The 123,536-nt window shown below is 34.3% G+C and overlaps 18 protein-coding genes and 3 pseudogenes across 20 annotated transcripts; 11 read left to right on the top strand and 10 right to left on the bottom strand.

The window, feature by feature from the left end:
- Positions 1-3,681: 3,681 nt before the first annotated feature.
- Positions 3,682-5,186, bottom strand: LOC106387063 (auxin-responsive protein SAUR71). The gene has a single exon (XM_013826877.3). The coding sequence runs from the start codon at positions 5,103-5,105 to the stop codon at positions 4,800-4,802; it is 306 nt and encodes a 101-aa protein (XP_013682331.1). The 5' UTR covers positions 5,106-5,186; the 3' UTR covers positions 3,682-4,799.
- Positions 5,187-13,415: 8,229 nt separating this feature from the next.
- On the top strand, positions 13,416-19,974 carry LOC111200951 (annotated as a pseudogene).
- Positions 19,975-23,788: 3,814 nt separating this feature from the next.
- LOC111200950 (stromal processing peptidase, chloroplastic) lies at positions 23,789-31,491 on the bottom strand. The gene is made up of 24 exons (XM_022692600.2): positions 31,197-31,491; positions 30,849-31,047; positions 30,528-30,772; positions 30,145-30,343; positions 29,651-29,698; positions 29,397-29,504; positions 29,118-29,306; positions 28,698-28,997; positions 28,505-28,606; positions 28,152-28,286; positions 27,730-27,954; positions 27,318-27,521; positions 27,048-27,215; positions 26,585-26,734; positions 26,352-26,489; positions 26,022-26,249; positions 25,779-25,931; positions 25,537-25,663; positions 25,247-25,373; positions 24,891-25,011; positions 24,719-24,799; positions 24,527-24,628; positions 24,279-24,429; positions 23,789-24,199 (listed from the first exon to the last, which is right to left on the bottom strand). The coding sequence occupies exons 1-24, from the start codon at positions 31,382-31,384 to the stop codon at positions 24,108-24,110; spliced, it is 3,780 nt and encodes a 1,259-aa protein (XP_022548321.2). The 5' UTR covers positions 31,385-31,491; the 3' UTR covers positions 23,789-24,107.
- A 2,117-nt stretch (positions 31,492-33,608) lies between these two features.
- On the top strand, positions 33,609-34,654 carry LOC106431604 (calcium-binding protein CML37-like). Its single transcript, XM_013872400.3, has one exon. It carries the CDS (start codon positions 33,827-33,829, stop codon positions 34,379-34,381), a length of 555 nt encoding a protein of 184 aa, XP_013727854.3. The 5' UTR covers positions 33,609-33,826; the 3' UTR covers positions 34,382-34,654.
- Positions 34,655-38,389: 3,735 nt separating this feature from the next.
- LOC111200949 (alkaline phosphatase D) lies at positions 38,390-40,586 on the top strand. The gene is made up of 5 exons (XM_048739954.1): positions 38,390-38,796; positions 38,863-39,273; positions 39,346-39,823; positions 40,024-40,278; positions 40,379-40,586. Exons 1-5 carry the CDS (start codon positions 38,659-38,661, stop codon positions 40,459-40,461), a joined length of 1,365 nt encoding a protein of 454 aa, XP_048595911.1. The 5' UTR covers positions 38,390-38,658; the 3' UTR covers positions 40,462-40,586.
- Positions 40,587-41,192: 606 nt separating this feature from the next.
- On the top strand, positions 41,193-42,463 carry LOC111200514 (germin-like protein subfamily 1 member 11). The gene is made up of 2 exons (XM_022691731.2): positions 41,193-41,714; positions 41,806-42,463. The coding sequence occupies exons 1-2, from the start codon at positions 41,585-41,587 to the stop codon at positions 42,342-42,344; spliced, it is 669 nt and encodes a 222-aa protein (XP_022547452.2). The 5' UTR covers positions 41,193-41,584; the 3' UTR covers positions 42,345-42,463.
- Positions 42,464-48,647: 6,184 nt separating this feature from the next.
- On the top strand, positions 48,648-50,791 carry LOC106452652 (F-box/kelch-repeat protein At5g42350). Its single transcript, XM_013894811.3, has 2 exons — positions 48,648-48,797; positions 49,012-50,791. Exon 2 carries the CDS (start codon positions 49,022-49,024, stop codon positions 50,657-50,659), a length of 1,638 nt encoding a protein of 545 aa, XP_013750265.2. The 5' UTR covers positions 48,648-48,797; positions 49,012-49,021; the 3' UTR covers positions 50,660-50,791.
- A 649-nt stretch (positions 50,792-51,440) lies between these two features.
- Positions 51,441-54,261, bottom strand: LOC106345573 (U-box domain-containing protein 15). The gene is made up of 4 exons (XM_013784754.3): positions 53,621-54,261; positions 53,414-53,530; positions 52,910-53,323; positions 51,441-52,707 (listed from the first exon to the last, which is right to left on the bottom strand). The coding sequence occupies exons 1-4, from the start codon at positions 54,002-54,004 to the stop codon at positions 51,655-51,657; spliced, it is 1,968 nt and encodes a 655-aa protein (XP_013640208.1). The 5' UTR covers positions 54,005-54,261; the 3' UTR covers positions 51,441-51,654.
- A 2,056-nt stretch (positions 54,262-56,317) lies between these two features.
- LOC125578053 lies at positions 56,318-57,905 on the bottom strand (annotated as a pseudogene).
- Positions 57,906-59,825: 1,920 nt separating this feature from the next.
- Positions 59,826-62,407, bottom strand: LOC106452653 (carboxypeptidase T). Its single transcript, XM_013894813.3, has 11 exons — positions 62,079-62,407; positions 61,863-61,920; positions 61,668-61,778; positions 61,418-61,561; positions 61,260-61,329; positions 61,129-61,184; positions 60,928-61,053; positions 60,711-60,850; positions 60,558-60,630; positions 60,400-60,474; positions 59,826-60,314 (listed from the first exon to the last, which is right to left on the bottom strand). The coding sequence occupies exons 1-11, from the start codon at positions 62,207-62,209 to the stop codon at positions 60,009-60,011; spliced, it is 1,290 nt and encodes a 429-aa protein (XP_013750267.2). The 5' UTR covers positions 62,210-62,407; the 3' UTR covers positions 59,826-60,008.
- A 2,847-nt stretch (positions 62,408-65,254) lies between these two features.
- On the top strand, positions 65,255-67,644 carry LOC111198529 (annotated as a pseudogene).
- A 3,352-nt stretch (positions 67,645-70,996) lies between these two features.
- Positions 70,997-73,848, top strand: LOC125577874 (G-type lectin S-receptor-like serine/threonine-protein kinase At5g35370). The gene has a single exon (XM_048739953.1). The coding sequence runs from the start codon at positions 71,096-71,098 to the stop codon at positions 73,706-73,708; it is 2,613 nt and encodes an 870-aa protein (XP_048595910.1). The 5' UTR covers positions 70,997-71,095; the 3' UTR covers positions 73,709-73,848.
- Positions 73,849-74,729: 881 nt separating this feature from the next.
- LOC106452655 (ubiquitin-like domain-containing protein CIP73) lies at positions 74,730-79,552 on the bottom strand. Of its 2 annotated transcripts, none has more exons than XM_013894815.3 (17): positions 79,354-79,552; positions 79,050-79,184; positions 78,828-78,945; positions 78,417-78,515; positions 78,201-78,316; positions 77,947-78,033; positions 77,508-77,702; positions 77,355-77,424; positions 77,131-77,285; positions 76,844-77,008; positions 76,698-76,769; positions 76,516-76,633; positions 76,129-76,433; positions 75,907-76,056; positions 75,286-75,798; positions 75,059-75,196; positions 74,730-74,977 (listed from the first exon to the last, which is right to left on the bottom strand). In XM_013894815.3, exons 2-17 carry the CDS (start codon positions 79,167-79,169, stop codon positions 74,915-74,917), a joined length of 2,484 nt encoding a protein of 827 aa, XP_013750269.2. In that variant the 5' UTR covers positions 79,170-79,184; positions 79,354-79,552; the 3' UTR covers positions 74,730-74,914. The 2 variants fall into 2 exon arrangements, with proteins under 2 accessions (XP_013750269.2, XP_013750270.2); XM_013894816.3 differs by having other exon boundaries at positions 75,907-76,044.
- A 2,512-nt stretch (positions 79,553-82,064) lies between these two features.
- BNAA09G15890D lies at positions 82,065-83,817 on the top strand. Its single transcript, XM_013894818.3, has 7 exons — positions 82,065-82,494; positions 82,694-82,748; positions 82,841-82,915; positions 82,998-83,089; positions 83,172-83,253; positions 83,322-83,405; positions 83,496-83,817. The coding sequence occupies exons 1-7, from the start codon at positions 82,160-82,162 to the stop codon at positions 83,619-83,621; spliced, it is 849 nt and encodes a 282-aa protein (XP_013750272.2). The 5' UTR covers positions 82,065-82,159; the 3' UTR covers positions 83,622-83,817.
- Positions 83,818-85,000: 1,183 nt separating this feature from the next.
- Positions 85,001-91,332, top strand: LOC106452657 (5'-3' exoribonuclease 4). Its single transcript, XM_013894819.3, has 22 exons — positions 85,001-85,347; positions 85,552-85,654; positions 85,734-85,810; positions 85,894-86,085; positions 86,177-86,296; positions 86,406-86,468; positions 86,550-86,684; positions 86,796-86,960; positions 87,150-87,227; positions 87,452-87,538; positions 87,976-88,056; positions 88,177-88,272; positions 88,561-88,631; positions 88,816-88,944; positions 89,026-89,102; positions 89,196-89,236; positions 89,342-89,416; positions 89,656-89,807; positions 89,884-89,988; positions 90,070-90,145; positions 90,349-90,431; positions 90,522-91,332. Exons 1-22 carry the CDS (start codon positions 85,159-85,161, stop codon positions 91,129-91,131), a joined length of 2,805 nt encoding a protein of 934 aa, XP_013750273.2. The 5' UTR covers positions 85,001-85,158; the 3' UTR covers positions 91,132-91,332.
- Positions 91,333-94,568: 3,236 nt separating this feature from the next.
- LOC111215949 (receptor-like kinase TMK2) lies at positions 94,569-95,560 on the top strand. The gene is made up of 2 exons (XM_022720208.1): positions 94,569-95,199; positions 95,289-95,560. The coding sequence occupies exons 1-2, from the start codon at positions 94,569-94,571 to the stop codon at positions 95,558-95,560; spliced, it is 903 nt and encodes a 300-aa protein (XP_022575929.1).
- A 153-nt stretch (positions 95,561-95,713) lies between these two features.
- On the top strand, positions 95,714-96,574 carry LOC111216094. Its single transcript, XM_022720397.2, has one exon. The coding sequence runs from the start codon at positions 95,854-95,856 to the stop codon at positions 96,355-96,357; it is 504 nt and encodes a 167-aa protein (XP_022576118.2). The 5' UTR covers positions 95,714-95,853; the 3' UTR covers positions 96,358-96,574.
- A 1,297-nt stretch (positions 96,575-97,871) lies between these two features.
- Positions 97,872-99,110, bottom strand: LOC111205040 (NDR1/HIN1-like protein 6). Its single transcript, XM_048739952.1, has one exon. The coding sequence runs from the start codon at positions 98,743-98,745 to the stop codon at positions 97,936-97,938; it is 810 nt and encodes a 269-aa protein (XP_048595909.1). The 5' UTR covers positions 98,746-99,110; the 3' UTR covers positions 97,872-97,935.
- An 843-nt stretch (positions 99,111-99,953) lies between these two features.
- Positions 99,954-109,890, bottom strand: LOC106452658 (myosin-11). Its single transcript, XM_022719836.2, has 38 exons — positions 109,221-109,890; positions 108,719-108,847; positions 108,483-108,626; positions 108,255-108,400; positions 107,969-108,125; positions 107,829-107,887; positions 107,586-107,745; positions 107,310-107,459; positions 107,097-107,233; positions 106,876-107,022; positions 106,695-106,796; positions 106,556-106,613; positions 106,376-106,477; positions 106,270-106,307; positions 106,041-106,167; positions 105,787-105,954; positions 105,557-105,688; positions 105,354-105,463; positions 105,219-105,279; positions 104,966-105,143; positions 104,649-104,854; positions 104,336-104,455; positions 104,168-104,266; positions 103,865-104,086; positions 103,657-103,796; positions 103,423-103,534; positions 103,270-103,317; positions 102,942-103,196; positions 102,714-102,869; positions 102,427-102,621; positions 102,047-102,190; positions 101,891-101,961; positions 101,703-101,802; positions 101,567-101,623; positions 101,435-101,491; positions 101,277-101,357; positions 101,100-101,182; positions 99,954-101,028 (listed from the first exon to the last, which is right to left on the bottom strand). Exons 1-38 carry the CDS (start codon positions 109,221-109,223, stop codon positions 100,905-100,907), a joined length of 4,578 nt encoding a protein of 1,525 aa, XP_022575557.1. The 5' UTR covers positions 109,224-109,890; the 3' UTR covers positions 99,954-100,904.
- Positions 109,891-110,514: 624 nt separating this feature from the next.
- On the bottom strand, positions 110,515-114,758 carry LOC111215766 (phytyl ester synthase 1, chloroplastic). 2 transcript variants are annotated; one of them, XM_022719835.2, is made up of 14 exons: positions 114,657-114,758; positions 114,171-114,565; positions 113,700-113,751; positions 113,397-113,452; positions 113,124-113,282; positions 112,942-113,046; positions 112,750-112,859; positions 112,552-112,673; positions 112,347-112,455; positions 112,139-112,272; positions 111,697-112,060; positions 111,263-111,376; positions 111,081-111,172; positions 110,515-111,004 (listed from the first exon to the last, which is right to left on the bottom strand). In XM_022719835.2, exons 2-14 carry the CDS (start codon positions 114,547-114,549, stop codon positions 110,704-110,706), a joined length of 2,097 nt encoding a protein of 698 aa, XP_022575556.2. In that variant the 5' UTR covers positions 114,550-114,565; positions 114,657-114,758; the 3' UTR covers positions 110,515-110,703. The 2 variants fall into 2 exon arrangements, with proteins under 2 accessions (XP_022575556.2, XP_048595908.1); XM_048739951.1 differs by lacking the exon at positions 114,657-114,758 and having other exon boundaries at positions 114,171-114,650.
- A 1,929-nt stretch (positions 114,759-116,687) lies between these two features.
- On the bottom strand, positions 116,688-118,571 carry LOC111215937 (glutathione S-transferase T3-like). Its single transcript, XM_048740337.1, has 2 exons — positions 117,222-118,571; positions 116,688-117,141 (listed from the first exon to the last, which is right to left on the bottom strand). The coding sequence occupies exon 1, from the start codon at positions 118,569-118,571 to the stop codon at positions 117,666-117,668; it is 906 nt and encodes a 301-aa protein (XP_048596294.1). The 3' UTR covers positions 116,688-117,141; positions 117,222-117,665.
- Positions 118,572-123,536: the final 4,965 nt, after the last annotated feature.

The raw sequence follows: 123,536 nt of genomic DNA, 5'->3' as shown, positions 1-123,536 counted from the left end.
TGTCAAGTTGTTAGACAATTAATAAAATATTTACACGGTCAACAAATAAGTTATGTGGGATAAAACTTGTTTGAATTTTGTATATCACATTTTTTGATACCATATGAATCATAATATGAATATAAAAGATGTTAATAATAATTGTAGCAGCTAACTAATATCATAGTCGGTTAAGTATGCCATTCTTTTGCTAAATTATGTGAACATCTAATAAATTATGTTACCAGCTGTTATTTAAGTAACCAATAATTAAAGTTTCATTGTTACCACAGTAGCAAAGTAGCAACCAAAATCGCCGTCTTCGTATTACATAATTCAAGTTAATATGAGAAAATATGTTTATATATACGTATAATCTTTAGCCGGCTATTAAAGATTCATTCTTACCCCAGTAGCACAATGTTAATTATCCCGTCTAATAAATTATGAAAACGTCTATTATTCGTTTGTTACGATGCACCGAAAATTATTTTAACCGTCTAATACAAATTACAATATAACTGACATTGACATATCTCCAAAGAACCTTCTTGATGAATCATCATTTTCTCATACAATCAAACACAAATCTTCTCATACCAAACGACGAGCCATGTTGTCACCATCTCTCTCATTTGAAACCTTAAATATCCATTGACCATGTGTCCAAAGCTTAGTTCTTTATCAATTTATGTGATACATCACATAACTCATTCGAGTTATCATTTCCATCGTATATTGGATTTGACGACTAAATCAATTATTTATCCATCTAATATTTTGTCAAACTAGTTAACTTTCTTGATTCAAATCCAAAGAAACAATCACATAATGTATTTCATTCTAACCATAGTGCTAAAGTGAAATTTTCAAATGGACTGGGAAAACTTGAACTATTTACAATCACGTTTATCCATAATATGTTTACAAAATATTGTTAGCCGGCTAAAAACATTAAATACACTGACTAATAAATTATGTAACCGTCTATTGTTTTGGTTTGTGACAATACCAAAATATTATTGTTGCCGTCTAACATAACTTACATTATAGTTTCGTTATTTATAACCCGTGTAAGTGAAATGATATCCTTATTTTTAGCATCATATGGGTTTCAGCTGGTGATCTGAGGTTTGGCAATTTCCATAAGATTGAACATCGACTAACTTTGGGACGAAGCTTCTGAAATAAGTACCAGAAGCATCATCCTTGCTTTTAGCATGTTCTCCATCTCTTTCTCCAAACTGATTAACTTCCCCTTTTCTCCAAGAACTTTCAGCTCCAGTTTTCAACTATAAAACTATAAATATAAACAGAGGCAACTGAGAAATAAGTAAATATGATTTTTTTAAATTAATCATGTAGCTAAACTTCAACAAGAGCACACAAAATGAGAGGGAGACGAGCTAATAGGCTGTAAACCTGGTAAGGAAGATGAAACGCGAGGAAAGCGTTAAACGAAGATAGTATTCCTAGATTGAAGAGATTGTGGCGTCCGGATGTGTAAGCAATTGAGAGAAATAATGATTTGAATTCCAAAAAGTTTGATAATAGGAATAAGAGAAAATTCACTTTGATCTGACGTTACAAAAAGATATGAATGCAGGAAGTAAGATCTTATCTAAATCTTTTTACAAGATTTTTCCTATCAAAACCGTAGAGTTCATTTTGGGGGAGTATGGGCAGCAGAGTCACAATGAATTATGTACAGTGATAACACAGTGGTCCATTGGTATGTAGTTAATTATGGGAAAGTACTCTGATAGGAGTCCTAATTTCTCTAAAACATATTATACTAAAATCATGTTCGTATTTGTATTCAGAAGCTGTATCTGAATGCAAATATTCCGATGTTGTTCTTTAGAGATTAGTGTATTAATACATCTAGATGCAACATTTATAATATCTAGAACATCTCAAAACTTAAAACACTTTAATACGAATATAAAAATTAATAAATTATTATATAATATATTTAAATTGAAAATTATGTGTGTTTTCCGTCAAAACTATAAAATCACATTTTTCCGTCAAAACTACAAAATCATGTCTTCCACCAAAATTGTAAAATTGCATTTTTCCACCAAAACTATCAAATCGAGTTTTCCAACCAAAACCGAAAATTATATTTTCTCGACAAAACCGTTAAAATGAGTTTTTCCACCAAAATCAAGTGTAATCTTCCGCCACCCTAAAACCGTGTTTTCAACCAAAACCATAAAATGAGTATATCTGCAAAAACGCAAAATCAAATTTTGCTCCTTTAATATAAAAATTCTCAAAGTTGAGTTTTTCTGTCAAAACCCTAAGATCAAATTTCCCACAAAATTCTCAAAGTTGAGTTTTTCTGTCAAAACCCTAAAATCGCATTTCTCACAAAAATTGAAAAAAAAATGATTTTCTGCCAAAATCGTGAAATCGTGTTTTCCTGCAAAAATGCAAAATTATGTTTTCTGCAAAACTGTAGGTCGTAGTTTCCACTAGAACCGTAAAATCACATTTTCACTGAAAGCAAAAAAAAAATGATTTTCTTCTGAAACCGCAAAATTGAATTTTTCTAACAAAATCGCAAAATCGCATTTCTCACCAAAACTACAAAATCGAGTTTTCCCTTCGAAACAAGAAAATTTGTTTTTCACCGAAACCACAAAATCAAGTTTTCTCACCAAAACTCCAAATCACGTTTTTTCATCAAGACTAGAATATTGTGTATTTTTTTACTAAAACCTCAAATTGGGTGTTATCCGTTGAAACCACAAAATTAAGTTTCATGCGACAACTGCAGAATTGTGTTTTCCTGCAAAAAAAATGCAAAATTAAATTTAGATATATTTATTTAAATATTAAAATTTTCATTACTAAAATAAAAATCATGTCCTATTAGTATTTTTAAGTATTAATATTCAAATGCTATATAAAAACAAAAATGAACAATTTAGCATTTGGATGTTGCATTTGTATGTAAATACTAACTATACAAATGAATAACATTCAGAGGCAATATCCAGATGTTATATTCAGATTCTACATTTAGATGTTGTATCAAATACGAAAACGAACATGGCCTAAATAAGATTTTATATTTCAAAGAAGATAGTATGGACTCTTATTTAGGTATGACAGAAAATTTTGCGGTTATAAAGAATAAGATTTACATTTAGAGTAGTGATAAATTTTAAGAATAGACTAAGATTTGACCTACGCTTTTGAAGCGTGAGATTATTTTTATTAAAAGTATTATTTGAAAGTTATAACTTTTATATATAGTTTATGTATTATTTTAACCCCATCTTGCATTTTTATTTCATCATGCATAGAAAAAAAATTGACTCATCCGAATTCGGCCCGATAATACCAATCTCCTTCTCCTTTGTTGAACATTTGCGGACTGAAGATATTTTTAGATAAATCAAAGAAGAACACATAGCAGATCAAAGCAATCATAGATAATATGGTGGCAAAATGAAAATTAATAATATAAATAGGAAAATTTGAGAGAGGGAAACTACCTTGAAAAGCTACAAAAAGTCGAGAAACAAGAAAGGATGACTCCTATTTATAGGCTCCGAATGGTAACTGCAGTTTGAGCGGTGCGAGACAAACGGTTTAACTGCGGTGCGGTTTTAACAGTTATAAAAACGTATATATATATATATATATATATATATATATATATATATATGGTATATGTAGAGATTGTTGTTACTGTTAACTATGGTGCGGAGCGGCCATAGTAGTAACAATTACAACGTTCCGCATTCCAAAGAGGAAACAATTCCACTGCCCAGAAAACTAAAGAGCCATTTAATGGTGAACAGAAAAATGGTTCGGTGCTAAACTAATTTCTCGGTAAATCGAGACTGATCCTGGGAATGATGTGATGATGACCCAACAAATTTTGGAGGATTTGTCGGGCCGAGATCATTTACTCTACAGATCCGTTTTTTTTTTGTAATTCTTCGAGATTGACTTTATTTGTTACAATGAACAAAGAGTACTTATTGTTGGAGATGGATTGTGTCTCTCGATAAGCCCCAACATGTAAATGAACTCGGCCCACATAAGGAAAGAGACGGTTAAAGATAGCTAAAATCAGTTTAGGAAAAAAAAATAGAAGAAAAACTTGACGAATTTGATTATAAATAAAGAAGAACTCACAAAGAGAAGAAACATTCACAAACGCACCAAGATTGACACAAGAACTAGGGTCTGTAAAGATTTACTTTGTTGTTGTTTAATTGAATTTAAGCTATTTTTTATCTTTTCTTGTTATCGATCATTGATCTTCCAATAGACGCCTTTCAAATAAATAACCATCAAATTTATGCTTTCATCTCGAACATGTCAGATTCAGATTCGACAGGGTCGTTGGACCTACGCCTCCCCTTGTAAACGGGGAAGACAATCGGACATGATTATTAAGGACATTGATACATCCATTTTGATTGCATTGATAAGCTACAGTCTAATTCTTTTGTTCCATGCATATTAAGTATGAGATCTTTGCTTCCACAAGAAGTTGATAGTGCGAAATTTCGTTTTACTTAAACCAATGGATAAGTCGATTCGTATATCTCTTCAGCGCAAGGAAAAGTAAAAGTCCAGAGTCACCAAAAGAATTGACTTGAATTGTAAAAAGAATAATAAGAGGAAGCCACTAACAAAAATGTCGATTGGCTTCCGACTCCAATCATAAATAAATATTCAAGAACAAAAAGAAAAATGAACTGAACTTCGTCCATGTTTTGTCGAAGTAAAGAATGATGAAAAATGGTATAAAAGCTAAGTTAATTTTGTAGAATTATTGTTACTTTTAAACTTCAAAGGGATGGATTATGATGATGCGTGGTTTTTAGTAGATTGATCAAATTGATGAAGACATCAATGTCACAAGCAATCCTCAAAGCCCCTTCGTATGAGTGTCCGTATTCCTCTTCTGACAATCTCAGTAGATCCTCAAACATTGGATGGTTTAACAAGTTAGCCTCAACCTCTAGCTTGCACTGACTCTCTTTATCCTTACCTACATAAACCCGAACTTTTCCTTCTTCTGGTAATGCCGATGTTCTTGAAGACGCAAAGTTCTTGGATCCGCCACATAGTAGCTTCTTCACCATGCCTCTCATTCTCTTCTGATGAAAATGATATTAATTAAAATTCAGATTTTGGGTTTACCCTCTATAAGATGATGTTGATGTGTGTGTTCTGTTTCGTAAGATAATATAATGAATGTATATATATATATATATATATATATATATATATATATATATATATGTATTGACAAGTGTTGTTGGGTTTACGTAGTGAACAAGAATAGGAAGAAGGGGAGAATGGTCGAACGTTTCAACGGAGAAGCTGCGGAGAATGGAAACGTATGTCGCACCGGTTTAAATAGACTAAACCGAACCATTGGTTTTGTATTGGCATAACCCACTTCCACAATTTTAACCTCGAAGCAGTCGATGAAATACAAATGATAAGTATTACGAATTCTTCACTCAGTTAAAGTTAAATCACGAAATTCCAAGAACGAAATATTAATGTCTGAACTCGTTCAATTGTTAATTTCGGTTCAGCGATTAGAACCAGACTAATTGATTTCTGTTGATCCGACCGACTCGAGAATTAAAAAGAAGAATCCAGCGGTTTGGCAGGTAGGAATGGAGGTGACTCGACGTGCTCCTTTTTAATCATATTATCATTTTTAATACAGTCTTCGGGAATGGGTTCATAGTTATTCTAGTATTGTTTTGCCAACTTGTTCGTACAAAATTTAAAATATATTGTAATATCAACCCAACTGGATTTTTAATTTATTATATTGATTTATTATTATACTCCTTCGATTTCACAATACATGTTATTTTATTTTTGGAATTTTGTGATTTAACTTTACCAGAAATCGATTAATAATTTTTTTTCTAAAATAGTAACATTAAAATATAATTTAAAAATTACTCAACCAATTATAAAAATGACTGGAAAATCTAATTAGTTATACAACTTTCAATAAAATGAAAAATAATATACAAATATCAAATTTTGAAACAACGAACACTTTCTAAAACATCATCTATTATAAAACGGAAGGAATATTATTCTATGTATTGTATCTTAATGATTGCACTATGATATACCATGAATTCGTTTAGTTTGCAAGTGAATTCTATTGAATCATGTCTTATTGCATTGGAGAAACAAATTATTTGTATCTTCAGTGTGTTGAGAGAACTGTTATGTAATCTAAATAAATCTTATAAAAAGATTTGTTTTATTTTTATTTTGCCAACCACAAAGATTTATTTCTTCTATAAATTCTCACAACAACTCAGCAACTGTTAAGTTTTTATCAAAGGTATGCAACTTTAGAGTACTTTGTTACTTCATAAACTTTATAGTACTTTACTTCATAATATATATGTTTCCTTTTTACACTATTTCCAATGGTTAACTTTATTTTTTGCTATAAAATAGAATAAACTTTATAATAGAGTTGTGATATACTCCGATAGCATTCTATTTTAGAATGAAAAATAGAATGATAAACAACAACAAAAATAACTTAAATCCATTTTTTACTCTATAAATAGAGTAAAAAAAAAGAGTACTGTTAGAGTTTTTTTTACTCTAAATTCTATTTTAGACTAAAAATAGAGTGAGGTTGGAGATACATTTAGGATGCAAATATAAGTATTATAGAATTTCCCCTTTTCAAAAAAAAAAAAGCATTATACAATTCCATCCATTTAGGCGACTGAATTAATCACATAACTTTAATATTTTCCAGCATCACAAGTATGGGTCTTAAGTTAAAAACGGGCGCTTCTCCCCTTCTAGTGTCGTTAAAATAATGAAATTGAATGGCAATGTTTGAAGATATATTTGATTTAGTGTGTGATGAACTGATGAATGGGAAACGATTTGCCTGATCATATTTCAAAAGAATGCGAAAAATAAATCAATATATGAAAAAATAAAATTAATAAAAAAGGTACGGTTACAAGAAAAAACAGGATAATTCTCGACAGAATTCCAAACGAAAAACAACAATGGAAGTGTTTATAGAATATTTTTAAGAAGGTAACAGTAAAATGAAACAAGCTGGATGGATCAGATGCATCTCCCCTTTTCGTGTCTATAGAATCACGAAAAGTAATGGAAGTGTTTGAGATGCTTGATACGTACGTCAACGTGGAGCCGCGTCCTACGCGGACAATTCTTTTATTGGATGAATCAATTAAGTGTCAGAGCCAATCACCGCTTCCATGTGGCTTCTACAAAATATTTCTGCTAGTTTACAATTTTAAAAGTGTTCAATTCTTCTGCTCTGTTTCACATGTATGGATTTAAATCTAATGCAATGTTTTTAAATCCAGACCTAACCAGTGACCAGACCGGATTAAAACCGCTTCCATGTGGCTTCTACAAAATATTTCTGCTAGTTTACAATTTTAAAAGTGTTCAATTCTTCTGCTCTGTTTCACATGTATGGATTTAAATCTAATGCAATGTTTTTAAAATCCAAACCTAACCAGTGACCAGACCGGATTAAAACCGGTTTTATTTGTAACTTACTATCAATTTTTTCTCTTAATTATTTATCTTTTAGATCATTATTTTGACATCCATTCAAATCATTATACTATTATAAATATTTATTTTTAATTATTATATTCAAATTTTTGAATTTTCATAACTCTCAGTGACAAATAAAATATTTTTATTTCAAATAAAAAGATTAATTTTATAGTTAATTTTCATATGGTTTGTACTTATATTTTTTCCATAAATTATTTTTTGAAATATTAAATAACTAAACTTGATTATGTTCGTAATATTTGTCGAATAAAACAAACAAAACATTAAGATTTAATTCTATTTTTATTTTATGATTTGAACTCAATTAAATTGATGAACCTGACTGAACATGTCAAACCATATTGATCCATGATCTAAAAAACCTGGTTCATTTACCGGTCCGTTTTAAAAACATTGATATAATGTGTAGTCGAATGGTTTATTGTTGGAACTTATAAGTCAAAGATATGCTTTATTAATTAGAATTTTAAAATTAGAATTAACTACCAAACAAATATTTTGCATTACTTATCAAATCTATAATTTAATCTATAATTTAATTTTTGTATCATGTAAACTTAAACCTTCAATTTATTTTGTTTTGTCATAAAAGTTATTAAATCTGAGTTTGAGTTTAAATTAAATCAATTTTTTTTATAAAATCATTGCCAGATTTATGTAGTATTTTGGCATAATACATCAACATAAGTATATTTCACAATCCATACACACTTTTGAAGTATTGCCGATTCTTTAGCTAAGTTTTCTTGAGTTTTTCATAGATATTTATCTTTTTGTGGATTGTCCTATTCCGGCCATGTTTCCCAGATCACCTTTTATTTGAGTAATATTTATTGTAAAAAAAGTAATACCGAACACCAAAAGGTATGAGATCACAAAAACTTATGAAAAACAACAATAACATTTGGGACATGCCTTTTCTTTCTTCATTTTAGTATTATGATCAATTTTTTTTTATAAAATCATTGCCAGATTTATGTAGTATTTTGGCATAATACATCAACATAAGTATATTTCACAATCCATACACACTTTTGAAGTATTGCCGATTCTTTAGCTAAGTTTTCTTGAGTTTTTCATAGATATTTATCTTTTTGTGGATTGTCCTATTCCGGCCATGTTTCCCAGATCACCTTTTATTTGAGTAATATTTATTGTAAAAAAAGTAATACCGGACACCAAAAGGTATGAGATCACAAAAACTTATGAAAAACAACAATAACATTTGGGACATGCCTTTTCTTTCTTCATTTTAGTATTATGATAGAAAATTACGAATTGATGGAGTTTCTTAGTACTGGAGATACATTTTTAAGAGAGACAGGAAAAGTAGTAATATAATCAATGCAAAATAGATATAGCCCAAGCAAATAAGGATTGACATACCTTATTTCCATCTTCATTTGTTGAGTATTTGGAGATGGTAAAGTCAGAACATATACCAATAGTTGCAAACACTGAAGCCAAGATTGTGAAAAAGAGAAGACAATTCAGGTCTTCATCATACTACGGAAACATGAAGCAGTAAAGTAAATAAAGAAGAATTGATCAAAGATAATGTTTTATTGATCAATAGAGCATGTAAATGAAATGAGATGGAAAGTCATATTCTTTCTCTCTTCAGTAATTATTATGTCTAAACCATGAACTTAACAAGGTTTATTAAATCTGAAAGGTCAATAACAGCCTAAAAGAGGCTAAGTTTGAGATCTACAAATTTCCAACATAACATGACTAAAAGTAGGACGTAGTAAAGGTCCCCCAAATTTTGGTGGAAAGCAGCTCGTATAAACCTCAACTCAAAAACAAACTAGGATTGGCTTGCTCTGTTCCAAAACCGTATGTTAGCAGCCTTCATAAGCCACAGCCCAGTCCAACCACACTCAATTCAAGTCAAGGAAATTTGGGTCGCAAGTAGGGAAACTTTAGCTTTAGAAGTTACCGCGCTCGAAACAATACGAGACTTAATAGCTATACGTAACCATTGATCTTGATTAAACGCTAATCATCTTGATTAACCTTACAAGAGTCACATGTAATTCAAACAAGTTGGGGCTAACTCTTGGGTTTAAAATTATTCCTAACAATATCAATGGCTAGAATGATTGTCTACATTACCATTCGTAAAATAAAACTAAACAGTTTTCTGCCAAAAAATCTTTCGTAAAACCAATCTCGAAAAAGTTTTACCAAACAGCTTTCATAGACTAAAACTAAACAGTTTTTACAAAACGCACTTTCGTAAAAATAATCTTGATAATGTTTTCCGAAACAGCTTTCTTAAATAAAATTGAATAGTTTTTTTACGAAACAACATTCGTAAAACCAAAAAAAGGCTCAACATTTTAAGAAATAATATTTGAAGAACCAAACAAAATTACACTAAAAATTAATGTAATGGAAGACGAAAGAAGACAAGAGGAGCCAAAAAGGGGACTCTCTCACACACACTTTTTTTTCTCTTTTTTTTCTCTCTCTCTCTCTCTCTCTATCCTTTCCAAGCTTCTCACCCACTTGGTGAAGCCGCTCGTCGCCAGCTGCAGCTTCTCACCCATCAGCTTCAACTTCTCACCCCATCAGCTCCAGCTGCTCTCCCATTGTCTGTTAAGCTGCTCACCCACTTCCTCCTCGACCAACCTGATCTCCCAATGTTTGATCGCCCAAAGCTGCTCCTCGCTGGCTCCATTTCATTGTAACTTCATTTGTTCATGAGTAGTTGTCGAACATTTTGCGGGTTCATATTAGAAAATTCTGATTTTGATCCAAATGGGCAAACATTGAGTTTGAGACAAAAAAGGTTAATTGTAAACACCACATGATTTTTGAAGAAAACCATCAGCACAAAAAAACCACAACTCAGTTAGAAAAGATGGAATTGGCGAGAGAAGTCACATAACACCCCATAAATGCCTAAAACGTAAAAGAGGTCCAAACAAAAAAAAACAGTTTCTTTACTTGAGAAGAAAGAAGAGGTATAAACAAGAAAATGTATACTTTCAAACACAAAAAGATAAACTAAGAGATAAGAAATAATCCAAGAAAATAGGAAGAGAATAAACTCAAATCTATAGTTAATCGGAAAGTTGACCGACCTAGGAGCACTATATATATCAAGAAGAGGTCAAGTCCAGAGCAAGACAGACCCATTCATCATGATTTCTTAAACTCCACACTTTTGTCATCTTCTGCATCCGAATTTAGTTTTAGAGAACTTAGTTTAGGTAATTTTAGTCTAGCAAATCTAAGTTAGACATAATTCTGCCATGCTTTGTTGTTCTATTACGTGTTTCTGATTACAAACAGACATTGTGAAAGCAGTTAGATCTCTTGTACAGAACTTTGTAAAACGAACTATCTTTGGTTTTATCCTCAAAAGGGATATGTAAAACCTTTCATAAGTCTAGTCTAAAATCAATAAAAAAAAAACTATTTACATTTCTTTTGTCTTTTTCGACTTGTAGCACTGTCGTGATTATCAAAAAAACTTCGGTTCTCTCAAAAGTTATGTAATTACAAATTTTGATTGTGCGAATTTTGGTTCCCAAAATAAACTCAAAAATGAGAGAAACTCCGAGCAAAGAGGAACTCATGATAAAAACAAAGATCTGTGCGAGCGACTCAATCACTCAAAAATGAAGTTTTCATGAGAAACTACATTGCTCCAAAGGTGGCGATAAGCAAGAAAAGACCAAGGATCTTTCGTCAAATCAATGTGATCATGGGCAGTAATCGGTGTGCAACGATTCAGTACACTCCATAAAGCAATAAGTCATAACGGCTAGATAATGGACACAAGAGAAGACAATATCAAAGTCACATTCATTGCAGCAAACACTTTCGGCATCGACACACCTCAAAACGACACACCGATGAACAAAGAGATTGATGTATTCTTCATGAGAGCTTGATGTCGAGAGAGTATGTGTGTGTGTGTGTTATGAATGATTGGGTCCCCCTATTCTGGCCTCATCTCTCCTTTTATCCATGCCCTTCATGTTGTCATCCCCATGTATCCTCGCCATGATCTTTTCTTGCTGACTTCCATGAATCTTGGGATTTCCTTCTGCCTTCCGACCAAGTGATGGTCATCCTTTGATCTCGAGCTTGGCCATCTTATCTCCTTTTCAGTTGGCAGCGATGTTTGGACAAGTGTTGCCCGTCGTTCTCCGGAAGATCATTCTCTTAAGCGTTTCATGTTTCATCTACTTGACCTTATACCTCGATGCTGGATCTGAGCCTAACACATATGAAATTCTACATTAGCGACGCTCAGAGAGTTCTAGTGAGGATGTAAGACAAAATTTCAAACTTGTAGAAGTAGTTTGTTCTCCTGTTTTATTTTTCTTATAGAAGTAGTTTGTGTTTCTATAAGTATTGCTAACTAGGATAAGACATGAGTTTATTTGTATATATTATCGACATTTTTTTATATATTTGATCTTTTTATTTATATATATACAATATTTTTTGTTATTATTATATAATTTCTTTTCTATGAACCGGATCAATTTTTATTCAAAATTGTGGAACAAAATATAATTAATATATTATTGAAATTATGACACAAAAAATTATTTTTTGCACCGAACACATTCTTAAAAAAAGTGATCAGTATTGTTTTCCCAGTTGCATTATTTTGATATTTATCTTCCATATGATTTTGAATGGTTTCAAATCAACCATTGAATTGATACATGACATTTTAATGCTTTTAGTCGTATATTTGAGGAAAACTTACATTTTTGTAATTTAAATTCTTTAAAAAAAAATTAAAATATAACATATAAAAAATCGAACATATAAGAAAAATATAACATATAAGGTTTTCTCATTTTCGTAATTTAAAGTCGTTTTAAAGTTTTTAAATATAAAATATAAGGGTTCCTCATTTTTGTAATTTAAAGTCATTTAAAAAAATTTAAAATATAACATATAAGAAAAAAATCTATTTTTATTATATGATTAATGTGATTGTTTAATTTTTTTGAATAATATAAAATTAAATAAAAATAAAAAAGGATGCAAAAATTGTTATCAAATCTTTATTATTCATAGTCATATATTTGTTAATTATATTAGGTAATTTTGTAGCTTTTATTTAAGGAAAGAATACATGTTTCTTATATTTTAGGTTAATATAATGATCTCTAGTAATTGGATTTGGACCAACATTTTTTCAATTGATTTTTAAACTGACACGTAAGCCAAATTGATATCCTAATTAAGTGACACCTAAGCATAATCTCTTTTTAATTAGTACAAACTTAAGATTACAATTTTTTTAATGATTTTTAATTAATATATAAAGGATACGAGGTTGTTCCTAGATCTTATGTGCAATGAGTTCTTAATGATATCATACTTTGAGATGAGTTTTGTGACAAATGCTTTTATCAATATTCAATATTGTGTTAGAACATTGTCGAACTGGGAAAGTAGGAAGACAGACCTATTTTTTCTTAAATTAAAACGACAATATATGATATATATTCGTCCAAGTGAAAGCTGATTCACTAAGTTTGACTAATGTTAATTTGGTTAGCCAAAGGTAGGTTTTTATGTGACATTGGTAAAGTTCAGATATGAAATTTATATACATTACTACGATCTGAACATGAAAAAACACGTGCAACTTTTTGAGACACAATGTAAATTGCCCACTTTTACTGATTTGTTTTCAGGTGACTGCTGAGTAAATTTTTTTTTTTTTTTGTCAAAACTAAATATGCAAACCAATATTTGATTTAAGTTTACAAAAAAAAAAGAGTACTAATATTTGATGAGGTGGCATCGACATGAGAACTCCACATTAACCTGCCCTAATTGTCATTCCATTTTTTTCTTTTTTTTTTTCTACCGAAACTCTCCCTCTTCGTCTGCTTCTTCTTCTTTTTTTTTTTTTTTGTTTCTATCTCGATAAATCTTCTTCTCCAAGGACTCATAATCAATTTCACTCCAATTTTTGTGAACAGTCTCGTCGCTACCTTGATCGTCTTTGACTAGACGTTCTTTCTCTTGAGGTACACCTTCACGTCCCTGTTTCTCTCTCTCCCCGCCGTTCGATTGAATGTCGCAGCTTGCGAGGATCATGCAAATTGATCTCGCTTGCGTCGCCTTATCCAATTAGGTCTACTTTCGACTCGATTTTGTGCTCTGTTACGATCGATTCGTTTTTCGCTTCAGATTTTCCTCATTCAATTTGAATTTCTCTATGTACATTACTCTTCAACTATTGAATGAAACTTTATGCAGAGAAGATTTCTCCAAGGGCCATGGTTGCACTTGATTCCTATTTCCCAAGGAAGAGACTCTCTGCTCTGGAACCAAATTTCTCTGGTTCGACGTGTATCGGAGTCTACAGTTCCGATGATTCCATAGCATCTTGTGACAGGTGCCATACTATAGTTATAATTTGTTTAATTCGATCCTCAATCTTTAAAATTAACTGTAAATTTGTGCTTCTCAGCTGCGATGATTTGGCAACTGTATCTTCCACTTGTTGCGATTTCGACGAACTGTGTGGTATGGATTCAGCCTTGGAGATGAGCTGCAGGTCTAATGGAGAAGGCCGCGAGGTTCATGACGCTGGTGGTGGTGGTGGCGGCGGCACACACAAGAGTGAGGTTCCAGGGTATAATACAATGTATGCGAGCGGTTGGATGTACGTTAATCAGCAAGGCGAGATGTCTGGCGCTTATACGCAACAGCAGCTATTTGATGGTCTATCCTCTGGCTTTCTACCTGAGGATCTTCTTGTATACCCAACTATCAACGGTTATATGCACAATTCTGTACCGTTAAAGTACTTCAAGCAGTTTCCGGAACATGTCGCCACTGGCTTTGCGTATCTACATAATGGAATGATAAATGTCCATCAACGTGAGACTCAAGCAGAGCATACAGCTTCTGCTGCTGCTCATTTGGTTTTCCATCCTCCACAGCCCAGTTCTAATGGTTCGCTCTTGGATCAGCGAATGTTAAACCAGGAGGAAGTGAATTTGTTAGCTTCGTTCATCTCATTGGTAACTTCCTTTCACGGTGATAACTCGTTTCGAAAATTCATCGGACATGATGCTCGAGTACACATAAAGAAACTTCTTAAATTGTTTTTTTTCCAGGGAAGCGAACATGCTTGCTGGTTTCTTGTGGATGCTGAGGGTAGAAATCATGGTCCATATTCTTTATTGGAGCTTTGGAATTGGCAGCAGCATGGACATGTTTCAGATGCAGCCCTGGTAAGCTGTAAAGAATTGAGACATAAAAAGATTTTCTGAAAGATTGTGATTAGTTGAAGAATATGCAATTATAGTGATACCTCTTTGAAGCCTTGTGGGTGCCTAGCTTTGCTTATTTATGCATCTGTGTGATTTTTGTCTTGTTTCATCTCTCTGAAGTTCCCTACGCCTTTACTGTTTTGCATTTACTGCTCCTTCTTAGAATACTTGGGGGTATGTTTTCTCTTCTTTTTCTCACGTTTGCTTAAAAATTTTGTTTTGCAGATACGGGATGTTGAAAATAAGTTAAGACCAATCACATTAGCGTCGTTAATTGGTGTATGGAGGGATAAATGTGGTAGTGAAAATTGTGACGAGTCAGTGTCTGGGGCGAGCTTCATATCTGAAGTATCTGAAGAACTCTCTTCTCAGCTTCAGAGTGGAATAATTAAAATAGCTAGAAGAGCTCTTCTCGATGAAATCATCAGTAGCACAATTTCAGACTTTCTTAACGCGAAGAAAAGAGACGAGCATCTCAAGTCTGTTCCAGCCAGTTCTGCTGCCAATGTTGTTAAATGCATATCGGTAATTCAGTTTGTTTTTGCGCATTTATATGCACATGCACACCTTTTATGCACATACATGCAAATAAAAAACTTGTGGGGCTATCATTGAATCGTAAACTAATTTAGTTACGCTTTGTGTGAGCAGTCTCAAGTTATCAATCCGGAGAAAACTGCTGTTTCAACCACTGAAGCAACAGCCTGTGGGAACATAAAGAATGAGGGGGATCCTAGTCGAATACCGTCAGAGTCGCTCAAATACACTAAATCTGTTGGAAGTGCCGAGAACTTTCAGACATCTTGCTCAGCTGTATGTGGAATCCTTCACAACAATTGCATGCAAATTATGTGGAATGCTGTCTTTTATGATACTGTGGCAACATATACATCATCTTGGCGAAAGAACAAACTTTGGTTTCGTTCTCCTGATACCCCAACCGTTTCGAGCTACTGCAAGGGTTCCCATACCAACCACTCAGAAAAACCAGAAGCAGCTGAAAGTGTCAGTTTTTTTTTTCTTTTTTCTACTAAACGAGTCATTTTCTCTTATTAGTTTTGCTCATTAATGTGATGAATGTCATTTTTTAATGTTTTGCAGTTTACTTGTAGGGTGGATTCCTCTTCCTGCAAAACTGCGAACTCTAATGCATATGACTTAGCTACCAAAGCAGCAAGTTTTCATGAACCGTCATCTAGGAGAGTAACCTTACCAGTCATTGATGGAACAGAAAGCGTTGTAGCAAGCATATCGGAATACGTACAAAGTGAGCTCTTTTCGTCTCTGGAAACTCATCTGACTGATTATATTGGCATTCTCATTGAAGATGGTGCAAACATTGCTGTTAGTACTGTCCAAGATGGCAAAATGCATGAGGTAAGGAGAAACAGTTTTGAAAATTTCCAAGAAAATTTCCTCCTTTCTAGTTCAGTTCTTTATTGTGACATGCTAGCGTGTGGATACTGAATTTATATTGTTGCAAACTACTGCAGGAAAACTCGTCGTGTTTGGAAAAGTCTGGTGAAAAGGGAGAATCGTCTCAGCAAATCACATCTGAGGATATTGTTGCTAATATTTTTATTACAACATTGCAGACATCATCAGACAGTCCGGTCAGTGATGAAGTTGATACTCTTGATATTCATGAGCCACCACCACCCGGGTATGAAAGCGGCATTACAAGGCCATCTCTGCGCTGTAACTTTCGGCCTGTAAGGTCCAAAGAATCCGTTCCTGAGATTGAAGAATATGTTGCAGCGGCTTTATGTAGACAAAAGTTGCATAATGTTGTTATGAAAGATTGGAAATCACTGTTCATGAAGTGTTCTCTTAAGGAATTCCTTGCTTCACAGAAAGGAAGCCATCAAGTTTCTCGCAAAGAAACAATCGCCCCGAGGAAGCTCAAAGCGAATACTCAGATCAAAAAGCCAGTAAAGTCTAGTATATCAAGTCATACAGCAGAGAAGCCAAAGAAACAATGTGTCAGATCTTCTGAAAAAATTCTGGTTAAACGATCTAAGAAACCTTCTAAAGATACACCCAGTAAAGATTTGTCACTTAGTAAACCAAGTCAGCCGAAGATAAGGAATGCTGTCCAGCAGGATCAAAGTATGTATTCTCAGCCTTTATCATCCAAATTAGAGAAACTGCTTTTACTTTACATACTGTTCTATTATTATTATGCAGTTATCATTAAGAATGTGACGAAGGTTCGGAAAGAAAAGCTTGGTAAAGATGCTCATCTCAAGGTGATTTCTGAGAAAAACCAAGATGTTGGAATGACAGATGAATTTGATGACGAACTTCTTATAACAAGACTAAGAAGTAAGTTTTCTTTGTACTATATATGTGTGATTCTGTTTTTGATATCAGGGTTTGTGTTTTTTCTTTTTCCGTTTCATGTTATTTCGTTAAATCTATTAGGGATATCAAAGAGTAAAACAAAAGAGTTAAGAGAAAGTACAGACGCTGCAAAATCCTGTGAGGAGATTTCATTGTCTGCTGAAGAATCCGTGGAAACTGTTGGCTATGGAGATCATGAGGAAAATCTTTCAAATAAGTCTTCCCAGAAAGTGCAAAAAGGTAGAAGACTCTTTTATCTGTTTCCTGGACATTTAACCTCCTGTCGTCAGGGCTCTTGAGCTTCTTTACAATGTACCCCGAGCCTACTAATCCCATCCTTCTGAAAAGCAGCTAATGTATCAAAGCTAAAGAGAAAGAATACATCAGAAGTCGAAGGAGCACAATCTTGCAGTGGAGCAAACGGAGGATATACTGAGATTTCTGGAAAAGACACTGATACAGAAAGCCTTGGATTTGAAACCAGGGATAAGGTTTCCCCTGAACGCCTCAGCAAGAGACGGAAAAGTAAGATCTCTTTAATTTTTTTCTCTCAGGTTTTGGGAATGCATCCTGCAATTAATTTACTAATTTACTATCTCCAGAAGATGCAGCTAAAGGAAAAAATATTGTGGAGAAGTCTGCGCGCAGCGTATCACAGAAGTCCCTTAAGCGTAAGTTTCTAGAATCGTACTGTGTTGTTGTTAGATACTTTAGTTCCTTTAGGAGAGATCTGGCTTCTTGAATGCATGGTCCCCAGATTTTAACAATTCAGTACTTTGTTTCATGAAGCATCGGAATCATCAACTCTAAAGAGAAAGCATTCATTAGATGAAAATGTCCCCAAGGATTCTGAGAGTGCTGTTGGAAATGAAGGAAAGCTTCCCGGCAATACATCAAATAAAATGCAGAAAGGCAATTATTTCTTAAGAAGTTTTCACTTTTTAGGTTTTATGGTTTAATATTTCTCCCAAATATATATCATTTACCCTAAACTAAATTTATTGGTTGGTTTGTATAGTAGGTTCGAAGAAATTGAAGCTTAAAAGGAAGCTATTACCAAAGCATACAACAGAGCTTTCTCCCATTGAGGATTTGGCAGTGGATAATGACAGCAGACCTACGTCGATTGCACTAAAACCATTGGTAAAATTGGGAACGAAAGCGAGCAATAAAAAGGTGTTAGTTCCAATGCCAAAGTCCGATGGATGTGCACGCACATCTATTAATGGCTGGCATTGGCGTGCATGGTCATTAAAGGCTAGTCCCAAAGAGAGAGCTAGTGTTAGGGGAAGTTCTTGCGTGCACACGCAACATTTTGGTTCCAAAATTAGTTCTTCTCAAAACGTTCTTTCTGCAAGAACTAATAGGGCAAAGATGCGTAATCTTCTAGCTGCTGCCGATGGTGCTGACCTCTTAAAAGTTTCTCAGTTGAAGGTGAATAAAATGAAAACAAAACAGTTTTCTTTTTGAGTGACACATCCGTGTGGTGTTGATATATATTTTTCTTTTGTTTTGTGTCATGACGTTGACAGGCTAGGAAAAAGCGTTTGCGGTTTCAACAAAGCAAAATTCATGATTGGGGTCTTGTCGCACTTGAACCAATTGACGCAGAGGACTTTGTGATCGAATATGTTGGAGAGTTGATACGTTCATCTGTAAGTATGACTTACTTAATCATGTGTTCCATTGAATTGATTTATTGATTTATCTTAGCTTCTTTGATGAACCTTGATGTTCTACTTAAGGAAAGACTATTTCTATTTCTTTATGATCATGATTGTGGTTCAATATGTCAATCTCACAGATATCTGAGATACGTGAACACCAATATGAAAAGATGGGAATTGGAAGCAGTTATCTTTTCAGGCTTGATGATGGCTATGTGGTTAGTCACCTGTGCAATACATTAATTCTTATCTAAATCTTAGATTGATAAGTGTGGCTTTTGAATTACTTGTTGTTTACTGTGAATCTTAGATTGATGCCACAAAGCGAGGTGGCATAGCAAGGTTTATAAACCATTCATGTGAGGTAACAATTGTATAGTATGAACGAGTAATTTGGTTTGTGGATTCCTTGGGGAGTCTCTTATAGAAGACATTTGGTTTATTGCAGCCTAATTGTTACACCAAGATTATAAGTGTGGACGGTAAGAAGAAGATATTTATCTATGCGAAACGGCATATTGACGCTGGTGAAGAAATAAGTTACAACTACAAATTCCCGCTTGAGGACAACAAAATCCCTTGCAACTGTAAAGCGCAAAAGTAAGTTGTTGATGGGTTGATGATTTGTATATTTTCTTGATTATATTTATTGTTGATGTGTTGTGCCTGAGTTTAAGTGTTGATTTCGTGAGCAGGTGCCGTGGATCACTGAACTAGGAGGGATGTGGTTGGTAGAAGAAAACTGAATCAGATGTATACTATGTACGGGGTGAGCACAATTTAAACATATTTTTGTAGATTTGTATTAGTGAAGAATTAAATCAGAAACGGTTTACTGATGAGCTAATTTTGACTTGTTTAGAATGTTTTTTGGGGTTCACGTGAAGAAGATGGACGAATCTACCTTTTGCGGTAAACATGTCCACCAGGCAGCAGCAGATGAGTATCCTCTCTTTGAACACAAACTGTAACCATTTTATCCCACATACTAACACTTATAAATAAGTCATTTTCTTTTTGATATTTTTCTAGTTTTCTTTTGTTGTTGTTGCCATCAACAACGAAACAAATTCAATGCCAAGTTAAGAATAAAATTATAATTAACTTAATTCCTTATGAATTTTAAAGAAACGAGATTGATATTTATTGTGTTTCGTGTAACAAAACAAAAGGTTATTATTGCTAAGCATTTTTAGCTGTCCATTGTAAAAAAACAAATGCCAACTTATAGAAATCAGATCTTTGTTGGTTTGGTTTCATTTGAGCAGCAAGAAAGGAGAAGAGAGATTATCATTGTTACGGCTCAATGAAAGCTAAGAGCTTGTTTCTAAGCGTTTAAAGCATTTTATTGATATTTTTGGGTTGTGTTAATATAGCATGTATAGTTTTTAATGTTTTGTTTTGGTTTGCAGGAATTGTAAGGAAAAAAAAAAGATTAGCAATGTGATAATTCCATTTCCACAACCCCATTGTGCTTGATATGGTATGTATTATGTTATATATGATGTATATGTATCCTTCACCTTTTTTTTTTAATTTCGAACTATTGCAACTTATTGGACACTGACGTTTGGTGATTTTAATTTTAACTAAACCGAGAAAAGCAAAATTGCTTCATCAGACGCGAAACGGGACAGGCCCTACTTTTACTCTATCTAGTTAAAAGGCAAATATTGGAGTAGTGTTGCCTTTCTTTCCCCTGACTGTTTGGGTTTGCCAAAGACAATTTGTTCATCGACTTCGTTTCTTGTCGTTGGGGTACCAAATTTTCTCTATCTGTAGTTTGCAAACTATTTATTGTATGAATTAAAATATTTGAATCATTAAAACACATACAATTGAAATGGTGCCAGTTAGTGTGTGAGAATTACATTTGCCTTTTATAATGATTTGGTTACATATTTATTATACATAAAAGATTATTAATTACGTAGAAACTACACAAGTAGGTTTGACGTGTTTAAAGCTGTTTTGAAGGAGTGATGCGTGTGTTGATTGTTGGTGCTGCATGCATGTATTGAATAGTCTTTGGTAATTCATCTTAGTTTTGTGCTTAACAATAGTTTTGTACTTAATGTAGGAACAAGAAGTCTCTTGTTTGTCAAGTTTGCCTTAACTAATGATATCTCATGTCTCTTGTAGTCAATTTTGCTGAACTAACGATATCTCCTATTGGAACATGTGTTTTCATCTTAATTTGGTGATTACATTTCTTGTTTTGCAGTTACCAAATACCGTCCAAATAATTTTGAGTATCTTCGCATGTTTCAAAACTCTATAATATGTAAGAAGACTCACCAATCACCATTAGTGTTTCTTTTTTGTAAGAGAAATAATTATTTACCATTTTCAAATATATTATTGATCATAAAAGATTTCAATAAACAGTTTTTGTTCACATTGACATAGAGTCAACAGTACCCCCCAACTAAAAATAAAAAGTCAGATAATTTTGAATTTTGACAGTGTTTGAAGTCAGCCATCCTATTTTCTTCACATTAATACATAGTCTCTAATTTGGTTAATATAGTTTTGATTGAGTCTTTTTATGTTGCTGGAAGAAAACCAGTTTTTTTTTTATTTTGCATAAAATGTATGCATCACTCACTATCACTTTCCGGCTACCAGAAACAGCCGTCAGCGGAGCAGAATCATCACAATGGTATGAGATTTTTGATATATAGCGAATGTGGAATTATGATTTGATGGTGAATGTGTTGAAATTTTTGCCAATAATATCCAATTTATAAGTTTGGCCCGATCATCAAGAAGTAGAGTTTGGGTCTGATCCAATCAAATACAAAGAAACAATAGAAGTTCGGTATGTAAAGCAAATTCATATTGATTATCGTGTATGATGTGGTTATTGATTCATAAAATAAATATCGGTGATGACAATTATTTTAGTGAAATTTATTGAATAGATATAATAAGTGTGAGATTTAATCATTGCGATGATAAGAATTTCATTAGATATTTTAGTTGTTAATTATGAGTTTTCATAGATAACATGTGTCACAAGCTCTAAATATCTTCTATTGTTGTTTACAAACATTTATGGTGTGGTGCAGTTTAGATGTATGAGTTGTTTGAACGCTTCATGTTAAATTTAAAGAGGACTACGATCAATCTTGTCAATGTTTATGGTTTGAAAGTTGCATCTGGTTTAGATGAAGAAATATGACACTTTGACTTTAGTGTTTTCTATTGTTGTCAAATAAGAGATGCAAAACGATATGATGATGATGGCTTAACATAATGGTTTGTTGAAATGTCTAAGTGGAGATAAGTAAAAATTAATGGACAATTTGTGGAAATAGTGAAGAAAACAAAATCTAATACTGCACAACACACTTGCCCACTATACTTAATTTGCTCAACTGAAAAATAGTTTTCATACTTTACCAATAAAATAATCGCAACAATTTTGAATAACATGTAATTCTAATAAGATGCACAGTATTATTTAATCCCGATCAGAGGATAACCGAAGGATCCAACTGATATACACCATCTGCAAAAAAAAAGAAAATTAGGTTAGAAGAGAGGTCGAGAATTCAATTTTCAAAATTTGATAGCTAAATGCCTCCAGTAAGATTGTTAAACAGTGCATGCCATAACGTCCTAGGTAGCTTCTGAGTCGATGTCATGCTCCTTAACCGTAAGCCAAGGATTCAGGTGATCTGAAAAGCGTAGGTTATTTTTCGACTTCAAACATGAATTTGAAAAATAAATAGCAAACTGTTGGAAATAATTAATACATGAGCAGATCCTCCTAGAGAAAGTAGGACACCAACCTCCACTGCCGGCTTTATGGGTGTACTGAGGGTGCACAGGCACAAGGACCCATTTTTTTACAGAATTCTTTTTACTATTTAAAGGCTCAAAATTTGAAAATTCTAATAAATTAAAGGTCCAGTTTTCACAATTACTATAGAAAATATTTTTTTACAGTACAGGGCCTAATTATATTTTGAGCCGGTCTTGCCTCTGAATTCCGGCTTCCGACCTCTTGGTCGTGAGTTCTTCTTGCCTATGGGCCAAAAAGGAAAAAACTTTAATAAATGGAGTTTTTTTTCATATCTCAAGATATAACTAAATCTAATATAAATTTCGCTTAAAACTACATATATAAAAGACTAAAACCCTAGAAGGGAGATCCAACATTCAACAGATTAAGAGATAAATAACTAGAACTAAGAGTTATACACCAATATGTTGTATTCCTACTCTTAAGATTAAGAAAACACTGCTTTTGATCTCTTTAATTATCTTACTTCATATTTCTGTAGTGCCACGAAGGACTTTGCATTATTTTATCCTAACAATTATTATTTGACACTTCAAAGTTCAAACTAGATAATATACTTCAAAATGATTTTTAATATATTTTTTCAAATATAAGAGCAAGATAATTTGGTTTATATTAAGTTAATAGACATAATATTCAACCAAGAAATATCGTGATCAATTAAGACAACATGGAAAAAGTGTTGTAGATTATATAGTGCTTGCATTGATTTCAAATAGGCAACGACGGGGTGTGAAATTAGCTTACACCGGAATATGGTCATACGACTCAATCCACTGTTTTGAATTGGAACCCTATAAACTTAAATCCAAAGATACTATTCATGATTAAACTAGTGACTGAGTATTCTGGTAAACCTTCTTGTAATCCTATAATGCACACTGGTAGAACATTCACGGAATTTTTTGTGAAGCAGTTTGTTATAATCTGTATCACAAATATAAGCCATGCATGCACACTGGATAGAACATAGGAACAAACTTTCCCTATATTTTGATCATTTTCCAGTGACCTCACAAACTACAACTATTGGTTTTCAACTTTTTTACTCACTTTTCTTGGTGTCATTATGTACCCTTAAGCCACCAAATTTTTAACCTACTAGTCCATGATCACCTCTAATGTTTTCACTGATGAGTATCGATTTAAATAACGTTTACAGCTGCATAAATTTTGCACCGTACTAGTAACGATCCAGTAAAAAAAAGGTAAACTAATTTGGTACTGTTACAAATACGAAGTAGACCAAGATATGAATACTATAGATACTGATGTTAAGATGATCGCAAAGAAGTATACAGTACTCTTGTATCACAGCTCTAATAATAACCTCTGATGAAGCTTCTTCCGAGCCTTATGATGTTTCTGTAGTATCGTATCTATGGCACACGTCTTCAACTACACATTACATTACAAGCCAAAACCTGCGGATCAGGTTGTTGGTCTTGTGGTCATAGACGAGCCTCGTCCCACTGGAAGAACTCCTGAGAAAGAATCTTCTGGTTCTTCCTCTTCTGAAAGAGCTGCACATCAGAGAGATTTGAGTTTTTCAATCCACAACTGATCGCATAACTGTTTTTCTCAAGAGATTGTCATACTTACCGGTAACGTCTTCGCCAGCTTGAGCCCCAGCAATTCCGATGCAGGAGTACAAAGAGTCCTCGTCCACTTTCAATTGATTATAAGCAACGTATATGTCCTCGATTGAAGCAGCTTCGTATAAGGAAGTAAGTTCTTTAATGCATGACAGTTCCTAATAGTCACAACAACCCCCATCAGAACAAGTCAAGCCAAAAACTGACACATCACAAAAACTTTTTACTTTTCCGAGCATGCAAAGTCAGTCTCACCTTCCTCGGAACAGAGGAGGCCTGCAAGTGAGCTAATAGATTAAGCCAATAGGCGTTGGACTTGAGTTCAGCTTCGTGTCTCATAAGAAGAGTTCGCTTTGCCTATTGATTGACAAACAAACACTACTTTCCGTTAAGAAAGAAAACAAACTAACAATAGCTGAAGATGAGAAGGCAAAAGAGACAACTAACCCGATCCAACTCCCTTGGAGCAATTTGATTGCTATGCAAACCTCTAAGAACGCTCTTGCAGGCATCAACAGCTTTGAACACCTGAAAAGGGCATTGAGAAACTTTGTAAAGGAAAGTGTTGACAAAAGGTGCAGTACATCTATGGTAAGCAAAAGACAAAGACTGCACACACCTTGCCGGGAGTGGAAGTCACAGATATCACATACCACCCAAGATTCAACCTATCAAATAGGTTTAGCTCAAATGACACATCATATGTCAGTCCAAGAGAGTCTCTTACTGTCGTGAATAGCCTGCGATGAATGACGTAAATTTCCTCTTTCAGCAATGGGTTGAAGATAAGATTTATCTAAAGTAATAGGTACATAGAAGCAGAGCAACCTTAGGCTCTAAAGTACATTCTCTGAACCATCATTTTTGACACTAGATAAAAAAGCGTTCATCTCCTAGACACTAATTAATAATGGACATGACCCAAATCAGGTACTAAGCAGCATAGAAACTCAGATTTCGAATAATAAGAGTTACCTTGAGTTTATAATTTCTGCCAGTAGACCCATTGAAATTCCAAAGAAAAGAGGGTGGGAACGAAGCTTTTTTTGCAACTCTCTGTCGCTTCCGTCTAGCAACTGGTCCTCTGATTTCAAAAGTCCATCTGCAATTTTGTTGTGTTCAAATGAAATACTGTAAGCTACTTATCTTAGAGCTAACCGCTAAAATGATACATTTCTGGTGGATGAGAGACGAGACGAGACAAGAACTAGACCTATACACAAAACTACTACACTATACGACTCCTAGATTTATGTGTAAGTTACCATGAGCAACAGAATGCTTGCTAACAGACTGAAAAAGGTCATCCCCGTCAACTGTAAAGCCCCAACGATTTGGCGCTGGTCCCGCAATGTATGCGCATGCTCTCTCATCAGTATCCTTCACGAATACCTGTCCAGGTTTAATATGTGTCAATACATCCTGCTTGGATCACACATATCTAAGGATATGGGAAAACCAAAGAGAAGAACTAGAAAGTGCCTTGCACTACTGCTTTGTTCCTGACCTGTTGAAATTGCAAGCCATCTGTTGGTTGGCGAAATACAATAGGCTCAGACCCTAGTGGTTTTGCAGAATCATGGCTAGCTTTAACAGTACCAAGGTAATCAAGGACACAACGCTCAATTTCCTCCTCTGAGAAGTCCCCCACAATGCTTACCTGAAGTAAACCACATATTTTTTTTTTTATGAAATCCAATTAAATGAATATTACTCAAGCAAATATAAGCGCTAAAGTTTGAGATATTACCTCCATATTTTCCCCAACAAAATGACTCATGACCGCGTCTTTCACAGATTCTAGATTCAAGCTCTGTAATGACTTAGGTGTCGGCTCAATAAAGCGCTCATCACCGTTTAGCATTGCGGTCATGAGTTTATGAGCAGTCGCACGCTCCAAGCTTTTGGGAATTGATCTATAATACGAAAGATATAGCTGCCGTGCTCGATCAAATGCATCTTCCAACCATACACTATGCTGCAATGCCAAAGAATTAATAAAAAACACAGCGAATTAATAAGAAAACAAGAGTCAGAAACGCTACACAGCATTTACAGCTTATTAGTTATAATCCACTACCTCAAGCACCATGTGAAGCAGCTGAAAAGCGGCTTGCATTCCATTGTCCCTCAGAGTAAATCGGAACTCCATTGCAATGAATTCCTCAGTTGACTCCAACGAGCAGTTTATTAAATGATTTACACAGAAAAGCTCCACCTAACGGAAATTAAATGGCTTTCAGATCAGCTTATATCTTTTTTTTAAGTACTAAGTAAGAAATCACTATGCAGTTGGTCAACAGCTTAACTTGCCTGCTCCCTTGAAAAGTCTCCAACTCGACCACCCTCGCTCAGTGTACGAACACCAACAACCACGGCTCCTTTGGAATCTGATGTTTCAGCAGCTCGGCCACCACCAACAATAAGCCGCATGACACCGGCCCGAGACTCGGTCTGTGATATCTGTATTAAAGAAGGAAAATTTCAAGGGGATGGTTTACATATCTATCTGCAAATTGTAGTATCAATCAACACCACAGTTTGTAACATTTCTATATAGTTTCTTTTCCTTCGAGCCCATAATTACTTACCAAGAAACATGGAATTTCTGCTAAAACTAAACATATTTTTAAAAGAATGTTTAAAACTGCGATTTGTATGCTGAGAGCATAAGACAATACAAAACTGAGAAAACAGCTTATAATGTGGAAAGAAAACGATGTTACCGAGGTGTTTCTTAGAATACTATGCAATGGGGAAAAAATACAAAATGTACCTTGAAATTTACAGGTATCCCATTGGATAGGCGAAGCTGAGTGATGCCGGTCTCTTTGTCATGCAATTTGGTTACGCCTGACCCAGGAATAGGGACAAAACATGGGTTTCGCTGCAAGGTTAACTCTTGTAATTGTGATTGAGAGATCAATTCTTTTGGCACCTCTAACTGCAAAGATGAAGGGAAAAAAAAACTGACTGAGAACTATCCTTTGATCTAGACTTGAATTATGTGAAGTTAAAATCAAATAAGTTCCAAACGAAAGATTACCTCAGGCTCAGCTTCAATGGGTGCTAGTAATCCTGATTTGACAGAATCCAATATTTCGCTGGGAGTTATATTGAAATCACTCTCATCAACCCCCTCGCCATGCATTTTTGTGGGAACACAAGCAACTATTGCTGCAGGAAGAGGTGCAGTGGGCTTTCCAAAATCAGAAACAAATTCTAATACCTTGGCGCCAACAGTGTTTACCTGGACAGGAAACGCATAAAAAAATAAGAGAAAACTAATTCCAATATTATAAAATAAAATTAATATGATGATATGGAGGAATAGAAATTCCACAGTTATTGATGAGCATTTTGTTGATAAACACCAGGAATTTCGAAATAAACATTCACTTTTCGTGTCACATTCTACATGAAAAGCTAATAAGAATAAATGGAACTGTGAAGCCTACCTCTTCAAGCGTAACAGTCCCAGCGACAGCAACCAAGGTCTCATGTCCTTGCGTCTGATCCATAACCGTGTGACCTAGTGCATCACTTTCCATTATAAAGTCCAGGTTATCAACAGACGACACATTATCAATCATAGCTGCAAGATGTTCGCTATCTTTTAAAAGAGCATCCATGTAACGTGTAAGTTCACCCTTGGTAACACCAAATTCTTTGAGTCTTCGAACCTAGGGAGTAGAATTACATGTTAAATATAGCCGAACGAGTTCTCATAAGCAAATAAAAACTGACAAATGGCTTCGACCATCTCTTTAGCTTATGAATTCAACCAATATATTTGACACCAAGTCCAAATTATCGGTTCAACCAAACAGAACAACAGTATTCACTACGGCGAAAAGTGAGAGCAAAGATATAAGCAAACCTCTTGGACAGCAACTTTTACAGCATTTTGCCAATTTTTGGGCTCTGCGGTGACAGTAAGAGTCGTAACAGTGCATCCTTCCCTTCCTGAATCACTATGGTCCAGTTCGACTGAGGTAAATGGCGGATTTGAACTCTGAAAGGTACACAAATAACATCAACAAATTTACGGCAGTACTAACTCCCATTAGATTGACCACTTTTAAAATACTTAAAGGGCGACCAATTTACTTTACAAAAAGCTAAGTTGCATGCACATTACAAGAAAATGAGAACATTTTTTTTCTTCTCGAGAAAAATCTGAGAACAAATGTCTTTAAGCAAGGCAACATCCTAAATCATCATAAGCCATACCTTGTATCTTGTGTTAATTCGAAAATGTAGAGCAGAGAGAAATATTCTTTTCATCAGAACATTTCGCAGGTCACCAAATGTCTGAACCTTGCTTACAGGTATCTGCAGGCAGACCAAAAAAACTTGTAAAAATTCATAGAACTCTACCACCCTAACGTGGGCTGTGTCAAAGTCAAAAGATTATAAACAAAACCTTGCAGAACATGTTGATTGCAAAATTTTGAAGAAGCTCATGCTTAAATATCTGCGGAGGCTTAAGATCAACACTGGTTCCAGGAAGCGACCAATTATGCTCCACCGGAGGACGAATTGCATGTCTTTCTCTTTTAATGATCTTGGATTGATCAGCAGTATTTGTTCTCTCTTGGGAAAAGGTTCCACCAAGACCAGCTGGTAGCTTCGGGACAAGAAAATTAGCCATGGCACCGAAGGCACCAGGCGTAGAAGAAGTGGGTGTTGCCTCATTATCCAAACCAGTTTTTCCAAACACAGCCTGTGCAAGAGCGATGGTCCAAGTCAAGATAGGGTAAGATAGACTAGGAAGCATAAATCAACGCATATCGACTAAAGAGAAAAAGAACATGCAAAAGAAATGTAAAGACAATATCATTACTTCAATATTGTGGACAATCCGAGGTATATTGTCAATGTCTCCCACAATATATAACGTGGCATTCGCTGGGAAGTACCATCGCTCGTGGAATTTCCTGATTTTGTCAACATCCCACTTCTTAATCTGCTCTTCCAATCCAATAGGGAACCTTTTACCCAACTTGTTCTCAGAATGAAGATGTTGCAACAACTTGTGTCAGGAAACAAAACACAATGCATCATTGACAACCCACCAAAAGAAAATTTATGCTGACATATAAAATACATTCTTCATGGATACCTGGCAGTCAACACGATACTCAATGGTATTCATCATCTGAAGTTCTGAAAGTATGGCTCGCCTTTCTTTCTCAACTCGAGAAGAGAGGAATTTGGGGTGAAAAGCTATCTGTAATCATTAGAGAAATAAGATTTTGTCCACCAAATGAATTATACCTATGAAATTTAGAGGGATTCTAATTTTCAGTACACAAACACTCAGGACATATCCCATGGGAAGAAATCATCTTAGATAGCAAAATCCATGATGTATACCTCATTCAAGGCGTCGAGCACCGATGGAAAGAGGTCGTCCTCAGAGTCCTGAAAAGTTTCAGCACTTCAATTAAAATGAAACTAGTAAATAAGGACACGCTCTCCAAATTATCACAATAACAAGTACAGACGACTCAAACAAAGAAACTGGTTTCAAGGTCAATCAACAAATACAGATAAATGCCAAACCCACTACTTTTGCTTGTGAAGATATATTATTTCCTATGCAACATTTAGATAAATATACATATAGAGTGAAGTCTTCGGAAGGATGTGGAGAGAAGAAAAAGAGTAATAAGTAGAAAAAGAAAAAAAAAAGAATGCAATAATTGGTAAAATCAATGTTATACTCTAAGCACCACAAGTCAGTCATACCACTATAAGGACCATATCTGTTAAAGCAAATACAGAGGAAATAAAAACCTGTAAAACTGAACTAACCAAAAGAAGCCAAAAATCAATAAATATGACAACCCGTAAACAAGAAAACAAACCTTTGTGTGCGTTGGAGAATGGATATGAAACACTGTATGGTGGAAATCAGTGTAGGCATTAGAGCGGGCACCTGTACCAAGAAGTTTCTCACGTTTCTTGCTCCCAAGAAACGCAACATGTTCTATCATATGAGCAATGCCTTGCTCATCATCTTCCTCATCAACCGACCCTACATGAACTTCCATGTGTGCCTCAAATCTAGCAATTGAGAAAGTTTCACCACATACGTTAGAAATAAGTGGAAAGACCTTAAAGGATCGAGAGTACAAATAAGCTTCATCTAGCCATTTTATTTTTTTTATTCATAGAAGATAAGTGATATATGGATATTATGTACGAGGAACCATTTTAATTATAACTTAAAGCAGCCTACACAATTTACCTGTTTGGAGGAACTTTGTTAGGCAAAATAAGATACCGAAGCCCATTTTTCAACTGACCCCTGTGCAACTTGGGATGAGAAGGAAGTTCACAACCAAGAAACGCTTCTAGCTCTGCCGCATCAATCTCAGGAGGCAATAGCTCCACATCTTGTCTCTCCTCAACAATACCATCTGGCCAGGCTGTGCCAGCAGCATGTGGCTCATCTGGTCCAACAGTTGCTCTTACAATCTGAGAAGGTTTGCCCTGCAAATGGTGGAGTCAAGTTAAACACAAGAAGCAAACAATAGAATCCAAATGAGATATTATACAGCTTACTAACCAGAGAAGAAGACTTCCTGGACAAAGGAAATGAAGATGCGTCCAGGAAAGCTCCTGGTAACGATCTTCTTCTGATCCCTGGTTGAGTCTTTCTACAGGTAAGACAGAAACTACGTCCCTGAGAAAGCGATGGCTGAGTAACTCTCTCCCCCAGCACAATGTTCCTCTTCCAACGTCCCTTGTTCGTAGTTTGCTTCGCCCTTTTTCACAAACAATACACAAAAAAAAATTAACATGCTCCAAATTATCAGGAGAAGAAACTAATCTCAACAAAGCAAGGATGTTAATTTTTCTAATCAGAATCTTAGCTCAATGAATAGATATAACGAAGAAGTTTGTGATTGAATACCAAAGACCGTTGTAAGGGATTAGAGACTGAGCTTCGACGCGAACACGGTGGTGCGCGGCGGGATTAAACCTAACTTTGCTGCGGCTATCTTTGATAAATCCAGAGCGGCGGCTATCTCGGGAGTTGAGAGGAGCTAGGATCGGGGAGAACTTGACGCCGGTGAAAATGGAGGAGGAGGATGAGGCCATCGCGTGTCGATGACGACTATAGAGGTGGAGGAAGAGACGGGAGATGAGGTTTACTACCTTTCTTTCTCTTCTCTAATTTCTTTTGGGCTTTATTTTTAATTGGTGCCAAAATATTTCTGGCTTCTCCTTTTAGATATTTATTTATCGCGCACTATTTTTATTTTTATTTTTGGTAATCAATTTTATTTTTTGGTAATAGAAAAATATTCGGAGTAAATTCTGAATTTTGGTCTAGTCCAGCTAAAACCCTAACCTGTTTAATTATAGGAAACATGGGCCTGTATGATGAATAGATATAAGTAATTGGGCTCCTCCGCGTTTAAATGAATCTATGAGCTATACTGCTGCGGAACGTGGTCCCCGGACCCTATGACCAATCCCGCCCATTCTATAACTGCTTACAGAGTTACAGCTAAACGATCTAGGCATTTTTATACCAATGCGAGGTTCTAGGCTTCGGTTACAAGCAAAAGTGGTTTTATTAGCCACTATCAACAGAAGACATTTTGTATAAGCATGAAGAATCATGTTTTTGGCTCATTAAGCATTAGTGTCGTTCGTGTGCTTAAGAATATTGAAGTTAAAGTGATAAAACTCATTAGTGTCATTTGTGTGCGTGAGAAGATTGAAGTAACAAAAAAAAGGAGTAACAGTGATAAAACTAAATGTAACCAAAACCAAATCCAAACAAATCGATCTCAAATGTAAACAAAAATAAAACACCAATCAAGATAACAAATCAAACTTCATCCTTGGTACATCATTTTGAATAGGAAAAATGAGAATATGAACACTAACACATCAAATTTGAGATAACACTATTTGCAGTCTTATTTTGTTGTTGGACATTTTTAAGTTACAAATTGATCCTTAAAATGATATAGTTTTGTTTATACCTAAACTATTATATATATATATATATATATATATATATATATGTGTGTTTTATACTTTGCAAATCATTAATACTTTCATTAATAAAATTATAAGATGATATAAATTATTGTATATTCTATTAAAAGCTAAACTTATGTGTGATATATATAGATTTAGTAAAAATAAAATTATTGTTGGGTAAATTTGTAAGTTTTTAAAATGAAAAAAATAATATTAGAATTAATAAGTATCAAAAAAGAACATTTTAATAATATTTTTTGATGGAAAAAAATAAAAGAATCATATTCGAAAAATTCAAATTCATTTTTAAGTTTACAACATGTTAAAGGAAAAATGAGGATAATCATTGGAAATTTGCTTAAAATGATTACTGATATATGGAATGTCCCTCAAAAATATTAAAATATGTGGGTGAAGTTGAGCGAAAAAGATATCAAAGTAATTAGCAGTAACTTTTCAACTTTCTGATATGATGTTATCCTGTCACATGTCGCATTGTTAATCAAGCGATTCGGTTCTATGTTTTTTTTTCGTGAGTGTTTTAAACAACTTTTTTTGAGAAAATGTTTTATAAAACTTTTTTTTTTTGAACTGAAGTTTTATATAACTTTGTACTACCATCTTCATGTATATGCCAAAAAAAAAATTGTATATGCCACCACATATTCTTTTTCTGATATCAATATGACTCCTCTGTGATAAGTTTCTTTTGGGTTTTGTGAGATACTTAAAACATTTGCTTCGGGTCATTTTCTGTACTTTTTCTTGAGCTTTTTGTCATTAGATTTCCTAAATATTTCTCAGTTAAAAGAAATTACTTTTCAAAAGGAAAATCCAAAAAAAGTTTTGGCTGAAGTGTGTCATAAGATATCCAGAAAAGATTTCAGTTCAAAGACATTTTGTTTTGTTTTGGCATAAAGAAAAATTCTGGTGCTAAAAACTGCTGATATCACGTGGCCACGCATCCAGGAACGTACGCAATCAAAGATGTACGTGGCCCATTTCTATCTTTTTCTTTTATAGTTTACATAATGATAATGATAATGCCCTCAATTCAAAGAGTAAGATATATATAAGAGATGGGAAAAAAACCTCGTAGGTTCCCTTACACACATCGTATGAAATCGTACGCCATAGACTTATCAAAGTCAAGTAGAAGGTTACTTAAACCGGTCGTCAAATCAAATGACATCACAAAACGTGGTAAAAGCTCCATCAGGAGTCAGGACCGACACGTGAATTACAAAATTACCCCTAGTCTTATGAACTTGACTTTTTTGTAGCAGTCTAATCATTATAGGGAGGAAACTTCCCGGCCACCTCTGCGCAACCGCCCTTCTTTAAAAATTCCCCCAGTTTATTCAAACCCGTGTTTTAACCGGTGAACAATCAAGAACCCCCCCCCCCCCCCCCTCCGTACACGCATTCATATATATCACTATATATAACCTTAACATCTAAGGAATTTTCATCAAGAATCCATTTCAAATCTTCCAAATCTAATTTCAATTTCCGTTGACAAAAAAAAAACATTCAACTTCCGAAATGACTCTTGCGAACATCAAGAAATCTCCCTTGGCTAGACTGCGCAGTAAGCTATCCTCAAGAAAATCAGAACCGTCCGTGGAGGAAGAGGAAGCGAGAAGCAGCACTAGCAGCAACAGAAGCAGCTCGTTAAATGTGGACGAGCTAAGAACCGTGTTTGACTACATAGACGCAAACTCGGACGGGAAAATCTCCGGGACCGAGCTGCAGAGCTGCGTCAGCCTCTTGGGCGGCGCGTTGTCTTCGCGCGAGGCGGAGGAGGTCGTGAAGATCTCAGACGTCGACGGCGACGGGCTTATGGATTTCGAGGAGTTTTTGAAGCTGATGGAAGGAGAAGACGGTAGCGACGAGGAGAGGAGGAAGGAGCTGAGAGAGGCTTTTCGGATGTACGTGACGGAGGGGGAAGAGTTTATTACGGCGGCGAGTTTACGGAGGACGCTGAGTCGACTCGGGGAGTCGTGTACGGTTGATGCATGTAAGGTGATGATCCGTGGGTTTGATCAGAACGGTGATGGAGTTCTCAGCTTCGACGAGTTTCTTCTGATGATGCGATGAGATTCATGTATCTCTATTTTATCAAATTCTTTTATTCAAATTCTATTATTCTTTTGTATCGCGCAGGGCCATGCGGGGAATAGTAGGGTGCATGTATAATTTTTGTTATTATTCTGCTGTCACCAAACCTTTCCCGCATTGCTCTGCACCAGTTTTCATTCAAACCCTCATTTGATCCATATGTCATTTTACATACTTCTTAGTAAAACCTATTTTGTAATATTGTTTGGTTATTTCTCTTCTGTTCTTTTGTTATTGACATTTGGTCTTACATTTCGTGTGTATCTTAACTGAACCAATGGCTAGAGCCAAAATTTCATAAATGAGAGTATACTAAAGGATATATGATCATTTGGTGCATGTGCAAGTATAGTTGACAAACATGATTAATAATCCAAAGACCTATGGAAAATTGATTATAAGAGCAACTCCAACAATGAGTTCTAAATGAAGTTTTCACCGTTAATAAACTAGTAAAATTAAAAGAGAGAACAAATATTTTTTTTTACGTTAGAACTATTAAAAATCTGTTACGAACATCAACAGGCATGTCATTCACCCAGTATTTTAACAGAGTTTAAGAAATTAAAATAAAAATTAATCACTGTAATATTAATAACTTTTAATATATATTAATACAATCAAAAATTATATTTGTCTTTATATATACATATGTTTTAAAAAAAAAAATTTGACTAAAGATTATCTCGTAACTATATTGATATTTATTTTAGGGTTTAAATGGAAACATGCGAAATCATTACGCTAATAACAAAATATATAGATATATAAATATATGTAAATATTTTTGTTACTACTATTATGGTGCAGATAAAAAAATAAGCTTTACAGACCGCGGTGCACCATAGACAGTAGTAAAGTTATGAATAACAAAAATTAGAAAAATTAGAGAGTAAAAAAGTAAGTTACTACTGTTACGAAAATTAACGAAATCAAATAATTATAAACTAGATCTCGATCCACGCAACCACGCGGGTTTATGTTTTCATTATTTTTATATAAATATTTTGTTTTCAATTCTAAATTGGTATATATTATAATATATATGTGTCTATCAATTTTTAAAACATAATAATTTTACGGTATATTTTTCTCATTGAATAGATTATTTCAAACTTTCACATGTACTTGTATCTTCTTCTATATATATATTTTCGGATTATTATTTCATTATTAAAATCGTAACTATATATATAAAGATTAGTAAAATATTTTTTTATTGTCATATTCAAAGATATTGTAACATTTCACAAAATTAGAAAGTTTTTTAAAAATAAAAAATTTCGCTTCACAGATTTATATTATCGAGTAAATAATTAAACATTTAGTTTTTATTTAATTTTTAAAATAAACTATATAGTTTAAAATTTGTTTTCATTGATTTAAGGTAATAAAGATTAATCGTTGTTAGATAATATGATTTTTGTCATTTAAAAAAAAACCTTTATAATTTTAAAAATTAACATCGACAAATATTTAAATATTTAACATATGGAGGTATAATATTTATTACAACATTAACTTATATATATATATATTTAATTTATACTATCTATAAATTTAATAGATCATCTATTGTTTAAATTCAATTATTGATAGTCCAATAAAAAATTCTCGTAGACCCAAAATTTTAATGATAAGATTAGAAATTAAATGGAACATGACTATTTTTTAGGAATAGGTGCATTAGGTCTATTTTTTAAAAAATCACACATGAATCAAAGTTGTGACTTCTGTTTTAATATATAAGATAAGTATTGAGTGACTAAGATAAAAAAAAATTCATTTAGATATAATATAATACATTTTGTTAATATTAAATTCTGAGACCCATATTTTCTAAATAGGTTTATTTTAGAGTTATGTCACAGATCATATAAATATTATATAAATATAAATATAGAAACAAAATCCGTACAAAGTGCAGATTGAACATTAGAAAAATGTTAAAACAAAACTAAAATTTATTTTATGAATATATATTATTTGTAAAAAAAATTAAATTAGTTACAAAAAATAAAATGATTTTTAAAATTATTATTTTATCAAATTAAAATTATAAATTAATGGATAATCTTTACAATTTTTGTTTAAAACTAATATTTACACTCAAGCGATGAATATATTTGACATCTCAATATAAATATTTAATATCAATTCAAAAGTTTAATTGAAAAAAAAAACTAAATCTCTAAAGATATTAAAAAACTAAAACTAATAGTTATAACATATTATTTCTCAGGTAAACATCTTTTATATGTTAATTGAGGAGCATTACAACTATTAAGTGTAGTCACATGTTATTACGAGAAAGATTTTCAGAATTCTAGAAAAATAGGTTGGTCATCTAATTATATATTATACTATTTATTAAATTAATTATCAAAGTGATTAGTAATGCATATTTAAAATATATTTTTTTTAAACGACTATAAATTATTATAGGTGTTGAATGTCTTACAATGAAAATTTTAAGAACAATTGTTTTATTTATTTTTGTTATAAATGGATACAAATAATCATATGAATATGAATATGAAGTAGGGCTGTTCAATATGGTAAAACCGAACCGTACCGAACCGAACCGAACCGAAATAGACAATATGGTTTGGTTTTGGTATATACCATATAAACCGAATGGATATAATTTTATAAAAACCGTAGGATTTGGATATGGTTTGGTATATAACCGATTAAACCGAATAAACCGAACAAAATCGATTAAAAATAGAAACATGTAAATATGTATCTATTTTATAACAATACATGAAAATCTATTTGTTACATAAGTTAAATTTGTGTTAATAACTATTACCATAATTTTATAGTAATAAAAAATCTTAATTTGTAAAACACTTGAACTATAACTAAATAACAATACATCGCAATTCATACATCTTATTTTCTAAGTCTTTTTTTTATCTTTTTGATTTATTTTAGTCTTCACTAAATTAATATGAAGATTATAAATTTGATGGATAATAATTAATGGAAAAATTTCAATTGAAAAAGTATGACTTTAATGAACACTAAATATGGAAGAGTGGAAAAACTTTTCTTTCATGTTTCTGTTTTGTTTCATATTTTTATTTTCAAAATTTTAAGTTTTGATTTTAGTTAAAGATTTGATTATTTTATTTGATGGTAGAAACATTTTTATTCTTTTGTTCATTTATTTGAACATGTAATATATTTTTAATAAATGACTGTGTTGACAATATGACTAAAATTCATATAATATGATCTCAAACAAAATAATTATGTTTTTTGATATAAAACCGAATAAACCAAAAACCGACGGTATACAAACCGAACCGAACCGAAGTAAATATGGATTTAGAATGGTAGTTATATTTTACTAACCGAAATACCGAAAACCAAAAAAAACCGAACCGAAACCGAACCGATATCCGGATTGAACACCCCTAATATGAAGTATCAATTAATAGATACTCAGATTAAATATATATATTTTTAATATAGCTTAAATTATACTATATGCTATATAAAATATATAAATACGTTAATTTCAAAATTTACATTGAAAATGTATTGAGACTTGAATATTTTAATTTTAAAATTTGCATTGAATTTTTTAAAATAATTATAAATTACTAGAGCTATTACAAATCTCACGATGTAAATTTTGTGATTAATGGTTTACATTTATTTACTTTGAATTATTTGTTGACTCGAGTTTGATTATATACATAATTTACTCGCTTTTCAATTATTTAGTATATTTATTATTTTGTAATAGTAAATAAACACAAAATAAATAAATATATATAAAAAGAATTTATATGTATAATTTTCATTCGGCTCTCAATGCACGGATCTTACCTTAGTACATACTTATAAATAAAAAAATTTGGCTCATGACTCAATTCAAAGCGAATGATCTTTGCAATAAATCTAAATTGAATAAAGAAATTAACATGATTTAAAAATCAATAACAAAAATAATTAGGTAAGCAAGTGCATCTCAAAATAATTAGCTGAAGCACGAGTCATCGAACTTTCACTTTTGTAAAGGTAGTTAATAGATTCACAATCACTGGGGAAGAAAAGAAAATTTCAGAATCAAAACGACGGTAAAAAAAAAAAAAAAATTCATCCGACAATTAAGCCGCGAGAAGAAGCTAGAGAGCGCTGCGAGGAACGCAACAGTGCCAGGTTCACAAATCCCAACGGTAAACTGCAAAAGGCGAAGGAGAGACAGAGAGAGAGTGAGGACTGCTTCCTTCTTTCCATCCATGGCTGCTTCTTCCGATCTCCATTACATCCTTCTCTCCTTGTGGTGCTTTTCGTTCCTCTCTACGGCGACAGCAGAAGATTCTCCGATCATCACTCGTATCGCTTTCGGATCATGCGCTAATCAAAGCGCTCCACAGGTACATCCCATCCACCCTCCGTTCGATTTCGCCGTTTCTTGAATCTGTTCTTTGATTCCGATGTAGCCGATTTGGGAAGCGATAAACAAGTACGATCCACAAGTGTTCATTTGGCTGGGTGACAACATCTACGGAGACATCAGAAAACCTAACAGATTGTTTGGGAAAGAGAGAACCATTGGGCCGTGGAGGAACTCTCCCAGGTTCGTGCCTTCCTCAGAGGAGGAAATGAAGGTGAGATACGCCAAGGCCAAGGCTAACCCTGGCTACTCTCGCCTCCTTAGAAACGCTAGAGTTGTCGGCACTTGGGATGACCATGACTACGGTTTGAACGACGCTGGCAAAGAGTTTGATCGTAAAGCCATTAACCAGAGACTCATGCTTGATTTCTTGGATGAGCCTCTTGATAGCCCAAGGAGAAAGCAAGCTGGTGTTTATGCTTCTTATACGTTTGGTCCATCTAACAAGAGAGTCAAGGTTAAAACACATTCACGTATGGTTTCCTGTTTTATTGTTTATGAATGGAGTGTGATTGTTATGTATCTTCAGGTTATAGTTTTGGATACTAGATATCATAGAGACCCTTTGCGTAGTGACGGGAGTATCTTGGGTGATACTCAGTGGGGATGGCTTGAGGAAGAGTTAAGAGGTCCTCGCAGCGAGATTACTATCATAGCTTCCTCTGTTCAGGTAATATCAAATCTTTCGGCTACCACTGGGCCACTGTTTTATATGGAATCGTGGGGCCGTTTTCCAAAGGAAAGGAAACGTCTTTTCCAACTTATAGATGATACCAAGAGAAATGGAGTTATATTCATCAGTGGAGATGTTCATTTCGGAGAGATCACGAGATACGATTGTGCTGTTGGTTACCCTTTATATGATGTCACCTCCAGTGGTCTTGTGCAGTCTGTTGAGAAAGTTTTCCCTCGTCCCTTGCGTTTCGTCGTTAGGCTTCTCTTTTGGTATACACCAAACACGATGAGAGTTACCAATGATAACTGCAGATATAAGTCTTGCACTTACGGTATATACTCACCACTTATGATTGTTTTTTTCTCTTCTCATAAACTGTGGATGCTTAGATTGTACATTGCTATCCATCTCTTTTGGTTGATTGTCTCTGGTTTTAATGAATTTGAACAAGTGTAGCGTTCTCATAGATTTGGTATTCTCAGAGCAGCAATGATGCTCTTTTGGTGATGATATCTTAAAAATTACTGGCAGGGCAACAAAATTTTGGAGCAATATCGATAGATTGGGATGCAAATCCGGCGACCGTAAGGCTCGAGATCAGAGATGTTAATGGACTCACAGCACTAAGCACAAATGTCTCACTATCCGAACTCCAACCGCGAGGCTCAAAGTCCTTGACAGATCCAACGACAAAGGGAAAGTCCCAACGGCATTGCACCCTTGAAGCTGAGTTGCAAGGAATAACCAGATACAGATTGGCAGTTCTCGTCTACTTCATCATTACTGGTATGTTACTCTTCCCTATTACTAATGTTAGTAGGTTGGTTCGGACCGGTTCAAAGAATGTTGAAGAGTACTGATGTTTTTTATTTTATGTTGGGGACAGTCTTGGTAATGGCGTTAGTTGGACTGCTCATTGGAGTTGTGCTGACCATAACAGCATGCGTTTATAAATGCAAGGTCGACTGATTCTTGATTTTTGTTCCGGTAAATGCCTTTGCGTTTTTCATAATACAACAAAATGTTTACATTCTTATAACTTAAATTGATATTAGCTTAGTCTGTTTCGTGATTACTTATTTACTTAAAGAGTAGTGGGATGGTATGAGCACATAGCTTTTGATATTGAAATGGGAATTCAAAGATTGATGCTGCTTTTGATACGTGTGTTTTATGGGATGGTAAACGGGTACTTGAACTAACATGACAATAAAAAGGCTGAAAAAAAATGCATAATTCAAAGATAACTCAAAGTTTTATCAGTCGCATGGATAGTTTTCCATAGGTTGCTAACTTTTGATACTTCTGCAACGTTTTGCATTTTTAATTGCCATTTTGCAGTCAGTTCGATACTTTCTTCTCCAAATCAGTCTAATATCTAAAAAGTCTCTCTACAAAAACTAGAAACAATCTAAAAGATAGACTGAATCAATAACATTAGTTGACAAAAAAAAAGAAGACTGAATCAATAAATACTTAAAACAAATGTTAGGATAGACAAAACACCGTTCAAATTAAAGTGACTTATATATTCAAATATTCTGCAAAAACCAAAGATATTCATATTATTCAAATTTTAACATCCATTTACATTTACATATATATATATATATATATATATATATATATATATATATATATATATATATAAGTTGATACAGCCGTGCTACTCAGTTAAGAAACAATCAAACCAAAACAGACAGTTTCACATTGACATTTGAGGGAATGTAACGACATACTGAGGGAAGATAATCATAAAACAAACATTTTATCTATAACTAGTCGACACTTGCAATATCAAACTTCAAATGGATAATTTTTCTATAGAAATCAAAACATAGTGTACTGTTTATAATTCAAGTACACCTTAAACATGGCGCATTGTGCGAGCACGATTTGTTTAAAAAAAATAATAATACTCTCAACCATTTCAAACTACTTTTTCAAATTTCCTAGGTTTACAGGACTTCTTCAGCGCCTAAACTCATCTATAAATTCATCTCATTGTCTTTATATGTTTCTTACCTCTCAACTAAAACCAAACTACAAAAAGAAACACTTCTCTAATTCCGGGAACCATTTCACTTAATATATGGCAATGAAGAGTCTCTCCTTTCTTGCGATTCTATCTCTTCTGGCCTTAACACTTCCATTAGTCATTTCCTCTGACCCAAGCCCCCTTCAAGACTTTTGTATTGGCGTCAACAACCCAGCAAATGGCGGTATGCACATGACTATATTTCCTAGTATCTTTTCTTTTCATTTTGTCATTCATTTATCATTTCTTACTCTCTTTTTTGTTACTATTATCAGTTTTTGTGAACGGAAAGTTTTGCAAGGACCCAAAGCTCGCGACGGCGGATGACTTCTTTTTCGCAGGGCTTCACAATGCAAGAGCAGTAACTAATGCAGTCGGTTCAAATGTGACAGCCGTCAATGTTAACAACCTTCCAGGATTAAACACCCTTGGAATCTCTCTTGTCCGTATAGACTATGGAGTGCAAGGGCAGAACCCGCCTCATACTCACCCACGTGCCACGGAGATCCTGGTTCTCCAAGAAGGAACACTTTTGGTAGGTTTTGTCTCATCAAATGGAGACGGAAATCGCCTCTTCACCAAAACACTGAAGCAAGGTGATGTATTTGTGTTTCCAGAAGGACTCATCCATTTCCAGTTTAACGTGGGGCGGTCTCCAGCGGTTGCATTCGCTGCTTTGAGCAGCCAAAACCCGGGTGTTATCACTATTGCCAACACCGTGTTTGGGTCTAACCCACCTATAAACCCGAATGTTCTTGCTAGGGCTTTCCAGTTGGATCCTAGGGTTGTTATGGATCTACAGAACAAGTTCTGAATATCATCATGATTTAACATTGTGTGTTTTGAATTATTTCATTTCATGTATTCGTCTAAATAAGGATCGTGTATTTGTCCGTTCATTGTAATGTAATGCTATGTTGTTTGTTGCTTTTATCTTCAACTTCCTCAATGACCCACTTGTTTTTATTTCATCAACAATGAATTTTGTATTCGTGATACATTTTTCAAACGAAACAATTAATTCTGGTTTAGATGATTAATAATATGACATAGTTTTTTTTTTTTTTTTTTGAACTTAATATGACATAGTTATGACTTACGATGAAAAAAACAATGTTGTTAAACAATATAATGTGTTATATATAACAAACAAAACTAGAGTTTGACGCGTGATTTTGGTTACAGTTTTTATTTATTGACATTTTGTATTTGCATTCCATGTGTTGAATGATATTTCTCTGATCAATATTTGAGCTTGAACGTTTATAGTTGAAAGTTTAATATTTTGACGTAGCTTTAAAACCCCACAATTGTTTTTTGTTTATCAAAAACATATTCAGTAAAATTGAAATTTTATGTACTTTATATATCTATATATATATATAATTGTCTGCCTCTCTCCTAGGCCATCCAGCTGGAAACTCGCTCTCTGAGGGGTTGACACGTGTCCGCTTTTCCTGAAACGCGCCGCATCATTTAAACTTATTAATAATGGGCCTTATTTCTTCGTGTTGGGCTTAAGTTTGCTCACTAATATTGTATTTTTTTCGGGGTTTAAAAAAATATTATATTCACGGGCTTTACCTTTTGGGCTTAAAAAATATTATGTTCACTAACATTACTTTTGGGTTTAAAAAATCAACGCAAGCTCACAACATTTTCACGTTTTCCGTTCTCCTTCTTTGTTGATGTCGACTGTAAATTCTGGTTCTTCGTATTTTCAAGCTCCAAAAGGTCAAACTACAATAGAAAAGTTCTTTAATATCTGTGTCGATCTTCGTTCCTGTCGTTTCGTCTGCAATAAATATCTTCTGCTTCATAACTGGATGAAGTGCTCCATCGCCATTAAGAGCTTTCTTAACTTCTTGGACTCACACAAACCACGATTCCTCATTCAATGTTTTTTATCCCCTATGAGTCGGTGAAACTCGACCTATAAAAAGGTTAGTTTCTGTCCCATGATCATCATCCTCACCATCTTACTAATCTTACAATGAAAGGTCCATCCAGTTATATATGGTTGTTTTGTCGTTTGAGTCATCGTATTCGATACGTTCTTGGCCTTATCTCAGGTCGGCTGATGGGTTTCAAACGAGAGGTTTAGATCATCAGAGAAGAGACGGAAACGATCTGTGACGACGAAGGAGGAGAGAAAAGATTTAAAGGTGGATTTCATGCGAGTTTGTTGCCTGAGGCATAGATTGCCGTAGCAGTTGGAGCAAAGATTCATGGTTGCGGAGAGGAAACCCGAGTTGTTAGAACAGAGATGGTGGCCTTCGGCGTTTGACATCGATGATCTTCCGCTATAGATCTTGAGAGAAAGTTCAAGGCTTTAAATCGAAATTGGAAAAAAGACATCTGATTTAAAGAATCAACGAACCTGCAGAATTTTAAAAAACATAATATGATACGAACCGGACAAAGACGAGAAGGAAACGTTGAGATAAATAGAGAGCCAGCTTCAATCTTCTCACAAATCGACTCCCTTATCAGAAACAAAATCTCATTCTTTTGGGATCAAAATGAAAAATTCGCATCTGAAACTATGCAATTCTGGTTTTCAGTTTTACATCTGATGACCACCATTGTCGATTAATCACCTTCTATCGGGCTTCTTCAAACTAAGGAAAGAGGCTCCTCTTCTTGAGCTTTGTATTCGGGCTTTCTCTTCTTCGCTTTATTTATTGGGTATTTTCATATCTCAAATTTGGGCCATATTAACTCTTCGGGTTTCTTATTTCAGTTATGCCTTAAGATTCTGAGCATGAGATTATCTAGAGCTTATAATATTTTGTAATCTCTTGCTACTTTTATATCAATGTACCATTTTTTTTAGCGGAGAGGAAATAGGGAATTAATGTTTACCTGTTCTAGCAATAGGAAGAAGATGAGGCCTTAAAATGGAATGGATCTTAGAAATGTCTACAAAGTTATTTAAGAAAAAAAAAAAAGTCTTTCGTGGAAGATATTTAAGAAATAAGAATGAAAGAAAAAAAAACATTAAAAGGAAGTGGGTCCACCAAATAATAGTCGCCATTTAATCCCACGATATGTAAACCAAACATTTAAAACATCAAGAACTGATTATTAAAACCCCAAAACTTGGACAAACTTCTTACATGAAAAACCAAGTCCAAGGCCACACACACAACATTAAAACACAGATAACGATTAATTATTTAGAGAAGACACATGTGGTTAACGTGTTTTAGCAAAAATAAAAAAAAAGAAATAATTATTTGATTTATCTATTTTCATCCATTTATTTTAAGGTCCATAATTTCATGATAAATAATGCTCATATATTTTTTTTCCCATTTACATCAATTTATATTTTAAGATCCATGATTTTACGAGCCATGATTTTATGATAAATGGTGCTCCTAACTTTTTTTGTTCATACAATAGCGCAAACATATTATTATATATTACTCCTACTTAGCTATTTGAATAAATGAACACTCTGAAATTTAAAAATATTGTACGATTTCCTTTGTACGATAAACAATTTTATTTCAAAGTATTAATACACCAATGCAAAAATATATTTTGCAAGATAATACACGCATCTGCAGTATAAGCTCTTTATTACATACGAGTATGAATGCTATAAAAACGTCCGTGCAATATTATCATTTAATTTAAATATATTGTTAATTCATAACGCAAGTTTCCACTATATTCATAACTTCTAAATTAATAGTAAAACTTATCTAATAAATTCTAAACTTATTTAATAACGATATACCATATTCAATTTAAAGAGTGGCTAGGAAGTTGAAGTATAATTTTCATTAGGAAAAAACTATCATATTTTAATTAAAACATACACATACACAGACCAAGCTACTCACACTAATAGAAGGCTGTTTTGGTTTAGATAATTCCATGATCATTGCATAATTATATAGGGACATCATTAATCTTATTATATTAGATTGTTCTTCATAGAATAATGAAAGTTACTGTTATTTTAATTCAGTCTAAAAATATTTTATTAAAAATAACAACATGATCTCTGAATTCTATTTATTTATTTTTATTTATAATATCGTTTTCAATCTATATTTTTTTTAAAAAAAATACTTCATAAAATTAATGTAAATTCATATAAAATAGTTTTTTTCTAACTTCCCGCCCGTAGGGCGGGCCGACCCTAGTTTCTATTAAAGAAATTTCATAGGATAGTTTTTTTGTTTATTTTCACAAAATTAGTTCTCAAAGAGGAAAATTACAAAACATATTTTATTAAAGGGTAAATATACATTTATACCCTAGAGTTAATTAATACTAGGTGTCTTTCTGCATCATGTGCAGTAAAAAAGTTTAAAATATTTTTTAACAGATAAATATAAATTATATTTGAAAATAAAATTTATTAATATTGTAAATTTTCTTTTCCGTATCAATATTTTAATATAAATTTGATTTAATTAAACATAAAAATTATATTTAAGAATATGCAAGTATATATTTGAAATTATAATCTTAGATATATTTTTCTATCTATTTATTTTAATTAAATATATTAAATAAATTTGTAAAACTTTCATGATTACCAAAAATTAAAATTAAACAATATTTACAAAATTTGTAGATGTATAAGAAAATAATGAGTTTACGATTAAATGTTTATAATTTTCTTAAAAAAAATTGTATAAATTTTTGAAAATTGTAATAATAAAATTGTATAATTAAATTATATTTCGAAATTTATAATGCCATATTTGAATATATTTATTTTAATGATGATTTATGAGTTATTCCCATATTCTAAAAAAAATTCCAAAAATATAAATTGACATTAAATATAATATATGAGTTATTACCATATTTTAAAAAGTTTGCCAAAAATATAAATTAACATTAAATGTAATTGTCCATGTCATATTAAGCTATAAGACATGTCATCAATTTTAGTAGCCATGTCATATTTGTTTTGTGAAATTGATTGTAGAAAGGACATGTGACAAAATCACTTCGCAAATATAATCTAGAGGATAGATTTAAGGTTTAGAGTTGATAGTTGAGTTTTGAGGGCGAGATTTTGACTTTAAAAAGATAAAAAATAAAAATTTCAAATCAAAAAGAGTCTATTTTAATCGTTTTCGAGCTATTTTGGTGACAAAAACTTAAAAGAAAATTTGAAAAAATTATCTTTATTATTTTATAATGTGCATATATTATATCATCAACATATGCAAATATTGTCAGTATATAAAATTTTAGTGGATAATATTTTGAATGAAAACTTGTTACCAAATTCTGAGGAAGATAACTTTTAAAAGCCGACCCAGACCTGTATTTAATTGATGCCAAATTTCCAATGAAAATATGCCACTAAATTCGTTATATAAGTTTTTTTATATGAGGCATTTTTTATTACCTTTGAATGGAGTATGTTAAATACATCAATGTTTGTGAAGTATTATTACACGTGAATCCTTGAATCCTCGTAAAACAGAGCATTGTTAACTATTAAATCATCTAGATGTTATTTTCGAGTTTAAATTAACTAATATTAAAAGGATACTCGTTAAAATTTATATATTTTCTTGAACTATTAAAGTTACAACTAAAAAACAAAAACATAATTGATTTACTAAAATTAGCATGTTCTCCAGCATAGTTGATTCCGCTATCAGTTATTCAAATAGTCATTATTCTGCTTGACGTATCAGTCATATCAGCTGAATAATTATATGTTCTTATGAATAATTATATATTAAAAACATATAAGGCCTATTTAGCTAGAAATCAAAATTCAGCGTGGTAATTGCAGATCTATGCAAACTTTTTAATAATTTGCGAACCATGACAATTTTTCCATGAGTTGCCAATTATCTCCTTTACCCACACCTTCTTCGTTACCTGCTACCCGGATTGCTCGCAAATAATTAAATTTGTATTCAAAACGCAATACACTTAGCGAAACCGGCTACATTCTTTTAAAACTATGATATTAGTTATTGCAACCGGATGTATCTATAAAAATTAAAGAGAGAAGAGTTTTGATATATTTTACAAGTAACCTGCAACTGACAGTTATGACTATTTATTAGTTTTATTTTTGAACCTATTGAAAAAGTAAATAAGTGTACAAAATCGGTTATATTTTCCAAATTGGTGAGAGAAGAGTTGTAAGATATTTTTAGAGAGGAGAAGTGAAGAGAAGAGGAGAAGATATTTTCGGTGAGGATAAGATATTTTTGAAGAGGAGAAACCGTAGTTGCCTATACATAAAAACCGGGTACAACTAATAGAAACTGGATTTGAGTATATACATAAAAACCATGTACAAAATATAGAAACCGGATTCGAGTATAATTGTCTGAATACTATTTTTGTCGACTTACAGGGACTTCGTTAGGTGAACCCGTGGAGATGAGTAATGGCTGAGATTTGCCAACATTTTTTCTCTTATCTTACGATTCTCGTAGTCACCTACTCCTTAGGTTGTTTGGAGGAACCGGGAATTGAATCTGAAACTTTTTTTTTCATTGGAAGAAAAAAAATCAAAAGCAAAAATGAAAGAACAGAAACAAACTTTGCTTGAAGAAAACATAAGAAACATAACACATGTTCGTTATTACACACATGAAAGAAACGACAAAGGTTATTGTAATAAGGAGAGAAAAGAGACCAATTTTAATGGCGGTGACTCGGAATCCACATGATTTGAGGATGAGACTGATGCTACTTGCCGTACTCGTACTCACCTACTCCCGTAGGTTGTTTGGAGGAACTGGGAATTGAGATCGATTTGGGGAATAATATTATTACAGATTTCTTTGGTTTTTTTGCATAAAAGAGAAAGAAAGTCTTAATTCTTTGCATTATTGACACTTTTTGTGTGCAACCGTCTGTTTTAAGTAATCACGTCTGACGTGTAACCGATACTGTACTTTGCTTTTCCTGTGGAAATAAGGACTGTCTTGGTATTACCTAAAAAAGTACAGTGTTTTACCCATCTACCTAATTATCTCATATATTTTTGCTATCTAGTGCAAATCCCCAACATATAATGATATATTACTCTTTATTAATCAAAATTTCAATGGAAAAACTTTACTTTCATACCAAAAGAAAAAGAAAGCTTACTTTTATATTTAAAATCAAAGAAAAACCGCAATAATTCACTAAGCTCGTTCATTCATTCCCCCAGTATTTCTCTCTCAGCTGCGAAAAGGGAAAAGAGATTCAATCGGTCCTTCGTAGATTTCTGGGCAAAGCTCCATATCTCCTCTCGCTCTCGGTTTCCCTCAATGTAAGTTAATTTTCTTCTTCGATTTTGCGATGAATCTCAGAATCCGGTAACGGTATATGATTGTTACTTGCTTTCTCCCTCTAGGTTTTGCTTTTACATGCTTAATCTTCGATTGACTTGTTCGTCAAGTAGATCTTGCTACAATGTGACTCGATTGCCTTTTTTTTTTTTTGATTATAAACTAAGCAAGCCTGATTGATGTGTTCATATGCAGGTTGCTTTGAATGATGATCTCTGAGAAACCATTGGGAGAGGAGTCAATCCGGAAGGATCTAGAAGGTTTAACAGTATCAAGGCGCCTTGTGAAAAGTGTTAGCCAGAAGTTGAAGAAAAAGATCTCTAAACCTGAGGTGGTGGAGGATGAAGTGGATGCCAGAGGAGGAGGAGCTGTGAATTGTCTAAACATTAGTGGTAGAGGTGTTGGCTGCAAAGTTGCTGACACGGGAGATGATTTCGAGGATAAGAGATGGTCCAGTGCTAGTGAGGGCTTGACCGCCACCACCATCTGCGGAACCGAAGAAACGAGGCTGGATTGCTTTTCCTATGGTGTCAAAGAGATGTTGTTCTTTAAGAAGCATAACAACAGAAAATACCTAGAACCAGAGCATAACAACCACATATTCCTCCCCGACGATATTCTCGAAATGTGCTTGATGAGGCTTCCTTTGACCAGCCTAATGAACGCCCACCTCGTTTGCAAGAAGTGGCGGCACATGGCCACCACGCAGCGGTTCCTCCAGCTGAGACGCCAAGGCTCCTTTCAGTCCCCGTGGCTCTTTCTCTTCGCTGGCTCTTCCTCTGGGGACATTCACGGGTACGACGTGTCTCAAGACAAATGGCATAGGGTTGAATCCGATGTGCTTAAAGGGAGGTTTATGTACTCGGTGACGAGCATCCATGAGGAGGTTTATGTAATCGGAGGCCGTTCCGAGGATAGAAACTCTTTTAAGACTCACAGAGGGGTTCTTGTGTTCAGCCCTTTAACCAAGTCGTGGCGTAAAATAAAGTCTATGAGACACGCTAGAACGCTTCCCGTTGTTGGCGCCACTCATGTTTCTTCAGAGCTGTCATCCTTACAACAGAGTCAACGCTTTCACCGGTCATCAAGAGAATCGGATGTTTATGAAGACCCTCACAGATTCTCCGTTAGACGCCAGGCGGCTGATCAAACCGGAACTACTGTTGTATCCCACAGATCAACAAGACTGAAACTCAACGCCTCCAAGAGATTCGTGCTCATTGCAATCGGAGGGTCTGGATTGTTTGATGAGCCGCTCGATTCCGGTGAGATATACGACTCAGCGACAAACACTTGGTCTGAAATCCAGAGACTTCCAATGGATTTTGGAGTTGTATCTTGTGGGATCATATGCAATGGAATCTTCTACGCTTACTCTGAGAATGATAAGCTATCAGGGTACGACATAGAGAGAGGCTTCTGGATTGGGATCCAAACATCTCCAATCCCTCCTCGGGTTCATGAGTTTTACCCTAAGCTCATCTCCTGCAACAACCGGCTGTTCATGCTTTCGGTCTCGTGGTGCGATGAAGGGGATGGTCAGATTGGGAGGAGAAACAAAGCGGTGAGGAAGCTCTGGGAGTTGGATCTTGTGTACCTTACGTGGACTGAGGTTTCGGTTCACCCTGACGCACCGATGGATTGGAACGCCACGTATGTCTCGGACCAGAACATACTGATGGGAGTTGAAATGTTCAAGATCTTTGGGCAGGTGTTGGGTTTCTTCACTGTCTGCGATGTATCAAGGGAAGAAGTCTCGTGGAGACATGTTTCGAGGAACCAGAGGAGTCAGAAACTTAATCGATCTTGTATGAACAAGACCATTGCCTTGCTTCATCTCTGATCTTTTTATTTTATTTTTAAGTTCACTGTAATATTATCTTTCAGGATTTGTTAAATGATTGTATTGAAAGAAAAGGTAATTTGTGATCGTCTCCCTTGTGATTGAAATGTAATGTTTGTATTTTCACTGACTTTTCTGCTAGTTTCTGGTACAAAATAGGAGTTTATTAAAATTCTAAAAATCTTTTTCGAGTGAAAGAATAATTAGATCAGTGAAAATTAAAAATTTTGAAGATGGAGAGAGAGAAATCGTCTGAGATGTTTTTTTTTTCATTTGAAAACCAAATATGAATTTTGTTTAAAATGAATTTTGTTTTTATTTATTTTTAATTCGAAAATAGGTTAATTTATTTGTCACCCTATTTAAATTAGGATAACTACAATTAGACAAGAGTTTTATACGCCTATTTTGGTGGATTAAGCTTTTACAAGTCAAAGCTCTTAATCTTTTGAATGAGTCGTTGTCTCACTTTGAGTTTAACAGGTAAGTTAACAAACGCAGATTTAGATTTGATTGCGTCGTTCCCATGTAAATCTAAATTTGTGGCTTAACTCTGCTTCGTGTCTCTTTACTCCGTTTGTCCCTTTCACATCGTTTTTCGGGATTCTATTTTATGACTTCGTGTACTGAATCAAACTTTCTTACATTATTGTGTTCTGCTGTAATCAGCGACATTGATTCGATCTATTAATAAAGTTACTTAGATGGAAAAGTATAAAACTTTCTTATACAAAAAGCATACTCCATTAACGATAAAAGTTAAATTTTGACTTTAAAAAAAAGTATGGAATTGTATGTACTTACTTCCTTTACATAAGAGTTAGAATTTACATAGAAGATAATATTTAATACAATAAAAAAACAAATAGCATATGACTAAACTCAAGAGCATGTACAAATGTACAACAAATAATTCACATAATCAAAATCAACACAGGAACCTAATGAGGAAGAAACTGAAATTGCAGTAGAAGATGAAATGTTCAGAAATTTTTTCAAATTTGTTCAGATTTGCTTATGAGTTGTATGAGTGCATTTGCTTTTCTTTGAGCTCTGTTTGTTCCGGAACTGGTTATTTCTACAAGATATTCATAGACGCCGAACTGAAGTGCAGCCAGGATAAAAGACGAATTGTTAGAGCCTAGCTCAAGTAGCACCGACGCCGCGCATTCTTTATTCTTCGGTGTGCCTTGTCTAATGAAATCCACAAGAGTCTCAATGAAGGAGAGTTGTCCAATGGCTTGACGTCCTTCGGGATGCGAGACAAGAAGCAAAAGAATCGAAAGCGCTTCATCGATCATCCCTAAGTTTCTATCCTTGAGAAGTTGTAGCAACGGTTGAACGATACCAGCATCAATGGCTCTCCCTTTATTAGCTGAGTTAAGGGACAAGTTAAAGAGTGCAGTGAGCGCATCTTTCTTCCCTCTTGATGTCCCATGCTGCAGTAACTCAACCAGTGGCGGGATCCCATCTGATAATCCGATTGTTACTTTGTTCTCGTCAAGCATTGACAGACTAAACAAAGCTGCAGCAGAGTTCTCTCTCGCCTCCCTGGTCCCGTTCTGAAGAATTTCAATTATGTCTGGGATGGCTCCTTCATCCGAGATGAGTTTCTTGTTGGTCTCATCGATGGATAGATTCAAAAGAGTCGTTACAGCGTTCTCTTGGATCCCTGAATCAGGGTAAGAAAGAAGCTGAACTAGTAAAGGGATCGCTCCTGCGTTAGCTATTAAAACTCTGTTCTCTGGATTTTCTTTAGCGAGCAGACGCATCTGCTTCACTGATGCTCTTTGTTCTTCCAATTGGCTTGACGATAAAGCTTCCACCAGCAAAGATACCTCATCTTTCTGCTCCTCGGAGTCGTTTTCGGAATGTAAAGACGTTTCCTTCTCTGGAATCTTGAAATTGTTCTTCTCACACCACTGCAGAATTATATTCTTCAATGCATAGTTGGGAGCAAGGGAGAGATGATCAAGCGTTTGTCCGGTTTTCGGACAAGTCTTGTGTCCTGCATCAAACCACTTCTGTATACCCTCCTTTTCATATGTCTACAAAACATATTGTTTACATTAGTTTTAACATATAACAAGTATTTTATTTTATTTTTGAATACCAGGAGATTCGGGCCCGATGTCCATAATCTCCTAGACCCGAAACCACAACATATAATATTAGTTACGTTCGGCGGTCACTCGAACTGAGGATCCTGACACAAATTTTAAACCAACCAAGAATCACATCAAATTTTACCTGTCCAGTGGCGATGATAACCGGGTCTTGCATGATTTCAAGTGTGATTGGACACAAAAACTCGTGTGGTAGTATTAGGGATGTGGATTTATTGATAACAGGTTCGTAGAGAACGTCGGTAGCTTCAACACCTTGAAGCTTCTTGAACTTGTTAAGAAGCTCAATGATATGTTGTTTAGTCTCTACGCTCAACCCTCCTTTTTCTTGGACTAGGGCTTTTATGGCTATTGTTTCCGTCTTCAAATCCTCGATTGTTTGTAGCTCAAGTTTTTTGGCAAGCCTTTCTATAATAGCGCTATCAGAATTTCGAGGGTCTGTTTTTGAAAACATAACCATCATGTCTACTGCTAGCTCTATGTCCTGTGTGTCTGTTCTTCTCCTTGCTTTTTTCAATTGTTTACACAATGAACCGACCTACACAATGTTTTTGTTTAGATGCCTTGAATGTGAAGTTATTATCAATTCACTATCCAAGAACACGATGACAAGAAGAGTAAAGAGTACCTCATCTTTCACTTCATCAGAAATCCTCAATTCGTCAAAAGGAGTCTTAACAAGAACACGATTCAGCTTTTCATAAATTGAATGAAATCTCGTCATTATCAATTCACTATCCAATGCCTGTTATCACAACACTATAAATAATTAAAAGAAACCCTAGAAATAAATAATCATTTCTGTCATTTAAAAAAAAAAGAGTAGTTTACGTACCAGAAATATTTTACTACCATTGTTGCAAGTTTCCAACAATTTTCTTGCAGCCAAAATCACTTTCCTCAAACGATTCAAAAAACGCATACAACTCTCTGGCGAGGGGAATTCAAAGCCTCGAATCTCATCCATAAACGGAATAAGAATCTTCAGTCGCCTAACGAGGTTGAAGCATTCTTTCTGCTGTGTTCGTCTATAATCGCTGATCTGATCAACAAACTCAATAGTTGTTATAATCTCCCCCACCAAATCGTCCTTCACGTCGCCGACTTCTTCCTCATGAATATCTATGGCTTCATCATCTATAGATTCTTCTGCATTGACGACCTCTTCAATGTTCTCTCCCTCTCTTGTGGCTTCTTCATCTAAATCCATCACGACCATCAGAGGTTCTCTATTGCCTTCAAATTGATTCCAAAGATGTTGAAGGAGAAAGGCAAGGGAAAGGAAAGTGTAAGCTTAATTTTAGCTTGTTTCATTCTTTAGAGAGAGAAAAAATATTAGTTTTTTTTTTCTTTCGTTTTCTCACACAAAAATTTGATTGTCTTTTTTGAAAAATTGGCCTCTGATTTTCCAAAACAGGACTATTATCCTAAAAGCGTGCTTCTCCTTTGGATATAAGTCACGATTAGACGATGATACTTCTTGTCACTATTTATAGAGTATGCCATTTTGGTTTTTGATAGAACAAATTAAAGTCATGCCTACATACAACAAGGACAAACTATAAACTATTAGGTATGGGTTTTTATTAACATTACAAGATTTATAATTTATAAATACAGTTATTTTTCATTGTTTATTTTGGGGCTGAATACTTGAATATAATACACAAAGCATCGCAAAATTTGGCTACATAAATTGTTTGGTAAAATAATATTGGGTTCTTTGTATACTATGAAAACAAGAAGCAGGACAATAAAAAATAATTAAAGTAAAATTTTAATTGATCATAAAAGGAGTACAACATATTGGTATGTAAATCCTAGTTCTAAATGCATGTCTTTTATTCAAAAAGGTTGAATGTCGAACCTCCTCTTTTAAAGTTTTAGAATCTGTATATGTGTAGTTCTTGACGAGAATTATGTTCGACTTGACTATATCATGAGATGTGGAAATATCCTCTTTAGTGTAGAATTTTTTATACACAGGGAAGAAAAACGTATGGCCTGGAAGCCGGAAGCTGAAAAACCCGGAGGTAGAAAGTCGGCGTTCTACTTTATCCCCAAAAGTTTGGTCTTTATTTTAAGAGTTCAGGTTTGAAGTTGAAAAATAACTTGTGCTCATCGGATAACCTGAATCGTGCTTTGGTAACAAGTTCCCTACGGCTTAGGGGAGCATGGCATCACCTCCAGGATTGCCTAAGATGTTATCACGTAAACCATTTTGACAATTTTATTGGAGATGATTTGATGCAAAGGTTCATGGCCTTAAGAAAGACCGATGTCTCTTTAGCTCATTGGGCACGGGGCCTATATAACCAAGTGGTCTAAATGGACCTGTGGTCTAAATTAGCTAAAACGTGTTCAAAATAACAAATAAAACAAACTACAAAAATACTTTGAATACTCTAAAATATCTAAATCACCTTAACATATATAAAAATATTAACATATTTAACTAATTTTGGATATAGTTGGATTATAGTTGGATCCTAGTTTGGATTTCGATTCGGTTTGGGTTATAACCAAACCCCAAAGTATTAAGCTCATAAATCCCGTTCGGATATTTTTGTATAACAGTTCAAATCCGGTTTTGGTTTTTTCGGTTCGGATTTAGGTAAGTACTTCGGGTTGGGGGTAAAAACGCCCAAGTCTATAGTAGATTTGTTGATATGTTTCATGAATACAATGTTTTATGCTTTCGAGCAGGAGATGGTGGCCATAACCAGAAGCAGATTTATATAGGAAGATGGAGTGTCAATTGACACCCTTTAAATATACTAGAGATTTTTCCGGGCTACGCCCGGGTTATTTTCTCATATATTCAAGGATGAATTAGTGAAATAACCAAAACAAAAAAAACAAATTAAATTTGTAGAGAGAGATAGGAAGAGAAGAGAGGAGAACGAATGAGATTTTGGTTACTTGGCAAATTTTTGTTTTTGGTATGGTTATAGAGTGCGATTTCTGTATATTCAAATTATAATTTAGATTATTTATAATTTGTGTTTTTAATATAATTTTTCACTGATATTAATTACACTATATAAACTATTAGAAAAATTTATAGTTTTTGTATTGTTTTGGTAATAACAATTTTGAAATTATTGAAATTCTATTTTTTTCCAATATCAGAAAATACACAAGCTGGTAATTAATCTGATTATATCTGATTATTTCTGATATGATAATAAGTGTTTAAAAAAGGAAGTGTTTGTCATATGGGATTGTTTTTTTTATTTTATTCTGAGAGACTTCAATGGATTTTTTATTTAAAATACAAAGACAAAAATTAAGAATTCGTAAATATTAATTAGAATCTATATACTGTATTCGATTTGAAAATGAGTAAAATTTACTTAGACTTGTGAATATATATTATTTGCAAATCAATTTAATTGCATAAATGATTAACACCCTTAAACTTTTGATAAAATAAGATAAGATTCAAAACTGAGCAGCGAACCAACATATGCGTCTATTTTGAGATTTTTTATTTTGAAATTTTCTATGGATCCATTTTTAACTCTTGAGATAGTTTAAAAAACATATTATTTTCAAAGCTTGGAAGCGAACCAAAAGCAAAGTGAGTGTAGGAAATAAAAGTCATCTAAACAATATAATAAATAGCTCAAAGCCACAAAGTCTGTTGGCTAGCGAGCCTCTTCCTGGCTTCTTCTATTTTGGTAAGCTTACACCCTAAACCCTTAATAAAAGGACATTCAACACTTTGACCCTTTGCCTAGCGTGAACACATTCCTCAACCTTGTTGCAAACTCATGTCCTGTTGAGTCTTGTATGTGGTGGTAGTCTCAAAGCTTCCCTTAAGCTTTGCACGGTTTCTAATCACACCACCACTCCCTCTGTTTCTACCTCTAGTCACCATCACAACATTACCGAAATCTAACTTGATGAACGCAACAATCTTGTTCTCCTCCAGGCCGAGCTTAATAGTTTGTCTGGAAAGAGATGCCCTTTTGTTTGAATTGGATAGTTCGAACCTTGCAAAGCTTATACTGTAAAGAGGAAAAGAAACAAATCTTATTTGTACACATACATGTCAAACATTACTCTAAATTATATCAAGAGCAAGAGAGATCAAAACCTTAGCTTCTTCGTCCCTGATGGAGTGAAGACGGAAACGTCCCTGATGGAGTGAAGACGGAAACGTCCCTCGTTATCATAGAGAAGACAGAAATTCTCAGAGAAGAAATACAAATGCACCACCAAGTTTGTCAAGCATCCAATGTTTTGGAGCATTGAGCCTTTTCATATGCTTCTTTTAACCTATTGCCTGTGTAATAACCGAACATAACACATATGTTAGAGCTATACAAATGATATAGTCAGTGATACATGTTCCATTGAGATCTAAGTAAGCCATATCTAAAGACTAATATCCACTAAATGATCCCAACACCAGAGCCTTCTAAAAGTCTTCCCATGAAAAGAAAATTACTAAAGAAGTATCCTATAAAGCCAGTATGATGTAAGGTCAATCTAATATTTTCAGACTGAAGTCAAATAAAGAAACTGAAAAATAACTCACTTTTGCAAATGATATGAAAGCCGACCAGCATTCATGAGGGACTGTCAAAGAAAACACACAATCAAAGGGTTAAGTAAAGCAATGAATATGTTATTAGCGGGATCAAGATTCGAAACAGGGTAGCTTAATACTCAGGAAACGAAACAATACCCCTTTTCGTTCAATATATTATGCGATCTGACCTGTGGAAATTGCACCAACCATAGCAGCCACGTTGGATAGAGAACCAAACACAGAGTACTAATACATGGACATGATATCAAAGTCAGACAAAGAATCAACCAGACAGCTCTAGACAGAAAAATTGGTTAAGTACCTCAGGTCCTCAGCAACAGTTAAACTGAGATCCTTAGTGATTGCAGCTTGTGTTGGAGAAGAATAACTACACTGGACCCAAAAGATACAAATCAGTCACAACTTTTAACAAATTAAAAAAAAAATTGAAAAAGTTTGGAACTTTTCTTCTTACAGTGAAACTGATGGAATATGAAAGAATAGGGATAGAGCTGTATCTGATAACTTGAGGTGAACCCATAATACTTGATTGTCTTGAACCGATCCGGTACACCCTCATGTGTGAAAGGTCATCGCAGATCATTCATGGCCTCCTCTGTATCACTCATCTTTTGATTCTTGACTCTACATGAGACGCGTCACCACTATAAGGAAGAAACGATGATGAATCTTGTGAAACAATGAGATATGTAGATGGCTGCACCACTATATATGGTATGGAAAATTAGGGATTTGCAAAGAAGATGGGAAGAGAAGTAATTAAATTCGAGTAGTGGGAAAGTTGAATGGAGTGACTTAATGGTGAAACTTAATATATTTTCTCAATGGTGGAGAAAGCGTTACATATAGTTATGTTTCTGCAGTGGAAAATAGAATAATATAGAAGACGAAAAGCTGTTTTCAAAAAAAAAAATATGAAGAAGAGAGTTCGAAGGAGGAGCTTGTGGTGGGCTCCATAGGAAGTTTAGTTCATTATAAGCAATTCTGATTTTGTGGGCTCGTTTTGAAAATTCATATCCATTATTGTGTGCCTAACAAAAGCGTGAAACACTTAAAATCAAAGTGATTACACGTGGAGCCCACTCCAAATAAAAGAAGAGCGTGAAGCTCATAAGTAATTGAAGCCAGTCTGACGTGTCCAAATGAAATGTTCTGATTGGAGAAATATTTTAAGTGACGTGGACACCCTAAACACTCAGGATATTTGGCTTTTAGTAGTGTTAGATATAAATAGTGTTTTGTTCACAGATTCTTTAGAATATCAATAACTCTTGGTTAAGTTGCACACTTGCCACTACTTAACCATGGTTTCAAGTCCATTGGTGTTTGGTGACACCTTTTGTTTATTTTTTTCCTTTTAAATAACTAGTTTGACACTAGTAAAATTTATTCATAGATTCGCCACTGGTCATAACTAGTAGATCCTCTAATCATGTAAATATTATTTGCAAAGTGACTTTCATATGTGTCATCACCAAATTTATTCTTGAGAAAATGACATTATTTTGAAAAATATGACATAGCATTAATTTAATTGTGACATATATAATCTTTTTAAAAATATTTATATTTTGTCATTGTTTTTTAAATATGGTAATGATTAATAACTCTTATATCATCGTTAAAATAAATTTTCTATATGATTATTTATTTTTGGTAAGACTTTTGAAATATATTAATAACTAATAACTCATATATATATCATCATTAAGTAAACTATATATCACATTAGTAAAAAGTAACCAATATATATTTTTACATCAACTTATATATCAGATTTGTATAAATATATATAAATAAACATACATTGTCACAATTAATTGTAAGTGTACACTGACGAAAACAAAACAAAAACAATACTAATAAAATAAAAATATGTTAATAGGTAATTGATTAAATTTTTATTCAAGTTTATCGGTTCATTGGGTTAATTAACATATTTTTCTTAGTTTAGCATATTTTAACTGAAACAAACAAAAATTTAAATTTATATATTTAAATAAAAACATATTTAAAATAAAGTAATAAGAGACATATTTAAAATAAATATTTATTAAATACAATATAATATAATATGAAATTATATTTATAAAATTTAATTTAACTTTACTGAAATTTAAATAAAATTAAATGAAATAGTTAAATCATTTCAAAATAAAAAAAAAACTACAAAAAATATATTTATGGGATTTTTTTCAGACAGATGTAGTTAACATGTAAAAGTAAAATGAATTTTATATTATAATGTTTTTAATAATTATTTATTTTAAATATATCTCTTATTACTTAAATTTAAATATTTTTTATTTAAATATATAAGTTTTAATAAATTTTAGATTTTTGTTTCACAAGCTCAGGTCATATACACAGACCACACCACAAGAGGAAAGGGTTTCCTCACATTCTCTGTCTGTAAAGACTCAAACTGTACAAATACTATATGTTCTGCAGATCAAATTAGTTAGGAATACGCTGAAAATTCTAAGCCGAATCATCTTTAATCAAATCTCAAATCCAAAGAATTATCATGTGACACACACACACCATTCCTAAAACTGCAGGAAATAAATTAGGAATACAAGTTTTGCAAACCAAAAAAATAAAATTACTAACTTACAAGGGTTAATAAACTGGGAGAGAGAGATTTTCCCTTCCTATAGTTTCATTGCATGACAACAGGTATGGAGTTTCTACCATACTTGCTCTTGGCAATTCTGGAACAGAACATGAACATCAGAAGTACCGAGGACAACAAGAAGAGCCTGAAGTAAGTCTTAATCTCCTGCATTCCGACATCGATCACTTCCATATTCTTCCCATATCTGTTCTTCCTTTCCACCAAATAGCCGTCCAAATACTCATCTATGGACACCCATTTCTCTGCAGCCTTGGTACTGTTTTGGTCTAAATGAAACGGTCCCAATTTGAAAATTGTGAAGAAGGCAGCAGACCAGTCGTTGAGAAGTGTCTGAGTAATAGCAGCATGCAAATTTGTTAGTTTTCTCCTTTTTTTTGAGGTGTAAACAATCATGTTACAATTGAAAACGATGTACCTTGAAAGTGGGTAGATCAACAGGGTTGAACATTTTAAAGCAATCTCTTGAAGAAGTCTGGTTGTCTCCATATATCTGATAGTGATAGTAACAGTTATAAAAACAGGTTTCCATGAAAGTGTCTGGTAGCAGAGAGATATATATTCTGGGATACAAACCTCAAAGGTGAAAGCCATTGGTGTCCTTACAACATCATATATATAATCTGTTGCTGTACCATGTGCCAGGTACCTAGAGTCAAGAAAAGGTCAAATATACACGCTGAATGGGATATTCGTAACGAGTCTCAATATTCATGAGAAGAGACAAACCCAACAGAGCCTCCGCCAGATCCAATCATGCAACGGTTTTGGCAATGAAGTTTATCCACTTTTTCAAGCAAGGACCTCATCTTCTGGGAAGGCAATCCTTCCGGGGTTGTGTTTTTGTGGTCATATGGCATAAATAAAGCCTGAAAAAAAACATGAGGAATCAGACTCAGACTCAGACTAAGAGGCTCTAAATCAAAAAGAGGAGAAAACAGCACACCTCCATTCCAGAATGCACGTTTATCCAAATGTGAGGATCAAATGATAAAGCTAGCTTCCGCATTATTTGAGTTTCAGGCTCACTAAACGGAGCAGTTCCAGGATTCTCTTCATATGGATCATAGTCCTGGTAAAAACAAGGACCATAACGCATTAACAAAGGAGGGATCTTGAAGGAAAGGGAATGAAGAGAAGAAAGTACTTTTTCTTTCTTGCCCCAGTCAACCCCCCAATTTCGGTTCAAGTCAACTCCTCTTCCTGTGGTTTTACAAACGATGAAAATTCTAATACAAACGCATACTATCGAAGAGACAAAAAAAAAAGATGGGTTACCATTTCTGCGTTCACAAAGATCACCAGCTTCAACGCGTTTACGCCCATTAAAGTTTTCTATAGGAACCAGCTTTTTCCAAAAAAAAAGAAAAGATATAATTGTCAGTTACTGAATAATCTATCTCAAGAGATAAAAAAAAGTGAGATTGTTGATTTACCTTAATGACAAGCTTGTCTAGGAGGGTGTTGTTGAGGTTTGCTCCTCCATTAATGTTCGGTAAGAACTGTTCTTCGCTGAGAATGGACAAAATCCGAAAGGCGAGTTCAGAGGTGATAAGCTCTCTCCCATGCTGCCCAAAAGTCTGGAAGAAAAATTTATCATCTGTCACCAAAACATGTATTTATGAAGAAACTTTCTTCACCTAATTGAAAGACTAAAACTTTGGTAGATGAAAAGGGAAAACTTACAAGAAGGATTCTAAAGTTTGATCTGTCATCACTCTGTCCTCCACCCCGACAGTAAGTAACCACGTTGACCTCGGCATTGTAGCCCTTGTTTCCAGATTTAAACGTCTCAATCTGTGTGAAAACAAATGGTTTATTATTTTATTTTTAGGCATTTGTGGGATAACACAAAAGAGGGTTCAAAAAAATGGGACTAACCGAAAGCTTATCAGGATGGCGATGTACCAAAGAGTGTATTTGCTCCACTAAATCATCACTGCAGTGATCAAACAATTACAAAGAAAATATGGTGTACTTAGGGACCTAAAATCCTGAACTGTGTCTTGTTCTCGATGATTGATTCATTATCATAAATCAATTCTATTTCTAAAACCAAACTAACTAAGTAACTAGAAAATAAAAAGGGGAATTAACCTGGAGTGGTAGAGATCCCAGTTGATTGGAGTAACGGAGGGGTTAGTTTGGGCGAGAACGAGTAATAGAAATGGTTGGAGGAAGGATAAGATGGCGTAACATATTATTAGAAGAGGAGGTTGCAGACGCATGGCCGGTTCGACAGATAGAATCGGTGGTAAGAAACGAACCAGTTTTGCTTCTTTCACGTCATCTCATTGTCTGAAACAAAGAAATGGATCTAAATCAGTAGGTGATGTCAGAGATCTGCTTCTGTCGTCTCTTTGCCCCTTTTTCTTTTTTTAATCTTACTTTTCTTCGCTGATTTTTTTTTTCTAATCAAACGATCATAAAAACTTGGACTTCTCTTTGTCCAAAAAAAAAAAAACTTGGACTTCTCTATGTGGGTGGAAATGACACAATCCATTAGCAACATCGATTTTATATTTTTTTTTGAATTATGCAACATCGATTTTATAAATAAAATATTACACATATATACACTAAATTCTTTTTTTTTTAACTCGTTTTCATATATTAAAAAGAGGAATGTGCACTATGAAAATGAACAGAAGATAATTAAGGGTAAAAAATTAGCGCTAGAATTCTGAGACGACAAGCAATTGGCTCTTACAAATCGTAACCTCCACGATTCCAATCTCGATCGATACGTACTTTGACGTCAAGATCAGCCTTGGTCTCTATCCGTTCATGGTGTAGTGTGTGTCCTCTTCTTTGTCGTAGTAAGTTACCTTTCTCATCACGTCTTTGAATCCAATCTGTTTGTTGGTGGCTCGGCTCTGTTGCGTTTGTTTGATGATTTCACTCTCTGATCAACTCTGTCACGCTCTGATTCTTATTGTTTGTCATTGTGGACAGTACCAGGATCACGAAACACTATTATCAAAGGATCAGGCGCCCGATAACCTCTCTGTTTGCTCTGGCCTCGGGCCCAACTGACGTGTGGATCAGTCTGCGTTTTCTCTATTCAGTTTGGCTCAACCCTACGTTGGTCCATCATCTCGTTGCACGGTCGAGAAACTAGTTAGTCTTTCTACGATCCTCCGTATGCTCATCAATGGCAAATTATAAGGGAAAGGAATCATCACTGTTGATAATGAACCGATCAACTACATTTGGGAATATGGATTGTCTCTAATTGGAAAAGTATTGAATCCAAAAAAGCATAGAGTTGAAAAACTCATTGGATTTATGTCTTACACATTAGGTAATGCATGATATGAACATGGCAAATGACTTGGTTGGACTAGTGATGGGTTTGCGGATCAACCCGCCCTGCGGTGGGGCGGAACGAATAATTTTTTATACAAAAATTTGATCAGTATAACACGTAAACCAAAAAAATTACATTTTTAAATGTTCCACCAAAACCCGCGGATAATATCTTTATAATATTATTTGAGAAGTCAGTTTTCTATGTGTCGCTCTCACGTTAACTCTCACGATGGTTGATTACACTGATACCATTAATGAATTAACTTACATTTAAAATACTAATATTTATTATTTTATTTAGTTTCCTTTTCAAAAAAGTTCTAAAAATATACACATAAAATAAAAAGGAAATATTTTATAAAGTTAAAAAAAAAGAATTGAAAAACGAAAATATATGAATATATAATATGATTTCATAAAAAAAGGAAAGTTCACAAAATAATAATATTACATTTAAAAAATATTTTTAAATAACATAAAATATTATTTTGAACTAATAAAATACTTTCTTTATATCTATATTTTCTTAGATGAAAATTATAAATTTCTATATAACATGATTTCATTAAAAAATATTTACACATATAATCTTGATATTAGAAACAAAAATATTATTTCTTCTAAAACATAATTTAAACAGTACAAAAAAGTTCAAATTAATAAAAATAATTTATATACCTATATATTTTCTTAGATGATTACATAAAATAATTAAGTAACATAAACTAATATATGTTTAATTTTCTAAAAATATTTTATAATTAGTAATATTGAAATGTTTTATTTATTTTTCATAAATTTAGTTGACAATAATATCTTTCAATTACAGCAAACAAATATCGATAAATTATATTTTACTTATATAATATTATTTTAAATACAATCACAATTTTTTACTGCTTAGTTTTAAGAGTTTCATAAATTTAGTTGACTATAATATCTTTCAATTACAGCAAAAATATCGATAAATTATATTTTACTTATATAATATTAGTTTAAATACAATCACAAATTTTGACTGCTTATTTTTAAGAGATATTAAAAAAAAAAACTAAAATGAAAATTCTAAAATAAACATCGTTTGATCAAATAGTTACAAAATAGTTTAATGAGGTAGATATATTATATTTTATCATTATTAAAGTTATTTTTTCTTAATATTAAATATGCTTTTAAATTTTATGTTTTTGTATTTGTGGAACTTAATAGAACCATAATCAAAATACCAAAGCAAATCTGAATTCTCATTTTTAAGATTATTCAAATAAATTTTAGTTTCCATTCAATAAATCAAAGACGTAAAGTTATTTATAATTTTTAAAATATATTGTAAATATTGATATGTGTACATGAGCTTTCGAAAATGTATCACCTACTTACGCATGTAACTTCATATTGATCATCCTTTACTTTATAATATTTTTTTAAAGAACATCAACATATAATTTGATAAATGTTATGAAAATACATGCACATTTGACTTAATTATAATAAAAAAATAATTATACTTCATTTTTAATTTGGAAGAATATATGTAACTCAATATACTCACAACATGAATGATTCTACTAATCCAACTTATATCTAAAATCATAGATTTAACTACAATAAGATTATATAATTTTATAAGAATAGTAATCTATTTTATAAATATAAATCATAGGACAACTCAAAAAATATTAAAAATGAAAATAAAATATTAACCAACTGTTACAATTTAGTTCTTTTGTAAAATTTATATATATAAATGAGACTTCAAAATACTATTGTTTCGTTATATTAATTTATGTAATTTGGAATCATACACTTTAGTTTTTTTTTCATTCTAAGCATAATATATCTTAAGTTATACATATTCTTCATAAAATATATTTACATATCTAAGATAACAACCATCTAAATGTAAATAAGAAATTAATCCATACTCTTATACCGTTTGGGAAGGCCTTGCAAGCCGGTTAATGGGAAGAGGGATCAATCCAGACTGGCAATGGACTATCAACCGTTTGCAGCGAATGGGGGTGAAGGGAATGGACACAGTCCTCGCAAAGATGCTGTTGCAGAGTGTGATTTATCATTTATGGAGGGAACGTAATGCGAGACGCCATCATCATACGTGGGCAACCACTGATCAGTTGAGAAGGGTTATTGATAAGGCTATTAGGAACAGGATTGTATCATTGCGGTACAAGTTTGATCACAAATATGGAGGGCTTCTACAGCGATGGTTTGAGATTACCCTATAGATCAGTTATTTTCTTCTTTTTCTTTTATACCATAGAGTAGAAAGTTTACAAGTTTAGAGTTGGGGTATGTATATAACATTCTTTTATCAGATCAATAAATTTCAAATTTCATCAAAAAAAAAGAAATTAATCAAAATTTTAATATATAGAATAAAAAATATTAGAGTTGAATTCATATATGCAATCTTATTTACTCAAATGATAACTAAATCGACTAAAAACCAACAAAATCGATTAGATATAACATATATAAAAATTAAAATAATATAATATTATTAATATAAATGATGCAAATAAATTATAAATTAATTTAATATTAAATGTAAGTAGCAATCAATTACTATAATATATTTACTTTAGAAATATTTATATCCGTGAATTAGTACGGAAAAATCACCTAGTTGAAAGTAATCATCTATCTATTATTATAAAGAAGAGGGTCTCTATTCTCCTAGGCTGCTACCTCAGAAAATACTCTCACCATAGCGCGACATCTGTCCAGTCTATTACTAAACTCGGCGTTTCATTAAATCAAACTTTATTTCTGGTACGTCAATTTTTTCAGCAAGCTTTTCGTCTTCTTCTCATCCTCATTAACTAGATTCTCCGTTGAAGTCTCAAGGGCTCTTCTATCTCGAGTTGTGCTTCTCACACCGTCTAGGACTTCTCTCGAGCTCAGCCCCAAAACGAGATTCAGCCTCGCTGCTTCTTCTCTCGCTGTAGCGACGTTGGTTGTCCCAATTTTCTTCCTGACTTGGCTAACGAAAACGAGAACAGTAACAGAGGCTCATTAGATCGTGTTCTGGTAAGCGTCGCCGCTATCGGTTCTGCAGTGTTCTTCCGCCACCTTGACCCCTTCTCTCACGATGACTGGAGATTCATCTGAAGGTAAAGTAATTAACTTTATGATTTTCTCACTTCTCAGTGATCTGTTTGTTGAGTGGTTAACAATTTTGAAGATTTCTGTTGTCTATGTCACCTCTGTTCGTGCCTATGGAGGTATGCGGTTTGATCCTAACGGCAAAATCTCTGTGGAATAAGAACCCTTTGGTGCATTTTACTCTGTTGTGCCTCAGGTGCCTTAAAGTTTGAATCTTTGAACTGATTTTCTGGAGGATATTTGTTTGACTAATATGTATGCTTTGTATAAACTTATTGATGCAAATGCAGGCTGAATTTAATGAGTTTGGTGGAAGCTCAATGTTGGATGCAACTCTTGCTTGAGACAATGAACTGTCTTGGACGCTGTAGAATGCTATTGAAGCACTTTAGGAGACTATGCTTCAGGTAAACCTAGAACAGATTCTGCTTTTAAGTTATTGGATGGTCTTTGACACTGACGAGAACTTTGTTGTGTCAGGTTTCTTCTGTTGTTATGAGGTTACGACGGGAGTATCTGTTCTTAGCAAGAATCATGTTCCCACAAAAGGATCGTAATACTCTGCTGTAGATTTGGAGATGATTAAGCAAAAAAATTCATCTTTTAGCAAGGTAGTTTAGTGACCAATGTTTGTCTCTATTCTTTCACTGTTATATTTTCCAGCTTAACTGATGTTTTCTGTTTGCAATAACAGGTTGTGCTTGCTCGCAACAGCAGGATTATAACGGATACCGACATTGATCCCATTGCTTGGTTTTTACAGTTACATGTGTGTTTTTTTTCTGAGGTGGCAACCTAGGAGAATAGAGACCCTCTTCTTTATAATGAGGAAGCTTACAAGATTGCAGTACCTATATTCTAAATTGGCGGGAAAGCTGAGGAGAGAATATGAAGTGAGATAATAGTATGTTCATCTAGATAGCTTGAAGTTAAGGGTTGTGAATGTTATCTCCAGATTTTTCTTTTCTTCACAGTGGGTTTGACTCTTTGGTGTTTTTATCTACAGTTTGACATCTTGGCTGCTTTGCATCCAACTCCAGCTGTTTGTGGGCTTCCAGAAGAAGAAGCCATACTTTTGATTAAAGAAATAGGTGAAATATTGGCTGTTTGTATTATTTTCTTATTTGATGAATTTTGCGAGAATTGCCATTTTTCCCATCTATTGATGTACTCTTGAGAATTGAATTGCCAAGAAGTAACAAGACTATCAGTTTACATTATAACTTATTTGAATGTCAAAGCTACGTTTACATGCCATCCTTACACCATTGAAATTTGATGTGACACATGTATCTATTACAAACAGCATTAAAACTTTTTTTGATTTAAACAATATATTTTTAAGGTTCAAGAGTCTGAAATAAAATGGAATCCCATATAATAATTTCTTTCTCGCAATAGAGGTCGAACTCACAATCTATACTATTAAAGCAGGATCATATTGTCCTTTTTACCTTAGCATGCCATTTTCTTTAATAACATTGCATGTTTTACTAAGGACAATCAAGTAATATTAATAACATATTTATATTGGGTCATTTTTTTCAGATCCAGTCCACATCAGATCTCTCTTGGTCCATTTGGGCCAATTAAGAAATTAGATCTAATTCTTACATTTTTTTTTCTTTTGGGCCATTGAGTCCAAGTTCAAATATTTTTTTTTTCAACTATTCTTAATTATTTTTTTCTTTTCTTAATATAATTTAAGAATTCATAAAAGAAATTGAATTTTTTCATTGAAAAGTATAAATCTTTATAAAAGTATATAATTTTTTTATTAAAATATTAACCACATAATAAAATTAATTTATCAGAGTTATACCAACTTAATTCATTAAAGAAATAAAGTTTAATTTTTTAAACATAAATAGTCATTTAAAATGAAATACGATAAATAAAGATAAAAAGTTTAAGTCTTTTATAAAATAAAACACAAATATATAAAAATATGACATTTATTAAATATTTGTCAATTGAAACAAAAATAATAAATCCGCGCTTTAAAAGCGCGGGTAAAAATCTAGTTACACACTTATAAGAAGTCCACAAACTAAAAAATTTAGATGGCGATACATAACGTTACAAACTCACACTAACATAAAAGATAAAGCTAAAAGATAGATGCTGAACACACCGTGGAGACATTCAAACAATAAAATCAATAGTTACACGCAAGTTTGTTTTCCCTCTAATCATCTAAATTATTTAACAATATATAGTGTTCTTTAAAAAAAACTACATCCATGAAATCAGAATATATAATTAAAAACATGTTAGTTAATATATAACTAGGTGTTTTACCCGCACATGCGGGCATTATCTTCTTACGAATAATTTTTGGTTTATGTCTTATTAATTCAAAAACTAATATAATAAATAATTATTAATGATTTAACAAAAAGTTTAAATCACACATTAAATATATATATATATATATATATATGATAAATATTTTCATCAAAATATATATGTTTATTATTGTGATATTTTTTTTAAAGAACTTATATATTAGAAATATTTTTGAAAATATTTTATACAAATATTTTTGATATATTAATATTTAATTATAAATGGTTCTATATCTTAATGTTTTATAATAAAAAATATTTCCAGATAAAAATATATATATATATATAAGAATTATCTTATTTATTTTAAAAATATATTTTTTATTTTGATGATTTTATTATATTAGTTTATAATCAATTAGCTAATATAACTTATAATCTATTATTATTAATATACAATTATTTTAAATTATATATTTAGCGAAAATACTTAAAATCATGAAAAATACGACACACAAACAAAATCATTTTTTGATTGATTAATATTTAATTAGAAAGTGTTCTATGTCTTAATCTCTTATAATAAAAAAAAATTAATTTTTCAGATAACAACAAAATATATATATATATATATATAAGAATTATCTTATTTAAAAATATTTTTTTAATTTTGATAATTTATCATATTAATTTATAATCAATTTAGTAATATAAAATATAATCCAGTATTATTAAAATAATAATTAATTTTAATTATATAATAAACTTTTAAAAGCACTTATTTTTTTTTGTAACACTTAAAAGCACTTATATATTTGAAATATTTTATAAAAATATCTTTGATTGATTAATATTTAATTATAATTTCTTTATATCTTATTGTTTTATAATAAAAATATTATTTCAAATAACAACAAAATAATATGTATAAGATTTATAGTATAGAAAAATATTTTTTTATTTTGATCATTTATTATATTAGTTTATAATAAATTAGGTAATATAAAATACAATATAATATTATTAATATAAAATTTGTTTTAATTATATAATAAGTCAAATACCTAAAATCGTGGAGAACATGACATATAAGCAAATTCACTTCTCAAATAATAATATAGATAAGTTAATTATATATATATATATATACACAAAATAAAGTGTAAAAGTTATACTATGCTAATTGCAAAGTACCATTTATTTTTTTAAATTAATATCCTGAGTTACTTAGATTACGTGATTTATTTTATTTTTAAACATAATATTATTATATTTAAGACTCGAACAAACATGCATAGTTTTAAATAATAATGATCACTATTAAATTTGTGTAGTCTACCTGATTAAATATATTTTCAGTTAGGAGGGATCAAACATCGCATTACTATTGTTAAACTAAAACAAACATTATAAAAAAAGCAAATAGTCAAATAAATATATAAATAGGTTTAATTAAAACATGAAAGTTAATTTTAATTTCAGTTAAAAATAAGTTAAACATTTTAAATAACTTATATTATATAATAATCATTTTATTGTAAATGATGTAGCTATATCTAAGTAATCGTAGAAATTAAATGAAGAGTAAAAACTATTCCTAGAACAATGTTTTTGCATTAGAAAACAAAACTCCTAGAACCATCTCTTTATTTTTTAAAATTTAACTTTAAAAACTACATAAATATTATATATTGATAATTTATATCATTGTAGTCTTGTAGATATAAATTAAAGTAAATTCACTTATTACATCCTATTCCTAACCAATCGTCCCCAATGATTTTATGCTTTTGCTTTCTTCCTGAATGCTATACATATTTCAACATTCTTATCTTCTTCTGTCCACTCTGTATACTAGTAGTAGTTTTTTTTTTCATCTTAAAATCTTGGACCCTGAATCTTCAAGAAAATTTAGAAAAAGAAAGATTAGGACCTTGTCCAAAAGCACAGTTGGCACTCTCTTAGAGCCGGGTCTGTGCCTAACACGTTATTTTAACTACTATTTTAACTCCCCTAACGTGTATACAATATTCAGCTTTTCTAAAAAAACATTTTTGTAAAGAAAGAATTTCTAGTTCTTTGTCCTTTTTGTTTTATTTCTGAAGATGATGAATACGTACAAAACCGCAACAAATTTGAATGTAACTTACCAGAGCGAAAAGGTCAATGATGACATTGTTTTTGTTATAAACTAAAGTCGACATAATAATAAATGAATTTAGTCAAATAAAAGGTGCAACACCAATAATTTTGCTGAGAGAGACAACTTTTTGGTCAAACACACCATTTCTTGAAACACACAAAAGAGATCAAACAAGAACTCATCTCCGATGATCCCAGTTCTCATGTAAAATAATAAGAACCCAACAAAAACAGACAAGTCTCCAAATGAGATCGGTGTTTCTGTTGTTGTTGTTCTTTTGTCTCTATCATCTCTTTGTCTCGGTCTCATGTGGCTCTTTCAAAGAATTTGTCTATCCAAATTTCACTGCTTCTAACCTCAGATTCATCGACAGCTCCAAAGGAGCTTTCCTCTTCTCCCCTAACTCCATCTTCAAAGCCGGTTTATTCAGTCCAGGAGACGACTCCTCTTCCGATTTCTACTTCTCAATCATCCACGTCGACTCCGATTCCACAATCTGGTCTTCGAATCGTGACTCTCCCGTTTCGAGGGCGGGGAAAATGAACCTCTCCCCTCAAGGAATCTCCGTTATCGAAGACGGTGTAAACCAAACACCGGTTTGGTCAACGCCGGTTTTAGCCTCTCCGGTTCACTCCCTTCGGTTAACGGACTCGGGAAACCTCCTTTTGCTCGATCGTCTCAACGCTTCTCTTTGGGAAAGCTTTAGATTCCCGACGGACACGATCGTTCTCGGACAAAGACTTCCCGTTGGGATGTTCTTGTCCGGATCCGTGTCACGGTACAATCTCTCCCAGGGAGATTATAAATTCGTAGTCGTTGAAACTGGTGGGTTTATGAAGTGGAGAGGACAGAACTACTGGAAGCTGAGGATGCATACACAAGCCAACGTCGATTCGAATTTTCCCGTCGAGTTTTTAACCGTCACTACTTCTGGATTGGCTTTAATGGGAAGGAACGGGACGACGGCGGTAATCCGCGTGCCGTTACCGCCGTCCTCCGACTTTCGAGTAGCTAAGATGGATCCGTCTGGTCAATTCATCGTTAGTAGATTCTCTGGTAAGAGTATGGTCACGGAGATCTCTGGTCCTATGGATCCATGTCAAGTTCCGTTAGTGTGCGGCAAGCTCAGGGTTTGCCATCTTGATAACGATTCGGAAAACGAGAGCTGTTCGTGTGTGGATGGGATGCGGCTAGATGCGGGCAAAAATACATGTGTTCCGGTTAACCAATCGTTGAGTTTACCTGTTACTTGCGAAGGAAGCAATGTTTCGTATTTCGAACTCGGTCACGGTCTGTCTTACTTCTCAACTAGATTCACAGATCCTGTGGAACACGATATCGAGTTATCGACGTGTCATGATCTATGCAGTAAGAATTGCTCGTGCCTGGGTGTTTTCTACGAGAACACGTCTCGGTCTTGCTATTTGGTAAAGGATTCGTTTGGGTCTCTCTCTCTAGTAACGAACTCAAAAGACAATCATGATCTTATCGGATACGCAAAGTTGTCAGTGAAAAAAACGAATGCGCCTCATCAACCACCTGGAGGTAAAACTAGTTTTCCTTTGATCGCGCTTGTGCTATTACCTTGCTCTGGTTTCTTCCTTGTGATCGCACTGGGGTTCCTCTGGTGGAGAAGATGCGCGGTAATGAGATACAGCAGTATCCGTGAGAAGCAAGCAACTAGACTGGGCTCATTCGGATCAGGAGATCTAGGATCTTTCCGTATCCCTGGACTACCTCGGAAATTCGAATTCGAAGAGCTTGAACAAGCGACGGAGAATTTCAAGTTGCAGATAGGATCAGGCGGATTCGGTGCAGTTTACAAAGGAACCCTCCCTGACGAAACCCTAATCGCGGTCAAGAAAATCACAAACCATGGGCTTAACGGTAGACAAGAGTTCTGCACGGAGATAGCAGTGATTGGCAATATCCGGCACGCGAATCTAGTGAAACTCCGAGGCTTCTGCGCTCGCGGTAGGCAGTTACTGTTGGTCTACGAGTACATGAACCACGGGTCGTTGGAAAAGACTTTGTTCGGAGGGAACGGTCCAGTGCTTGAATGGCAAGAAAGGTTTGATATAGCGCTTGGAACGGCGCGTGGGCTGGCTTATCTACACAGTGGATGCGAGCAAAAGATCATACACTGCGACGTGAAACCCGAAAACATTTTATTACACGATCATTTCCAGCCGAAGATATCTGATTTCGGGTTGTCGAAGCTTTTAAGCCAAGAGGAGTCGAGTTTGTTCACCACCATGAGAGGCACTCGAGGCTATTTAGCTCCCGAGTGGATCACAAACACGGCTATCTCCGAGAAAGCCGACGTTTACAGCTACGGGATGGTGTTGTTAGAGCTAGTGAGTGGTCGGAAAAACTGCTTGTTCCGGTCTCGGAGCAACAGCGCAGCGGAGGAGAATCATCAGAACAACAACTCTTCCACGACAACGACCACGAGTTCTGGTTTGGTTTATTTTCCGTTGTACGCTTTGGATATGCACGAACAAGGGAGTTACATGGAGCTAGCGGACCCGAGGCTAGAGGGTCGGGTGACGAGCCAAGAGGTTGCGAAGTTGGTTCGGATAGCTTTGTGTTGTGTTCATGAGGAGCCGGCTCTGAGGCCGACGATGGCGGCTGTTGTTGGTATGTTCGAGGGGACCATACCGGTGGGGAATCCGAGGATGGAGTCGCTCAACTTCTTGAGGTTTTATGGGTTGAGGTTTGCGGAGTCTTCTATTGTTCAAGGAGGAAATGGGGAGAGTGACAATATGGGTTTTCACCGGAGAGAGAGCTCTAATAGTGGCGGCTCTAGGCAGTCAGCTTCTTACGTGGCATCACAGGAGGTGTCGGGTCCACGGTGAGGAATTTGTCTTAACGTGAATCACTTTTTCTTTTGTTTTATTTATTTGTTGGTTATACTTTTTTTTTTTTGGTAAAATTGTTGGTTATACTTTGTTAATAGGCCTTGTTCATATATGATAATTGGATAAATGTTGACATAGAGATTACAGACAATGTTGCTTTTTTTTTTAATGTTTAACCGTTGCATCCTGATATTTTGGTTTTGAAGTACGAAGATTTGTGAATAAACTATTGGCTTACAGAAAGTAATCTCAACTAGACGTTAGTACCGTATATCTCCCCTAATGTGTCTAATATACTTGTTTTTTTTTTGGGTATTCACCAGATCTGTATATAAAATTAGAGATATATATACTCATCAATATTATTATCAGTTTCCTTTATCCAATGTTATCAAGAGCAACACAGGTTCTAATTACATCTATGTTTCCTCTTCATTCTTGTTTCTTCTCCCATCTCCAACAAATTTTGTTTTTCTCTGGTCTCATCCATCTCTGTTCTTTTCATATTCCTATGTTACTTTCATATCTTCTCTTATCCTCAAATCACAACAAACACAATGGGGAGAAGGAGAACTATCAATTAACAAAATATTTAACACTCCATAAAAACAGAAAATATCGAATTGCTTGCATTGCATAATGCCATAATCTAGTTGATGGAGACATTAGACATATCGCTCAACAACCTTAAAAAGTCATCAAAAGTTTTCAAATGATTTTTTAACGGTTGACTGTTGAGTAAAAAAAGTTGGAAATGACATTAAAACAACGCTTTTTCATTATTCTAACCAAAAAATGTTATTTATATTAAACGAACGTTAATATTCTAAATTTTAAAATATAAAACATTTTTGAACCGTAATAAACTCCACTTTTTGGTCCTGTGTTTTCAACCATAATCCATAGAAGCCACAAACCATTTGGGTTGGTTTACCCTTTTTGACACCCTTGCAGCTAATCAGTTCTCTCGAATAATGGAGTGTAGAAAGTTAGAGATCTCTTGAGACCACAACCAAAATTGCCAGTTAATGGAAATATCACATTGAATAGGTCATTCAGAGACCACATAAATTAATGTCGATTATCTCAAGCTTAGAAAACTATCCCCAAACCCTAATTTTTTCATACAAAGTGGGGGATCTTAGCAAGTAAACAGAGAACCTTCAAACAAATAAATTCAACAACCAAATATTGCAAAGTAGCTTATGGACCATGATTATCTTGTAGCCGGCCTTCCAGATCACGCCTTAGCAACTCCGCGTATTCCTGCAAATCCCCAATAAACAAGTTAGTTAAGTGGGAATTTCTACTAGTTATAACAAGCAAACTAGTCACTTTAATGCTTACATGAGCAAGAGCTTCGTCACTGCAGAGAACGTCTGCAAGGTCTTCTTGACTCATCGCAGCATTTTCAACCATTGCACGGAAGACATCTTCTGGTGGATCAGAGTGCTCAATCATTTGCATCATGGGTTGAACATTTGCCTGAGTGGACAAAAACAAAACGGGATAGATCAAGAACAATTGCTGTTTCTTGAGGTTATTGTGCCTAGAGTTTTAAATAGATGTAATACCTGTAAAGGTTGATGAACATCAGCCTGTTGTAATGCCGGTTCAAATGATGGTCCTCCTTGGCTAAAAGCACGTGAGACTAGAGGCATCATTTGCTGGACCATTCTAGAGAGATCAAAGCCACCACCTCCTTCGCTATTAGCTCCGCCTGACATCATATTCTCTATCTCTTGACCATCCACCTGTTGAGCAATTTGCTGGACTGTGTTCATGATCTGTGGGTTCTGGGTAAACTGCTGCAACATATTCCTCAGCATATTTGGTGAATCAACACCAGCTTGTCGAGATACCCCTCCTAGCAATCCATCCAAAACAGGGCTCTCCAACACCTGAGACATTGCACTTGAGACATCTACGCCATCATCTGAACCTCGCCCACGTGAACTACCAGAAAAGAGAGATTGCAAAAGCTGTTGTTGACTACTGGTCCCACTGCCCTGTTGCACACCTTCAACCGAAGCAGAAGTCCCACCATCTTCGTTCTTACCTAATGTCTTAAGCTGCTTGCTTCGTTTCTTTTAACCCCAAAGAAAAATATAGAATGACTGTAAGCATTTGGAACCAAAAACCACCAACATTCCTTGTCGATGGGCGATGCAATGACAACAAAACTAGTTCATTACCTTACGGTCCAAACCCCCGAGCCCCAATCCAAGTGGGGTCACGACTTCTGGAGTAGCCTTCTTAGTTAATTTGGCATCACTGGTAGTATCTACCTCTGGATGCCCTGAATCTTCACAATGTTCTTTACCGCGTTGACCCTGGTTGAAAAACTGTAGATTAGTGATAGGCAGAGATGTAGTGAACAGGAAATAAAGAATAATCAGATTGCAGGAAAGACATACAATCGAGTCGCTCCTCTCAGATGGTAAGTCACGCAATGGGCTACTTTCCTCCGGTGTGGAAGTAGCCACAGTGTTGGTAGCCTGCTCAGTCATAGCACTAGAAGCACCAGATTGAATCTCAGCAGACACATTCTCACCGGTAAAATGTGATGGAGCAGGAGCAGGAGCAGGAGCAGGAGCAGGAGCAGCAGTGAAGTTTCTCGTTGGAAGTACCCGTACTGAACTTGTATTGCTGTTATGTTCTCCTTGCTCTCCACTGCTTTGATGGTTTCCAACTGACGACATTGTAGGTGAAGCTGATGACCCTGTAATCAAGAATGATAGTTGTTGAAGAAGAAGAATTGTGAAGCTATAGGTCCAATAGGAAAAAGTGTGAACTTCACCCACCAGCATGTATGTGAATGTTAATCTGCCTTGAGGGAGTTCCTAAACCACCTTGTCCGGTTACTGGATTTGATGAGCCAGCCGCACCAGTAAAGAGTGGGCTGGTTTGATGCGGAAAAGGCTGCAACAAACAGGAAAAAATATACTTAAAAGTATAAAGCAGTTTTAGAAAATAAGACGCTTACCTGAACCATAATAGGATTCGGTCCTGACGGTGATATGTATACAGCAGGGCCAGAGTGCACGTAGGAGAATTCCTGTGGGTCACACTGTTTGAGAGTCGAAAGAAAAAAAGGAGAACAATCGTGAAAGAAAATGACCCAAAACGCACCTGAGACTGTCCCATTCTCAGTGTCAGAAGTGTACGCCCAAGCTCCAGAAGGAGAGCCCCTAAATGTTGCATAGCGAGACCAACCTGCACCGCCTCTGACTGGATTTGTGCCCTGAGAGCAGGATCTGAAGAGGATCCATCCTGCTCTAGACGTCCTGCAATATGCTACAACAATTTTGTTGCAAATAATATTGTTACATGCCCGATACTGAAAACCAGAACAATGGCATTTAATCTACTGAGAAAGATTGGAACCAATTAATAAGCTGTATCAAGAAGGTGTTTACCGATAACGAAGAGACGGCTAGACCACTTAGTAGACGCTGTGAATTCCTCAGGACAATAGCCAGTGCTTCAGGCGTTGATGGGCCTTGTCTATTTCTAGGCAACTCTTCCCTGGGCCGACCTTCTGATGTAGCAGAGGAGGTATCTGGCTGATAGCCTGAACGAAAATCCAATTAACTTGTTGATGTGTTTCTATTCAACATAATAGTAAAAATCAGATCAATACCGTTTCGTGATAATGCTTGCTCCATCCGATTAATGAACTCCATAAGAGTGTCTAAAGAATCCGGGATAGGCTGCATAGTTAGAGAGTTCGATCGTCAAATAACAAGATTAAAGCTCTAGACTCGAGATCAAATTACTACATGAGTGTAAGTACCGTCTGAAATGAAGGAATAGGAATCGTTGTAGCTGCTGTAATAGGAATCTGAACCACATGAGGCATAGATGCTCGAAATGCTGCACTAGTAAATGCTGGCCTAGGCTGTGACTGTCCCGCCGCTTGGCTTTGACCACCGGTGGCAGGCGTTCCACCTGATGCATTTCCAGGCGGAGGATGGCCAGACAAGTTGGACTATAGGAAAGAAACAGTGAATTTAGGAACATGAAACTGTGGATGGTAACATTAACAAACATCAAATAAAAGATAACACACCGGATTGTAACACCACCTGGTTCTCAATAATCATTAGTGTAAATAAATTTCCCAGAAGTCTTCACCACAATAACGATTAAATAATGTACAAAATAGAACAAAATGGCAGAAAAGGCACTCATTAAAACTACATTTTAATGTAGAGTAAAGAAAAGCAACTCACGGGCATAGACGGCTGCGTGACATTAACACTGTTATTTGGAAGGTTCTGCCCACCAACTCCAAAAGAATTTAAAACTGCTCCAATAACCTAAGTAACACAAAAGCAAAAGCGGGTCAGCATTTAGAAATGATCCGATAACTTAAGTAAAAGTAAAAGCGGATCAGCCACGTCTTTCCCAAAATTAATCAAACCATCCCAGAGGACCAAATATACATCCCAAGAGACACCTAATATCATAAATGCTTAAGGATTACCCGGCTGATATCTGGACCAAAGCCTTCAGTCTGATCTGGAGAATTAAAAGACCCAAGGACTACGCTGTGGGAGATGTGTCCACGACCTCGGGGTTGTCCACCATTTGTACCATTTCCTGTTAATGAGACATTAAGTTGAAATTACTTCTAAGAAACACCAAATATAGGTTGTGTTGACAGCGCTTTCATCACACAAGGGGATATGAATATAATTACCATCATTTGCAGCTGCTCCTTCTGAAGGCATACCAGATGATGGCATTGATTCTGCTGGCTGCCTCACAATCAAGTGCAAGGTATGCCCATTTTCCAAATCTAAGATGAAGTCAAGTTAAACTATACTGAAGTAATCAAGTGATGGAAGGAAAGGACCGACATAAAACTAAATCTAAGATTACAGCTTTGTCTGCAGAGGAAATTACAAGGCATTTCATGAGCACACTGTTGTAGAATGATCGCTAATAATACAAAATTGACACTCTGAATGCAGGCTTAAAAGGTATTATTAGGCAATACTTCAAACACGTATCCATAAAAGGAGCACCTTCCTTTCACATAACTATAAGAAAATCCCGCAAGGGATACATGGTATAACACCAACTGCACTATAATAAAAAGTAAGGATACGATACTCGGAGAGAGGGTGATCATCTTTCAAAACTCGTCCCCGGAAAATGAGCCTCTGCTGAGCAACAGGAACCCCAGTCTCACTCGCTATTTTCTCTTTGAAAACAGAAACCATTTCCTGAAACAAGTTGAAGCCCAAATAGTATTATTAGATATAATCACACTCTGCTTAAAAACTTATAATAAAACAAAAAACATATAAAAAGAAGATAGATTTCTCACATTCTTGTCAGCTTTGAAAGTATACGTCTGTGAGTCTAGCGTCTTGATGTTCAGCTCAAGGGTTGATTCTACCGACGCATTGTTGCTACTGGAGCACTGATTAGCGGCTTGATCTCCCATGAACCCTTATAGTATCTGAAAGCATACAAAGTTCCCACCTTTCATCAAATCAAAACCGTAACGGAAGCTAGCAACACAAAAGAAAGATCTAGAAAAAAAATCCTAGGGTTTTCTCAAAATCAACAATAGAATACAATACACGAGATCAAACAACGAAGACCTAAATCCAAGTCAAGAGAAGAACCTGGGAATCTGCAAGTCAGAACGAGGAAGAAGAAGTCCGCGAAACAATTTTCGGAAACTGAAAAGCAAAGAGAGATCGTTGAGAGCGTGATTGGTGAAGAAGAATCTAGAGAGAGATGTTTCGAAATCTAAAATGACGCATTCGCGAATATAGGGCCAGCCAGTCTTCGGCTTAATATGGACTCTTCCTATTAATACATTTTAAACTTGGGCCGGGCCTCTATATTTGTGTGTTTTAACATTAGTAACACCTATAAATAAGGTTTCGTAACATCTTTCATAAATGGTTTGCTTAATCAAGTTTATATATCTCCATGAAAGATCAATCATGTTCATCTCCATAAAACCTTATAAGCATGCAACCACCAAACAGCTCCACAACATCATAATTGTTAATGAAAGAGAGATTTACAATTTGAAATCTAAAACTGCTCTACCAAGCCAAAAAGTGAAGACACTCTAGAGATTGATATTAAGTAATCCAAAGCAACATAAGATATTTAAATCCTTTCCTATGTCCTTTTGCAGTGATAGTATTTCTGATTTCATTGTTAACAATTCTGGCTATAGTACCAGTACACCGGGCAAACAAATTTGGTTGTGAAGCATATTATTCCATTGTTTCCAGAGGTTGTATACCATGGTTTGAACAAATACATTTTTTTGAGAATTCACATTCATATAAAAAAAACATCATATCTATTGGGATAAAATAAAATAGAGTTCTTCATAACACTACTAAAACAAAAGTAAAGCAGAGAAAGAGACCAAGATAGTATTTTATTGATTTTAATGGTAGGATTACAACGTATTGGTGTATAAACCTTCATTCTAACTACTTATCTCTTAATCGAAGTGAATAATAGTTGATCCCCTTTTTTAGAGTTTCAGAATCTCTCTTATCGATAGTCATGATTGAAATCTAGGTTAGTTTATTTTATATCATGAAAGAAAGATCTCTATTTATCTAAAAGTTTTATTTTTGGCTCGAAAACAGTAGGAAAATATGATCTGGAGGCTGGAAGACAAAAAAACAGAAGTGAGAACTACAAAACGGTATCATGTTTATTTTATTCATGGATTAAATATCTCAGAAAATTTTCATCTTATCTTCCAAATTTATGTTTGAAACCGAAGGATAAATTGTGCATTTTGGATAATCTGAATCATACCTTCATAACAAGATTACTTGTTGCGTAAGAAGTAGAACACCGTTTTTTTAGATTACCCAAACTATCACAACCTGAACCACTTGACAGCCTGCCAGGAAACATTTTAAGGTTTGGCCTCGGGAAGAACTAGAACCTTTTAATTCATTAGACAGTGAACCTACATGATCAGATGATCATGGCATGGGGTCAGTGATTTATAGGCATGTGGCTTTGTGGATCATGGTTTTAGATAAGTGCATGGCCTTATAAGCTTGTGACTTTTATAGTTGGTTGGAGTCATCTCGTCTAGATACGCATGACTCGATCTGATGGTAAACTTGTCAATATGTTTTATAAGCATAGTGTTGTCATGCTTACATGAGATCATGGCATGATCTAATAAATATAGACTCGTAAGATATTTTTTGGGACAATGTGTGGAATATCTCCAATTAAGGTATACATTTGCTGAATGCCCATAATTATGGATAACCCAAAAAGGAGTAACTTTTTGACACTGTGCGGACAAAAATATCCTTATGCTTTGTCGAAAACAAGTAACTCTAGATCTATCAGCTAAATATTTACATAGCAGCTAACAATCTACATACCAACTAACATATCCGCTAATAATTTCAGTATCATCTAACAATCTATGTATCAAACAAATGTATCGACTAACAAATCATATATCAGTTAATGAAACTATTAACAATTAATTAGTTATCTATTAAATAGCTCAAAATCTATTTGTAACAGCTAACACTTCATGTATCGATTAAGAATCCATTAAAATCTAAATAATAGTAGGTAAGTAATAAAATACCTACTAACGTATATATTATCTAAAAGTTGATTGTGATTCGAAATTGGAAACATTAGAATTGGAGTGAGATAATAAGATTAACATTATGGGTATCAAAAGAATCAGAATAAAAAAATAAAAATTTGTGTTGAATTAGAAGATGATTTGAAAAATTTGTACGAGAGATAAAAAGATTAGAACAGATAAAGGAGAGAAGAGAGAGATAGAGATAAAAATATTATAGTTATTAAAAATATTAAAAAGAAACAAGGTTATATGGCAAATTACATTGGTTTCTCGGTGTATCTACGCCAATTACTCTATTTTTTTTAGTTATCTTCAGTCAATTTTACAAGTTTAGTTATTAATTTTTTAATAAAAATAATTATGAAATAAAATATAGATACAAACCAAATAAAAATCAAATATAAAATTCATATTTTGACTTTCAATATAAAATTAATATTTTGACATTAAATATTTATTACTTTGAAATATGAATTTAAAAAAATAAATATAACAAAAATCAAAAAGTTTTTATTTGTATAATTTTTACAAAAATCATAATTAAAATTGGTTTTTGATTGCAAATTATAAACAAAACTGGTTTTTATCCATCCAAACAAACTGTTTCCGGTTCACGGTTTAATTCGGTCTGGTTGTCGATTTAGAGGAATACCAATTTTGAGGGTAAACTCGTCTTTTACAAAGTTGGATATTTTCTATAGAAATCAATTTGTGGTTAACGGCTCTTCTCTAGTCCAAATTGCAAATGTTTTTCGCTTCCAAGACTTCGATCAGCTTCTAACTTGTCAAACTCTGCTTCTTCGTCGATCAAATCATCACGTAGAATGGCGCATGTCTCGGTGAGATCGAAGCTTATCTGCAGCAACGAGGGATTATCGTTCGGCGAGTATTCGAGAGACCAATTTCGTCACATGGCCGCTGGATCGCCGTTGATTCGTGTGCGCCGGAGCCGATTAAAGCTTGACTTGTTTCGTGCGAGAGTTTCTTCGCCTTACTCGTTTTTTCCAAACAGAAAGAAAACTAGGGATCTTGATAACGCTGAGAAGAATCTCGTTAGCGACGAGGACGCAGATGATTGGAACTTGTACGGAGATGAGAGTGAGTTAGAGACGGATGATCTATCTTGCTTCAGAGGCTTGGTTCTTGACATTTCATACAGGTCCTCCCTCTCCTTCTGCATTTTAACCTTTCTTGTGTTAACAATAATTGGACATTTTTTGATTTGGCTATTTGGTCATCCTTTTTTCAATAAGTGTTCTCATTATTTGTCTTGAATTTGGTAGTATTGTGTAGATTTTGTTGCTTGAATCAATTGTATTGTCTAACTTGGATCCGTTTTTCTTTGCCTATCACTATAGGCCGGTGAATGTTGTTTGCTGGAAGCGTGCAATCTGTCTGGAATACATGGATAAGGTCAGGCAAAAAAGCTGTAAACCCATTTTGATATATATTGTGTTGGAAGGAAACCTTCATTCAGTTTTTTTTTATGTATTTTTCTTCTCTAGGCCGATGTTCTGGAGTATTATGATCAGACTGTTAATTCTCCTACTGGTTCATTCTACATACCTGCTGTCTTAAGGGTAATTTAGCACATGAATAGTTTAATGTCCTTGCTTTTTTTTTCTTTTACCATTCTAAAGCTTGCTTCTTGTTTTGCTTCAGGTTCCACATCTGCTTCAGGTTGTTAAAAGAAGAAGAGTGAAAAATTCACTGAGTCGTAAAAACATTTTACTACGAGACGACTACACTTGTCAGTGAGTAATTTCCTACACTATTTTTAGCTGAAACAGTGTGTATTCTTATTGACACAACTTTTGTTATTTGGGATATATATAGATATTGTTCTTCCCGTGAAAACTTGACCATTGATCATGTTATCCCCATTTCTCGAGGTGGAGAATGGACTTGGCAAAATCTGGTACGTGATTGGCTAAATTTTTTGAAAGATCATTAAAATTATATAATCTAACTTGTTCATTAACATAGGTAGCTGCATGTTCAAGATGCAACTCAAAGAAAGGTCAGAAGACAGTAGAAGAAGCACACATGAAGTTACTCAAGTCTCCAAAGGTATATTATTTCTCAAACTGCAATGGCTTAACTTTAACCAGTTTGCCTCAAAATCTTGAAACAAAATATTTTTGTTGTTGTTAACCGCAGGAACCAAAAGACTATGACATTGTTGCCATACCCTTAACAAATGCAGCTATAAGAATGCTGAGAGCGAATAAGGGAATGCCAGAAGAGTGGCGCCAGTATCTGGCAAAACCCTCACACGAGCCATAGCAGTTTCTCTCAGGAATCGATGGTTAAAGCGGTCCAATCTCGTAAATACAGAAAGCAGTGGCTGGATTGCATTTGTAGATTCATCTAATGTAGCTTCAAAAGTTCAGGTGGTTGTGGTTAAGTGTGGATCAGATGTATATGATACGTAAATAATGACATCATGTTCAAGCATAGATAAATAATCATAATTCAACTATATATTTATCCACAAATTGAAAGGTACACATTGCCGGTCCAATGAATTTCCTCCTGAAAAAGAAAATGTGAACAGCGAAGAAGAAAATAGTTCGGTAAATGGAAATGCATGAGCTTTCTGTGAAGAAAAACGGAAATGTGGGAACTTTCCAATCTCAGCAAAGAAAATGTGCTACGAATTGGAGAGACACAATAGTTGTTAATACGTGGGCAGATGCTATCCAAACATGAAGTCAACGATAAATCATGAGATTTTTCTAATTATTAAACTACATCTTCATATTTTCATGTCATTAAGAGCGTGGTTAGTTGTAAGAATCGTTTGCAACATTGAACTTCTGAATTTCTGAGGTGATTTTTTAAATAATTGGTCTCATTTACTACATTAATTGGCCTAGTTTATTTTTCATTATCGAAAGATTTTTGTCTAGGCTTTGTGTTCTTTTTTTTTGATCTAGGCTTCGTGTTCAAATTTTGATTTTTCACTTGACTGATTTTTATGTTATTTATATTCGGTGTTGTTACTAGTTGTCCTTCTTGCAAGAACCACCACCGACCGTGATGTTAGTGCGAGAGCAGCTTTTAACTTTTTTATGTTTACAATGGAAATGAGTGATACAGGGAGAGAAAGAAGAAGTAACGCGTTACAATTTAGACGACGGCAACTGAATGGTGAGGATAATATTATAGTTACAGATTTGTGTGTATTTGGTCTATTTGTAATACTTTTTTTTTGGATCGAAGTAATACTCTGATAAACATATTTTATGAAGAAAGTTTTCAAAAATCAATAATCCAATTGACAACAGATTTGTAAACTTCTAAATTTTGAATAACACAAAACTTTTATTGACATTCTAAAATAATGAATCCAAGAACTAAATTTTGTAAACTTCTAACTACCTATTATAACTTTATAATAAGATAGCAGCCATCAGACTTTAAGATATTTTTGAGAAGACTTAATAGAATAACACTAGAGTTATTAAAAATCCAAAATCTATAAAACTCTGTACAAATTGATAAAATCTAAAATAAATAGATCTTTGAGACAGTGAACAAGAAGAAAAAGAAGTTACAGAGTTAAACCCGTGGGTAAAAAAATAAAAGCCGGAAGTCTCGCCACTTGCTTCAGTAAACATTAAAGGCTCGAGCAAAATTAAATATTAGCCCTAGCCGCAACCACCAAGCCCAAAGCGCTGAAGCTGAAGCTCGCTAAAAGTATAAAAAAAAAAAAAAAAAAGTTCTTCTGTAGAATGAAATCATAGTTAAGTATATCCATCAATAAACTGATCGGGAGCAAGCATCACTCGGATCAGATCTCTCTCAAAATCTCATCGCCATGGGAGTTCCAGCGTTCTACAGATGGCTCGCCGACCGATACCCCAAGTCAATTAGCGACGTCGTTGAGGAAGAATCGGGTCTTGGTGCCCTAGATATCACCAGACCTAACCCTAACGGATTCGAATTTGATAATTTGTACCTCGACATGAACGGTATCATCCATCCCTGTTTCCATCCTGAAGGAAAGGTAAAAAAAAAAAAAAGTCTTCTCTTACTTGGTTAGGGTTTTCAGCTTATCTTGTATGAGAAATGAAATCACAGAGACTGTTGTTTTCTTTAAAATTGAATTGGATTAGATATTATGGATGGGAGTGAGTTTGTGTAGCAATATGATTTATGCTGTTATTTTATTTCCATGACTATTTTTTCACATTTTTGTAACTAATTGCAGCCTGCACCCGCCACATACGATGATGTATTCAAATCAATGTTCGAGTACATTGACCATCTATTTACTTTAGTGCGTCCCAGGAAGCTTCTTTATTTGGCTATAGGTGATGATGATCTTTGCTTCCTTCTTCTCCTCTTTCTCTCTTTCACTTTGTCCTGATTTTAAGTATGGTGTTGTTGCAGATGGAGTTGCACCAAGAGCAAAGATGAATCAGCAGCGTTCTCGGCGATTCAGAGCTGCAAAGGACGCTGCAGAGGCTGTATAGTCTCTTTCTCTTTTATACATTTACTCCTGGCTTTGCGTGGGTCATCGTTGTTGATGCTATTATCTGGTGTTGAATAGGAAGCTGAGGAAGAGATGTTGAGACAAGATTTTGAGGCTGGAGGGCAAATCTTGTCTGCTAAAGAGAAGGCAGAAACCTCTGATTCAAATGTCATTACTCCTGGGACTCCGTTTATGGCTGTACTCTCAGTAGCTCTGCAGTATTACATACAATCTAGGTTAAATCGTAACCCTGGTTGGAGATTTGTTAAGGTCTGATACCCTTCTTCTAACTTAGCCTTTACTTATGGATGGTTTTCAAGTTAATTTTTCTCCCTAAGTTTTCATGGATTATTATCTGTAGGTGATTCTCTCTGATTCAAATGTTCCGGGGGAAGGAGAACACAAGATAATGTCATACATTCGTCTACAACGTGGTCTTCCTGGTTTCGATCCAAATACGCGGCATTGTCTATACGGTCTGGTTAGTATCAACCCACTGCGTAGTTGTTTTGTTTCCATTTTGCTTGGTAAGAGATTGGTGCTTCTTCCAACAAACTACTTATTGCCAAGAGCTCTATGTTATTGTGCAGGATGCAGATTTGATAATGCTCTCTCTAGCTACACATGAAGTTCACTTTTCAATCTTAAGAGAGGTAGCTGTTCTCCACCCCTAATGCTCTGTATTTTTTTTAATACTCTGTCAGTCAAATGACGGCTCGTCTTTTTCACTCCAGGTTATCACTTACCCTGGCCAACAAGAGAAATGTTTTGTGTGTGGACAAACTGGTCATTTTGCTGCAGATTGCCCTGGAAAATCAGGTAGCCCAGATGCAGCATCTGATATTCCAATCCACAAGAAAAAATATCAGGTTTAAGTAGTTTGCTTTCTTATGCTCAAAATATCTTACTGCACTTAACATCATGCCATTTTTTTAACTTTTGGAGCTTCCTCATATCCGTCTGGTGTAATGTGTTTATAGTTCCTGAACATCTGGGTGCTGCGAGAATATCTGCAATATGAATTGGCCATCCCAGATCCTCCTTTCACCATCAACTTCGAGAGAATTATAGATGACTTTGTATTCCTTTGCTTCTTTGTTGGCAATGATTTCCTGCCTCATATGCCTACTTTAGAAATTCGAGAGGTATGCATGTTATGGAATCTTTTCATTCCTTGATACATTGGCTGTTATACATCACATGATTGTTCTGCTGATTGTGATATTAACCGAACGGATAATCAGTATCATGTTTCATGAACTTAAATGCCGTCAAGGCATTTTACAGAGTCTTTAGCTTATTTTTTTGGTATTTATGTTTCTTTGCGACTTCAGGGGGCTATAAACTTGCTGATGCATGTTTACAGAAAGGAATTTACAGCTATGGGAGGGTATCTAACTGATTCTGGTGAGGTACGCTACTGGGTTTCTTTACCTTCCCCCACACATCAATCTCGCTTTTCGTTCTTCAATGCCCTATTTTGTATGAGCTGTAGAGAATGGTCAGTTATCTTTGTGTAACTATTTTGAATTGCTTTGTCTGCCTAGATGATTACTAATGAAAACCCGAACTGCATTATTTCTATGAACTGTGTGTCTTTTTTATAATCCATTATTGACGATATTCTCTTTTATAGGTTTTACTAGATAGGGTAGAGCATTTCATTCAAGCTGTCGCGGCAAATGAAGATAAAATATTTCAGAAAAGGACGCGGATAAAACAGGTATTAACCAATTCCATATTTCCTCTTATGCAACCCGTTGAAAGGTTTAGAAAAGTAGGGTGCTCATACCCTTAGAAGGCCCTAATAACTGGCCACATGCCTAATCAATGTTGGAACCAACATGCGTTTGGCACTGGCCGCCACGTTGGGCCTCTCTACCCTATTGGGTATCCCTTTCTAGTTTCAACATTCTACACTTGCGCTGTTTCTGTATGGTAGCCTCTGATGCGGTTTGATAGGGTCTCTATAATAGCGTTAGTCCAATCCTCGTACCGGTAGTGGATAGAATTCACCCCTATAAGCTAGCTTTTGAGCGGATGGTTCTCTTTATTAGGCAATAACTAGCTCCATTTCTAATCAATGGGTTTGTATTGTGTTCTTCCTTTATGTTCAAACTGCACAAGTTGTGGCTAACGGTGTGCTAATGTTGGTATCAGTCAATGGAAAACAATGAAGAAATGAAACAAAGATCAAGAAGAGACCCATCTGAAATACCACCTGAACCGGTAGAGGATAAGGTAAGATTGTTGCAACGTTCTGTCGGTATGAGCCTGTGAGCTGGAGAGATTTTTTTTCTCTTTATTTACTGGGGGAATAATTTAGGAGGTACACCTCAAACTGCTCTTTCTTTTGTGTAGATTAAGCTGGGAGAGCCCGGCTACAAGGAGAGGTATTATGCTGAGAAATTTAGTACGACCAATCCAGAGGAAATTGAGCAAATCAAACAAGACATGGTAAGCTTTGTCACCCTTCCGATGATTTGTTATTATACGTCTAAAATGGAATAAAGGTTTCGTCAGTCATGTGCTAAATGTGTTTTGGTGCCCATTTTGAACTCTTGACATCCCATTAAGTCTTTCATCCTGACGATTTTTGACACTCAAATTTAGCACTACACAGCTCTTTGATCTTTTAAGGAGGTTTATAGCGAGATTTGAACTACTTTCTTGAAATGACTCCTGTGACAGTTTTAGAGGACATGAGACTGTCAGCAAGTCTACTGACCTACTTTTCCCTTGTAGGTACTAAAATATGTTGAAGGTTTGTGCTGGGTTTGCCGGTACTACTACCAAGGTGTATGCTCTTGGCAATGGTCAGTCTAATTTTTCAATAAGTATACATTGAGAATACCATGTTATTCCCATGAGAGCCATACATTCAAATGCTGCAATATTTATTTATAGTAGACTGATGGTCTCTTCTCGAGAAAGACCTTGATGTTAATACTAAGTTGCAAATTTCAATGCAAGTCTGACCCTTTCTTCTAATTGTTTCAGGTTTTACCCATACCATTATGCCCCATTTGCTTCAGATCTTAAGAATCTATCTGATTTGGAAATCACATTTTTCATTGGAGAGCCCTTTAAACCTTTTGATCAGTTAATGGGAACCCTGCCGGCTGCAAGGTTCTTTTTTTTTGTGGAACCTTTATTGTTATTATTTTCAGCGCCAGCAATGATGTAAATTGTGTTTCTTTGTTTATGCAGCTCAAACGCTCTGCCTGGAGAATACCGGAAATTGATGACTGATCCCTCATCTCCGATCCTGAAATTTTACCCTTCTGGTAATTGTTCATACTGAATCTATTTACATGGTTGTTGTGCAATATATTTTTGCTCAATAGTGGATACTCATTAGCGATCATTTTATTTAACAGATTTTGAGATTGACATGAATGGAAAGCGCTTCTCTTGGCAGGTTGTTGTCTCTATGCTTTGGATACAGTGATATGTTATCATGATGAGACTATTTATTGTGTTCTTAGATTTTGATGTTGTGTGTTTCGCACTTGCTGTGATCCAGGGTATTGCGAAACTTCCTTTCATTGAGGAGAAGTTATTGTTAGCATCTACAAGGAAGCTTGAAGAAACGCTAACGGTTTGAACTGATTCTTCGCTCGAAATACATATGCTTATTCTACATTCTCTCCAGTGAAACTATATTTTTTATGAAAGATAAATTCTTGGACTTCCAGGATGATTTTTTTGTTAGCTATTAAAGTAGCTTTACAGATTAGATTGCTCTAGCCATCAGTTTTAATGTCAGTGTCTTTTGGTAACTAGAATTGAAAATGATTACTTATATTTAAGTATTCAATATGGGAATCAATCTCGTAGGTGGAAGAACGGCAACGCAACAGCGTGATGCTTGATTTGTTATATGTACACCCCACTCATCCACTGGGCCAGCGGGTTATGCAGTACTACCACTTTTACCACCAGTTGCCACCAAATGAATGTCTTCCATGGATGATTGACCCGAATACTAGGTTAGCTTTGATTGGCTAATTTAATTATCGAGAAGCTATATGTTCTTATCCTCGATTGTCTTTTTGTTTATTGCAGCCAAGGGATGAACGGTTTTCTGTGGTTTAGTGAAAGGAACGGTTTCCAAACTAGAGTCGTCTCCCCTGTCAATGGCTTCCCATGCATTGAGCAGAACCGAGCCTTGTACGTTTTCTTGTACTTGGCAAGTTATTGTTAAGTACAATTATGATTTACTCAGTTTTCTTTTCCTTATAAAATTTTCAGAAATGTTACGTACTTGAATCCTGCCAAACACTCTCATATCCCAGAACCACCAAGAGGAGCTATCATTCCGGACAAGGTATGTTGCACCACTGCATTTAAAAAAATTGAGAAACTATGATTTGATTCAGTGTTTTGAAGAATTTATTAGACGCTTTATCTCGAATGTCAATGTTATCTTAACAGTCCTTTTTTTTCTTCGCACTCACTAATCTATTTATCTATCCATATTGCAAAAATAAGTGGATAGAGATATTCATTGTGAAAGTTTAAATTTTGCAGATCTTGACGCCGGCAGATATAAAGCCATTTCCTGTTTTATGGCACGAAGACAATAGCAACCGACGCCGACAATCCCGAGATAGGTATACTGACTGATATCTTGAACATCATAGTGTGAGCTATTATTTTCTCTTTTTAAGAGAACAAAACCATTAATAATATCTATGGTGCAGACCACAAGTGGCTGGTGCTATAGCCGGACATTCACTGGGAGAAGCAGCACATCGTCTGATCAAAAACACCCTTAATATGAAATCTTCCGCTGGTTCGGCTTCAGGATTAATTGACCCAAACTCATACAACCGAAATATACCGGGTAATTATCATTACGGTGGACCAAGAGCAGCGGGTTCCTCTTCTTACAGGAAATCATATGGCGATGACTCGAGCTACTACAATTACGGAAAGTATAACAATAGCTCTCAAGGAATGTACAGTAACGGTCCAAGATATCCTGGTCCATCACCAGACTATAACCGGAACTACAACAACAACTCCAAGATGGTAGTAAAACAACCGAACCATGGTGGAATCAGAACTGGTTCATCGGTAGAAGATAACAGCAGAAGCAAACAATTGTATTCAAGCTATACAGAAGCTGCTAATGCAAATATCAACAACCCATTGCCATCACCGCCAACACAATGGATTGGTGCACCACAAGGTGGGAATTTCAGTGGTGGATACTATAGGGAAGGAGGAGTTGGGTATGGTGAGATGAATGGAAAGAAAGTGATTTATCAGCCTAAGGCACAGCAAAGTCGGCCAGGCTTTAATGAATGAGATTAGATTTCTTCTGTCTGTGGATAACCGAGTTTTTTTCACTTGCTGTACTGCTGTTTTCTAGTCTTGTTAGAGGTTGCATCTTCTCCCCTGTTTGCAATTGTCATTCATTCTCTAAAATTTCTTGCTGAAGGCAAATGTATAATGTACGTTTTGACAGAGTTTTCTTACACCTTTTTTAATTTAAGTGTAATTTTGACACTTCTCACCCAAATTACAAGAAAAAATGTTGATTATTTGTGCTCAAAAAGTCAATTAGCTAGAATTTAGATTGATGGTACACAATCTTAGGCTTAGCTTATTGTTGGATGGCGAATTGAAAGTGTGCTCACTCTGATCATTCTTCACAACATGAAATCAATTGTTTTATGGCTTTTATATTTTGATGGAAAGGCGTTATGTCTCTGTCTCTTGATTCAAAAATCTTTGACATGTACTCTCTCCCCATACCTTTGATTGGATGGATTCTCAGAGAATTACGGAAACCATATTGAATCAGGTGCAGCCATAGTGGCCAATATACACAGTGCTTTTCAACCAGAAGCAGGTTTTCTATTCGTTCTTCAACTCACATGGATTAAAGGATGGCGTCAAATATTATATAAAAACATAGGAGTAATCTCATGATACATACTATAACCAACATTTGAATATTCAGTCATTATCTTGAGTTGGTTAAAAAGGAACTCAACACATCCATAATATAACATTATATAACAAAACTACCCAATAACTTATATCATACACAAAAATACACTGTAATAAAAACTTACAAACAATTATTTTAAATTACACTAAGAGACAAAATTCCATGAGAAGCACTGATTAACCACTAGTTAGATATAATTCATTTAGTTTTTACATTACTAAAAGGTAAAATCTATCCTTAAGAGGTTACTAGATTTTGATCCGCGTTTTCAAAGCGTGAGATTTATTTCTTCTTAAATCTTATTTTAAAATAACAAATATTTATTAATTATAAGATTAAGCTTTTTTATATCTAACCTATCTAATAGTGTAATTATAGTTGTGTTGATTGTTTAGGTTTTTAAAATATTTTGTAGATGTTAAAAATGTTACAAATTTATCCTCATATATATATATATTTTTTTTTTTTTTTAATTAATTTTTTTTCATAATGCTTAAGAAAAAATTAAATGATAAATTGAACTAACTATTATTTTCTGAGAAAATATTCATATAGTTCTCCTCTTCGTTTTTTTATATTTTTATTTATATTTAAATGAAAACCAAAATATTTTTTCTCTTTAAATTTTTTTTTTTTAAGTCTTAAACAAAAAACCTACCTAATATTTTGACCCAAAAGAAAAAAGATGCAAGTCAGTAGTTTAGGTTAGATATTCTTTAGGAATATTTTTCTATTTTGCATCAAATACTACTCGGGTAGATATATTGGGAACAATGTATATCATGTTTAAGCCCTATTTTATTATAGCTTTCCATATCTTCGGGTAATATTAATTGATGACATACTCATTTCCTACAAAAAGGGAGGGAATATTTTGATATCTTATTTTTTTCAAAACGTAAAAGATTTGGATTGTTGGCAACTTGGTTTTAAGGTAATGCAATTTGATTGTTTATGATTGGATATATATTCTGGCCGAACTTATTTAAAATAATAAAAACTAGACCCTGATCCGCGCCAACGCGGGTATGAATTTTTGGTTTTTGGCTATTTATTTAACTAAATGATGTATTTTTAATATTTGATGTATTATATTCACCACGTAAATAATTTTTTGGCATCTTAAACCATCTATTTATGACGAATATTCGATATCATATAAAAAATAGAACAAACAGACGTAATTAGAAAATTGTAGACGATATATAAAAACAATGGTTATTAATGTAAAATATGAAGAAATATTACATTATGACTTAGTATGGCATAAAAGATTAAAAATTAGTTATACATGTTTAAAGAAAATACAATGATTTTTAAACTTCTATGAAAAATTTAACATATAAAAAAGGGCGATGTATTAGTCATCAAATTGTAAATAATTTCATAATTTTATTAATAATAAATTATTTATAGTCTCTACTTTTCGTCAAGATAATTATTAAATGTCCATAACATTAATATGTTAAAAGGCTATATTATGAAAGCCAATGTTGTAACCGTTTTTTTCCGGGAAGGGGAAGTGTAAAAAGAAATTACATTTAACCCTTCATTTTGTTTAAGTTTTGTGTCGGTAAAAGATTAAAAAAATCTTCCTATATTTTTTAATGTTCAATTTGTAGCTTATTATTCGAAAATCATACGCAAATATAGGCAATTGGTTGGAATCTCTATATCTTTATATTCTTACAAATTTTAAATTTATTGTTTACTCTTCTGCAAGCAAATCAATTACCGAAGTAATAGATCAATTGGTTGTAATAAAATCTATTCTTATAATTAGTGTAACTATGGTTACAATTTCTATATTTAATACGTACATTAAAGATACGACATTGAAGATATTTTATTTTGATTAATAGAAGATATTGGATTTTGAGTTTGTATTTAATGATTTGTTTTTTTGATAAAGCTTAGAAAATCAATAGATGATTGGTTGGTTGATACATCCTATAAGGAAAACGAAAAATATAAGTGGTTTGAATATTGTACATCGATCGATGCATGATGTAAGTTGACTATATAAAACTTGAGCATGATCATTTCAAACTAAAGTATATGAAAGTTATATGCATTTGTTATATTGTAGTTGATATATTTTAAATATTACATACGTTAAGTGATTCACGTTTTCGTAAAATAAAATTTAAGTTCATTATTGGGCAGTACTCGTCCGTAATAAGCTACGTTAAATATGATGTATTTTTAGGTTCATTTAATGACATTAAGTTTAAATTTGATTAAGGAAAACTCATTAATTTAACTGAAAAAGATAAACATTAAAATATGTAGGTTCATTTAATGACATTAAGTTTAAATTTGATTAAGGAAAATTCATTAATTTAACTAGAAAAGACAAACATTAAAATATGTAGTTTAATTTAATTCTCAGTGGCATAGAAGTGTAAATAAGTTAGAAAACTTAGGGGTATTTTTTAATGGGTACTTCTCTTTTAATAATATATAGATGACAATGGCATAGCCATGTAAATAAGTTGAGAAACTAAGGACAGAATCCTAGTAAAGATTCTGCTTTAATAGTATAGATATGTACATTAAAACATGAAATAATTAAATAAACAATACATAGTAAAACATAAGCAATGACAAAAAAAAATAAAAGTAAAACATAAGGAAAATATAAGCAATATTTTTCAAAAATTATGTAAATAAAAATTTTAGATTTCAATTTTAGACTTTTAGATAAACATATATTATACATTTTGTGAAGGGAGATGATTGAAATCTAAATTTTTTATTTGGTATGGTTGAGCACAACGAGATCGAGATGGCTGAGCACCACATCGAGATGGTTGATCACAGTAAGATCATCGAGAACAAAGCGATCCCAATGCAGATTCTTAGAGCTGCAACAAACAACTTTGAAGTTGAGAATTTACTCGGAGAAGGTGGGTTTGGATCTGTATATAGAGGCACACGTCAAGATGGAAGGGAGATTGCTGTCAAGAAGATAAACCAATCGACTATTGCTGGTAAATGCCTCAAAGAATTCAAATCCGAGGTCACTGTTCTAACCAGGGTTCATCACCGCAACTTAGTGTGTCTTTATGGGTATTCTATTGAAGGAAATGAGAGGCTATTAGTCTATCACTACATTCCCCAAGGTACATTGAGCAAACATCTTTTTCACTGGAGTGACCACAGTTTGAGACCACTAGACTGGACTACACACCTTAGTATTGCGTTGGATGTTGCTCGAGCAGTAGAGTATCTCCATATGCTGGCTCTTCAGAGCCAAAGCTACATCCACAGGGACTTGAAACCGCCAAACATTCTTCTCGGGGATGATTTACGAGCCAAAGCATTTGACTTTGGATTAGTGACTGCTACAGAAGAAGACAGGGAATCAGTCAAGACCAAGTGTCGTGGGACACCCGGTTACATGGCACCCGAATATTGTATAGTTATCTTATTCCTCTGTCAGTTATCTATATTTGATTGTGTAATTGATTTTGGAAACTAACAACTAAAATATCTATAACTGCAGTGGATGGAAGGGTTACGAGAAAGATCGATGTTTACAGCTTCGGAGTCATCCTCAGTGAGCTCATAACCGGCATGAAAGGTACATACCATAGCCGAGCTGAAGACGATATCCACATCACAACATGGTTCATGAAGATGCTTCGTGAAGACGACATTTTCTTGGAAGCTATTGACGGAAACATTATTGCCAACCAAGAGACTCAACGGACCATATACGAAGTTGCAAAACTAGCAAGACAATACTGCACGAGGACACCTGAGCAGAGACCATAAAAAGCTCAGTTGCAAACCTTTTATTTACATCAATGTTTACAGTTTCAGAATCATCCTCGTGGAGCTAATTCAAACCTTTTATTTACCTGAAATAAAAAACATTATAGGGACAAAATAATAGGTAAAGATAAAAAAAAATAAAAAATTGTACCAGATGAGATAATTATAAAAAAAATGTTGCATAATAATACAATTTCTCATAAATAATTTGGACACAAAAAGGAAAAGAAAAAAAAATCCAAAAATGTATCAAATGAGATGCCTTTTAATATTCTCCTGAAGCAAGAGAAAACATGCAAGCAATTTATAACGCTATTGAGTTCCCATGTATGTGTGCGAACGATAAAGAAAAGGAAGAGAAAAAAAAAAGAAAAGGAAACTTGCAAACAAGGGAAAGTTTCCAGATTCGGATCATGATCGAAACGGTTTTCACGAGCCAGACTATCATGGGACTAATCTCCGACACAAAAGCCTTCGAATCCATCACCGACGACTATTTCAAGATCCTAGATCTAGACGGAGACGGAACGTTATCGCCGTCGGAGCTCCGGAAAGGTCTAAACCGCGTGGTGGCGGTGGAATCGGAAGTGGCGTCGGGAGAAGAGACCGATAGCGTTTACGAGGCGATTGTCGAGAGGTTCGGCGAGAATCTGGCTCCGGGAAAATTCAAGGATTTGATTTCTGAGATACTGACGGCGATGGCGAGGGCGTTCGGAAACACGCCGGTGATAATGGTGGTGCATAACGATGGGTTGATTATGAAAGCTGTTCGTCATGAATCGGAAAAAGCCATGTGAGGGTTTTGATTTTACTAATAATAATTCTGCATTTCTGATGGATTCTTGAATTTGCTTATAATTTGAATTTCTGTTCAGTTGTTTTATAATTTGAATTCGATGTTAATGTTCTTTGTATCTAATCAAAACAATCATGGTATCTCTGTCTCAATCTTTTTGTTTTATGTTGTATCCCATGTTATTGGATCCATCTCAAAAATGAAACATTATTTTCTTAGTTTTTGTAACTTAACATATTATTTTCTTAGTTAAGAGGTAACTAGTAATATTAACCGTGTGGTGGGTGATTAACCAAATATCCAAATGATCCGTTTCTGTGATTAAAACTTAAAAGACATTTATGTAAAATATTTTAGAACTTCTTAAAATATGTCTAAATTCTCCAAAATATAGTTAAACTATTCAAAATTATCCAATTTTTTCTTGTTGCATCACATCTTTAATATTTTATAAGTTTTAAAAAATACTAGATTTTGACCCGCGCTTAAGAAGCCCGGGTTTGAGGTTTTTAATCTTTAATAAATTTTAAATCTAGTATAATTTTTTTTGTTTCACATTATAACTATTGAGTTTTAATGTTTTTATTATCCATTATTTTTTATAGTGTGAGATTTGTTTGAAATAGATTTAAAGATGATATGTATGTTTTTAGTAGTAAAGATATTCATTATTAAAAATATATATTTTAATTATTGAACTGTATTAACCAATGTTTTGAAAATCTGATCGGACCTTACGATCCAACCAGTCGGATCCTGGCTCGCTCTTCTAACTGGTTATGAGTTGTGCTAAAAACTGAATTTGAGTTAAATCAGATTTAGTTCAATATTAAAACCCAGTTTTCGCAAATTCAAGTTAAAAAAAAAATTGCAAATTTTAATAAGATTTCATCAAAATTTAATATTTTTTTCTACTATATATATAAATAAATTAGTTTTAAAATGGGACATTAATATTTAAAAATATGTACATTAATATTAATCTGTTTGTTATGACTATTTCCTTAAGTTATTTTCTGTATTAAGAAAATAATAATAAAATCTTTAGGTAAAATATCGTTGTTAGTTACAATACTTCTTTTTATACATTAAGAAAATTATGAGTTGATGTATGGAATATTACTTTAGCTTAAAAATAGGCTGAATTATATGGTGTTAGCCTAACTAATAGGTCCAAACAACCTTGCATAAGTAGATTTTTTAAGAATGTTTCCCTTTTAATAGTATAGATTTTTTTATAGGTTTATGTATATAAAAACTCGAACAAATATAACACTTTACAAGGAATTGTAAAGGTAACTTTTTTTTTTTTTTTTTTTTTTTGTAACATAATTGTAAAGGTAACTATTCTTACAAAAAAAGATATAAATTTGTCTTTTTCTATCTGTTGTCACCCAAATATCACTGTTGCGTGACTATTTATTTTTCGGTCATATATTCTAATTATAAATATCATTATTTTGTTTGAGAAAGTTTCCACAGATGGAGATGTTTTCATAGTCTTAAAACAAGAAATTCAGAAAACTTAATCAATGCATTAGAAAAAGATGGATAAACATACACCCAAGAAAGGAACATCTTAAAGTTTAAGCCTAAACTTGCAATCACTGGCTTTGATATTAATTCTATTGTTTGTTGATAAACTATCAACAACAAGCTTGCAGTTCCCCAATATCCGAACCTTCCGCAGCTTCAATTTCCCCAGTTTGACGGAAACAGGTGCATCCACTTTGAGATCTAACGGGACACGTCCTGTCTGTTGCTGCTGCTGCAATGCCGACAGAACAGTGTTCCCGAACTGTGCTCTTCCCGCTAGATCCACATTCAGTCTAGTTACATTTCTATGTCCTTGGTAAAACTTGGGTATAGGACCTTCACAGAGCTTTGTCTTGGTATACCACACTTGGAGACGGCCTCCTTTCTCGTAATAAATCCCAATTTTTTCGTTGGGATTACGAGCTGTGATCTCGACTTTGAACAAGGCGGAAAGAGAGAGGTCTAGGTTGATCCCAAGGTTGCTAACTCGTAAACTGTTGACCTCGTATTGTGGGATTTTAGGATGGAAAACAAAATATATAACCGTAATCGCAACCGCTAATGCGATTAAGGCAATGATTAGAAGGCTTAAACCCCAACAGAAGATTCTGCAGCAAAGATTTCGCTTCTTATTACGCACCATCAAAGGAGGAGGTGGAAGTGGTCGTTGTACTGGAAGCAGCTGTTGTGTCTTTTCGCGAGCTGGTGATGCTTTCTTGTTTTCGACCGTAGCAGGAGGTGGAAATGGCCGTTGTGTCGGAAGATGTTCCGTCTTTCCCCCAGCTGGTGATATTTTCTTGTTGTTGGCTTCCATTTGAAGAACCGGATGAACTCTCTGTTGAAGATCTCCCATTGCTCTACTACTTGGTTTATTTAGTAATATTACTAATGCACCAACAGTATGTATATTCTCTATTTTATATTCAGTTTCGTTGTGTGTTGTGTGTGAAGTTTGTTTTCGTGCATGATTTTACCAACATCTTACCTTCCTCACCTATACAACGTTGACTTAATTAGGCGGACTAGAGGTTGTTCAACAGTTAAGGTAACCTCCGGATATTTAATTCTATAAAAACAAAGCAACAAAGAATTTCGTGTGCGCCTATATTGGTTTAGTTAACCAGTCCCTTTTCTATTGCCCAAAAGAAAGCCAGTCCCTTTTCTTTTCTTTTCTTTTTCTCCACAAAAATATCCGTATTTTTTTGATATTACGTGATTTTCACGTGTCCATGCACAAATATAAATATTTAAAAATATATAATTTATAAGAATTTAATTAATATTTTATTTTATCAGTTCTAAATCTTTTTAAAATTGGTATGTAATGTATGAAAACAAATAGATAATTTTTAAAACAAACACTTGATTTTGCTTATAAACATTTTGATCGATTAAGTTATTTTTGATGTATTAAATTGATTTTATTCATCTCAACTCAAGCATAATTTAAGTAATTTTAAATAGGCTAAAATCAAATTTAACATTGTTAGCTGCATTTAATTTATTTATTGTTTTGAATTTATAATATATTTTGGTAAAATTATTTATAACTTGATATATGTTATGTTCGGAAAGAAACATGAAAATGTTACCAGTTTGGAGTTGCGGGAACATAAGCGAAAATCTTTTGAAAAGTTATGCATGTATATAAATTTTGATGACCAAACTAAATCATAATAATTTTTTAATATATTTTTTCGCTTATCCATTAATTTTGAGTCATTATAGTTTACATGCATAAAAAATAAAGATAAAATTATTCTAACTAATAATATGACGTTGACTTAATTAGACTTTATGTTATACTCCCTCCGTTTCATTTTAAATGTCATTTTGGGTTTGTTCACACAAATTAAGAAATCAATTCATTTTGTATATTTTCTATACAAAAACATCATTACTTATACACATAACTATATTTCAACGAATATAAAAATAAATTGTTTGATAAAATTAATAAATTTTGTATTGAAAGTCAGAAACGACACTTATTTGTAACAATTTTTTTTATATAACAACACTTAATATGAAACTGATGGAGTATTAGGCTGACTTTATTACATTTATTCAACTGAAATGAACCACACCCATTTTCTAATTAGGTTAAAAACTGATTAATTTTTTGTTTCATTTATTTTGATCTTAAATTTTGGATTTGGAAATATTTTTTTTTAAAGACAAGTACCTTTTTGTGCAACTATGTTTTTGCATATAAAAATCTATATATTTTCTTAATATACCAGAAAAAACTATTTTAAAATAATAAATAGATAATAGTTGAAAATGATTTTCCTTAGTAGTTTTGAGCAAACTATAGAGAAAAATTGTTAGAAATACCACAAGTTAAATACCATTTTTCAAAAATACCAAAAATCCAAAAATATACTAATATTTCGGTTTAGGATTTAGTGATTATTGTTTAAGGTTTATTATTAAGGGGTTGGGGTTAGTTTATAAATGTTCTATAAATATTAAAAAAATAGATTAGTGTTATTTTATCACAAATTTAGGTATTTGTGAAAATATTCATTTATTAGTGGTAAATTTGAAAAGTGGTATCAAATTTGTGGTATATTTGAAATTTTCTCAAATATAAAAGCGAGTTCGAAATACTACCTTTTGGCAGTATATTCCAATACTTTTCAACTCTGATTTTTTTTTCTCAATCATCCCTAATTAGTTAAAGATACAAGTATTTAGCAAGTTATGCGAATTATCAAATAAGAAAAGTTAACAAATAATTTCCCTTTCTTTTAGCACAATCTGATTTCTGATCGGATTGGTATAGCTCAAGATTGGATTATACCTGCTTCAAAAATTTCCAACTCCTCGAATCATCAAACGTTAACTCATTGACACCTCTATTCAAAAGTTTCAAAACAACAAATTATTAAGAAATGGTGATGCAAACTTATTGAACTATTCTAGCTTAGTAGTTGGGCCTACGTATAATAGGAAATGGAATACAGTCCTCATCTTATTTATCTCTCTAGGAAACCAACGAGCACTTATTTAGCCAGAACATGGCAAGAGAAAGCTAAACCCAGAATTCTCTCGGATGAGAGGTGGTGGTTCTACATCTCCAATCTCAATCCTCTCCATTGATTTTGACAGATCATCAACCGAGAATGGAATGCTGCCAAGAAAACACAATATGCTTAAGAAAAAGAAATTGAAATGGATAAATGAGTTCACGAGAGTGAGTACCTGGAATCATCATCCAACAAAAAAGAGTTGCTAACAGCATTGTTGGAATCTTCTGTCATTAGCACCCTCATATTTGCTATCACCTATATTTATACAACAAAACAAATTGCTAGGTTAGTTATCATGAATCATATATCATAAAGAGTAGATTTTATACAAAAAAAAACCAAAGCTTACGTCTGGGGATACGCTATGAGTTCCGTACTTATCGTCCCAGTACATTGTACTTATTCGGTATAGCTGCTGTATGCTGAGTACCTGCATTTTCAACCAGATTTGATCAGACTAGTCCAACACTTTTACTTTCTAATATTAAACAATTCAAATCCACGTACCGGGCACAGATCATGACTTATCTCATCCAATGTTTTCTGAGGTTTTTGATGTATCACCTGCATTTTTTTATAAAACAATGTGAGCAATGTTTTGACTTGTTTCAGGTTTACAACATTTATCATGAAAGGTACCAGAAACCCAATGGCCTGTCTGATATGCTTAAGCTCATCCCAAGAAGAACCTGCGTACTGCAATGGCGATTTTTTGTTTTACGTAAGTATTTGAAGTTAAAAGAGTGAAACTATCATATATATCAGTTTGTGTTACCTCATCAGTTGCTTTGTAACACCAATGCTCTAGTTCAGCCAAACCTGCTTTTACGTACTCCCCATTACTAAATGAACAACATTCCCGTCTTAACAAAAGGCTGTCATGGTCGATATGAGAATGCAATATTAATACAAATTTTTTTTGGAGAAGCAAAATGTATAATATGAGAGTAAGATGGTGAGAACCTGTTGAACAGTTGGACATTAATGAATGAAAATATCTGCGTGAACACCTTTCGGACCAAGAACGGAGGAACCTATATATATATGAATAAAAATCATTAAGTTAGTGAAAGCCTTGTAATCTCTCATCAGCATTACTAGAATATTTAAGACACTTACATGGTTTGATTTCAGAGTATTGAGGAAGTTTGTAAGGCTCTTTACTATTCCTTGCCAATGCGCGATCAATGCTTGTTGAGCTTCAGAATTGCCAACAGAACGAGATGCTCCTTTCACTAAACTTGCTCTTGATGTTCTTGGTGCCTAATCAACAAAAGAAAAAAGCTCTAATGCGTTTGTTTCTTTTACATATAACGATGTCCAGGAGCCGGATCTGAGATTCGGGATTTTATAAACATTTCTTTAAGAATTTTAATTAAAAAAAAATTGTAATTTCAAAGCTTATCCCTATATAAAAATTCTTCAAAAATTTTGGGGTCCAATGCCAATGTTTCACCCGGCTGTACCCAAATCCGGCCTTGTAATGTTTATGTACATACCTGAATGCACAGTCCGAGGAGAGGAGAAATCTCTTTCTTCAAGTTATCACGAATCATTCCATATATCTTTTCAACATAAGCTGTTAGCTGCTGCTTGAAGAGTAGAGCCGGGTATTTAGCCTCGACTTGCCTCAAGGTATCAGCTCCACCGTTTATCATGCTAAGATTCACACCTTGGGGTGCGCCACGGAAGCTCTAGAGAATAATTAAACATATTGACAAACTTAAAAACTTTATGATGCAGTCTATGTTAGTAGTAAAATGTTTAAGTAGGCAACAACAAACACCTGAGTCATCCTCCCAAAGAGAGTGGCAGAAGATGAGCGGCGGCGTTGTGGAGCCATCCCTGCTGCACCGCTAGCTTTAAGCGTGCGTTGGAGTAGTAAAAGCAACGTTGAGGCATTGGACAACCAATATGCTAATATATCGTTGTTATCTTGCGTCTGAAAACAGATAAAAATAGAAAAATTGCAATCACTGACGCATAAAAATAGCAAGGTTAGCTCGAAACAAACCTCAATAGCATGTCCAATAGTCTGAATAATCCGATCAAAGACACTAGTTCTTTCAACTTCAAATGACCGCCATTGTAATAAGCATTTGTATATGATACATGCTGTGATGGGCCGGTTCCCTTGGAAACCCAAGTGTTGAACGATGCAGCGGATAAGCAGCTCCTGGTTTTCTTGTTGCTTCTCGTTTAATGATTTCTGTGGCTTATCCTCCACTTCGGCTATATCTCTATGGTTTATTGAATGGCTATGCAGATCCTGTTTCAAAAAATAAATAAATATTAAGGCAAAGGTAACACAGATATATTACTTTTTTAAGAGATGTACTTACCAAACTTGGCCTTGCATCGACTGATAAATGACCGCTGGCTGAACCTCTCTGTGTTTTATTTTGATGAAAAGTTGGGAAGCCATTATTTACTTAAGACAAAAAAAAGAAGAAAGGAGTCATAATATAGTTTACTACTAGCCTTACGGCCCTTACCTGTAAAATAGACCTGGATCGGCCGGAGAGAAGCTTATTTGGTGCAATGGACACAGCTTGTTGTCGTAACACTTTATTCTCTGATTCCAAATTGGTGCATTTTTCCTCCAGCCTGATCATATATATATTTTTTAATTACAACTTTCAGCCGAGAAATCATAATAATATATGGGACCTTCATATATAGAGTTCTTACTATTTAGTAAGGAAAGAAGATAAGGATATGGTCTTTACCTTGTGATGTTTTCTTGTAGGAGCTGAACTTTTTTCTCTGTTTCTTCCAACTTATTCTTTCTCTCTTCATTAGACTCTTGAGCTTCATCAAACTTCCTTGCTGTATCATCGGCCCTTTGTTTCTCTTGTTCGAGATCAGTCTGTTGGAACACAAAACGGTTACTATTTATCTTTTAAATAAATGAGGCACTAGTATATATATATATACCTTTAGACCTTCCACTTGTTCAGTCAATGACTCAATCTTTTGGGTATCTTCAACAACGACTTGCGTTTCTGTTACAACAGGAGGCGCTTCTTCTATGGCCTTCTTTGCAGCTTCACGTTCTTTAACAAGCAACACATTTGTTTCTTCCACTTTCTTCCTCATTTCCTCCATCGAACTCTGCATTTTCGTTATCTCTTGCGTCTTTTGTTCTTCCAGATCAACCTGCAAACACACAATTTGACAAATTCCCATTATTATATCTTCTCTTCATTATCATCATCACCCTAACTAAAAACTCTTTACCCTTAAACGTTTCTCCAACTGCACACGGTATGTGAGTTCTTCGACTTTCTTTTCAAGTATATCCTTTGCCTCTTTCAGTGCGCCAGTTTCTCTCGAAGCCTGAAGACAAAACAAAAAAAACATCTTATCTTATAGCCAAAGGCATGAAAGAAAGTAAGACTCATGTACCATTTTGAGCTTTCGAAGTTCTTTCTTTGCAAGCCTGCCTCTCCATCGTGACTGCGATAGGATCACTCCTTTCTTAAGCTTCTTGTAGTAAGATGTTGCCCTATGACAACGCCACTGAGCCTGCAATTATAATAACACCAATCAATGTAAGTAAAATTCAAAAAAAAAAAACAAATCTAACTCACACTTAAAGAAAAGATGAATATATAATTCGAGTGACGGTTGGGACAAAACTTATATTACATGCTGTGGTTTCAGCCCCGAACCTCCTGGTATTCAAAAAAAAAAAAAATTCCCACAAAAGGTGTCAAACCTGAATAGTTGTAGCAGCCTTTGTTTGCTTCTTGAATCTGAACTCTTTATGAGCAGCCATTGCTCTTAAACCTGTCTGTACAGCAAGTGCCGCTACATGCATATTTTTATATGCTTTTCTAGAATGATATCTCCGACCATTCTTCTGAATCTTCACTGCAGCTGCTTGCCTTCTCAAGTTTTCGAACAGTTTCGAAGAAAGTCTTCCTATAATATTTTTGCAAAACGTCATTAATTCATCAAGTATGAGAAAACTGTTTCCTTTCTAAATTATAAACAAAAGAGAAGATAGGGATTAATTAAGATGGGTTGGTTTACCTCTGCATAAAGCTTGGAGAGAAATGGTGGCTTCTCTTAGTAAAATGAACCTTCTTCGGGCTTGATGAGTCCTTATTCGTCTCTGAATCTTTTTTGCAGCATCACTAAGAACCAGAGCTCTTCTTGCGTCAAGTTCAGCCATCTGGCCCGCCCTTAAGAATATCTTTGTTTTACCAATCTGTATTATCCAACAACATATATGAGCTGCACTCTTCTATTATATATGGTAATACGACCTCGAAAAATCAAGTACCTGGTATCCTTTGAGTCCAATATTGTCCAAAATCTTTTTAGATGCAGCCTTCTCCTCATAGCTGTTCAGGGACAATAGTATACACTTAATTTGAACTCCAAGATTAAACTGTTACAGTTAAATGTTTTTACTTACTTCCCTTCTAGAGCTTCAGGAGACAGAAGTCCAAAGCGGTTAACGAACTCAAAGAATGGTTTACGAGTGGGAAACCCTGCGCAACTGATTCTGATCGCTTCCAAAACACCCTAGAAGAAAAGAATTTGTGCTTTGGTAATGAAACATTTGTAACACTCAACATGTCACAGTTGGAAAAATATATATTATGCATTTATACTTACACCACACCGAAGTTGCTGCATAATGTTGATATTCTCAAATATAGCAGGCTTCAGAAGGTTATTAGGCTTCACACATCTGATGTAGTGAGGCTCAGTAGAGTTTAATGTTTCCATAAGTTGCTGGAGTTGCAACTGCATCAATCAGGAGGAAAGCACACTTTTATTTCTTCAAAGAAAATAAACGGTAACATTTGAAAACTTTCACAGAATATTTTCAATGTTTTTTTTACCTTAACGCGAGAGCCAATGGAAGAAAACTTTGAAGATTTAGATGTTTCTTCGAGCTTAGGAAAGAGTCCAACAACAAAAGGACACTTGGAAGCACCCAACAAATCTTGATGTTCAGCGATCACATAATCTTTGTTTTTGTCTAGAAATTGATCAGATTGATACTGGACCTGAAAAAAAAAAGAGAAAATACTAATAAGAAACTTATATAGAAGATACAAGCCTTCTTGTGTTGTACAGTTAACAAGTAACATACTTCTCCAGCATAATGGGAAACAGTGAAATCTGTTCGAGATAGTTTTGGCTTGATGAACCTCTTGTTGGTCTTAAAAGTCTGATAAAGCTTGTTCGCAAATGTTTCATGGGTTGACTTCGGAAACATACTGTATAGAAACCCAAAAAGATTGATAGAAGACATTTAAAAATAAATAAAAACTACATTACATACATAATGTCCATGTTGATTGAAAAAATAATAATATTACCAAGCTTCATCAAGGAGTGCCACAATTCCACCAGGTTTCTGAGATGGAAATAAAACATATTAGACCGAATCCTCTCATTAGGAGTCCAAAATTAGATATTATTAACCTTTTCAATAAGATCAAGAACATCTTTATTGTCCACAAATTCGATGTAGCTCCAATCTATCGCTTCTTTTGTGTATTCCTCCTGTTCCATCTTGAAAACGTGCTGCAAAACAACAAGACAAACTCGTTAACCAGAGTGGCCTATAATTACAATTGTTTTCCACTACAATCAAGAAAGTACCTGATTGAAATGTTGCTGCAACTTCTCATTCGTGAAATTAATACAAAACTGTTCAAAACTGCAACAAATCCATCCTTATTAGCAGAGAGAAAACACTCACATACACACAAAAATGTTGGGGGCAGACATTTCATTTTACCTATTTGTTTTAAAACTTTCAAATCCGTATATATCAAGGACTCCAATGAGTGATCTAGAATTGGCATCTTGTCCAATTGAGACGTTTATCTTTTGTACCAACCTGCAAATAACCAGAGATATTCAATAGTATCTATAATCAAATCTGTAAATTATTGACAAAAAGGCCAGCAGCCACTAACCAATCAAACAACCGCGAATAAATCGTCTTAGCTAGACCATCTCTGCTGATTGCAGCACTCTGCGGATCTAAACTTCTCTTGATAACTTCCTCAGGTGTGACCATAACACGTTTACACAGTGCATCTTCAAGTTCCTTTACATCACACCTAAAAAAAAAAAAAAAAAAATTAATTAGTTCTTGTACTGAAACTAGACACACACACACTCACACAAATCTTACATGAGAAGTTCTGCAACTGTGTTAAGATGAAATTTCGCCTTATCGTCCTTAGGAACCGATGAATCCACATCCTTTCCCTTGGTGAATTCGATGTTACCGATGTGAAGAATCGCAGCAACCACTCTGAAAATTGCTTCCTGTTGTGGAGGGAGAGACAGTCAAAAACTGCATCATAAGATTTACTTGCATCATACGCAAAGCCTATATACCAACCTGTTCCTTTTCGCTTATCCCGACAATATCCATCGCTCTTCTTGTCGCAATATAATCATGAGCATCACTTATACCAACGAGTTCGAAACATTTGGACTGATTCAGATAATGAAACGTCTTTGGATGACCCAACTTGTACTTTTCAATTTCCTGCTTAGTTATATATAATGTTAACGCTTCTTGTTGCATCGAAACATATAACAAATATTGACATGTTCGAGTAACAATTATTTTGGAATGGGATAAAAATTAGAAATGAAGAAACAAAAAAGATACCTCTTGTGGTGCAGCACACAGAAGATAAAAACAGTGGTAGTTGCGCTCGGGATCAGATATCTGACAGACACGAGACCTCTCTAGAAGATATGTTCTTACAGCAGCTCCTGATATTCTCCCTTGCTTATCAAATTGGATTTCAACGAACTTACCAAACCGACTGTGAGGACAAGAAAACAATTTTTAACCATCGTCAGCTCCAAGTTCTAACAGTAGGCCAATGAATGTTAAAGTTTGCTTCACCTTGAATTGTTATTCCTGACAGTTTTGGCGTTACCAAAGGCCTCAAGCACAGGATTTGACTGCAAAGAAGAGAAAAAAAGTTACAACTAATATCTCATCAAGATAATTAAGAAACATTGATAAGAACATCATATATATACTTCAAGAACTTGTTGTTCAACGGTTCGGCCTTCTGTAACAGCACGACCTCCAAGATAAGCAAGGTATCTCATAAGCATCTTTGTGGTTTCAGTTTTTCCTGCTCCACTCTCACCACTTACAAGTATAGAATTGCTTTTTCCCTCATTAATCATTGCCCTGATATTCACATAAATCACCTCTCAGTTAAAAGGTTGACAATTACAGGTTCCCAGGGGATTAGTCGGTTGGGCCTCGACCCGCCGGATACCCCGAGTTATAAAAAAAAGGTTGACAATTAAAGAACACCTGTATGCAACATCAGCAACTGCAAAAACATGAGGACTAAGTTCTCCAAATGGTGCTCCTTTGTATTGTTGCATCATATGTGCATCATATATGTGTGGCAGTCGTTGAAATGGATTAATTGCTATAAGGATGTTTCCGGTATATGTCTGTCAATGAAAACCACTTTACCGTTAATAAGCAAAATAGTCTTATAAGAAAAGAAGAAAAATAGAATTTTAGGTGACTAACATAAATCTCATTAAGTTCATATCTGATCTTTAAGTTCTGAAGAACACCAGGCTCATGTAAGTAAGATAGCTTTGTCATGTCATCAACACCACCTGCAGGTGCTTCCATATCTTTTGGGTATATCTTTGACAACTTTGCAGTGATCTATACTTGTATATATAAATAAAAAAAGTTAGATAAATCAGCCCTGGTACTAAGAAAATGTTTAACTCGGTTTGATTGAGTGTACTACTAGCCTTTTTTCCATTTGTGGCCTGAACCTCAACATCTTGTCCATTGATTTTTTCAACTTGCCCATCAATCCAAGCCACATCTGTGTCTTCAACCCAGACATGAGAGCCTACAATGATGTTAACTGGAGTTCCCTGCAGTTTAAGAAAAAGGAAAAACCAGTTTGTGAAAGGCAATCGATGAAATCAATAACCAATATCATCCTGCTATTTTAATAGGGAAAATGCTTATGAATAGCAAGAGCGACAAAAGTATAGTATATAGGCTTTAATTGCCACTTAATGTAGTATCTGCTTGAAAGATAAAATCTTTCAAGCTCTTGTATCAGAGGATTGCTAACAATCTTGTATAAATCATGTCTTGTTTTGGTTTCTCATCTCATTGTTCCTTAACCTCAGTTTCTAATACTGTATTCCTTCTGATTATATTACAGATTGAGTAAACGACTGTAACTTATAATCATAGCAAAAAAAAAAAAATAGAAGAAAATTACAATTAATAACATACCATTTGGAGGCTTCAAATCCAAATCTCAGCAGCTAATTAATTCCTCAGTTAACAAAACCATATCCATGGGGAGAAAGTATCATAAGTAGTAGATCTAGAAAGTGACTTGGAACACAAGGAACCTATGAAATTTGTGAACACCTAGAAAAACAACACATGGAGATTTCAGCCTACCCCAAAATTACTAAAGAGCACCACTCCGTGCGAAAAAAATCGGAACCAAACTCCTCATAATTCCACGAGAATTGAGGTAAACCAGGGAGACAAATTAAAAGATGGAATGAATCCTTGAGATGGGCTGATGAAGTGGAATCAGATTGAAAGAGGAAAAAAAGGAAGAGAGAAGGAGAGAAAGAGGGAAAACGTTAATGTTGAATGATTCAGAGAGTGCCATAATTCTTCTGCCCCTATGATTTCGGCCAATTCGTGGCCCTTATTCGAGTCTTACATAAACAAGCACACTCTCTCTCCTCCTGCCGCCTCTTCCGTTTCACTGCCTTCGGCATTCTTATTTTGTATCAAATTACGTCTCACTTTAATTTTGTAGCTAACTACATAGTATATATTACAATTAATTGGTTATTGTAACTAGGTCATATGTATTTGGACCCGGTTTAAGAGCAAATGGAACAAGCATGAGAACATCGTGCTGTAAGAAACTTGGAGAACAAGTATATCTAGGAAGACTATCAATAATGTATATTATACACAATATTCATAACACTTCTTACTTTATGAAAATTGAGAATGCATAAAAAGTTGGCTCATTAAAAATCTTATGGAAAACTCAATAGGGTTAAGGAAAAAAGAGTGCAGCCCACAAATACTTTTCCTCATGTGTACCGAGTCCAGATCTTTGAAACGACATAATCAGATAAGATAAACTAACTTTTTGAAAGTAGCAATAGGTAGAACCTTAATGAATAAATCAGCTAAAGTGTTACTTGAATAACCCTTTTAATGTGTTGGATTGGTCTAATTAAAATTCTGACTGATTAGATTTGAAGTCCTAAAGATTGGAGTTGAGAAGTCAAGTTATGAAGATGATCCTATATATAGTGAATAAATCAGCTAAAGTGTTAAGTCAAGTAGAACCTTAATGAATAAATCAGCTAAAGTGTTACTTGAATAACCCTTTTAATGTGTTGGATTGGTCTAATTAAAATTCTGACTGATTAGATTTGAAGTCCTAAAGATTGGAGTTGAGAAGTCAAGTTATGAAGATGATCCTATATATAGTGTTCAAAAGAAGATGATCCAATATTTAATGTAGATACTACTAACTTGCTGCATGTAACCAAAAATGAATCTTACGAGCCCTGAACATCAATAACATACACTTCTCATGTGCATTAAACAATTACATTTATATATATAATTTGAGATATATACTGAATTTTTCTGTAAAGATACATAATCAATGACATCACACAGCTGTTTTGTTTATATGAGATTTACTAAACTTACCGCTTTCTGTTTCCAATCATGGTTCGAAAGAAGGGACATCATTCTCAGGAAGGTGTGTCAAACTGTAACTTAATCTGTCCACAACACTTCTGTATGGATCTTCCTCACGTTTCTTCAACAAGTAGGCTATGCATTTCTCCACTTCCTCTTTCGCTTCCAAGTAAACCAGTTTTGCTGCTTCTTTGTCTTTCACAAGTTCTGGTCTTCCTTTAGTGTGTATCGGTTTCCCGAATAGGTAATAGAACCGACCCGGTATTTTCGGTAAGACCCCTGGCAAGTAGAGTTGCTGGTTTGCTACCTCCCCGCTTGATTCGTCCCTATATAATATTACCACAACACCCATCAGCTTTTGGCTTTGAGTGTTTCAACGGCTTATAGGAAAGCAATATTTACCTCAACTTAAACTCTTTGGTATCGCGAGTTGCTTCCGTTATATAGTTACTGAGAAACGGAATCTTCATCAGGTCATTGTAATCAAGAACCAACTGCAAAGGCAAAAACAGAAGAAAGAAAGTAAAGATTTGCCTCATTTTCAACAACTGTACAAATGCATACGTTAAAAAGGCTGAGCTTACTTCAGCTATGTCGTCTTCACCAACCGTTCCAAATGGCACTATAGTTGCGCCAAACCGTGCTGCCATTCTCACAAACTCTTGCTGGTCAGGCCAAATCAGTTTGTATTGTTCACCCTGTAAAACAATTAAGAGTTCAATAGCCAAATAATAAATGGATTCTTAAAACCAATGTTCAAGAAATCGCTAGGCGCCTTATAGAGGAATACTATTTACGCGGACGCCTAGAACAATGTTTTGAAAAATCAGATAGAAAAAGAACACCTAGAACAATTACTATTCAATCTGATTCGTTCAGAGCCGATTCGACTAGGCGGGTGCCTAAACCGATTTTTAGAACACTGCTTAAAACCATATGGAAGTATCATCAATCCGTCATCTTTCTTTTGACCATTGAGAGATATTAAACACACAAAAAGGGTATGAAGATGGCTAACCCGGTTATGGAGAGCTTCTCGTGCACCGCCGGGGTAGAGAAGAACATGAGACTTAGAAGACAATAGCTTGAAAAGATTGGTTGCGGTGACAGGGTAGGCACCAAATACTTTAATCCAGTCCATGTAACCAAACTCCTTCGTTGAATCAGTTTCTGCATAAAGAATCGGATGTGCCATTCCACGGAAGAGAATGTTTTTCTCTTTGATAAACGCCTCGGACATTGGACCAAGTTCCAACCCCATCAGCATGTGGTAACCAACAAGTAACACCGGACCTTCATCTGGAACACCAGCAAGTCCCTTCACTATCCTACCATCTTCCATTGTTGACAGAAACACAGAACTAACAGCATTTCTTAAGAACCTGCTTGCACAAGAGAAAAAAAGAAAGTCAGAACAGATAATACTATTATAATATGACAAAAAGGCTTAGAGAAGTTACCTGAGTAGTTCCTGAAGGGCAAAATCAAGTTCTCCCTTACTGGGAGGCAAGAAATCAGAAGCAAAATCATATCTCCTTGAGCGCCTGTACTTGCATGTACCTTTTATAACCGTGAGCAAACTGAGGCTATCTTCCTGGAACAATGAGTACAAGTGAATGAATAATAGTAAAATATTCCTCTGATGAAATACTATTTTTTTAACTTTACCAGTAAAAGGGTATGCCCGTTTTCCTTGAAGCATCGAACAGTACAGTTTTTAAGTAACCCATGAAGCCTTTTCGATTCTTCTTGGCTAGGAAGCATCCTGTCCTTTCCACTGAAAGCACCGTAATAACAAAAATCAAAAGTTATTTCTTTAACTGAACAAGTAGGAGACAAGAAATGCAATACAATAAGGAAGAAGATAAATAACCTAACAAGGAGCAAGACTTCGGCTTCAACAGCATGGATGCGAGAATTCGTATAAGCAGCGCCAGATCTCAGCAACTTGAGCTTCCAAAGTAAAGTTTCTCTTGGAATAATACCACCGAGTTCCTAAAAAGCGCATGGTTAAAAAAGAAGAAGAAGTCATCTGGTATAAAACAAAACAATGCGTTAAAGAGACACTCACAGAGAGAAGAGGAAGCATGGAGTTAGTAAGCTTCTCTCTCAACTTGTTCAATTTTACTCCTGCTGGAAGTTGGTTATCGATACCAATTGAAGCCATCTTTATCGGATCACCTAATTATATCAAAGAAAGCCTGAGTAAAAAGATTATTTAACCAAGAAAAATAAAAATGTTATTTGTTACAATTCATGTTACCCATAATAAAGCTTAGAGCATATGGAATAGTAAAGTGAAGCTCTTCTGGCACCATCTCTAGTATAGGCAGCAACGGCTGTAGCGGTGACCTCTCAAATGATGTTGCTAAAACAAAAGGAAAATGTATATATGCATTTAGATATATAAAGCTACACAATTAAATAAAAAAATAATTTACTGACCTGGGTTGACTAGTATCAACACCAAATCTAATGAAGGGTTTCTAGCAGCAACAGCAAGAGCCATACATCCTCCAAAGGAATCCCCCACGAGATATATCGGTTTATTCGGACGTGTAGCATGCTCTTGCCTCAATACATCTTCTACTATTTTCAGCAGCCCTTTATGGTAACGCCAACAGCAGAGAATACACAGAGAAAAAATGAGCGAATAACATAAGGTATAATAACAATCAGGATAGCCAAATGTGTGTGTTTCTCTAATATATATATTACCTTGGAATGGAGTTCGATCATGTACTGGAATATGCAGGCACCAGACATGAAAAGCCCTGTACCAAGTAAATTCATGAAAAACAGTCTAACACTGTGTGTGACAGAGAATTACACAGAAAAGATAAAAAAAAAGTCTAAAGCTTATAAATACATTGCATCAGACCCCATTTGTGCATTAGTTCTAGTGCATTAGATACTATTGCTTCTGCAACTTTGAGCTCAAAGTATATGTCTCCATTTGTTACATTTCTTAGTCAATTGTCGTTTCAGGGAAGGCATAAAAAACAAAAAGAGTGAACATACTTCCCAAGTGCTATTTGATGTGGAACAAGACCCATCCCAGTGCCATCCATCCCTGCATTACCAGAAAAAAAATAGAAATTATAAAAAGCTTGGAACTTTGACTAGATTGTGCAAGTATCAGATAAAGAACAGTAAAAACCCATTACTAATTAGAGGCTCAGTCTTTTACATTCTAACAAAACAGCCCCAGCCATCAAGTTCTATAACACATTCAGTGACTCCCATGAAAACTTTGTACGAATACTATTGGAACTTTGAAATAAAAAACAGTTGAAACCATAACTAAGGAGCCTAAGGCCCTAAAGAATGAAGCTTTTGCTCCATGGAAACACAAAGAAATGAAGGTGAAAACAAAGTTTCAAACTTAAGAGGAATAGTAAAAAGTAAAAACCCAATTGCTTGTGTGGAGAAAGAAGCAAAGCAGTTTCTGCAATCAACGTTAAAAACCCAAACTTTGATTATTATTTTTACCAGGTAAGAAGAATAAGGTAGGAGCATCTTTGATTGGTTGGCCACAATCGACGGGACTAAACCACCGTGGAGGACCACCGTCAGGCTTCTTCAAAATCTCTCTAGCCGCGGCAAAGTAATCCTTGACGGATTTGGAGCCATACCCATCATCCCATAACAGCTCAATTTCGGCTTCCCTTTGAAATTTCACTTTCCCATTCACTTCACTTCCTTTCAGGTTTTGGAGATTAGACACAGAGACAGAACCGTTCACTGGCTCCACGGACGTTGCCTTATCACCCGAAATTTGAGCTCTTACCTTGAAACTGGGTCTCTGGTTACAATTCGATCTGAAACTTGGCAACGCCAACAGACTTGAGCTTGTTGTTGTTGTTGCCATTTTGCTCTTTTTGAGTCTGGGAGGTAATGGAAAAGGATTCTTCTTAAAATTTACAAAAGAGAAAATAGAGCTTTGTAAAGGAAAAAAATAGGAAAATGATACCATACGTTACAAAGTTTTACACTGTTTGTGCCAACAAAGCAATAAAGATATATTTCTCAGTGTCTGTATCTAACACACAAGGTTGAGTAGAAGTAGAACTTAGAGCATCGGTATTGGTGGGACTTAACCCACAAGCCCTTAGCATTTTATATTAAGGTTATATGTTAAGGGACCTAAGCTAAGGACATTAAACAATTTGGTAGATTATTAGTGGGACTTTCCTGGTCCCTTAGGTTATTATTTAATTAATTTATTATTTTCATAATGTATAACATATAAAAAGAAGTTGTAAATGAAATATATTTTAAAAAAGTTTAACATTAAAATTGAAATCTTAAGAAAATTACAAAGTTGTAAAATAGAAATACAAAACATCATAATTATTAAAAAAAACACACAAACATTTATTCCAATACAAATAGAAACTTATAAATTATATGTTATGGGTAAGATGTCCAAATTTAGTCCAAATATTTTCAATCAAATCATTTTTTAAATGCTCATGGACTTGTCTATTCCGAACGCTCGTGCGACGCTCAATTGTACTCACGATAGGTGAAGGCATATTGACGGAAAATGTAGCCACGTCTTCTCTTTCTTCAAATTCCCGACCGTTGTCCTGAGTTCCTGATGATTTTTCATCTTCGACAATCATATTATGGAGTATGATACATGCTCTCATAATATTTCCTATTTTTTCTTTATCCCAAATATTAGATGGATTTCTAACAACGGCAAACCTAGCTTGTAGGACTCCGAATGCACGCTCGACATCTTTTCGCACAGCTTCTTGGGTTTGAGCAAATAATGAATGCTTCTGACCTTGTGATAGTCGGATAGATTGAATAAAAGTAGCCCATTTCGGATAAATACCGTCGGTGAGATAATATGCCAAATTGTATGGATTACCATTAACATGGAAGTTAACTTGTGATGCTATTCCGTTAATAATGTCATCAAAAACGGGTGATCGATCGAGAATATTAAGATCGTTCATAGTACCTGGAGCTCCAAAAAACGCGTGTCAAATCCAAAGGTCATATGAAGCTACCGCCTCCAAGACAATCGTTGGTTTATCGGTTCCTCGTGAATACATTCATTTCCAAGCCGTGGGGCAATTCTTCCACTCCCAATGCATACAGTCGATGCTTCCAATCATCCCTGGAAACCCACGTTGTTCTCCAATATATAGTAGTCTTTGCAGATCCTCCGGTGTGGGACGTCTTAGGTATTCATCGCCAAACAAGTCGATTATTCCCGCGGCGAAATTGTGCAAACTTCTTCGAGCTGTTGTTTCTCCAATTCGGACATATTCGTCAACTGTGTCAGACCCACCACCATTATTGCTGCGGTACATTTTTGCAGCGGAGTTAGACTCGACCGTCCGGTTGCATCTACTCTGGGTTTAAAGTACTCAACTTTTGTAGACAGACGATGCACAATACGCAAGAATAATGCCTTGTTCATTCGAAACCGTCGCCGGAATATATTGTGCGGGTATGTTGGAGTATCGCTAAAATAATCATTCTAGAGCTTCTGATGGCCTTCCTCCCGGTGTCTCTCGATAAAAACTTGTGTTTTTCGCTCTTTTGGTTGTGGATTGAAATCAATATATTCTTCACATAAATCTTCAAATATGTCATCTAATTCATCATCATTATCTTTGTGGTAATGATAATGTGAAGAAGAAGCCATAGAAAATTTTAACAAAAGATAAAAAGTGTTTAGAATTTTAGAGAAGATGAGAGAAGAAGTGTCAATACTTATATGATAAAGAAGAAGTGTCTACGAATCCTCCCGTGAATGAATATTGATATTAACTCTTTAGTACATCTTGTGACTTATTGGTAGAAAGCAAAATAAACATGTGACTTATCAACTCACTTATTGGTACAAAGAATCTCAACTTGTGACTTATGGTTATAAATGAAATAAACATGTGGTAGTTTTGTGCTATTTGGTCACGAGCACAAATAAACCATTCTAGTTGTCAGCTTTCATTCTAGTTGTCAGCCATTCTAATTTACAAATGAGTTATGTTACAAATAAGAAACTCGATCATGTTAGTTATTGTCAGCCATTCTATTTGAGCACAATTAAACAAACTTATGCGTTATATTAAAGAGTACAAAACCATATCCTTAACATCCGGTAAAAACCCAAACCATGCCGGTTAGAGAAGTTAAAATTATCCAAACATAACAACCAAGCATATTACAACAACAAGAACAACTATGCCTATTACAAAGCACTCAAACCCATGACTAAAAGAAGATTTCTCCTTAGCCATATCACCCACAATCTTCTCTAGGTTTCGTATCTTCTGCTCTGTGTCATAGTCACTCAAAAGGGTTAGGCTTTCTACCTTTTCACCTAGCTGAAGCACGTGGATATCTCTGGCTCTCATCTCCTCCATCAGCGCCTCATCCCACCATTTGTAGACATGGCATTCGCCGTCGTCTTTGTTCGCACAAGTGAAAAATCTTCTGCCTGTTTCACAGACAAGCAAAAGCAGCTAAATACATACACAAACTAGCACATAAGCAAGTAAATTAATAACAACCACATACCTTGATCTTGCCTGTTGTTAGACGTTGCTAGCAGTGGCGTAGCACCACAATAGCAAACCTGCGGAAAACTAAACTCTACCTCCGGTTGCGGAGGGTAGTCAACCTGTTGAGTACGTTCCAAGCTTAACTCAGCTTGGTCACGTCGTATGAGATCATCCGTCTCGCTGTAGTCACTGTCCTCATTGTTTCCAAATAAATCCTCCTCTTCTGATGGCTGCGTATAGCTGTAATGTCCCATTTTAACTTAACCTGCATACATTGTCAACATTTAAATTACATACACATATTTAGAGCGAAGACATTTAAAGAAAATGATTCATTAATAAAAACTCATTTAAGGAAAACGGACTACATGGACCAAACACCTAACAAGAACATAGGACATACATCAAACAAGAACATAGAGCATACAGAAAATATCATACATAAAGAGACATTTTTTTTTTAGAATAACTCCGCTAGGAGCTTATTCTTCACAACAACTTCCGCCTCAGTCAATGGTTCAGTACGGGTAAGGAGAGTGTCTAGTATTGCTAGCCTCGACAGTCTCTCCTTCCTCACCAAATCGTCCTTCTTCATTTCCCAAACGGTCGCAATCTCAGCCACAGACTTCCCTTTACCCGTGTTTCTTTTGGCCTTAGCAGCCTTGACACCTTCGGGCCTGCTCTCAACATCAACGAAGCCTTCAGTATTAGATGTTTGGGAATTTACGTCCACATTCTTCCTCTTCGAAACGCCAGCAGTCGTGGGTGCGTTGAGGCTGAGCCACTTCTGTTCAAACCTCAACACACACCAAGCGTGTTCAAGTGTGAACTTGTGCTCTTGATCAGAGAAGAAAATGTCATGTGCCTTCTTCAGAACGTCAGTGTCACTCTCACCACTTCTCATTTGTCGCTCTGCTGCTGAGTATGCGGCACAGAACTTGTTAACATCTTCATTAATTCTGTGCCACCTCTTCTTGCAACAACCGTGCTCCTTCCCACCATCCTCTATTCCATGGGGACTTGCTGCATAATAAGCAGCAACCCGTTTCCAGAAGGCCCCCGACCTCTGCTCATTTGCAACAATTGCATCTTTCGAAGTATTAAGCCACACACTGATCAGCACCTCGTCATCTGCTGGATTCCATTTGCGCCTTACACCACGGGCAGCCGGTGTCTGTACTGGTGGCTCTAATGGTGCATCTTGAGATTGTTGTGAGCTGAAAGCCGGAAAAGGCTGTGATTCTCCGAAGTTAACACTAGAATGAAAACTTTCATAAGGAAAGTTTTCATGGAACACGCTACCTTGTTGACTGTGAAGCAGTCCTACGTAGCTAGAGGACTTGCTTGGAAGATTGTTTGGATCCATAACAGAAACTAAATATAAGAGATTTGTTGGAGAAAGACTAATGAGATGATAGAAGATAGAAAAGAGAAGAGATTTTTTAATAGGAGGAAGTGAAGAATACAAAGTACATAACCGCCTTAATGGCCAACTCCGAACAAGAAATGTCTAATCCCAACTTAATACACAACTAAAAAGCTATCAACTTTCTTTTAAAACATCAGTGGCTTAAATGTCTAACAGAAGACAGAGAAACAATCAGTTCAATGCATTAGAATATTAAGATTTTAATAGACATTACTCTAAAAACTATGGAAAATGCAATGTCTCTAAATTAAATTCTTTACGGATCAAACTCTAAATTATTAGTCTATACGAATCAAATCTATACAAATCAAACTCTAATTTGCAGACAAATCAAACTCTAAACCACGGGTTCGAATTTGCAGACAAATTAAGATTTTAAATGACATGAGCTTATGTTCACAGGTTCGAATTTGCAGACAAATCAAACTCTAAACCACTTAAACAATTGATCTCGAACCATAGAAATCTATACGAAACAATCATACATTTGTTCATAGAAATCTATACTAAAGCTCCAAACTTATAAATTTGAACAAGCATACAATCAACACATCGCAATCACAGAAGCTACAACGAAACAATCATACTAGCGAACCATAGAAAGCTGCGGATATCTATACGAACTATAAAAAATTCCCAAACCCTAGCAACTATACAATTGTTCTCAAACCAATGAATCTATTTCTTTTTCCCATCGAATCTAACAAACACTCTGATCAATACCATTTTATTCTTCGAATTTCTAGAAAACCCTAAAAAAAATTTCGAAATCAGATCGGACTTGAAAAATATACCTTGTTAAGATTGGGACGATTCTCAATGGTTTTGGGGAGGATTGCTTCTCGTCGTTTTGGAACGGAAGCGAACCGATGTGGATTGGGCTTTGGAGAAGGATCGGGGGATGAAACGACGCCGGAATCTGCGACCTCGCCAGCGAAGATAATACCGATCTCCAACTCCAGTGAAAGAGAGAAGACGCAGGGTTGCCTTTCGATTTGAAGAGATGGATTTGGAGATCAAGGCTTCGCCATCGCCATCGCAATCGCCTTCGAGCTTTCGAATTTTTTTTTTAATTTAGGATTTCGGAGTCCTCGAGGAGAAGAACATGCGAACAACACAGATGGAGACAGCCACTCGCGTGCTGCCACGTCGTCAACGGGACGAGCCCGAACAGCCCTTACTTAAGGCCCGTCCCACTCTCTTTTAATTTCTTTTTCATTTAAATTCAACCCATTTAAACGTACGGGACGGGCCTAAGGGCCCCCGATACCGATGCTCTTAGTACCAAATCAACTTATAAAACATTATAAACAATTAATATGTTGACAAAAAAAAATCCGAAATCATTTAACTATATTATATAATTTTTTCTGTTAAAGAGAAAGTCACACATTAGAAATACAAAATAGACTTACGTAGACATGGGTTTCGAGTATTTGGGATCAATTTGGATTCGAGTTTATTGAGAGCACAAATTTAGTCTCATTCGAATATTATAAACTTCGGTTAAATGTCAGTTCAGATAGAGTAATACTTAAAAAGCCAGTTGACTTTGTTTTAAATTCGGTTTGATTCTAGTTCATGTTTTAATTATCCAAATACTTTGATTAGAAATACATATTTAAGTTCACAAATTTCAAAAATTTAAACAATTTATATTGACAAAGGATTGATGGCATGATTAAAAGTGGTTGTTAAGAAGAGAGAAACATAAACAATTTAAAACTAACAACTAAGAACTATAACCGTAATAAACATTATTTAAAATTAAAATAGTTTTGAAACTTTTGAAGAAAACTTAATTATAATCAAATTTTAAATGCAATTCTTAAAACATAAAATATTCAATATTTTACTAATTATCAAAAATATACATTAAACTAAATATTGAAGTTATTTTCATGTTATATATACTTATTAGAGTACTTATTCAAAGTGGTATGCTATTTTTTTGGGGTTTTGAAAATTTTCGGGTTTTTCTAGAAATCCGTTTCGATTTGGGTTCGACTTGGGATCGATTCGGGTAAAACTCAAAACCCAAAATGCCGTAGAACAAGATCTATTTGGATATTATGTCGGGTTCACTTTGGTTTGGATTTGTCTTTTATCGGATTGGATTGGTTCAGATTTTTGAGTTTGTTTTTTTTTTTGCTCACCTCTAGACTTTAAGTAATATATAAGGGATTTAGGCTTATTTGTTTATCACCGATTGATTTTAAGTTAGAAGCCCAAAAACTTAACATTGTATTAGAACGCATTCTGACTATTAATCTGACCTAAAAATTGGTCCGATCATCACACCAACTGATAGTCCAAGGAAAGCTCAATTCCACTTCGATAACTAAAAATAATATTATCTCAGAGGAGTATAACAGATTATGTCGAAACTAATGATTATACGCACTATTATCTCGAGAATGGATGTTGGAAAGAATATTCATTATTTTAAAATTATTTTAAAGTCAGACATTCATGATAAACCCAAATTTAACATATTATCAAAGCGGAGCCGCATCTAATCGAATCAGATGGTAAGTGAATTGGCAGAATCCTTTATAAATTAGTCATGTTCTAGTGGAACTCCCGGAAGCTTTATATTCTAAGCCGTTTATGCTTTGAAGATTTAATCTAAACAATGAACTTAGAAATAGTTGTTGATTAAAGATATTAGGAAAAGAAAAAGCAAATGATGGGTGTTACAGCATACTCCATGCATTTGAACCTGACCTGACTGTTATTCGCAATCTATGAAATAATAGTTTGATTTTTATTTCTATTGTTTGTTAAAGAAACAAAAATATTTTATAACGAAGCTCCTCATAAATAATTGAACTATTTTGCTTGAGGTTTTGATTCTCTCTTGGAGTCTCGTTATCAAGATTACGCAGTTAGGCAGTATCTAACATAAAACAAAAGCAAACATTCGCACTTTTCATTGTCGTTTTCCTACGTTTTTTTTAATGTTTTTGATAAATATCTTCCTTTTATTATGTAATCATTTTCTTTGTATATTATAAGAATAGCAACAAAAACAAAATGTAGGGTTGTGTGTAGTCTTTTGAGGAGTTAGGTCACACGTAAGACGTGTTCAATTGGGTTCCGTAAGGTTTTTAACGGTAAATAAAGAAGACACAAAGCAAGCATAGATTCAACGCGCGTAGAATTTGGATGTATTCACTTCCCTTCCATGCTTAAATCCTTCCGTCTCCGTTTCAACAACTATGACCACAGAGATCCACATGGATCGCACGTACCACATTGATCCTTTTACATTTTTCATGTTCGAGAAACAAAACAATTTTTATGGGCCGACTACAGAATATTGGAAAAGGTTGAAAACGTAGTCTGGTCCAGCATCCAAAAGCACATTCAATGAAATCCCACTTTTAAGTCCACGGGAAGGCCCACCATCGTAAGCCCGCGGATATTTTTCTTTTGTCAAATGTGTGTGTTTTTAACTCGAAAGTTGCAAGTCTGAATTAAAAGATGGAGTTAACCATATTAGTGGATAAATACAATCATATAATCAAATACACCATTTGGAGGTCTCTTTTAAGCTAAAACATGAGCCACAAAATTATATGTAAGTGATGTATATTTATTATCCCAAAACTGAATACCAGAGATCATATGTTTGATGAAGAGAATCCGGTTGAAGGGTTTCTACGACATGTACCAAAGTTTGTTAGTTGCGTATAAAAATAATGTGTTTCTATCCTAAAGTCTAACAAAGTTGAATAGCACATAGTAAAGTTTTGCCTTCTGCTTCTAAGCTCATTGAAACATACTCAAAATCTGTCAAATCCAATACTTTGCATTTTCTTGTTGGTTGTAATTGAGTTTAATGAAGGGGTGCCTGTGTTGGATTGTGACTTTAGAAACTGAACCAGATTTTTTTGATCAAATCCAATGTTAGTCCTTGACCACCCAAAACACAAATGATCCAAGTAGAAAACAAAGATAGAAAGTAAAGAAATGATAAAACTTTAGAAACTGAACCAGACTTTATTGATATTGTCTATTTTCTCTCTTTTTCAATGTACTCTATTTTATTGGCTTTTTTTTTTTAAACTGTTTTTCTTGAAAAGAAAAGAAAAACAAAAGTAGATGATGATGGGAAAAAAAGTAAAGATGAAAAGATAATACTGATTCCAGATATTTGCTCTGATACCACATGATATGCGTATGTTACGCTTGACCCAAATGCTCTACACAATCTAGTACGACCCTAGGCTGTGGAATCATTGGCAAACACCCTCGTGAAACCTTCACACTAGATAATTTAGACCTAGCGCTTATGGCTTCCTTGATAAATGATCGGTTGAATGGCGACACAAGTGATGATGGAGATTCACTTATACTACCATTTGCTGAATCACTTGATTCAGTTTACTTAAAATCATTTTTTTTTAGCCATGAGGCTAATTCAAATTTCTTTTAATTTGAAAACATTTTTATCATATAAAAAAAAAGGAAGAATTGTCATGAAATCTAAAATAAAGATGATCTAGGTGGACCTCCCGCACGCATGTGCGGGCATTAACATTAATATTAAATTGATATTATATTTACAACTATATAATACTTATGTTACATGTATATGGTTAATATGAAAGATTCGATGTTACATATTGATATTTATACTATGTTCATATGAACAAAGAATACATTAGAACATTTAGAAAACGATCACATTTAACACTAACTAGATTTTGACCCGTGCTTGGAAAGCGCGGGGTTGTTAGATTATATTATAATACAAATTTTTATTATATCGAAAAACATATTTTTTACCAGCTATATAATATACAAATTAGTTTATTTGAAATTTTATATGTACACTTTTACGTAAGTTTCTTTTCGACATGAGAATTATATCCGGATCAAAAAAACAAACCGAAC

This window comes from Brassica napus, chromosome A9 (genome assembly GCF_020379485.1).
Source record: "Brassica napus cultivar Da-Ae chromosome A9, Da-Ae, whole genome shotgun sequence".
NCBI classification, from domain to species: domain Eukaryota; kingdom Viridiplantae; phylum Streptophyta; class Magnoliopsida; order Brassicales; family Brassicaceae; genus Brassica; species Brassica napus.
This window is presented reverse-complemented; position numbering and strand designations above follow the sequence as displayed.

Bases quoted from the DNA above. Each gene is read 5' to 3' on its own strand.
- LOC106452657 (XM_013894819.3), top strand. From the start codon at position 85,159: ATGGGAGTTCCAGCGTTCTACAGATGGCTCGCCGACCGATACCCCAAG. The intron at 85,655-85,733 runs GTGATGATGATC...GTGTTGTTGCAG, and splicing joins GCTTCTTTATTTGGCTATAG to ATGGAGTTGCACCAAGAGCA. The intron at 86,685-86,795 runs GTTTAAGTAGTT...ATGTGTTTATAG, and splicing joins TCCACAAGAAAAAATATCAG to TTCCTGAACATCTGGGTGCT.
- LOC106431604 (XM_013872400.3), top strand. From the start codon at position 33,827: ATGACTCTTGCGAACATCAAGAAATCTCCCTTGGCTAGACTGCGCAGT.
- LOC125577874 (XM_048739953.1), top strand. From the start codon at position 71,096: ATGAGATCGGTGTTTCTGTTGTTGTTGTTCTTTTGTCTCTATCATCTC.
- LOC111200514 (XM_022691731.2), top strand. From the start codon at position 41,585: ATGGCAATGAAGAGTCTCTCCTTTCTTGCGATTCTATCTCTTCTGGCC. The intron at 41,715-41,805 runs GTATGCACATGA...TACTATTATCAG, and splicing joins CAACAACCCAGCAAATGGCG to TTTTTGTGAACGGAAAGTTT.
- LOC111205040 (XM_048739952.1), bottom strand. From the start codon at position 98,745: ATGGGAGATCTTCAACAGAGAGTTCATCCGGTTCTTCAAATGGAAGCC.
- LOC111215937 (XM_048740337.1), bottom strand. From the start codon at position 118,571: ATGGATCCAAACAATCTTCCAAGCAAGTCCTCTAGCTACGTAGGACTG.
- LOC106452655 (XM_013894815.3), bottom strand. From the start codon at position 79,169: ATGGGAGATCAAGCCGCTAATCAGTGCTCCAGTAGCAACAATGCGTCG. The intron at 77,009-77,130 runs GTAAACACCTTC...AAATTGTTGTAG, and splicing joins TAGCCGTCTCTTCGTTATCG to CATATTGCAGGACGTCTAGA. The intron at 75,799-75,906 runs GTAATGAACTAG...TGGGGTTAAAAG, and splicing joins TCGGGGGTTTGGACCGTAAG to AAACGAAGCAAGCAGCTTAA.
- BNAA09G15890D (XM_013894818.3), top strand. From the start codon at position 82,160: ATGGCGCATGTCTCGGTGAGATCGAAGCTTATCTGCAGCAACGAGGGA. The intron at 82,495-82,693 runs GTCCTCCCTCTC...CTATCACTATAG, and splicing joins GTTCTTGACATTTCATACAG to GCCGGTGAATGTTGTTTGCT. The intron at 83,090-83,171 runs GTGAGTAATTTC...GGATATATATAG, and splicing joins CGAGACGACTACACTTGTCA to ATATTGTTCTTCCCGTGAAA.
- LOC106345573 (XM_013784754.3), bottom strand. From the start codon at position 54,004: ATGGTCGTGATGGATTTAGATGAAGAAGCCACAAGAGAGGGAGAGAAC. The intron at 53,531-53,620 runs GTACGTAAACTA...TTGTGATAACAG, and splicing joins ATGGTAGTAAAATATTTCTG to GCATTGGATAGTGAATTGAT. The intron at 53,324-53,413 runs GTACTCTTTACT...AACATTGTGTAG, and splicing joins CTGATGAAGTGAAAGATGAG to GTCGGTTCATTGTGTAAACA.
- LOC106452652 (XM_013894811.3), top strand. From the start codon at position 49,022: ATGATGATCTCTGAGAAACCATTGGGAGAGGAGTCAATCCGGAAGGAT.
- LOC111216094 (XM_022720397.2), top strand. From the start codon at position 95,854: ATGCAAGCAATTTATAACGCTATTGAGTTCCCATGTATGTGTGCGAAC.
- LOC111200950 (XM_022692600.2), bottom strand. From the start codon at position 31,384: ATGGCCTCATCCTCCTCCTCCATTTTCACCGGCGTCAAGTTCTCCCCG. The intron at 26,490-26,584 runs GCAAGTTAAGCT...AATTTCCGTTAG, and splicing joins GAGACTTTTCAAGGGAGCAG to GTGGAGCTTTTCTGTGTAAA. The intron at 25,374-25,536 runs GTAACTTACACA...ACAAAATTGCAG, and splicing joins CAAGCATTCTGTTGCTCATG to ATGGACTTTTGAAATCAGAG.
- LOC106452658 (XM_022719836.2), bottom strand. The intron at 106,797-106,875 runs GTTAGTGGCTGC...GGTTATTTGCAG, and splicing joins TATTCGCGGTTGTTTGATTG to GTTGGTACAAAAGATAAACG. The intron at 101,624-101,702 runs GTAACACAAACT...TCGCCATTGCAG, and splicing joins GTTACAAAGCAACTGATGAG to TACGCAGGTTCTTCTTGGGA.
- LOC111215949 (XM_022720208.1), top strand. From the start codon at position 94,569: ATGGCTGAGCACCACATCGAGATGGTTGATCACAGTAAGATCATCGAG. The intron at 95,200-95,288 runs GTATAGTTATCT...CTATAACTGCAG, and splicing joins TTACATGGCACCCGAATATT to TGGATGGAAGGGTTACGAGA.
- LOC106452653 (XM_013894813.3), bottom strand. From the start codon at position 62,209: ATGCGTCTGCAACCTCCTCTTCTAATAATATGTTACGCCATCTTATCC. The intron at 61,779-61,862 runs GTTAGTCCCATT...GTTTTCACACAG, and splicing joins GCCATCCTGATAAGCTTTCG to ATTGAGACGTTTAAATCTGG. The intron at 60,315-60,399 runs GTACATCGTTTT...GCTATTACTCAG, and splicing joins TTGATCTACCCACTTTCAAG to ACACTTCTCAACGACTGGTC.
- LOC111215766 (XM_022719835.2), bottom strand. From the start codon at position 114,549: ATGGCAACAACAACAACAAGCTCAAGTCTGTTGGCGTTGCCAAGTTTC. The intron at 112,061-112,138 runs GTAACTTCTCTA...TTGTGCAAGCAG, and splicing joins GCCCTTCAGGAACTACTCAG to GTTCTTAAGAAATGCTGTTA. The intron at 111,173-111,262 runs GTAAGCTCAGCC...TTGCCTTTGCAG, and splicing joins GTGAAGACGACATAGCTGAA to TTGGTTCTTGATTACAATGA.
- LOC106387063 (XM_013826877.3), bottom strand. From the start codon at position 5,105: ATGAGAGGCATGGTGAAGAAGCTACTATGTGGCGGATCCAAGAACTTT.
- LOC111200949 (XM_048739954.1), top strand. From the start codon at position 38,659: ATGGCTGCTTCTTCCGATCTCCATTACATCCTTCTCTCCTTGTGGTGC. The intron at 39,274-39,345 runs GTTAAAACACAT...ATGTATCTTCAG, and splicing joins CATCTAACAAGAGAGTCAAG to GTTATAGTTTTGGATACTAG. The intron at 39,824-40,023 runs GTATATACTCAC...AATTACTGGCAG, and splicing joins ATATAAGTCTTGCACTTACG to GGCAACAAAATTTTGGAGCA.